General features: G+C 40.4%; 1 pseudogene; it reads right to left on the reverse strand.

Moving 5' to 3' along the window:
• Positions 1-135,975: 135,975 nt before the first annotated feature.
• Positions 135,976-137,263, reverse strand: LOC150012763 (serum response factor-binding protein 1 pseudogene; annotated as a pseudogene).
• Positions 137,264-144,179: the final 6,916 nt, after the last annotated feature.

Raw genomic sequence — 144,179 nt, forward strand, 5'->3', positions numbered from 1 at the left:
ATAAAGTATAACACCCATTTATGATAAAAACACTCAGCAAAGTGGGAGTAGAGGAAGCCTACCTGAACATAATAAAGGTCATATATGAAAAATCTATAGCCAACACAATATTCAATGGGCAAAAGCTAAAAGCTTTCCTCCTAAGATCAGGAACAAGACAAGGATGTCCACTCTCCTCACTTCTATACAACATAGTTTTTGAAATTCTAGTCAAAGTAATCAGGCAAGGAAAAGAAATAAAAGGCATTCAAATTGGAAAATAGGAAATAAAACTGTCATTATTTGCAGATGACATGACAGTGTACATAGAAAATCCTAAAGGATCTACCAAAAAACTACTCAACTAATAAGTGAATTTGACAAAATAGCGGAATACAAAGTCAATATTCATAAATTGAAGGCATTTCTGTACACCAACAATGAAATATCACAAACAGAAACTAGAAAAAAATCTCATTTACTATAGCAACAAGAAAAATTAAGTACCTAAGAATGAACTTAACCAAGGAGATAAAGGACCTGTACTTGGAAAACTATAAAACACTGAAGAAAGAAATTAAGAAAGATACAAATAAATGGAAGCACATATTGTGATCATGGATTGGAAGAAATAACACCATTAAAATATCTATACTACAAAGCAATTTATAGATTCAATGCAATCCCTATTAAAAATCAATTACATATTTCACAGATCTGGAACAAATATTACAAAAATTTATATATGGAACCAAAAAAGACCCCCAATAGCCTTTGCAATCTTGAGAAAGAAGAACAAATTAGGAATAATCACAATATCTGATATCAAACTATATTCCAAGGTCACTGTAATCAAAATAGTCTGATACCGGCATAAGAACAGGCCCATAGATCAATGGAACAGAATAGAAAGCCCATAAATAAAGTCTCTACAATTAATTAATATTTGACAAAGGGAGCAGGAGCATAAAATGTAGAAAAATTAGCATCTTCAATAAATGGTGTTGGTAGATCTGGACAGGAACATGCAAAAAAAGAAACTGGACCATCAGCTTACACCATACACCATAATAAAGTCAAGATGAATAAAAGACTTAAATATAAGTCACAACATTGTAAAAGTTCTAGAGGAAAATATAGGCAGTAAAATTTTAGATACCCAATGCAGCAATAGTTTTGCTGACATATCTCCTAGGGCAAGGGATACAAAGAAATTATAAACAGATGGGATTAGATCACATTAAAAAAGTTTCTGCATGGCTAAAAAAAATCAGCAAAATGAAAAGGAATCAGACATATGGGAAGACATATTGACTAATGATACTTCGGACAATGTGTCATTATTTTGATCTCCAAAATATTTAAAGAACTCATATGACTCAACCCCAAGAAGGCAAACAATTCTATTTAAAAAATGGGCAAAGGACATGAACAGACATTTCTCCAAGGAGAAAATACAGAGGACCCACAGACATGGAAGGATGCTCAAAGTCACTAGCCATCAGAGATATGCAAATGAAAACCACACTGAGGTACCATCATTACCAAATCAATAAACAGTAAGTGCTGGTGAATATACAGCAAAAACGGCATTTTTGCGCATTTTGGTGGAAATGCAGACAGGTACAGCCACTATGGAAAACAGTATGGAATTTCCTCAGAAAACTAAAAATGGAACTGCCTTTTGATTTAGCAATCCCACTGCTGGGATTATAGCCAAAGAATTCTGAAACATGAATTCAAAACAACCTATGCAACCCAATTTTCATAGCAGCATTATTTACAACAGCCAAGTGCTGGAAACAGTCTAAGTGCCCATCAGTGGGTGAGTGGATCAAAAAACTGTGGAACATTTACACAATGGAATATTATGCAGCAGAAAGATGAAAGGAATTCCTACCCTTCATGACAGCCTGAATGGAACTGGAGAGAATTAAGTTAAGTGAAATCAGCCAAGCAGTGAAAGACAAATACCATATGACCTCATCTATAAGTGGAGCCTAATGAACAAAACAAACAAACAAGCAAAATAGGACCAGAGACATGGAAATAAAGAAGAAACTGACAATGACCAGAGGGAAAGGGGGCGGGGGGGAATAACAGGGGAAAGAAGGGGAAGGGCCTAGACAAGAAAGAAGTATAGAAGACCCATGGACATGGACCACAAGGTGGGGATTAACTGTGAGAGGGGTGGGGTTCAGCCAGATAAGGGAGAACAGTGGGGGGAAAATTGGGACAACTGTAATTGAACAACAATAAAGTACAATAAAGAAAAGAATAATTAGGTTCCGAGATGAATAAAAAGAAAAATTCCTTTTAAAAATTCTAAGAGAAATGGCACATTATTGACAAGAAGCACCAATTCAAGAGACAGAAGATTCCTATTTTAAACCATGGATTTTAGAAAGAAGTTGTAAAATGAATTTCAAGCGAGGAAAGAAAAGAACTGTCAACCTCACATCCTATATTCAACGAAACAATTGTTTATGACTGAAGAGAAATAAATGTACTTTCAGACAATTGAGTACTAAAATAATTAGTTGCTAGCACACCTACTCTTAAACATATCTAAATAAAGTCCTCCAACATAAATAAAATGATAATAGAAAAAAGACTGACCTTCAAAAGGGCAAGAAGAACAGAATAGGTAAGAAGAAGAAGGAGGAGAAGGAGAAAGAATAGGTAAAAATAGAAGTAAAACAGAAGTAATCTTTATTTCAAGAGTTTCTTTAATCGTATTTTGTGGTTGAAGCAAAAGCACCACCTTGGATGTGGTGCTCAACATCTATTGAGAAAATAATTAGGAAATTTTTACTTTAAAAGTTGGGAAGGTAAAGGAAGTCTAGATGGAAGTAAGGTTCCTGCTGTGAATCCTGAGCATAAAAGACACCTACTAATAAAGGCTCTTGGTGGCTAACTGGGCTCAAATTAAAAAATAAAAAAAACCAGAGCCTAGCAGCCATTTCTGCATAGGGGTTTCTCATGCAAACTGCACTTCATGGAGAAGCCTGTGATGGACCATCTGTCTCTGTGCTGAGCTGCCTGCCTACATTATGTTTCTGCCATCTGAGCCAGCCCTTATAAAGGAGTTTTGGGAATCCTGTTTCAACCCATAGGACTGAGGCTATCCATATCTAATCAGAGCTGTGCAGCTCCAACCAATCAGAGTAGCTGTATTCAAAACAGTGCCTTTTGGACCAATCAAACTGCAAGGATTTAGAGCCTAATTTGAATAATGACTGACCACTCAGGCACCAAGGGCAAATACCCCTGTCCATATAAGTTAGCTTTCCCTCTGACTCAGGGAGCCCACATTCTCTTTCTACCAAAGACTGAAAACAACTATGTTTCCCTGGTTGAGCTGAAACACTGAAGATGTCTCACCAGACCAGCACAGGTAAAGCAGACCAGTGTGCAGCAGAGTAAACCATCAAGCAGAGTGGAACTGTCTAGCCAGAGAGGTGCCTGGCTTCAGGGCTGCCTCACAGCCCTGCTATTTTCACAGCTGTGCTATTTTCACAGCCATGTTGTATCACAATTGAGCTGTTTCACACTGAATAAAATATCCTTTTTCACCCCACCCCAAGCTGGGGATTGCTGTTGGCATCGAGTTGGTGCCAGCAACCATCAGTTGACAATTCCCACCACTCAAACTGGTAAAACCATTATACTCTTAACTGGAAAAAGTGATGTCTGTATGATGAGAGCAACCACTCAAAGTGATAGACTTTATTTATTTTTAAATTTATTTATAAAATTATTACAAATAAATGTAAATAGAATCTCAAAAATGTTTGAGTGACTTACAGGAAGTCAAGAAAAAAGAAACAGAAGAAGAAACACAAAAGGAACAAACAGAAAATAATAATGAAGTAGTAGATGTAAGGCCTAACATCTTAGTAATTGTTTTAAATATAAATGACAAAAGTACATCAATTAAAAGTCAGAGATTGGTGGAGTAGACTTACAAATATTTCAATTATAGGTTGTCATCAAGAAATTTACTGCAAACATAATGACATAATTAGATTGAAAGTGAAAGAATGGAAAAAGGTATATACATTGTAAGCATCAATTTTTTAAAGGAGAAGTGACTATGTTAATATCACATAAAGTAAGATTTAGAGCAAATAAATTTACTAGACACAAAGAGAAGGATTACATAATAATAGAAGCATCAATCCATCAAAAAGATATAGCACTCCTAAATGTTTATGTACTAAACGACAGCCTTTCCAAGTACATGAAGCAAAAACTGATTGAGCTGAATGGAGAAACAGACAAAGCCACAATTATGCTGGGGATCTCACTTTGAGTAACTAAGAAAACACAGAATGCTCCTCCAGATAACAGCGGAATAAATATTCTTTCAAATAGTCATGGACTAGTTACCAAGATAGACTTTATTCTGGGCCATAAAACAAACCTTAACAAATTTAAAAGAACTGAAATCATACATAGAATGAATCTAACCATAATTTATTTACCTTAGAAACCAATAATGTAAGGACAGAAGAAAAATCTTCAAATGCTCAAGAAGTAATTAACACATTTCTAAATAATCCATGAGACAGAAAAGAAGTATCAAAGAAAATACAATAATAAGTAAAACCAGGTAAATATCAAACATGGCGTATCAAAATTTGTGTAATACACTGAAAGCCATTCTGAGAAGGAAATTTATAGCACTAAGTACTTATAATAGGAATGAAAAAAGTTCTCAGAATAATAATTTACATCTGCATCTCAAGAAATTAAAAAAAAAGATCAAAATATAACCAAAATAGTGTGAAGAAAGAAAGTAATGAAGAGCAGAAAGCTATCACATTGAAAAAAGAAAATAATACAGAAAGTTAACAAAAATCAATAAAGTTGATAATCTTCTGTCAACACTGAGGTAAACAGAGAGAAAACCAAAATTACCGATATCAAGAATGAAAGAGGAGGTATCACAGGAGCTTCTTACAGCTATTTAAAATGTAATAAGGAAATACTGCAATACATTCAATGATAATAAATTTGACAACCATAGAGGAAATTGACCAATTTCTCAACACTACAAATGAGCAAGACTCAGCCAAGGTGAATGAGACAAACTGAATAGTCATATACCACTAAATAAAGTGAACTAGTAATTTTAATACTCTAAATATATATATATATATATATATATATATATATATATATTTAGGCCAAATAATTTCACTGGAAATTTCTACCAAAAATATTAAATAAGATTTAGTACAATTTCTGTACAATCTTTTTCAGAAAAATTCAAGAGTGAAAAACCCTTCCCAATTCATTTTATGCAGCCAATATTACCTTGATACCAAATAAGACCAAGAAAGTATAAAAAGGTCAACTAAAGACTAAATACCTCTCATGAACTTTGAAGCAAAAATCCTCAATAAAATGTGAGCAAATCAAATCCAGTAGAATAAAACAAAAATTATACACTCATAGTGGGATTTATTTCAGGTATGCAAGACTGGTTTGATATGTTTAAATCAAGCAATACAATCCACATTAACTGGTCAAGGAAAAACTGATGTAGAAAAACAAAAGATAAAATCCAACTATCATTCGTGATTAAAAAAGAAACACTTCAGCAAACAAGGAATAGAGAGAAAACTTCCTCAACTTGCTAAAGATCATCTACAAAAACCCTACAGCTAACATCATACATAATGGTAAAGAAACAAATGCTTTCCTTCAGAGTTTGGAAACAAGAAAAATATTGTTACTCTCATGACTGTTATTTAACATAGTACTGATGTTCTAGCCACTGTAATAAGGCAAGGGGGAAAATGGCACACAGATTGTAAAAGAAAAAATTAAACTGTTCCTATTTTCAGATGGCATGAAAAGCCAAAAAAAACTACTAGTCTTTTAAGAAGTAGTATTTGAGTTCACCAACGTTGAAAGATAAAATACCAAAATACAAAAGTTGACTGTGTTTCTATATGCTAACAAAGAACATTTGAAATTGAAGTGAAAAGTACAAAACATTTTACACTTCAAAGAAAATAAAATACTCAGGTACAAGTGTAATAAAACATGTACAGGATCTAAAATGTTGACAATTATAGAATGTTGGTGAAAGAAATCAAAGATGATCTTAAAAAATGGAAAGCATACCATGTTCATGAATTGGAAGACTCAACTGGTAAAGAAGTCTATAATAAAATTTGTATGAAAACCCCAAGAGAGTTTGAGTAGACATAGACAACTTCATCCTTACATTTATATGAAAAATTATAAGCCTAGAAGTAGAATTATAGGTTGAATTGTGTTCCCCAAGATGCATATGTTTACATCCTGAACCCCAGTACCTCAGTATGTAACCTCATTTGGAGACAGGATCTTTAAAGAGATAATCAGTTACAGTGAGGTCGTTACTGTGGGCCCTAATTCAATATAACTTCTGAACTTATGTAAAGGCGGAACTTAAAGACAGATACATTTATAGGGAAAATATCATGTGGAGATAAAGACAGTCATCACAAGTCAAGGACAAAAGGCTAGAACAGATTCTTTATCACAGCCTCAGAAGGAACCAATCTTGCAGAGACCTTTATCTTGGACTTCAATCTCCGGAACCATGAGAATAAATTACTGTTATTTAAGCCTTCAATTTGTGGTACCTAGTTATAGCAGCCTGAGCAAGTTAAACAATTTTGACAAAAATTTGGGAGTGGATGAAGAGGGAGGATTTACTCTCTTGATATTACAGATTCCCCTGTAGCCAAAGCAAAAGAGACAGTTTGGTGCCAGTGGGTAAGAGACCCAGAAATTAATGGACAGGACATAGAACATAGAGAGAGGCCCACTAAGTATAGCCAGATTGTTTTTGACAAAGGTACAAAAGAAAGTCAAGGGAAGGAGGACAGTCTTTCAACAGATGGTGGGAGAGTGATAGGGCATCCACAGACAAACTGATGAACCTTGATCTAAACCTCAGATCTTATATAAAAATGAACTCAAAATGCACCACAGATTTAAACAGAAAACTCAATGACTATAGGAAAAAATATTCAGGAGCTAAACTAGTCAAAGAATTCTTATACTTGATATCAAAAGAATGATCCATAAAAGGAAAACCAGTTCAAAATAAAATTTTAGCTCCTCTGTGAAAGACCCTACTAAGAGAATGAAAAGATAACTACAACTGGGGGAAAATGTTTACAAGCCACATGTATGACAGAAGTGTCTACAATATACAAATGCCTCTCAAATTTTAACAGTAGAAAACAATTCCATTAGAAAATGGGAAAAATGCACAAACAGGCATTTCTTCAAAATGATAATACACAGATGTCAAATAAATTCATGAAAAGATGCTCAAGCTTTAGCCAGCATGGAAGTATAGTATTATTACACGCCTATCAGAACAGCGGAAAGGAAAACTGTGACAACACCAAATGCTGTGAGGATGCAGAGAAATGAGATCCCTCACACATTCATGGTTGGAATGTACAATGATACAGCCACCTTGCAAAATACTTGGGCAGTTCATTTCAAACCTATTAATGGAATTATTAGAAGACCCAGTAATTGCTCTCTTGGGCATTTACCCCAGAAAATTAAAATTTATTTATTTATTTATTTTAAAATTATTTATTTATTTGTTTGTTTATTTATTTTATTTTTAGAGAGAGGGGAAAGGAGAAAGAGAGGGAGAGAAACATCACTGTGTGGTTGCCTCTCACTCACGCCCCCAACTGGGGACCTGACGTGCGACCTAGTAATGTGCCCTGACTGGGAATCGAACCAGTGACACTTGGATTGCAGGCCGATGCTCAGTCCACTGAGTCACAGCAACCAGGGCTTGAAAATTTATTTTCACACAGAGATTTGGACAAGAATGTTTATATAAACTTTATTTGTAATAGCTAAAATCTAAAAAAGAGCCCAGTGACCTTAAGTGAATAAGGGTGGAAAAACTGGTACATACACACAAAAGAAAGCTATTCACTGAGGAGAAGGAATACATATTGATGTACACAGAAATGTGGGTGAGACTCCAGGAAACTATGCCTAGTTTTTTAAAAATGCCAATTTCAAAAGAAAACATTATATGTGATTTTTAAATTTAGCATTTATTAAATAACATAGAACTGGAGAGCACAGTAGTGGTAGCCAGGAGTTAGGGATGGGGTAGAAGTGGATGTGAAGGAGTTTGGTGGAGATGAAATGTGTGAGTGTCCTGATCCTGGTGACAGTTAGGTTAAGATGCACATTAAAATTTCACAGAGCTGCATACACACACACACACACACACACACACACAGAGTGCATGTCTCACTGGATAAATCTGAATAAGCTTTATGGGTTGTAGCAATTTGAATGTGCTGGTTTTAATTCCACACTATTGTCATGCAATGTTAGCCTTGGGGGTGGCAGGTGAAGTATATATAAGACTTCCTCACATTTCTTTTTCCAAATTGCTTTGAATCTACAATTATTATTTTTTAAGGTGAGAAAGGAAGGCAAGCCAAAAGTCAGAGGGGGAAAAATCTATGTAGAACTTTTATATCCAAAACACATGAAAAATTCCTTCAATTCAATAATAAGACAATGCAAATTAAAGTTATAATGAGATACCACTCACTAAATATCCATCAGAATGCTAAAATTAAAATGAAGGACAATACCACCTGTTGAAGAAATGTGGGGCAAGTGGAATTCATACACACTGCCAGAAGCATAAAATGGACCCCATGAAATATTCACAATGATGAGAAGCAAGGATGTACAACCAAGACTATTCTACCCAGCAAAGATATTGCTTAAGATGAAGGAGAAATAAAGAGCTTCCTAGCCAAAAATAAAAAGTGAATGAACACTTCCAGCCAAGATGGAGGCCTAGACTGACACACTCCATCTCCTTCCACAACTAAGAAGGAATACAACTACTGAAAAACCAGAAATAACTAGAAGTTTCAGAAAATAAATGGAAGCCCAACATATGAAGTTATAAAGAAGTGATGCTCATCCGGACAGGGGGGAGAGGCGAAGCCAGGGCGGAGAGGTCAAGCTGTGCTGGCAGCAGCAGCTGCAGCGATGGTGGCAGGATGGCACCTGTATTTAAGGGGAGGCAGTAAAAGCCTGGGGAGCACCCCTGGCTGCAGACCAGACCCGTCAGCTTGCAATATCAATGTCAGGGAAGGCAGACCCCCATTGCCTCAGACTGTGAGGCCTGGAGAGGGTGGGGATGGAGGAAGAGGCTCCCGGTCCCTAAGCAGAGAGTTAACAGCAGGAATCCATCATGGACCCCCACCCCCACAGAAAATGCCGCAGTGTGGTGAGAAGGGTCGCCTGGGTGTGATAAGTGAATGGGGCTCTGCCTCCTATAGCATAGGAGGTGTGACAGCCGTGCCCAGGAAGCAAAGGTAAACACAAAACTGTCAGGATGGCACAGATCATGATAGAGATCCCGGTGGTGCAGCTGACCAGACAGCAAATACCTAATCTAATGAAGCAGCAGATAAGAAAACTTTCTGAGGCACAGTTCAGAGCTTTGCTTATAAAAATGTTTACAGACCTAACAGCAGATCTTAAACAAGATGGAGTAGTCCTGCTGAAATGAATGAAAATACATAAGAAACTAGTGGTGAGGGAAAGAAAACCAGGGATCAAATCAACAAATAGGAACATAGGTTAGAAACAAACAGTTAACCAGTGGGGAAAGAGGAAACAAAAAGTGAGGAAAATGAGGAGAGGCTCAGAAACCTATGGGACAGCTATAAGCAGGCCAACATTAGAACCATGGGATTGCCAGAAGGTGAAGAAGAAGAACTAGAAATTGAAAAAGTATGTGAAAAAATAATGAAGCAGAACTTCCAAAACTTGGGGAAGGAAATAAACTTACATGTCAAGGAAGCACAGAGAATTCCAAAAGAACTGGACCCAGGGAGAACCACACCAAGACACATTATAATAAAAATGTCAAAATTTAAGGATAAAGAGAGAATCTTAAAAGCAGCATGAGAGAAGAAGAGAATTACATACAAAGGGGTCCCAATAAGTTTATCAGCTGATTTCTCAAAAGAAACTCTGAAAACAAGAAGGGACTGGCAAGAAATATTCAAAGTAGTGAAAAGCAAAAACCTACAACCACAATTACTCTATCCAGCAAGGCTGTCTTTCAGAATAGAAGAACAGAGAAGGTGCTTCCAGGACAAAGTAAAACTGAAGGAGTTCATTAGATCCAAATCATTGTTATATGAGATGTTAAAGGGACTTCTTTAGGAGAAAGAGGATCAAAACTATGAACATTAAAATAAAAACTGTAAAAAAAAAGAAAAAAAAAAAAGAATGAACAAACAAAAAAAAACCATAAAGGAATTTATTACCACCAAACCAGTATTGCAAAAGTATTAAAGGTACTTCTTTAAGAAGAAGAAGGAAAGAAAAGGAGCATAAATATGCATAATAAAATAGCAATAAATACATACCTATCAATAATCACTTTAAATATAAGTGGATTAAACCTTCCAATCAAAAGACATGGTGTAGCTAAGTGAATAAGAAAACACAACATATGTACTCTCTACAAGAGACCCACCTCAGAACAAAAAACACACACAAGTTGAAAATAAAGGGTTGGAGAAAGATATTTCAAGAAAATAGAAATGAAAAAACAAGCTGCGGTAGCAATACTTATATCAGATAAAATACACTTTTAAATAAAACTATTATAAAAGACAAAATAATATTATATAATGATAAAGAGATCAATTCAACAAGAGGATATAACCCTTGTAAACATTTATGCATTCAATATTGGAACACCTAAATATATAAAGCAAATACTGATAAACATGGAGAGATTGACAGTAATACAGTCACAGTAGGAAACTGTAACACCCCATGACATCAATGGATAGATCTTTCGGAGAGAATATCAACAAGGAAACAACAGCCTTAAATGACACATTAGACGAGATAGATTTAGTTGATATTTTCAAGGCATTTTATCACAAAACAGGAGAGTATACATTCTTGTCAAGTGCTTTTTTAAAAGAACAGACAACATGTTAGGCCACAAAATAAGTCTCAATAAATTTTAAACATTGAAATTATATTAAACATCTTCTCTGACCACAATGGTATGAAACTAGAAATCAATTACAAGAAAAAGAATTGAAAACACAAACAACATGAAGGGTAAATAACATATTACTAAACAATGTATGGGTTCAAAATAAGATCAAGAAGGACATCAAAAGATACCTTGAGACAAAAGAAAATGAAAACACAACCTAAAAATCTATAAAACACAGCTAAATTAGTCCTAAGAGAAAAATCCATAGCAATGCAGGCCTACTTCAAGAAACAAGAAAATTTTCAAGTTAACAATCTTACTTTACATCTAAAGGAACTATAAAAAGAAGAACAAACAAAGCCCAAAGTGAGCAGAAGGAAGGAAGTAATAAAGCTCAGAGCAGAAATAAATAAAAGAGTCTAAAACAAAATACAAAAGATCAATGAAATTAAGCTGGTTTTTTGAAAAGATAAATAAAATTAATTAACCTTTAACCAGACTCATCAAGAAAACAGAGGATCCAAATATATGAAATCAGAAATAAAGAAAAATAACAAATGACACCACAGAAATACATGAATTATAAGAAAATATTATGAACAACTATATGTCAACAAATTGTACAATCTAGCAGAAATGGAAATGCCTAGAAATATACAATCTCCCAAGACATAATGAAAAAAGAAACAAGAAATTTGAACAGAGCAATTATAAGTAACAAAATCAAAGATAAAATAAAAAATAAAATAAAAAACCTCCCAGCAAACAAAAACCCTGGACCAGGTGGTTTTACAGGTGAATTTTACCCAGCAGTCAAAGAAGAACTAACATTTCTTCTTCTCAAATTATTCCAAAAAACTCAAGAGAAGGGAAGACTTGTTCAATTTACAAGGCCAGCACTACCCTAATTCCAAAACCAGATAAAGATACTATAAAGAAAGAAAATAATAGGACAATATCCCTGATGAATGCAGATGCAAAAAACCTTCAACAAAATACTAGCAAACCAAAATTCGGCAATACATTTAAAAAAATCATACACCATGATCAAGTGAGATTTATTTCTGGCATATAAAGTTCATACAATATCCACTAATCAATTAATGTAATATATGATGTAAAAAAGATAAAGAGTAAAAATTATGTGATCAAATCAACAGATGCAGTAAAAGCATTCAACAAAATCTAAACAGCATTTACAAAAAAAAATAAACTCTTAAGAAAGTGTAAATAGAGGGAACATATATCAACATAATAAAGGCCATATATGACAAACCCACAGCTCATACTCAATGGGGAAAAACTAAAAGTGCTTTGTTAAGATCAAGAACAAGACAGGGATATTCACTTTCAACACCCTTATTCAGCATAGTACTGGATGTCTTAGTCACAGAAATTAGACAAGAAGAAGAAACAGGCATTGAAATTGGAAAGGAAGAAGTAAGTGTTATTTGCAGATGACATGATATATATAGACAACCCTAAAGATTCCACAAAAAATTACTAGAATTGATAAATAAATTCAGTGAAGTAGTAGGATACAAAATAAGTGTTTATTAATCAGCTATATTTTATATACAAATAATAAACTATCAGAAAGAAAAGTTACAAAAACATTGTCATTTACAATTCCATCAGAAAAATAAAATACCTATAAATAAATAAACCAAGGAGATATAAGACTTGAACTCAAAAAATTATAGCTTCCAGTCAAGATGGAGGTGTAGGTAGATGCACTGCATCTCCCTCCACAACTAACAAGGAATACAACTACCTCAGACCTGAAGACAACCAGAAGTTCCAGAAATTTGAGCTGCGTGGAAGTCCAGCAAACAAAGATATAAAGAAGAATACCCATCCAGACAGGTAGGAGGGGCAGAGTTGGGGCACAAAGGACTTAATGTTGTGGCAGCAGCTATGGTCAGCCAGTGGAAAGTGCAGTAACACATTAAAGTAGGAAGGGACACCTGGAGAGTGCTTTCAGCACCAGATCAGACCACGCAGCTCATGGTTCCAGTGCCAGGGAAAATAAAGTCTCATTGCTTCTGACTGTGAAAACTAATGGGGGTTGGGGCAGAGGAAGAAACTGTCCGTCTCTCAGCAGGTCTGCTTGTTTAGAGGGCCCCCATGGTCATAGAACATCCACAGACCCACACACTCTGGGAACCACAGCCAGAGCAACAGCTAAAAAGGCGCCATTCACATATGAAAAGTGTGAGAAGTGCCTGGGAAAGGGGTGAGTGCTGAGCAAGCAGCATTGTTCACTCTCAGACCCCTCCCCCACATGCAGCACCACAACATGGTTAATGGGTCTCCCCTTACTGACAAATACCTAAGGCTTTGTCTCTTACAATGTAAGATGTGACAACTCTACCTAAGAAACAGAGGCAAACACAGGAGCCTGTCAAGATGAGGAAACAGAGAAGTACAGCCCAAAAGAAAAAATAGATAAAGGTTCCAGTGATAGAACTAAGCGATGAGGAGATAGCCAACCTAACAGAAGAGGAGATACAGCCAACCTAACAGATACAGAGTTCAAAACACTGGTGATAAAGATGCTCATGGACTTGACATGCTTCAGTATGGCAAATGCATAAGAGAAGAAGTCAAGTCTACGCTAAGTGAAACGAAGGAAAATCCATGCAAAACCAATGGTGAAGGGAAGGAAACCAGGGTTCAAATCAATGATTTGGAACATAAGGAAGAAATAAACAGTCAACTGGTACAGAATGAAGAAACAAGAATTGAAAAGAAATGAGGAGAGTCTTCGGAACCTCTGGGGCAACTTTAAATGTGCCAACATCGAAATCATAGGGGTGCCAGAAGGAGAAGAGGAAGAGTAAGGAATTGAAAACTTATGTGAAAAAATAATGAAGGAAAACTTCCCAAATCCGGTGAAAGAAACAGACATACAAGTCCAGGAAGCAGAGATTCTCAAGCAAGACCCAAAGAGGACCACACCAAGACATATCATAATTAAAATGCCAAAGGTTCAAGATAAAGAGAGAATCTTAAAAGCAGCAAGAGAGAAGCAGAGAATTATCTATAAAGGGGTGCCTATAAGATTGTCAGATGAGGGAGGAGGGGAAGATGGCTGCGGAGTAGGGACAGTGTTCTCAGCTCGCTCCTGTTAAGGAGAGACTCCAGGAACGAATGCGGAGAGGAGTGACTGAGTGAGTGTGGGTCTCCGATAGCGTGAAGAGGGAAGAGAGTGTGGGAGCAGCGTGGAGGGGGGTGGAGGGGTTTGACACACACTGCAGGCTGAGTCATTCCGAGACTCGATGCATCTGCAGTAACAAGCTGGAGAGCTCACTAGCCTAGAGCTCCTTGGAGGCTCCCCCTGCTAGGGGCACACCGATAAGTGAATTCTTTAGGGAGTTAGGGAGAGGATTTGGCAAAAAAAGTCAGAGGAGGGAGAGAACAGTGAACAACCAGGACTGGGAGAAACTATGATCTGAGTCTAGAGGGAAACCTCCTCAGCTGCAACCTCCGACCGAAAGCTCAGCACTCCAGGCGCGCACAGCACTAGCGCTAGGGCCCTACAGAACAAAGGGACAGTTTTGGGGCAAGGAGACCGGCCGCACTGATAAGCTGCTGTGGAACTCCGGACCAAGGAAGAACTGCTGAGCAATCGCGCTAGAACCTCACAGAACAAAAGGCGGGTTTGGGGCTAGGAGAGGAATAGGACGCGCAGGGTGTGTAAGTAGGGAAGAGAGCGGAGGCGGTGGTTCTGGAGTGGAGATGGTTTTAGGGCGGGGAGAAGGGCCCGCAGGGAGAGGCTGCTGCAGAGCTCCAGACTGGCAGAGAGCTCCTGGGTAGGAGAGCGCTGCGCTGACCGACCACACTGGAATCCTGCAGAACAAAGGGACGGTGCTGGGGCGGGGAGGGAGATAGAATTCGCAGGCCTATGGACAGGGAAGCCAGCGGAAGTGGTAGCTCGGAATAGAGACAGTTTGGGGGCAAGGAGAAGAGCCCACGTGGGAAAGCCGCTGCAGAGCTCCAGACTAGGGGAGAGGCCCGGGGCAGGAAAGGGCCACTGGGACCGGTGCTTTGACCGACTGTGCCAGAGTCCTGCAGAACAAAGGGATGACCTTGAGACAGGGAGAGAGGTAGGGTGCGCAGGCATATAGACAGGGAAGAGAGCAGAAGCTGTAGCCTGGGAATAGAGACAGGACTGGAGGCAGGGCGGGGATTGCTGGCAGGCACAGGCTGGACCAACAGGGGGAAGGAGTAGCTGGACAAGCCTGAGGAGGGCTGAGGGTGCCTCAGGAGGGGACTACTAAAGGCAGCTCACAGCAGAGCAGCGGTAGACCCACAAATAAAAGACTAGCAATCTCAGAATCAAGCAGAACCCTCCCACAGCCAGCCAACCAACCAGAAAAGATTTGAAACTCATGGAATTTTGAGTAAGAGCGGACTCAGGAAGGAAGGAAAAAAACAAAACAAAAAAAGAAACAAACCAAAAAAACCCGGAGACTGTGTCTAAAAGTTGAATTGAGTTAAAATCCTCTCATTCTTTTATCTCTCACTCTCTCTCTAACTACCCCTACCGTCAGTCCCTTCTTATTCTCTCTCCTTTTCTCCCCTCCTCTTCCCTCCCTTCTCTCCCTTGCATGCTATTCTCAGTTAATTCTTTAATTTCAAGTTCTCTCCCTTTCTCTCTCTCTCCTTTCTCTGCGCTAAGCACCTTCAATTTTATTAAATTTCTTTCTTTATTTTGTCCCCCTTCAGTCTACGTTCGTTTTTCTATCATCCCTTGCCCTTATTTTCCTTCTCTCCCTATAAATATTCTCTCTCTTTCTTTCTCTCTCCCTATTCCACTTTATATTCTAATCTTTTAATATTCAAAATATAATTCTAATCTATCCCCCTTTTCCTTCACCCTCCCATTCTTACCCCTTCTCTCTTTCTACCCCATCCCCTCACTTCTTTCTCTCCGTCTTGTATTTCTCTCCTTCATCATATATTTTGTCAACTCTTCAATTTCAATCTTTCCCTCCCTAATATCTCCTCTTCCTCCTGATTTCCTACCCTCCTCTGTGTTCTTTCCCTCCCCCATCCTCTTGCTTTCCCATCTCATATTCCTCTCTCTCTATATTCTCTCTTTCTCTCTATCTTGCAATTTTATATCATGTTTTAATCTCCTAATCTTTTTTTATAATATATAATTTAAAAAGAATTTTAATCCAGTCTCCCCTCTTCTACCTCCCTTTCTTCTTTCGATCTCTCTCCTACCTTTCTCTTCTCTACTTTCTCTCTCTCTTTTCTCTCTCCCTTCCCGTCTTGCTATTTTCTACTCTGTATTTTTATTCTTGAAAAATTCTTTCTCAATCTGTTTCCTACCTTCTAACCTGCTCTGTCCTCTCTTTCAATTTCTAGCTGTCTGTCTGCCTGGATGTCTGTTGTGTCTATCCTCCCTCCCACGCTAATCATATAGCATATACCGATTATATAATCCTAATACTATACACTTCCACTTTCTCACTCCACACTGTAACCCTCTCCTCCTTTTCAAAGTCTGTTAATTGCTGTCTTACATAACCTTGATCCCAATTGCTAATATTATTACTCTATCAACTTCCAGCTCAAAAATTACCCTTCCTTCATTTAAAACAACTCCTATTTGTTTCTCCTATGAAATAAGAGTCCCAATATCTCCACAAGTATATTAATACGGGCTCATTTGCAGCCTATAGTGAGATTGTAGTTGGGGGAGATATTGGAGGGTGTGGGTTTCTTGCCTGGGTTGTGTGATTACGTTTTAGCAGCACCTCCGCAAAAGATCTCAAGACAAGGTGGGCAGAGTGACTTTCAATCAACTAACCAGAGAAAAAGACCCACCAAAGAGTAGCTGAAATACAACCAGACAGATTAAAGAAATAACATCAAGGACAACACAGACGGAGATACAGGAGGGCGGAGGAGTAAGTGGAAGCTACACTAACCTCCTCCCAGGACCAGCCAGTGCTGACTCAGCCCCAGTACAGCAGACAGACCATTCCCCTCCAAGTGGCATCAGACTAAGTGGAAATAAAAGCCCTGCCTACAGGAATTAAGCTGCCACACCCACGGTCCTTAAGCCTGATGGCTAATCACAGATTGAGTAGATTAACAACTAAAGAAGACAGACAAAGGCAGTAGATCACTGGAAGTCTCCAATAGGCTGCCTAGGGCCAGTCTGGTACATGATCTGATGCTACCAGAGGCAGATCCAGGAAGAGCAGATCATTCTAAGAAGCGCCAACAAACAATAGGAATCACAAAAATGGGGAGAGAGAGAAACAACCCCCCATCAAAAGGAAAGGTAGAATCCCCAGAGAGAGTGCTAAATGAAATAGAGGGGAGCAAAATATCAGATACGGAATTCAAAACATGGCTTATGGAGAAGCTGAATGAGCTCAGCGGAAACTACAAAGAACTCCAGGGAAACTACAAGAAACTCCAGAAAAACTACAAGGAACTCAAAGAGAATTACACAAGCATGAAAAAGGACATAGAACCTATCAATAAGAGCCAGGAGGAAATGAAGAATACGATCTCTGAATTGAAGAACACAGTAGAAGGAATTAAAAGCAGGCTAGAGGAAGCAGAAGATCAGATGAGCGAGCTGGAGGATAACGTACACAAAAACTCCCAGACAATGCAACAAAATGAAAAAAGACTGAACAAGACTGAAGAGGTTCTAAGACAGCTGCAGGACAACATGAAACGTAATAATATCCGTATCATAGGAATTCCAGAAGGAGAAGAAGAAGAGCAAGGGATAGAAAACCTCTTTGAAAAACTAATGACAGAAAACTTCCCTAATTTGATGAAAGAGTCACGCAAGTCCAGGAAGCACAGAGGGTCCCAATGAAGATGAACCCCAACAGGCCCACTTCAAGACACATCATAATTAAAATGGCAACATTCAAAGACAAAGAGAGAATCCTAAAAGCAGCAAGAGAGAAACAACTAATAACATTCAAGGGAGCTCCATTAAGGCTATCATCAGATTTCTCAGCAGAAACACTACAAGCCAGAAGGGAGTGGCAAAAAATATTCCAAGCAATGAAAAACAAAGGCCTACAACCTAGAATACTCTACCCAGCAAAGCTCTCATTCAAAATGGAGGGTGAAATAAGGAGCTTCCAAGACAAAAGAAGGCTAAAAGAATACATCTCCACCAAACCAGAAATGCAAGAGATGCTAAAGGGTCTGCTCTAAGAAGATAAAGAAATAGAGAGAGACAGAGAAGAACACGAGTACAAAGGGAAAAAATGACAATGAATAAGTATGTATCAGTAATAACCTTAAATGTAAATGGATTAAATGCTCCAATTAAAAGACATAGGGTAGCTGAATGGATTAGAAAGAAGGACCCACATATATGCTGTCTACAAGAGACCCACCTTAGAACAAAACATCTACACAGACTGAAAGTAAAGGGATGGAAAAAATATTTCAAGCAAATGGACATGAAAAAAAAGCCGGGGTAGCAATACTTATATCAGACAAAACAGATTTCACAGCAAAGTCTATAAAAAGAGACAAAGAAGGGCATTTCATAATACTTAAGGGAAAAATCCATCAAGAAGATATAACCCTTATAAATATATATGCACCCAACTTAGGAGCACCCAAATATATAAGGAAAACTTTGAAAGACTCCAAGAAAGATACAGACAGCAACACACTCATAGTAGGGGACTTTAACACCCCGTTGTCAACAATGGACAGATCTTCAAAGCAAAGAAACACCAAAGATATTGAGGCACTGAACAACACTCTAGATCAAATGGACTTAGTCGATATATATAGAAGTTTTCACCCCAAAGAAGCAAAATATACATACTTCTCAAGTGCACATGGAACATTTTCAAAGATAGACCACATTGTAGGACACAAAACAAGCCTCAATAAATTCAAGAAAATTGAAATTATATCAAGCATCTTCTCAGATCACAATGGCTTAAAAGGGGAAATCAACCTCAAGGAAAAAACTCAAAAACATTCAAACTCACGGAGAATGAATAACATGCTATTAAATAATGAATGGGCTAACAATGACATCAAGGAAGAAATCAAAAAGTTTCTGGAAACTAATGATAATGAACACACAAGAACCCAAAACCTACGGGATACAGCGAAAGCAGTCCTAAGAGAAAAGTTCATAGCAATACAAGCCTACCAGAAAAAGCTAGAAGAATCTCTAATAAAAAATTTAACCCTACAGCTGCAAGTACTAGAGGAAGGACAACAAGCAAAGTCCAGATCAAGTAGAAGGAAGGAAATCATCAAGATCCGTCGGCAGCCGTCCGTCTCGAGAGATGATGGTGTAGCTTCTTAAGAGTCTATCTGCACCGCCGAGAATGGCTGTGCAGTCCGACTCAGGAGTGACACGGTATCTGTCTCCTCCCGTGTTGAATCGACATCTTGCGATGACGCTGGAGTGTCCTCTCCAGTGAAGCTGAAGCTACAGAGCCTGGGCAGGGTGATATGGAGGGTCTGCTGTTGCCCATGCAGCAGACCCCCCCTCTCTTCGCAGCTGAAGGATCCAAGGGAAAGACGGAGTCAATACAGCTTGGCTTCAGGTGCGCCGCAGGAGTTGCCGGTGTTGACTACAACGTCAAACCGCCTTAGGGACTCCAGCTCCGGATTTTCTGTCGGGGTTTACTCCCTTAGCCTTTACCCTGAAGAGGTATGCCGCAAGGCAGCGGAGGTTTTTTGGAGTCAGAGTTTTTCTTCTCTGATGTGCCCTGACTGGAAGATCGAACCAGCGACACTTAGCTTGCAGGCCGACGCTCAATCCACTGAGCCAAACCAGCCAGGGGTTAATCATCAAGATCACAGCACAATTAAATGACATAGAGTCTAAACTAACAATTCAAAAGATCGACAAAAGTAGGAGCTAGTTCTTTGAAAAGATAAACAAAATTGACAAGCCTTTAACCAGGCTCATCAAGAAAAAAACAGAGAGGACCCAAATAAATAAAATCAGAAACGAAAGAGGAGAAATCACAACTGATACAACAGAAACACAAAGGATTATAAGAAATTATTATGAACAACTGTATGGCAAGAAATTTGACAACCTAGAGGAAATGTACAAATTCCTGGAAACCTATAGTCTTCCCAAACTGAATCAAGAAGAAGTAGAAAGTCTGAATCGACCAATAACAGCTAGTGAAATTGAAGCAGCAATCAAAAAAATCCCAGCACACAAAAGCCCCGGACTGGATGGCTTCACAAGTGAATTCTACAAAACATTTAGGAAAGAACTAACTCCTATCCTCCTCAGACTATTCCAAAAGATACAAGAAGAGGGAAGAATCCCAAACTCGTTCTATGAAGCCAGTATAACCCTAATTCCAAAACCAGGCCAAAACACAACAAAGAAAGAAAACTACAGGCCAATATAGCTGATGAGCATAGATGCTAAAATCCTCAACAAAATATTGGCAAACCGGATCCAGCAACACATTAGAAAGATCATACACCACGATCAAGTAGGATTCATCCCAGGGATGCAAGGATGGTTTAATATTCGCAAATCAATAAACCTAATACACCACATAAACAAAATAAAAGACAAAAACCACATTATCATATCAATAGATGCAGAAAAAGCATTTGATAAAGTACAACACCAATTTATGATAAAAACTCTCAGCAGAATGGGAATAGAGGGAGCATGCCTCAACATAATAAAGGCCATATATGAGAAACCTGAAGCCAACATCATACTCAATGTGCAAGAACTGAGAGCATTCCCCCTGAGATCAGGAACAACACAAGGATGTCCGCTCTCTCCACTCCTATTCAACATAGTCTTGGAAGTTCTAGCCACAGCAATCAGACAAGAAAGAGAAATAAAAGGCATCCAAATTGGAAAAGAGGAAGTAAAACTGTCCTTATTTGCAGATGACATGATAGTGTGTATAGAAAACCCTATAGACTCCACAAAAAAACTACTCGACCTAATAAGTGAATTCGGCAAAATAGCAGGATACAAAGTCAATATTAAGAAATTGAAGGCATTTTTATACACCAACAATAAAAACTCAGAGATAGAAACTGAAAGAAAAATCCCATTTACCATAGCAACAAGAAAAATAAAATACCTAGGAATAAACTTAACCAAGGAAGTAAAAGACCTGTACTCAGAAAACTGCATAACACTGAAGAAAGAAATTAAAGAAGATACAAATAAATGGAAGCATATACCATGCTCATGGATGGGAAGAATCAACATCATTAAAATATCCATACTACCAAAAGCAATTTATAGATTCAATGCAATCCCTATTAAAATACCAGCAACATATTTCACAGCCCTAGAACAAATACTTGAAAAATTTATATGGAACGAAAAAAGAGCCCGAATAGCCACAGCAATATTGAGGAAGAACACAGTAGGAGGAATCACAATACCTGATATCAAACTATCCTACAAGGCCACAGCAATCAAAACAGTCTGGTACTGGCATAAAAACAGACATATAGATCAATGGAACAGAATAGAGAGCCCAGAAATAAACCCAGGTTCATATGGTCAACTAATATTTGACAAAGGGGGCAAGAACATAAAATGGAGTGAAAAGAGCCTCTTCAACAAATGTTGTTGGGAGAACTGAACAGGGACATGCAAAAAAAATGAAACTAGACCACCAACTTACACCATACACCAGAATAAACTCAAAATGTATCAAAGACTTAAATGTAAGTCGTGATACCATAAAAGTCCTAGAGGAAAAAATAGGCAGGAAAATTTCAGATATCCCACATAGCAACATTTTCACTGATATATCTCCTAAGCAAGTGAAATAAAGGAAAGAATAAAGAAGTGGGACACATCAAACTAAAAAGTTTCTTCTCAGCTAAAGAAAACATTAGCAAGATGAAAAGGAAACCAACCATATGGGAAAGTATATTCGCCAATGACATTTCAGACAAGGGATTGATCTCCAAAATATATGAAGAACTCATACGACTCAACACCAAGAAGAGAGACAACCCAATTAAAAAATGGGCAAAGGACTTGAACAAACACTTCTCCAAAGAAGACATACAGAAGACCCATAGACATATGAAAGTATGCTCAACATCACTAGCCATTAGAGAGATGCAAATAAAAACCACAATGAGATACCACCTCACAATAGTCAGAATGGCCATCATCAACAAATCAACAAGCAACTTGTGCTGGAGAGGATGCGGAAAAACGGGAACCCTGGTGCATTGCTGGTGGGAATGCAGACTGGTTCAGCCACTATGGAAAACAGTTTGGAATTTCCTCAAAAAACTAAAAATGGAACTGCCTTTTGAACCAGCAATTCCATTGCTAGGATTATATCCGAAAAGTCCTGAAACACCAATTCAAAAGAACCTATGCACTCCAATGTTCATAGCAGCACTATTTACAATAGCCAAGTGCTGGAAACAACCTAAATGCACATCTGTAGATGAGTGGATCAAAATCCTGTGGTACATTTACACAATGGAGTTCTATGTAGCAGAAAGAAAGAAGGATCTTCTACCATTTGCAACAACATGGATGGAACTAGAAAAAATTATGCTTAGCGAAATAAGCCAGGCAACGAAAGAAAAATACCTTATGCTGTCACCTATTACAGGAAACTAATGAACAACACAAACAAATGAACAAAACTGAACCAGAGCTATGTAAACAAGAAGTAGACTAACAGTAACAAGCGAGGAGGTGGGAAGGAGAGAACGGGGTAAGAAGGGGAAGGGTCAAGTCAAAAAACATGTATAAATGACCCACGGACATGGGCAACTGAGTGGGGACTGAATGTGGGGGAAGGGAGGGACAGGGTGCAGGGAAGCAAGAGGGGGAAAAAACTGAGACAACTGTAATGGAAAAACAAACAAAAAACAATTTTTTTAGTGGGGGAAAAATGAAAATATGAAGAATGGAAATGCCAGTTCAGTGAATATTAGGACAAAGATTTTCCTTCACGTTGTATATTTTTCTCCCTATTTGATCCCTTCAGAGTATGGCATTCTAAACAAGTAAGTAATGACCTAAGTTTCTTTGCACAGAACTAATAAGACCAGTTGTTAATAGAGGTTCCTTTTTTTTTTTTTTTGGGGGACCAAGTCTTTGACTGGAATGTCAAGCCTAAAGGAGACATTCTTGGGTTCAGGCTGTTACCAAAAAGCCCTGAGGAATGGAGAATGACTTTCAAAAGTAATAAAAGCCCGCGAGATAAAAGGCCTGGTACCATGGTTGGTTGTGCGGTCCACAGCAATCTTTCCAGGGAAGGAACGAAGGTCGTTTTCCTGAAAGATGGCTAGAAGGGACCTTAAAGCACAATGGAAAATCGGAAGGACATGGAAAAAACAGGTGTGTCCAGGCAAGGATGAATGCCAGATATGTGACTCAGCTTCTGTGCCCTGAAGAACAGACTGAGGGTCACCCCAAATATTCCTTGAGTAAGTTACAGCAAAGCAGAACTAAAGATCATAAGTGATCATTTGCTGCCCTTGTTGTGTTTATGCAAATGAACAGGATAAATTAAAAATGGACTTAATGTAGTCCCTTTAAAGACAAGAAGGGTAATCTTAGGGAGAAAAATCATTATTCAAGGAAAATCACAATGATCAGTAGTAGACTATAAAATAGGGCAACTAACCGTCTTAAAAGTTTCTTCTCATTTCAAATATGGTTTCACTTGAAAATTAAACCATGTCTGTGATATCATCACAGATATTCAAGTTGCAGGCAAGTAGAATGTCAAGTGCCTTACAACTGGATGTCTTCCCAATAAGACAGTCTTACAGATTTAGAGACTTGTTTGTGGGTTATGTTACATAAATTAACATGTGTTTTCTGTTTTCAAAGGACATAAGCCTATGATCGCATTACCTGAGTGATTGTCTGTATGCATAAGCCTCACTTAATCCTGTCTGCAGTGCTGCCTCCTGAGACTCAACGGTTTGGCTGAACTAAATGGCTGGCTTGGTGAAGAATGGGGTGGTCTGTGGGCTTCACTTTAAAACTGGTTTCTCTTTTCTATCCTAATGGCTTGGACAGAAAGGGCCCAGAGATCTGAGAGGGGGGAAACCTAAACTATTTCCCTCAGCCCAAACTAAGTATAATGGGCAAAAGGGTTTTGGACAGGTGAGATGTGCGTAGCACACCTTCCTCCAAAGAAGCCCTTTTTTTTCTTTTCTTTTTTTTCTTTCTCCTAATATGGAACATTGAAAAATTAATCCCTGCCTTTTGTCATCTAGTAGTTATGGACTGAATGATGTCTTTTAACCCTTTTCACCAAATCTGTTGCCCCCAGAACACAACAAGGATGCCAGCCTGTTAAACCAAGCACGCCGTTGACCGGAGACAGCCAACTGACCTGTAGTCTGCATGATCCTTCTCCATGTGGGAAGGCCACCCTCCCCTCCACACCACCACTATTATTAGGGATTTCTGGACCCAAGGGTAGGTAGGACGATGACCATGTCCAGCTTGAAGCAGCTAGAGGAGCTTGAGACCTTCGCCCATTGTCCTTTACAAGATTACAAAGGGTCTTAATATCTGAGAGGTAGGGATAGTTATTTTTTACGAACCAGTGGTATGGACTTGGGGGGGTATTGCTGAGGGAGGGAGATGCTGGGTGGAGGGGAGTAAAGGGAAGAAAATTGGAACTATTGTAACAATATAATCAATAAAATACATTTTAAAAATAAAAGACTATCAGCTGATTTATCAAAAGAAACTTTGCAGACAGGAAAGGACTGACAAGAAATATTGAAAGTGATGAAAAGCAAGGACCTACGACCAAGATTACTCTATCCAGCAAAGCTATCATTCAGAGTGGAAGAACAGAGAAAGTGCTTCCCAGACAAGGTAAGCTGAAAGAGTTCATCATCACCAAACCATTATTATATGAAATGTTAAAGGCACTTATTTAAGAAAAAGAAGATCAAAATTATGAACGTTAAAATGACAACAAACTCAGATCTATCAACAACAGAATCTAAAAAATACAAAAAATCCAACTAAGCAAAAGAGAATAGGAATAGAATCATAGGTATGAGGATCATTTGGAAGGTGGGAGAGGGATCAGCTGGGAGAGGGAAGGGGGAGAAATGGGGAAATGGTGCAGGGATTAAGAACCATAATTGGTAGTACAGAATAGGGGGAAGTTAAGAATAATATAGGAAAGGGTGAATCTAAAGACATTATCTGCATGACCCATGGACATGAACTAAGGGAGAAGGTGGGGTTGCTGGAGGGAAGTGTGGTACTGGGTGGAGGGGAGCAAAAGGAAAAGAAATTGGGACAACTGCAACAACATAAGCAATAAAATATCCAAAAACCTTATAAGACACTGAAGAAATTGAAGAAGATATAAACAAACAGAAGCATATACCATGCTCATGGATGGTAAAAATTAACATCATTAAAATGCCCATACCCGCCCTGACCTCTGTGGCTCAGTTGGTTGGAGTTTTGTCCTATAAACCAAAAGGTTGCAGGCACATGCCTCGCTTGCAGGTTCAGTACCCAGTCAGGGTGCATGTGAGAGGCAACAAATTGATGTTTTTCTCTCACATCAATGTTTCTCTCTTCCCTCACTCCCTCCCTTCCCTCTTCCTAAAAAAAAATTAATAAGCATGTCCTTGGGTAAGGATAAAAAAATGTTCCTACCAGCTATAGCGATCTGTAGATTCAATGCAATTTCTATCAAATTTGGGTGCTTTATGCTACCTGACATCAAATTATACTACAAGGTCAAGTAATCAAAACATCATGGTACTGGCATAAAAACAGACACAGATCAATGGAACAGAATAGAGAGCTCAGAAATAAACTCACACTATATGGTAAATTAATATATGACAACAAAGGCAAGAACACACAGTGCAGCCAAGACCATCTATTCAATAAATGGTGTTGGGAAAATTGGACAGATACATGAAAAAAAAAATAAAACTAGACTACCTTCTTAAACATTGCACAAGAATAAACTCAAAATGTATTAAAGACTTTAATATAAGCCCTGGCTGGTGTGGCTCAGCTGGTTGAATCATTGTCCCATAACCAAAAACTTACAGGTTCAATTCCCAGTCAAGGCACATACTTAGGTTGTAGTTTTGATCCCTGGCCTACTACATACTATCCCCGGATTGGGCATGTATGAGAGGCAACCAATCAATGTTTTTCACACCGATGTTTCTCTCTCTCCCTTATTTTCTCTCTAAAGCAATGAAAAAATGTCCTTGGGTAAGGATTAGAAAAAGAAAACAGACTTTAATGTAAGACTAGAAGCCATAAAAAATATTACAAGAAAATATAGGCAGTAAAATTTCTGACATTTTAAAAATTTAATCTTTTCTTCAATATTATTCTTTTTAAAATGATTAATTAATTAATTTTTCATAACAATAAAAAATAATCCCCTTCCTCATTCTTAAGACCCTTTATAATCTTATAAAAGACAATGGACAAAGGTCTCGTGCTCCTCTTGCTGCTTCAAGCTGGGCATAGTCATCGTCCTACCTACCCTTGGGTCCAGAAATCCCTAGTAAGAGTGGGGGCATGGAGGGGAGGGTGGCCTTCCCACATAGGGAAGGATCTTGTAGATTCCAGGTCAGTTGGCTGTCCCCGGACAATGGCGTGCTTGGTTTAACAGGATGGCATTCTTGTTGTATTCCAGCCACTTAGTTTAGCCACACTATTGAGTCTCAGGAGGCAGCAATGCAGACAGGATTAAGGGAGGCCTATATGTCCAGACAATCACTCGAAAGCAGAAAACACATGTTAATTTATGGAACATAACCCAAAAACCAGTACCTAAATCTGTAAGACTGTCTTATTGGAAAGACATCCAGTTGCAAGGCATTTGACATTCTTCTTGCCAATAAATTAAGCATCTTTGATGATGCCACAGACCTAGTTTAACTTTCCAATGAAAACAAACTTAAAATGAAAAGAAACTTTAAAGACAGTTAGCAGCACTATTTTATAGTCTACCACTGAGCAGTGTGACTTTCCTTGAATCACGATTTTTCTCCTTAAGATTACCCTCCTTGTCATTAAAGGGACTACATTAAGTCCATTTTTAAGTTATCCGGTTAATTTGCATAAACACTACAAGAACAGCAAATGATCACATATGACCTTTAAGTCTGCTTTGCTGGAATTTACATTAGGAACCCTTAGGGTTACTTTCAGTCTGCCATTCAGGGCACAGGAGCTGAGCCACATACCTGCCATTCAGCCTTGCCTGTAAACGCCTGTCTTTTCCAAGTTCTTCAGGTTTTCCATTGTGCCTTAAGGTCACATCTAGCCATCTTTCAGGAAAGCAACCTTTGTTCCTTCCGTGGAGAGATTGCCATGGACCACACAACCAACCAAGGTACAGGCCTTTTTTCTTGTGGGCTTTTATTACCTTCTAAAGTCAATCCTAGTTCCCCAGGGCTTTTGGTAACAACCAGAGCCCAAGCATGTCTCCTTTAGGTATGACATTCCAGTCAAAGTCTTGGTCAACAAAACCTCTATTAACAACTGGTCTTATTTGTTTTATGCAAAGAACCTTATGTCTTCTTACTTCTTTAGAATGCCATATTCTGGAGGGATGAGGTATGGAGAAAAATATACTGTGTGAAGGAAAATCCTTGTCCTCCTAATATTCACTAAAATTGCATTTCCATTCTTTATATTTTCTTTCCCTCCCCCCTAGAAATTTTTGTTTCTTTTTCTATTACAATTGTCCCACTTTTTCCCCTATTGTTTCCCCATACCCTGCCCACCCCTTCTCCCACAGTCAGTCCCCACCCAGTTGTCCATGTTTATGGGTCATTTATACATATTTTTTACTAGACCCTTCCCCTTTGTACCCCCTTCTCTCCCTTCCCCATCTCCCCTTGTCACTGTTACTCTACTCCTTGTTTACATATCTCTGGTTCAATTTTGCTCGTTTGTTTGTGTTGTTCTTTAGTCTCCTGTAATAGTGAAAGCATAAGGTATTTTTCTTTCATTGTGTAGTTTATTTCAATAAGCATAATTCTCTCTAGTTCCATCCATGTTGTTGCAAATAGTAGAAGTTCCTCCTTTCTTTCTGCTACATAGTACTCCATTGGGTAAATGTACCACAGTTTTTTGATCCACTCATTTATAGATGGGCATTTAGGTTGTTTCCAGCACTTGGCTATTGTAAATAGTGCTGCTATGAACATAGGGTTGCATAGATTCTTTTGAATTGGTATTTCAGGATTCCTTGGATATATTTCTAGCAATGGAATCACCAGTTCAAAAGTCAGTTCCATTTTTATTTCTTTGAGGAAATTCCATACTATTTTCCATATTAGTTGCACCAGTCTGTATTCCCACCAGCAGTGCACCAGGGTTCCCTTTTCTCCACATTCTCACCAGCACAGATTGTTGATTTGTTGATGACAGCCATTCTGACTGGAGTGAGGTGGTATCTCATTGTGGTTTTTATTTGCATCTCTCTGATGGCTAGTGATGTTGAGCATTCTTTCATATGTCTATGGACCCTCTTTATGTCCTCTTTGGAGAAGTGTTTGTTCAGGTCCTTCGCCCATTTTTTAATTGGATTGCCCGTCTTCTTGGTGTTGAGTTGTATCAGCTCTTTATATATTTTGGAGATCAATCCCTTATGTGAGGTATCATTGGCAAATATATTTTTCCGTATGGTTGGTTCCCTTTTCATTTTGCTAATGTTTTCTTTTGCTGAGCAGAAACTCTTTAGTTTGATGTAGTCCCATTTGTTTCTTCTTTCCTTTATTTCCCTTGCCTTAGGAGATATATCAATGAAAATGTTGGTACAGAGTATATCCCAAATTTTCTGGCCTATGTTTTCCTCCAGGACTTTTATGGTGCCACGACTTACATTTAATTCTTTGATCCATCTTTATTTATTCTGGTGTATGGTGTAAGTTTGTTGTCTAGTTTCATTTTTTTGCATGTTCCTCTCTAATTCTCCCAAACCCATTTGTTAAAGAGGCTCTCCTCACTCCATTTTATGTTCCTTCCCCCTTTGTCAAATATTAGTTGACATATATACCTGGGTTTATTTCTGGGCTCTCTCTTCTGTTCCATTAATCTATATGTCTGTTTTTATGTCAGTACAAGTCTGTTTGGATAGCATGGCCTTGTAGTATAGTTTGATATCAGGTACTGTGATTCCTCCTACTGTGCTCTTCTTCCTCAAGATTGCTGTGGCTATTTGGGATCTTTTTTGGTTCCATATAAAATTTTGAAGTATTTGTTCTAGGTCTGTGAAATATGTCATTGGTATTTTAATAGGGATTGCATTGAATCTATAAATTGCTTTGAATCGTATAGACTTTTAATGATGTTGATTTTTCCTATCCATGAACATGGTATATGCTTCCATTTGTTTGTATCCGCCTTAATTTCTTTCTTCAGTCTTATGTAGTTTCTGAGTACAGGTCTTTTACCTCCTTGTTTAAGTTTATTCCTAGGTACATTATTTTTCTTGTTGCTATGGTAAATGGGATTTTTTTTCTAGTTTCTATCTCTGATATTTTATTGTCGGTGTAAAGAAATGCATTCGATTTCTGAATATTGACTTTGTACTCTCCTATTTTGCCAAATTCACTTATTGGGTCGAGTAGTTTTTTCGTGGAGTCTAGACGGTTTTCCATGTACACTATCATGTCATCTGCAAATAAGGACAGTTTTACTTCCTCTTTTCCAACTTGGATGCCTTTTATTTCTCTTTCTTGTCTGATTGCTGTAGCTAGAACTTCCAAGACTACGTTGAATAGGAGTGGAGAGAGTGGACATCCTTGTCTTGTTCCTGACCTCAGGGGGAATGCTCTCAGTTTTTGCCCACGAGTATGATGTCGGCTTCAGGTTTCTCCTATAATGCCTTTAGTGTGTTGAGATATGCTCTCTCTATTCCCATTTTGCTGAGAGTTTTCATCATAAATGGTTGTTGTACTTTATCAAATGCTTTTTCAGCATCTATTGATATGAGCATGTGGTTTTTGTCTTTCATTTTGTTTATGTGGTGTTTTATGTTTATTGATTTGCAAATATTAAACCATCCTTGCATCCATTGGGATGAATCCCACTTGATTGTGGTGTATGGTCTTTCTAATGTGTTGCTGGATCCAGTTTGAGAATATCTTGTTGAGGATTTTAGCATCTATGTTCATCAGCTATATTGGCCTGTAGTTTTCTTTCTTTGTTGTGTTTTGGCCTGGTTATTTATTTATTTATTTATTTAAATATGTTTTATTGATTATACTGTTACAGTTATCCCAATTTCCCATTCCTATGCTCCCCTCCACCCGGTGGCTCCCCTCCCTCCAGTTGTACCCCCCATCTAGTCCATGTCCATTGGTTGTGCATATAGTTCTTTTCAACCTCTTCCTTTCTACTCCATTATTTCCTACTATGCTTCTTAATTCCTGTACCATCTCCCTCCCTTACCTTCTTCCCCCTCCCTGCTAACCACCCCCAATATGTTCCCCATACCTATAGTTCTTTTCCCACTCTCGTTGCCTACTTAGTTTGCCCTTGTTTCAATTCCCTAGCTTCTGTTGTTGGTTCTTGTGATGCAGTTTTTATTTTAATGTCCACAGTTTTGATCCTCCTTTTTCTAAACATGTCCCTTTAACATCTCATATAATAGTGGTTTGGATCTAATGAACTCCTTCAGTTTTGCTTTGTCCTAGAAGCACTTTCTCTGCCCTTCTATTCTGAATGACAATTTCGCTGGTAGAGTATTCATGATTGTAGGTTTTGGATTTTCACTACTTTGAATATTTCTTGCCAGTCCCTTCTTGCCTGCAGGGTCTCCCTTGAGAAGGCAGCTTGTAGTCTAATTGGGGACCCCTTTGTACATGATTCTTTTCTTCTCTCTTGCTGCTTTTAAGATTCTCTCTTTATCTTTAACTTTTGACATTTTGATTATAATGTGTCTTGGAGTGGTTCTCCCTGGGTCCCATCTTTCTGGAACTCTCTGTGGTTCCTGGACCTGTATGTCTATTTCCTTCCCCAAGTTTGGGAAGTTCTGCTTTATTATATTTTTACTTAATTTTTTCATTTCTAGTTCTTCTTCTTCGCCCTCTGGCAATTCTATAATTCGTATGTTCGATCTCTTATAGCTGTCCCAGAGGTTTCTGATCCTCTTCTCACTTTCCTTGCTTTCTGTTTTCTATTTCCGCACTGGTTGACTGTTTCTTCTTTATGTTCCGGTTTATTGATTTGAACTCTGGGTTTTATTTCCTCACCACTTGTCTCATATGTGTTTTTGCGATTTTCAGTAGGAGTGGTTTTCAATGCTTTCTTGTCTTTTTCCAAATCTTTTGTTAATTCTGTAAGCCACCTTATAACAATAGCTCTGAACTGAGCCTCTGACAGGTTTCTTATTTGTTCATCTGTTAGATTCTTCATCTGGTGCCTGGTGAGCTGCACCACTGGGATTTCTACGGTTGTCTGCCTCATTTTGACAGATTAGCATTTTGCTTTGCTTCTTGGGCTGGCTATAGGGGGCGGAGCCTGTGTACTCATCACAACCCAGCGACCGGCGGCGATCAGCAACCTATTTTGCAGCGCTTTGTGTTGGGGCGGGGCTCCAGAATGGATTCTTGCCATCATTCTCCGCTGGGAGACCGGGATCCGCCCTCCCACCCTCTGGGCCTCACCATCTGAGGCAATGCGGTGGCTGCTTTTCCCAGTGTTGTGCTCGTGAGCTGCTGCGGCTAGACTGCAGCCAGATTTGCTCTCCCTGCTGCTGTCCCTGGTGCTTCCGCAAATAGTGCTGCACAGTTTTTCGCCCCTCCTACCTGCCCAATGAGCGCCACTGGTTTATAACTTCATACATTGGGCTTCCGTGTACTTTTATTTTCTGGAATTTCTAGTTATCTTTTGTTTTGAGGTAGTTGTATTCCTTTCTAGTTGTAGAGGGAGACCGAGCATGTCAGTCTAAGCATCCATCTTGGCCGAAACCATCCTTGACCTGGTTTTGGAATTAGGGTAATACTGGCTTCATAGAATGAGTTTGGGAGTCTTCCCTCTTCTTAGATTTTTTGGAATCATCTGAGAAGGATAGGAATTATTTTTTTCCTAAATGTTTTGTAAAGTTCACCTGTGAGGCCATCCGGTCCAGTGCTTTTGTGTACTGGGAGTTTTTTGATTACTGCTTCAATTTCAATAGTTGTGATTGGTCTGTTCATGCTTTCTGCTTCTTCTTGATTCAATTTTGGAAGGTTATATGTTTCCAGAAATTTGTCCATTTCATCCTGGTTGTCAAATTTTTTGCAATACAGTTGTTTGTAATAATTTCTTACAATCCTTTGTATTTCTGTGGTATCAGTTGTGATTTCTCCTTTTTCATTTCTGATTTTATTTATTTGGGTCCTCTCTCTTTTTTTCTTGATGAGCCTGGTTGAAGACTTGTCGATTTTGTTTATCTTTTCAAAGAACCAGTTCCAAATTTTGTTAATCTTTTCAATTATTTGTTTAGTCTTTATGTCATTTAATTCTGCTCTGATCTTGATGACTTCTTTCCTTCTACTTGATCTGGGCTTTGTTTGTTGTTCTTCCTCTAGTTCTTGCAGCTGTAGGGTTAAATTATTTATTAGAGATTCTTCTATCTTTTTTACATAGGCCTGTATTGCTATGAACTTTCCTCTCAGGACTGCTGTTGTTGTATCCCAAAGGTTTTGGGTTTTTGTGTATTCATTATCATTTGTTTCCAGAAACTTTTTGATTTCTTCCTTGATGTCATTGTTAACCCATTCATTATTTAATAGCATGTTATTCATTCTCCATGAGTTTGAATGTTTTTGAGTTTTTTTCCTTGAGGTTGATTTCCACTTTTAAGCCATTGTGATCTGAGATGATGCTTGATATAATTTCAATTTCTTGAATTTGTTGAGGCTTGTTTTGTGTTCAACCATGTGATCTATATTTGAAAATGTTTCATGAACACTTGAAAAGAATGTATATTTTTCTTCTTTGAGGTGAAAAGTTCTATACATATTAACTAAATCCATTTGATCTAGAACATTGTTCAATGCCTTAATATCTTTGGTGTTTCTTTGCTTTGAAGATATGTCCATTGTTGACAATGGGGTGTTAACGTCCCCTACTATAAGTGTGTTGCTGACGATATTCTTTCTGAAGTCTTTCAAATTTTTCCTTACACATTTTGGTGCTCCTATGTTGGGTGCATATATGTTTACAAGGGTTATATCTTCTTGACTTATTGTTCCCTTAAGCATTATGAAATGTCCTTCTCTGTCTCTTTTTATGGCCTTTGCTGTAAAATCTGTTTTGTCTGATATAAGTATTGCTACCCCAGCTTTTTTTTCATGTCCGTTTGCTTCAAATACTCTTTTCCAATCCTTCACTTTCAGTCTGTGTAGATCTTTTGTTCTAAGGTGGGTCTCTAGTAGACAGCATATATGTGGGTCATGCTTTCTAATTCATTCAGCTACCCTATGTCTTTTGATTGGTGCATTTAATCCATTTACATTTAAGGTTATTATTGATAGATACTTATTCATTGTCATTTTCCCCATTTTGCACTTGTGTTCCTTCTGTCTCTCTCTTTTTCTTCATCTTTTTAAAGCAGACCCTTCAGCATCTTTTGCAATGCTGGTTTGGTGGCGATGATTCTTTTAGCCTTCTTTTATCTTGGAGACTCCTTATTTCACCTTCCATTTTGAATGAGAGCCTTGCTGGGTAGAGTATTCTAGGTTGTAGGCCTTTGTTTTTCATTGCTTGGAATATTTTCTTTTTGCCATTCCCTTCTGGCTTGTAGTGTTTCTGCTGAGAAATGTGATTATAGCCTTATTGGATCTCCCTTGTATGTTATTAGCTGTTTCTCTCTTGCTGCTTTTAGGATTCTCTTTGTCTTTGAATGTTGCCATTTTAATTATGATGTGTCTTGAAGTGGGTCCTTTGGGGTTCATCTTCATTGGGACCCTCTGTGCTTCCTGGACTTGCATGACTCTTTCATCAAATTAGGGAAGTTTTCTGTCATTAGTTTTTCAAACAGGTTTTCTATCCTTGCTCCTCTTCTTCTCCTTCTGGAATTTCTACGATATGGATATTATTATACTTCATGTTGTCCTGCAGCTGCCTTAGAACCTCTTCATTCTTTTTCAGTCTCTTTTCCTTTTGTTGCACTGTCTGGGAATTTTTTTCTACGTTGTCCTCCAGCTCGCTGATCCAATCTTCTGCTTTCTCTAGCCTGCTTTTAATTTATTCTGTGTTCTTCAAATCAGAAATTGTATTCTTCATTTCCTCCTGGCTCTTATTGATAGCTTCTATGTCCTTTTTCATGTGGGTGTAATTCTCAGTAAGTTCCTTGTAGTTTCCTTGGAGTTTCCTGTGGTTTCCCTGGAGTTCTTTGTACTTTTCTTTGAGCTTGCTGATCTCATTGAGCTTCCCTATAATCCATGTTTTGAATTCCATATCTCATAGTTTGCTTCCCTTTATTTCATTTAGCACTCTTTCTGGGGATTCTTCCTTTCCTTTTGATGGGGTGTTGTTTCTCTGTCTCCCCATTTTTGTGACTCTTTTTGTTTGTTGCTGTTTCTTAGGTTGATCTGCACTTCCTTGATCTTCCCTTGGTGGTGCCCGTTGGTGTACCAGCCTGGGCCTAGGCTCCCCATTGGAGACTACCAGGGATCTACTGCCTTTTTCTCCTTTAGTTGTTAATCTATTCAATCTGTGATCAGCCATCTGGCTTAAGGACCGAGGGTGGGGCAGCTTAATTCCAGTAGGTGGGACTTTTTCTTCCTCTCGGGCTGATGCCACTTGGAGGGGAATGGTCTGCCTGCAGTGTGGGGAATGTGTCAGCACTGGGACCCAGTCGGCTGCTCCCCCAGTTCTCCCCTCAAAGTCACTGCCCCAAATTCTCCCCAAGCATCTCTAGTCCTCTCTGCCTTCCCTCTGCTTGAGCCCAGGGTAAGTGGATGCCAAAATATTTTTGTACGTGATCCGCTTAAGAGCTCTTTTTCTCCAGCTGTTTCTCTTAGGCTAGCAAGAAACCCTGTGGTTTTTCTCTTTTCACAGCTGGATACTATTTTACTTTCCACTCTGTTGCTGTAGGCTGGGAAGCCCAACATGGGGTTTAGACCCTGCCCTTCTCAGGGGGAACTTCTGGCTGCTGAACTGTTTCTAAGTCCCTTCAGCTGCCACTTGAGGGAGCCCAGGCAGCCCTTTCGTGTCTCCGCACTCCCTACCAGTGATGCTGTGATGAAGCGGCCTTTTCTGTCCCTCCATGGTTATAGGACTTCTCTCCAGCTAGTGTTCAGTTGGTTCCAGTTTGCTTTCCTCTAAAAATTTAATCTTTATTGTATTTTTTCCCAATACAGTTTAGTCCCTTTATACCTCCTTCCCCCAATCTTACATTTCTCTTAGCAGTACTTTTCTTGACTTATCTCCTCAGGCAAGGGAAACAAAAGAAAAATAAGCAAATTGGACTACAACAAACTAAAAAGTTTTGGCACAGCAAAGGAAACCATCATCAAAATGGAATGACAACATACTCAATGGAAGAAGATATTTGCCAATGATACATTGAAATAGGATTAATATCCAATATTTATAAAGAGCTCATCCAACTCAACACCAAGAAAAAACAAACAATCCAATTATAAAATGGACAGAGGACCTGACTAGACACTTATCCAAAGAGGACATACAGATGGCTGATAGACCTATGAAAAGATGTTCAATCTTACTAATCACCAGAGTAATTCAAATGAAAAGCATAATGAGATATTATCTCACACTTGTCAGAAAGGCTATCATCAATAAGTCAAGAAACAAGTGTTGAAAGGATGTGCAGTAATGGAACCCTCATGTGTTCTTGATGGGAATGCAGATTGGCGCAACCACTATGGAAAACAGGATGGAGGTTCCTTAAAAAATTAAAAAGTAAAATTGTCTTATGACCCAGCAATTCCACTTCTGTGTATATTTCCAAAACACAAATTTGAAAGAGCATATGTACTCCCATATTCATTTCAGCATTATTTACAATTGTAAAAAAAAAGAAAAAAAAGAAGAAGAAAGCAACTCCTCAATAGAGGAGTGGATAAAAATGTTGTGGAACATATATATAATGAAATATTATTCAGCCATAAAAAAGAATGAATACTTACCATTTCTGAGAGCGTTGATGAACCTAGGGGGTATTATGCTAAGTGAAATAAATGAGTCAGAGAAAGGCAAAAACCATATGATTTTATTTGTATGTGGATTGTAAAGAGCAAAATAAACAAGCAAACAAAATAGGAGACTCACTGATACAGAGATTAGATTGATAGTTGCCAGACAGAAAGTGATTTGGGGGGCTGGGTGAAAAAGGTAAAAGGATTAAGAAGTACCAGTTGGTAGTCACAAAATAGTTACAGGGATATAAAGTAAAGCATAGGGAAGACAGGCAATATTATTATATTGTAATAAATATGTATGGTGCCAGGTGGGTACTTGAAATATCAGGGGAATGAAACACTGCTAATATATGATCGTGTAACCACCATGCTGTACACCTGAAACTGATACAAAATAGTTCTGAATGTAAAATGTAATTGAAAAATAAAATATAAAAGAAAATGGACTCTATTGGGTGACATGTTTTGGTACTTTCTTATTAAGCACAGTTACCATAAGGCCCAACCAAGATTCTCATTTCTTAGCACTTACCCAGGAGAAATGAAAACATATGACCACAGCAGCTTTAGGTATAATTTTTTAAAACTGGAAACAGCCCAACTATCTAGCAATAGGTGAATGAACACATGAACCTGAGTGTACCCATGCCATGGGATCCCCCTCAACAAGTGGATTGAAACATGGACACAGTAAACCTCTGGCACAGATCTCAAAGCCCTGTTGCTTAATCAAAACCCAACATATAGGGTACGCAGGGTGTGAAGTTCTCCAGCAGGCAATGCTAAGCTAAGAGTAACCAGAAGCTTGGCTGTCTGAGGACATTGTGGGGAGGAGTGGGGACCAAGGGGCAGGAGGGAACTTGACAGGGTGATGGAAATGCTCTGCTGAGATGTGGATCAAAATGTATCCAGCTCTACATGAAAAATGGTTGAGTTCCAAAGTGTGAAAATTAATAAGGTATTAATAACTAATACCTTCCACATGTCCCCCTCATCTAAGGACTTATCCTGCCCCTTTAATACCCCCCAACAGTCCTGCTTGGCTGAATGCCTCGCCATTTGCTTCTGGAATGGAATCTTCTTTGCAAAGAAAATTTTTCCTCTTGTCTCCTTTGGGCAATGATATAAAACCCGTAGACTGTCCTCGGACCAAGTGTGGCTTCTCTTAGGTCACTATCCTCCCACAAGAACTTCCTTTAATCTTTTCTTCCCACTGTTACCTTCTCTTTTCAGTCCTTAGTTCAGGCAACTTCTTCTCCAGGAAGCTTTCCTTGATTTCCAGACTGAATTGAGTCTGCTGTGGGTCCTTTGGTATTCCCATGGTGCCACAGAGCTGAACTGTTGTTTTGTGCTCTGCTCTTCCAGGATTTCCTCTGGGAGACCTCCATTTGAGGCTAGCACAGCATCATGATGCTGTGCACAGGGGACTTGTCACCTTTCAGGGTCTGTTCTGAATGACATTGGGGACTTCCTCTCAGTGCAGGACAGAAAATTGCATCCAATCTCCCCAGCAGCTATACCTGGGCACATCAGGAAATGACAGGTGGGGTGGGCCTGGTTCAGGGTTCAGGGCTGATTCGTTAAAGGTTTTATAAAAACATGCTAAATAGACCATGCAATTGCAAGAGTAAGTCCTTCTCTGGTGGAAATTACTCAGCCATTTGGTTTTTATTTTTGCAAACATGGTCCAGCCCTTTTGAACACTCACTTGATATGCCTTCGCTGCCAAAGCAACAGGAAGATATGCTTTGAATTCTCTGTAAAACCCCCATGTAAACACCAGGCTTAGGGGTAATTGCAACAGAACACCAGCCCTGTTTGGGAGCTTTCACGTGGCCTTCCCTCCCTGACTACTGCGGGTAAACACACATGGCCCTTGGGAGCCCCTTCTTGCCCCACAGAATCCATCCCCCAGTGCTTCAAGGGTCTAAGACATACTGGTTGGGCCCCCATTCCAGACACAGATGCAGGGCTTCTGGCAGGGTCTTCTCTGTGGGGAAAGGGAGCTCCCAGCTTCCTGAGGCTTCTGGCCTTTGGGTTCACTGTCTCTCCTGGTTAGCTCTGATCCCTGAAGTCTAGTCCTTGGGAGCCTTCCCTGACTCTGCTCAAGTCTGAGCAGCTACTGTCCCTCCTGACTCTTCGATGGTGTCAGCTTTCAGCCCCACTCATGCTGATCTGCTCAACTGGACCTCACCCTCCTGCCACATAGTCCAGCCTTTACTATGATACCCCCAGCCTGCTAGCACACCTGTCCCGTCTCCTGGGAGGCCTTTACCTGGGCCTTCCATTTGCATTCCTATTTGGTGCTCCTACCACAACTCATAGCAGCCTTCCCAAAGCTCCCAGCAGGATGACTTTCTCTGGCTTCACAACCTTCTGAATCTTCAGAGGGGGATGTATATACCCCTTGCCCTCACCAGAAGGAACTAGATCTGGGCTCTGGGTTGGAGTCTGTGCAAGCCTGGAAAGCACTGGCTTGAGGTAGGACAGTTAAATAAACATTTTAGCCCATGCCCCCAGACACAGTAGACGGGGCATTCCAAAGATGGATTCTGAACTCATACAACTCAGCCCAGCGAGGTCCAGAAAATGGGGCTGAAAATTCTGTAGGACCCTCAGAGACTAGTTCTGTTGCTGGGACCAGACAAGGATTCACCAGGGACCTCTGAACAGAGTCTCATCTCCACATCTAAGCTAGCAACTAGCACAGGCACTCCACTTGGTCTTTTAGAGCTTGTGCCGCCCTGCCACAGACCCCACACTTGGAGCTGAATGCAGCATCAATGTCCCAACTAAAAATAGGACTGACTATAGGATGGATGTGGAGGAGCATGGATGAGTCGGCGCCCATCACAGGCAGGCACAGGGACCACTGAGAACATGAAAACTGACCGAGGGGGCAAGCATGCACTGGTTGAATGGCCTCCCAGGAGCCATGTGTTTACATCCCATACACACTGTGAAGAGTTGGAGGCTAGGACTCAGAAGAGAGGTGTGCAGCTCATGGCACATACTCCTTCACTTGATTCATTCATTCACTTGTCACTTGTCACTCACCAGCAGCTATTGTGCCAGGCCCAATACTGAGCATCACTCTGACCAAATGGTGAGTCCTTAGGGAGGCTAACAGGAAGGCACACGTAACCACACGGGCTGCCAGAAGAGGAGGCCTTGGTCAAGCCTAGGAATGCTTGGGAAGGGGGGCTGGCCACATGGGGGATGGTGGGATGGTTGACAATGTGTTCCTGAGGGAGCCAACACAAAAGCCTGACTATGACAGTGGTGCAAATGGGGGGCTATAAGTGGTCCAGGCAGGGGCCTCTGAACCAGTTCCATTCTCCCTGGGCACACGGCCCATAGAACCCAGGGCTCAGAGGGCTTGAAGGCCCCGTAGTCCAGGCTCCACACAAGACTGGAAGCTTTTGCCTCCCCTTGCTCATGTGCCTGTGAAGGGCCCTTCCTCCTCCTGGGCATTTCTTTCCACTCCACTGAGCACCCACCTTGAGGATAGACCTCGCATTGTGTCACCAGGGTCTGGACTGGGCAGGTGGCAAGGGATGGTGGTCCAGAGACCAGTCCTGTGGGGTAGAAAAGGAGCTGCCAGTATCGAGCATCGTGCAACCATACTCAGCCAGGTGATGGCTCCAGACAGTTGCTTGACCTCTTTGTTCTTCAGTCTCCTCATGTGTACAAAGATGGGGCTGTTCTTAGAACTTGCAGACCTTGTGGTGAGTGTTAAGTACGGTAATGTCTGTGAAACTCTTAACTCCTCTGTTGGACATGAGTAGTGCCGCAACTGTGGTTCCAGAAATGCCCTTTGTACTCCTTCACCAGGGCCCTGCTCCTCACGTCATCCCTGGGCACAGCCTGAAAAGCCAGGGACACAGCTGGCTGTGAGCATTGTTCTGAGCAGCACCCATTCTGAGATGTGGGAGCTCACCCCCACTTTGCACTCAGAGACTGACCTGCCTGGAGTCCCTGGGTGATTCGAGCCCTGACACTAGTGTCCTGGGGGCTCTGCAGCCTGGGGTGCATACAGCTTGGGGAACAGCCTTGATTTCATCATGGGGAGTCTGTATCACCCCATTCTTATTATAAATGTTGCTGAGAGAAAATGCAAGCCAGCTAGACTTCTGTGCTGGAAACAAACAGCTGATCTTTCTGCTGCATGGAGTAGAGTGGCTGTGGCTGTCCCTGTCCTTCACCTTGGCCAATGAAGGTCCCAATGTCTGTCACCATCAACAATTGTCCCTTGTTCTAATGTGGAGCACAGAGAGGCTGGATGCTCCATAAACAGACACAAGACAGGAGCTCAAGTACAGCAGTGTGTTTGGGAGGAGCCCCAGGAAATGCTGGGGGTTAGGGGAGGGCAAAAGTGAGGCAAGGAAAGAAGGAGCCAAGCAAAGCGTCTATTACCCAGCCAGACAGTGTTGGAGGCACCTATGTAGAACTCAAACCTTGGTTTCCCCATGTGAGTGAGCTGAGGCATCTACCCACCAGTCTTGCCAGCAGCTGGTTAAGGACTGCTCCCAAGGGCACTTCACCCTGGCAAGTCCTACCTGCCTGGTATAGGCAGAGAGGCTTGAGAGAGGGTCCCAGGCTGGACTGAGTGGCAAATGCAGCAAGAATACAGGGAGAGTCAATCTCTCAAGGGCACACAGAATCTGGTTCCATCTCTGCACCTAGCATTTGGCTTGCCCCAGAGAGGGTGTCCATACATTCTAAATGGAGTCTGACTTGGAGGCTTGAATGGCTGGGGACTTCCAGAGCCACCCTAAAGCTTCTTTTGTTATAGGCCCAGCATATCCAAGTGGAGACGCCACTTCTTGATGGAACTCCAAAGGATTCACATCCATGCTAAACACAACCTTTTACTGTGCTAAACAGAGGCCAGGAAGCTTTATCTGTCCACCTCCCCCCAAGCCCCTGTCCCTACCTTCTCATGATGACACTGCTACCCCTGGCTCATGAGGAGGCAGGTGGGTGGTGCAGGCAGGGTTTGACCTGGTTTTCCTCCCTGGCTCCACAGCTCCCCTCCTCTTTTCTAAACCACTGAACTTCATGAAAAACTTTATTCGCTCAACAAATGCTTATTGGGTCATTGTGATCAAGCTGGATATAACCCTTTTTCCTGGAGTTCCAGGATGGGACTTGAGAGACAAAAAAATAGTAAAAACTTGTCAGGCTCAGGTAAGGCAATATGAAGGTGCAGTGAGGAAGGGTCCTGAGACAAGAACCGGGGAAGACCAATCTGAGAAATTGGCTTTTCATCTGAGATGGCCATGGTAAGAAGACCTGGGCAAGGGCTCTCCCGGCAGCAGGAATAGCTGTGCAAAGCCCCTGGGGTAGGACTGAGCTGAGAGTGTCAGGGGGCTGACAGGAGTGACTCAGGAGGAGAGGGAAAGGGTGTGAGAGGAGAGGTCACTTGGAGTCGTCATGAGGGCTTTTCGACTCACAAGTAGGAAATGAAACTGAGGAGTAAATTAAGGTTCCGTGAGGGCCCTTCAAACCCAACTGTTCCTTTGTACCCAAGCCCAGACCATACTGAAGATGTGCAAGGCCTGGCCCAATTAATGCCAAGGGCATCACTGGTGGTGGTGCTCTCTTCTGCTCCTGCTCCCACTCTTTACTCCAGGTCTCCCACCTTCTGCTCCAGTCCCGTCAGGGAGCAGTGCGCCAGCGGTGTGGATCAAAAGGCCCACAGAGCTCGGCCTTGCCATCAGGGAAACATCACATTGCTCTGGAATGAGGTGATTTCGAGCAGCCGATGCAAGGAAATAGGTATTTATGTAACGGTGGGCATGGTTTTTATTTTCTCTAATTTTCAGATTACTTTCGATTAGGCCTCTTTGGAGTAGAAAAGGCTTGAAGTGAAATAGATCCTGCCTAAATCATTATGGCCCGCCCAGCCCCAGGCTGCCTCTGCAGACAATTACTCCAGATCCTGGGGTTAGGGGGCAAACTGCAGACCGGGACACTTCCTCGGTGCTCAAACAGGAGAGCCCCGGGCTCAGCGAATGGCCTCTGTGCTTGGTGGACACACAGCGGCCATTGATTCCAACATCCCTCTGGCCAGAGGGGCTTGGGGGAAGGAGAGAGAGAGAGTAATTCCCACCAACATCTGGACTCTATCTCTTCCCCCTGCCTCCCACTCGGGACAAAGGGGAGGGGGAGAGGGGAAAAAGGAAAAAAATACCCAGACCAAATTCAAATGCTTTCATAAATTTTGCCCCAGAAATGTTTTGACGTGAGTATTTTTGTCAGTATCCAGCATTTGCCAAAAGAAACTCAACTCCACACGAAGCTCAAATACATTTTCTAGATGACTCTGGAGCTGGCCGAGCTGCTGGGCCCCCCAGCACCTGTGAGGCACTGGGGCCTGGGGCCTCAACTGAGCTGAGGTGGGGGCAATGAAGGGGGAGGGGAAAGCCAATGTGGGGCAGTAGGGATCTGGGTCCTGTGGGCATGTCAGTGGAGCTCTGGTCTCTGTCCAGGGGAGGTCTGGTTTGGCATGCTGCAGCCAGGGGGCACTCTTCCCAATGTCCACCCATGGGGCAGGTCCTTCACAGGGTCCAGCTGAGTCTGGGGTGCACAGATTGGGAATAGGACAGTGGATAGGAGAGGGAACTTGAGGAATGGAGTGAAAGCATGTTGTACATCTTGGAATGGAATATGTATTTTAATAGTTGGTTTCTTCTGCAGTGTTGAAAAGTCATTTTTGGATTTCTTTTCATCCTGATTGTTTTTTTCCAACTTTCCTATAATCAATATGTTATTACAATGTCATTTAAAACATATTTCTGTCTTTCTCAAAAAATTAAAAGTAGAATTACCATATGATCTGATAATTCCATTTCTAGGTATACACCCCAAAATTGGAAGCAGATATTTGAAGGGATATTTGTATACCCATGTTCATAGCAGCATTATTCACAATAGCTAAACCTAAATACAACCCAAGTGTCCATCATTGTATGGATGAATAAACAAAATATGCTATATTCATACAATGGAATATTATTTAGCCTTTACAATGGAAATTCTGACACATGCTACAACACATGGATGAAGCTGAGAACACTCTGCTAAATGAAATGTCAGTCACAAAAAGACAAATACTGTATGATTCCACTTACATGAGGTCCCTGGAGTAGTCAAATTGAGAGAGACAGAGAGCAGAATGGTCAGTACCAGGGGTTGGGGGAATAAAAATGGGGAGTTAAGTTTAATGCGTGCAATTTCAGTGTTGTGAGATGAAAAGAGCTCTGAAGATGGAGCTCTTTAAGTACATTTGCACAACTATGTGAATGTACTTAATGCCACTGAGCTATACACTTAAAAAAGGTTACAATGATCAATTTCATGTTTTGTATATTTTACCACAATTAAAAAAAATCTAACAGATACTTGCTCCCTCCTTGCCAAATCAATTGTCCTCTCTGGTACATTGGGCTATAACCCAGACAGATCTGGTTGAAATGTGGCTCCACATTTCCTGTTCCTGTAGCCTTGGTTTTCTCATCTACAGAAGGGGATGCTGCCTCTCCCCAGCATAAAGAAAATGTGTCCATCGCCAGGTATTCAGGCCATGGTGGTCATCAGGGAAATCAACAGGGACAGCAAGGGACTGACCTGGGTAGATGCCCTTTCTGAACCAGTTTGACTTCCGGAGGCCAGGTTCTTCCTATAGACAGCCAGATCAATGGGAGATTTCAAGAGGGTGTGAAGGAGTGTGAACTTCAGTTGGCAATTGGAGCATGAAGGTGGGAGGGACATGGGCCCCATTGGTGGACAAGTTAGCGAGGGCAAGCTCCAAATTCTTCCATGCCTCAGTTTCCTCATCTATAAACAGGGCAATGATATCTGAATGCCAGGATGATTGAATAGAGCAGTTTCTGCAACACAGGAAGCCCCCTGCACCTGGCCACTTTTCATTAGACCAGTACTTGTCACAGTACCTGATATAAGCATATGGGCAACAGTGATGGCTAAAATCATTTTTATCTGGAAAATGGGAATCCCATGTATTCATTTGTTTGTTTCTTTGAAAATGATCTATTGAGTACCTGTCTTGTGTGTGGGCCTGGAGCTGAGGTGGGACCAGACCTTCCTGTGGGCTGCAGGGTGGGTGGGGGAAAGTGGCAATGAGACATGCAGACAGAAAGGCCAAAGGGCAGGAATGAGGTGGCAGAGAGCACACATACCTGAGTAGGGATTGCTTGTTTCTGTCACATCTCACCTCCAGCATCTCTCATTATCTGGCTTACCATCCTAGGACACAACTCTGACACCTGGACCACATCCTACCTACAGAAAGGTTCTGCGTGGCCTGCACACTGGTTAAAATTGTTTAACATTAGTTGCCAACATTAATCAGGAGACGGGGTGGCTGACCGTGTGGAAGTCCTTCCTCCCAAGGCCATGGTTGGTTCACATTTACGGCTGCATATCCTGCGTGGGCCTTGTGGACAGCTCTGACCAATGAGAAGACCATAGGTGCCATGTCCTTTCTGGTACTGAGCATTTGACTGTGAGAGGGTAACACGGAGACATCTGGGATTGGGTTGATCTTCCTGCTGGCATTGAAACAGGCTATCCCCCATAAATCTTCACCATGAGTCACATAAAACATAAATCACAGTAAACAATGCTAGTGATGAGAGACCCCTGCAGACTATGTGGTACACAGAGTATCAATGAGCAAGAAGTAATCTTTGCTGTGTTCAGCTGTTGTGATCTGGGGCTGCTTTTACTGTAGCAGAACCCAGACAGTCCTGACTACTAGACATTGCACATAGGATTCTGGATCTCTGGAATTTCTAGAAAAAATTAGGAGCTATGGTCACATGAGGCCCAAGCTTCCACATAGCCATCAGTGGATGGGCTGAGTGGCAGCTTTATTTGGGGGCAGGGCCTCTCCACTTTGCCTCAGTTTGCCCTGGTGGATTCATTCCCTCATGTGACCACGCTGACTTTGGCATTTGCTATCCCAGGGGCCTCTTAGGGCTTCTGTTTCTAGTCTTCCCATTTCTGTGAACTCCTTCTCCAAGGAGAGGCTCTGAGACTCAGGCACTGGTATATGAGACACTGCTACCCGCTAGCTACCTTTGCATCCAATACTGGGTATCAAGCTTAGAAGTGGTAGACATTCATAATGTATTTGCTCACTAACAAACCCCTACACTCAAGGAATGACTTATCAGTGGGTAAGAGCTGTTCCCACATGCAAGTCTGACCACACTCAGGGCCATCTATTCCACTTCTGTCTGCCAGACTGGGAAGATTTTATTCTAATGACTCAGGAGAAGGTGGCAGGAACCTGGGGTAAGAAGCCAGTGAAGATCAGAGAGGGGCGGGAACCTGATCAAAGTCACACAGCTAGTGAGGGGAGGATGTGGCTGGCCCAAAGCCCATGCCCACATTTGCTCACAAGATATTCTCAAGTGGCTTCTCAGAGGGAAATAAAGCCTCTTGCTTCTCTACCTACATTATTCAAAGGTTATCATGGCTTCCTAAAGTTTTCAAAAAAGTAAGTCTTACTACTTTCAAGAAGAGAAATCACCTTTGTACACTGTCACTAAGTGGCTGCTTGTCCAGCCACAAATCTCACACCTTCATGAGTGTTCACTACACTTTGGGGATCCTTCTTCATTACACTTCCATCTTAACATTTCTGAAAAAATAAATTATACCAAGAGAACCCATCTTTTTCAGGGTATCCACCTCAACCACACAGAATAAATCAGGCCAGCCATAAAAAATCTCCACTAGATGAGTCATATAGGCTATACATCAAAGCAACTCTAGTACTCATGAGGAGCAGATCTCAACCCCTTGAGAGGCAGAGATTGTGATCCTCCTTTTTCTGATGAGGAAAGTAAGGAAGGCCCAAAGAGAGAGGATGACTGGACCAAGATATACAGTGATCCAGGGGCGAAGGCTGGAGCTAAAACTTCTGCTTCCAAAAATAGCATTTCTTCTGCCTCTGGCTTAATGAAGCCTCTCTTCTATTCCTAGAAATTGGGAAGAAATATTCAAGCAGCCCTGGATTCCATTATAGACTCTTCCATATAGCATAATAATAATATCTGGGGCAAATAAAATGCCTCTCTGAGGCAGGGGTTCTTTGTTCATAACACGGGGCAAGTATACCCAATACATGATGTGGAAGAATTAGTTAATGACTGGATGAGGCTAATGCAATGGTTAGTTATGACTACTAACTCACACCCTAGGTTACTTCTATAGTTGCTTGACTTAGAAAATAGATTCCAGTTGTGAAATGCTAGGATTCCCATCTGGAAATACAATGAGCATTCCCCCTTCACCTAAAGAATTAAGATTGCAAAAATTGGGGAAATTTTACCCCCCTTCAACTTCCTTCTTTGGGGATTAATATCCATTTGTTTATTTTGGAAGAGACCATACCCAGCCTAAGAGGAATATTTGTGTGGAGGCTGGATTGGGAAAGGCAAAAGTCAAATCAGGCCTTAGAGCAGCCAGGCCAGCCAGGATACTGAGCTTTCTTCCTTTTTCATCCCTTTCTCCCTTTCTCCTCCTCTCTCCCTCCCTTTCTCCCTTCTTTCATACCTTCTTCCCTTTGTGCTTCTCTTCCATTTCTCTCTTCTTTCCTTCCTTTTTCCCTCCCTCCCTTCTTTTCTATTTCTGATAATTTTTTTATTTTTGCAAAATATACATACCACAAATTTTACCATTTTAATTATTTTAAGTGTACAGTTAAGTGGTGCCATTAAGTATATTTATAATGTATGTATAACTGTCACCACTAACTATCTCAAGAATGGATTTTTTTTCATCATCCAGAAAAGAAACTCTAACCTTTAAGTAATAACTACCCATTGTCCCTTCACCAGCCCCTGGTAACAACCATTCTAGTCTCTGTCTAAATTTTCCTATTCTAGCAACTTAATATTAAGTAGAATCATACAAAATGTGCCCTTTTGTGTGTGACTTATTTAATTTACATGTCTTCAAGTTTTGTCCATGTTATAACATGTGTCAGAATTTCCTTATTTTCATGAATGAATAATATTCCATTGTTTGTAGCTATCATGTTTTTTTTATCCATTCATATGTTGATGCACACTTGGGTTGGTTCTACCTTTTGGTTATTGTAAATAATGCTATGAACACAAGTGTACAAGTACATGTTTGAGTCCCTGCTTTCAATTCTTTGGGGTATATACATAGGAGTGTGATTGTTGAGTCATTTGGTAATTCTTTGTTTAACATTTTTAGGAACAATTATGTTTTTTATAGCAATAGGACCATTTTACATTCCCATCAACAAAATGTGAAGTTCTAATTTCTCCACATCCTCAATAACACTTGTTCTCATAAAATAAAATAACATCCATTCTAATAGGTGTGAAGTGGTATCTAGTTATGGTTTTGACTTGGATTTATCTAATGACTAATGATATTGAGCATCTTTCCATATGCTTGTCAGCCATTTGAATATTTTCTTTTATAAAATGCCTATTCAGTCTTTTGTCCATATTTGAATTGAATTGTTTAATTTTCACTGTTGAGTGGTAGAAGTTCTTCATCTATTTTGACTATTAATCTGTAACGAAATATATGATTTGCAATTATTTTCTCCCATTCTGTGTGTTCTATTTTAATTTTCCTGTGTCCTCTGATGAACAAAAGTTTTTAATTTTGATGAATACAGTTTATTTTCTTTTATTGTTTGTGCTTTTGGTATCATATGCAAAAACTCATTGCTAAATCCAGTGTCAAGAAGTTTATCCCTTGTGTTTTCTCATAAGAGTATAAAACTCTTATACTTAATTTTTTTATCTATTTTAGTTAATTTTTGTATATGGGGTATAGTAAGAGTTTAACTTCATTCATTTGCATTTGGATATGCAGCTTCCCTGGTACTAGTTTTTGAAAAAACTGTTTTTACACCATTGAATGTTGAAAATCACTTGAACATATATCCAGGGGTTTATTTCTATGGTCTCTATTCTGTTCCATTCATCTACTTGCCTATCCTTATGCCAGACCACACTGTTTTGATTGATTACCATATTATTAGTAAGTTTTTAAATTAGGAACTGTGAATCCTCCAGCTTTTCTCTTCTTTTTCAAAATTGTTTTGGCTGTTCTACCTTACTTGAAACTCCATATAAATTTTAGGGTGGGTTTTTCTATTTCTGAAAAAAGCACTGTAGAGATTTTGATAGGGACTGCATTTAATTTGTAGATCTCTTTTGGTTATATTTTTATCTCAATAATATTAGGTCTTCCACTCTGCAAACATGAGACATCTTTATATTTGTTTTCTTTAATTTCTTTCAGCAGTGCTTTATAGTTTTTAGTGTACAAATCTTTAGTATACTTTGCTAAATTTATTCTTAAATATTTTATTATTTTTTATCCTATTGTAAATAAAACTGTTTTCTTAATTTTCCTTCATTGTTAGTGTGTAGAAATTCAACTGATATTGGCCTGTGGATTTGGTATCCTGCAGCTTTGCTGAATTCATTTATTAGTTTTGACAGCTTTTTTAGTGTGTGGATTCTTTAGAGCTTTCTACATATAAGATCATGTCATAATTTAACAGAAACAATTTTATTTCTTACTTTCCTATTTAGATATCTTTATTTATTTTTCTTGTCTAATTGCTTTGGTTAGAATTGACAGTACTGTGTTGAATAGAAATGGTGATGATGGGAGGCAGCGACTTCTGGCCAAGATGGAGGTGTAAATAGAAACGCTGTGTCTCCCTCACAACTAAGAAGAAATTCAAAACTAAAACAAACAAACAAACACCCCAGAAAATCCAGAAAATCAAAAGTACAGGTAAGTTCAGCAAAGAAATAAAGAAGAAATATTCAACCAGAAAGGTAGGGGCAGAGCGGGGAAGGAGGAAAAATTGTGGAGTAGTGGCTGTGGGGGAGGTGCTTGGTGGCCGCAGCTGTTGTGTGGCTAAAGGCAGCAGCGGCTGGTGGCGGGGCTGGTGGCAGCGATGGCTGGTGGCATGGTGAGCAGTACAGCAACTGTAGCCCCACCAAATGCATAGTCATACATGTTAAACCCCAGAAGCAATCCCAGCCCCAAAGGAGATGGGTCCTGGCCCTAGACCAGACCATGTAGCATGCAGTTCCAGTGCCAGGGGAAATAGAGCCACATTGCTTCTGACTGTGAAAGCCAGTCAGGGATTGAGGCAGTGGATCAAAGGAGGCAGCTTGCTTAGTAGGGGAAGGGGGAGAAGTGAATGGAAGAGGGGTGAGTGCTGAGCAAGAAGCATTGTTCCCTCTCAGACCCCTCCCCCACGTACAGTGCCACAACGTGGTGAAACAGGTCACCAGCACTAATGAATACCTGAGGTTCCGTCCATCATAATGTAACAGGTGTGACAGCTCTACCAAGACACAGAGGCAAACAGAGAAAGCTGTCGAGATGAGGAGACAGAGAAGTATGGCCCAAAAGGGGGTTCATATCAAGGTTCCAGATAGAGAACTAAGCTACAAGGAAATAGCAAACCTAACAGATGAGGAGATAGTGAACTTAACTGATGAAGAGATAGCCAGATTAACACATGCACAGTTTAAGGTACTGGTGATAAAGAGGCTCACAGACCTGACAGAAACGATTAAATATGACAGGGAAGAAATGAAAGCTATACTAAGAGAAATAAAGGAAAATCCACATGAAAGTAGTGGTGAAGGAAAGAAAACCAGAGCTCAAATAAATGAATTGGAACATCAGGAAGAAATAAACAATCAACCAGTACAGAAGGAGGAAACAAAAATTTTTTTAAATGAGGAGAGCCTTAGAAACCTTTGGGATAGTTTTAAACGTGCCAACATCTGAATTATAAGGGTGCTAGAAGGAGGAGAGGAAGAGCAAGAAATTGAAAAACTATGTGAAAAAATAATGAAGGAAGACTTCCCTAATTTTGGGAAGGAAGTGGACATACAGGTCCCGGAAGCCAGAGAGTCTGAAACAAACTAGACCCAGGGAGGACCACACCAAGATATATCATAATCAAAATGCCAAAGGTTAAGGATAAAGAGAGAATCTTAAAAGCAGCAAGAGAGAAGAGGAGAATTACCTACAAAAGGGTACCTTTAAGACTGTCAGCTGATTTCGCAAAAGAAACTTTGCAGGCAAAAAGGGACTGGCAGGAAATATTCATAGTGCCGGGAGGCAAAAACCTACAACCAAGATTACTCTATTTAGCAAAGCTATCATTTAGAATGGAAGGGCAGATGAAGTGCTTCCCAGACAAGGTAAAGCTGAAGGAGTTCATCATTATGAAGCCATTATTATATGAAATGTTAAAGAAAATTATTTAAGAAAAAGATCAAAACTATGAACATTAAAATGAAAACAGTATCACAACTATCAACAACAGAAGCTAGGGAATGGAAACAAAGGCAAACTAAGCAGACAACCAGAATAGGAACAGAATCATAGGTGTGGGGAACATGTTGAGGGGTGTCAGTTTAGAGGGGGAAGAGGGGAGAAGGAGGGAGATGGTACAGGAATTAAGAAGCATAGTAGGAGGGTGCAGAATAGACAAGGGGATGTAGAGAAGAGCTTATATGCATGACCCGTGGCCATGGACTAAGGCGGGTGGGTCTGCTGGAGGGAGGGGGACTGCTGGGTGGAGGTAAGCAAAGGGAAAAGAAATTGGGACAACTGTAACAGCATAATCAATATAGCATACAAAAAATTGAAAAAAGAAATGGTGATGATGAATATTTTTGTCTTGTTTCTTCTAATCTTATAAGAAAAGGTTTCAGTCTTTTACTTTTGAGTATAATGTTAGCTGTGGGTTTTCATATATGATATTTATCATGTTGAGGAAATTCTGTTTTTCCCTAACTTAGTAAATGTTTTTACCATGAAAGAGCATTGAATTTTGCTTTATTGAATGAGATGATCATGTGTTTTTTCCCTCCATTCTATTGATTTTCATATGTTGAACCATCCTTAACCTTACTGGAATAAAGCCACTTGATCATAGTAATAATTATTTTAATATGCTGATAAGTTTGATTTGCTAATATTTTGTTGCAGATTTTCTCATCTATACTTATAAGGGATATTAGCCATAGTTTTCTTTTCATGTAGTCTCTGTCTGGATTTTGCATCAGGAAAACGCTTGCCTCATAGGATAAGTTGGGAAGTGTTCTCTCCTATTAAAGTTTTGGAAGTGTTTGAATAGGAAGGTATTAATTTTCTTTAAATGTTTGTTAGAATTCACCAAGAAAGCTATCTGGTCCTGAGCATGTATTTGTTGGGAGGTTTTAAATTATTGGTTCAATTTATCACTATTTTAGGGTTATAATTCAGTTTTGGTATATTGTGTATTTCTAACAATGTGTCCTTTTTTTCTTGATTGTTCTTGGTGTATGACTGTTCATAGTATTCTTTTATAAGATTTTTAATTTCTGTAAAATCTGTAGCTATGTCCTCACTTTCATTGCCAAATTTATAATTTGCATCACCACTCTTATTTTCTTTGTCAGTCTAGCTAAAGTTTTGCCAATATTGCTAATCTTTTCAAAAGGCCAACTTTTGGCTTCATTAATTCTTCTCTGTTGTTTTTCTATAGCTATTATTAGCATTGGGTTTAATTTGTGCCTTTTTTCTAGTTTCTAAGATATACGAGGTCTGTCCAGAAGGTATCCAGCCATGTAATATGAAAAACAGACATTTATTGAAGAAGATACAAGATACAGAAAACATTGTACATAGGACAATGATGCCTCAGTCCCTTTCAAAGTATGCACCTTGGGACCTCATAGTTATTCCACATGTCATGAGCTGCCCCATCATCTTTTCCTGAATCCCATTGTCTGTCTGAAATCTCTTCCCTTTCAAAGGATGATTTTAATTTTGGGAAAAGCCTGAAGTCGCAAGGCACCAAATCTGCGCTATAGGGGGGCTGAGTCACCTGGGTGATTTGATGTTTTGCCAAAAAACTCTGCATAAGACATGATGTATGAGTGGGCACGTTGTTGTGATGAAGCTGCCAATCACCAGTTGCCTCTAGCTATGACCTTCAGAATCATCTGAATAGTTTCTGTGGAGAAATGTTCAAGCTTAATGCCAAATTTGATTCAAATTTGTTGCTCTACTCGCTCTGTCATTTTGAATACAATGAACACACAGTACATATGCTCACTCAATGATGTCTACTGCCCCTACAAACTAGCACAGTGAAGTCATCATTGTTCAGGCATGTGCATTACTGTCCTCTCTCCTTGGCTGCCAGGCTACGTTGATGTTGTGCAAACTGTTCTTGTTATATTAACAATGGCTGGACTTTTTCTGACAGACCTTGTACAGTTAGGTTATTAATTTAGTTTTTTAAATGTATGTGTTAACAGCTATAAGATTTCATCTTAAGACTGTTTTCTCTGTGCCCCGTAAGTTTTGGTATACTGTACTATTGTTTTAATTTATCTCAAGGTGTTTTCTGAATTCCCTAGTTATTTTTTACTTGTTGCGTTTGTTGATTAAGAGTGTTGTTTATTTTTCACATATTTGTGAATTTTCCATTTTTCTTTTGTTATTGATTTTTAGTTTCATTCCTTGTCACCCAAAAAGAAACTTTATATGGCATCAGTCTTTCTAAATATATTAAGACTGGTCTTGTGACCTAATTTTTGTAGTCTAAAATATGCTCTAACATGGAGAATATTCCATGTGAACTTGAAAAGAAATATATTCTACTGTTGTGGGGTGGAGTGTTCTGTATATTTCTTTTAGGTCAATTGATTTTTGATATTGTTTAAGTTCTTTATTTTCTTATTGATCTGTCTTATTGTTCTATTCATTATTGAAAGTTGGGTATTGACATCTCCAACTGTTATTGTTGAACCGTTTATTTTTCCCTTTAATTCTGTCAATATTTAATTTTTATTTTGGGGGGCTCTGTTATTTGGTGCATCTGTTTATAATTGTTATATATTCTTGATGACTTGGCCATTTTATCAATGTATAATGTCCTTTTCCCTGGTAACAGTTTTTGACTTGAAGTCATGTGTATGATATCAGTATAGCTACCCCAAATCTCTTTAGGTTAGCATTTGCATGGAATAGATTTTCATTCTAATTTTGATACATTTGTATCTTTGGATCTAAAGTGAGTCTCTTATAGACCATATATAGTTGGATCATGTTTTTAAAGTTTTATTGTCAATTTGGCCTTGATTGCAGAGTTTAATATATTTACATTTAAAATAATTATTTGGTGAGAAAGAACTAACTTTTGCCATTTTTCTATTTGTTTCTGTATGGCTCATAGCTTTTTATCTCTTATAATCTCATTACTGCCTTCTTTGGTTTTAGTTGTTTTTTTGAAATGAAGTATTTTAATTCCTTATTATTTCCTTCTTTGCATATTCTGTACATATTGTCTTTGTGGTTATAAAGTTATAAAAATATCATTTAAATTGATATCAAGTTAACTTGCATAGTATACAAATATTTGCTTCTGTACAACTTTGTTACTTTTTTTATGCTATTGATGCCACAAATTGCATCTTTATTTATACATTATGTGCCCAATAGCATAAATTTATAATTTATGCATTTTCTTTAAATTCTCTAGAAAATTAAGAGTAGAGTTACAAACTAAATTAGAATAATATCAACATTAATATATTTCCTTGTGTTTTCCTTTATTAAGGACCTTTGTTTATATGGCTTTGACTTATTGCTTTGCATTTTCAACCTGAATGATTCCTTTTAAGATTTCTTAAAGAGCTAGTCTAGTGGTAGCAAACTCCCTCAGTTTTTCTTTACTTGGGAATGTCTTAATTTCTTTCTCATTTGGAAGACCAATTTTGCTGAATATAGAGACCTCAGTTGACAATTTTTTAAATTCAGTATTTAATATATATATTATCCCAATGTCTTCTGGCCTCCAAGATTTCTTGTGAGAAATCAGTTGATAATTTTATTTTGAATCCCTTGTACAAGTTGTTTCTGTCTTGCTGCTTTCCAGCAAATTTCCATATTTTCTCTTTGTCTTTACCTTTTGATGATTTAAATAAAATGCTTTGGTGTGGATGTGTTTAAGTCTTCCTGCAAAACATTGCAATACCCACACTGCACATATTGATCTAGTTGATAATGTTCTACAGATCGTTTAGGCTCTGTTTATTTTTTGTAATTGAATTTTCTTTGTGCTATCAGACACAATAGATTCTTTTTAAATTCTTGATTATTCTATTACAGTTGTCCCAATTTACCCTTTTCTGCCCAGCCCACATTCCACTTCCACAGTGAATCCTTACATCATTGTCCAGGTCCATGGGTCATTCATACATGTTCTCTAATTCCTTCCCCTTCTGGCCACCATTCCCCCCTCCCTTCTAGCAGCTGTCAGTCTGTTCCTTGTTTCCATGTCTCTGGTTCTGTTTTGCTCATTAGATTATTTTGCTCATTAGATTCCTCTTATAAGTGAGATTATTTGGTATTTGTCTTTAACTGACTGGCTTATTTCTCTTACCATAATAGTCTCCAATTCCACTCAAACTGTCGCAAAAGGTAGGAATTCCCTCTTCTTTGTTTCTTCTGTGTAGTATTCCATTTTGTAAGTATACCACAGTTTTTTAATCCATTAATCTACCAATGGGAACTTAAGCTCTTTCCAGCCTTTGGCTATTGAAAATAGTACCACTGTGAACATAGGGGTGCATAAGTTCTTTTGAATTAGTGTTTTGGGATTCTTAGGGTATATTCCCAACAATGGAATCACTGGGTCAAAAGGCAGTTCCATTTTTAATTTATTGAGAAAATTCCATACAGTTCTCCACAGTGGCTGCACCAGTCTGCATTCCCACCAACAGTGTACCAAAGTTCCTTCTTCTCCACATCCTTGCCAGCACTTGTTATTGATTTATTAATGATAGCCATTCTGACAGGTGTGAGGTGATATCTCACTGTGTTTTTAATTTGCATCTCTCTGATGGCTAGTGATGTTGAGCACTTTTCATATGTCTATGGGCCATCTGTATGTCCTCCTTAGAGAGGTGTCTATTCAGATCCTTTGCCCATTTTTTAATTGGATTGTCTTCCTGGTGTTGAGTCACATGAGTTCTTTGTATATTTTGAAGATTATCCCCCTTTTCCAATGTATCATTGGCAAATATCTCCTCCCATACAGTCAGCTCCCTTTTCGTTTTGCTGATGGAGTCTTTAGCTATGCAGAAGCTTTTAAATTTGATGTAGTCCCATTTGTTTGTTTTTTCATTTATTTCCCCTGCCCTAGGAGATATATAGGCTACATGGGATATCTGAAATCTTAATGCTTATATTTTCTACTAGGACTTTTATGGTATCATGACTTATATTCAAGTATTTTATCCATTTTGAGTTATTCTGGTGTAAGTTGGTGGTCTAGTTTCTTTTTTTTTTTTTTTTAATGTACCAGTCCAGTTCTCCCAACACCATTGATTGAAGAGGCTATTTTTACTCCATTGTAACTTTGTGCCCCCTTTGGGAAATATTGACCATGGAGACATAGTTTATTTCTGGGCTCTCAGTTCTGTTCCACTGATCCATGTGTCTGTTCTATGCCAGCACCAGACTGTTTTGATTACAATGGCCTTGTAGTACAGTTTGATATCAGTATAGTATTGTGATCACTCCAACTTTGTTCTTCTCTTATCAAGATTGCTGAGGCTATTAAGGGTCTTTTTTGGTTTCATATAAATTCTTGAAATCTTTGTTCTAGATCTGTGAAATGTGTAACTGGTATTTTACTAGGAATTGTTTTGAATCTATAGATTGCTTTGGGCAGTATGGACATTTTAATGGTGTTAATTCTTCCAATCCATGACCACTGTATACGCTTCCATTTATTTGTATCTTCCTCAATTTCTTTCTTCAGTGTTCTATAGTTTTCCAGGTACAGGCCTTATACCTCCTTGGTTAAATCTATTCCTAGGTACCATCTTTTTGTTGTTGTTGTTAGAGTAAATGAGATTTTTTCACTTTCTCTTTCTGATAGTTTATTGTTGGTATACAAAAATGCCATACATTTATGAAATTGACTTTGTATGCCATTACTTTGCTGAATTCACTTATTAGGTCAAGTGATTTTTTTGGTAGAATCAGTAGGATTTTCTACGTACACTATCATGCCATCTGCAAATAATGACAGTTTTACTTCCTCATTTCCAATTTGGATGCTTATCTCTGGTTGTGATCTCCAGTACTAAGTTGAATAAGAGAGGTGAAAGTGGACACCCTTGTCTTATCCTGTTTTTGAGGAAAATGTTTTTAATTTTTTCCCATTGAATATGATGTTGGCAGTAGTTTTTTTGTATATGACCTTAATTATGTTGAGGTATGCTCCCTCTATTCCCACTTTGCTGAGTGTTTTCTGTCATAAATGGGTGCTGGATTTTATTAAGTGCCTTTTCTGCATTTATTGATTTGATCATGTGATTTTTGTCTTCCATTTTGTTAATGTGATGTATCATGTTTATTGATATGTGAAGATTGTACCATCTTTGCATCCCTGGAAAAATTCCACTTGATCATGATGTATGATCTTTCTTAATGTACTGCTGGATCTGGTTTGCTAGTATTTTGTTGAGGATTTTAGCATCTATGTTCATTTGAGATATCGGTCTGTAATTTTCTTTCTTTGTTGTATCTTTATCTGGTTTAGGATCAGGATAATACTGACCTTGTAAAAAGAGTTTGGGAGTCTTCCCACTTCCTGAAATTTTTGGAATAGTTTGAGAAAGATAGATGTTAGTTTTTCCTTGAATGTTCTGTAAAATTCTCCTGCTATTAAAGTTGTTCCAATTTATTTTCCCTTTGTTCCCCTCCTCCCAGTGACCCCCACTCCCTCCATTCCCCCCTTTAGTCCATGCCCATTGGTTGTGCATATGATTCTTCTCAACATTTTCCTGTCTACTCCACTCCCTCCTACTATGCTTCTTAATTTCTGTACCATCTCCCTCCCTTTCTCCCCTTCCCCTCCCACTGACCTCTCCCCATAATGTTCTTCATACCTGTAATTCTTTTCCCATGCACATTGTATACTTAGTTTGCCCTTGTTTTGGTTCCCTAGCTTCTGTTGTTGGTTGTTGTGATGCAGTTTTCATTTTAATGTTCATAGTTTTGATCCTCTTTCTCCTAAAAAAGTTCCTTTAACATGTCATATAATAGTGGTTTGAATCTGATGAACTCCTTCAGTTTTACTTTGTCCTGGAAGCACTTTCTCTGCCCTTCTATTCTGAACAACAGCTTCGCTGGATAGATTAATCGTGGCTGTAAGTTTTCACTTTTCATTACTTTGAATATTTCTTGCCAGCCCCTTCTTGCCTACAGAGTTTCTTTTGAGAAATCAGCTGATAGTCTTATTGGGACCCCTGTGTACATAATTCTCTTCTTCTCTCTTGCTGATTTTAAGGTTCTCTCTTTATCCTTAAATTTTGACATTTTTATTATAATGTGTCTTCGTGTAGATCTCCTTGGATCCAGTTTTTCTGGAACTCACTGTGCTTCCTGGATCTGTAAGTCTATTTCCTTCCCCAAGTTTTGGAAGTTCTGCTTCATTATTTTTTCATGTACTTTTTTAATCTCTAGTTTTTCTTCTCCACCTTCTGGCAACCCTATGATTGAGATGTTGGCCTGTTTATAGCTGTCCCATAGGTTTCTGAAACTCTCCTCATTTTCCTCACTTTTTGTTTCCTCTTTCCCCACTGGTTGACTGTTTGTTCCTTCCATATGTTCTGATTTGTTGATTTGATCCCTGGTTTTCTTTCCCTCATCACTAGTTTCATATGTGTTTTTGTTCATTTCAGCAGGACTAGCCCTCATTCCTTCTCTGTCTTGTTTAAGATCTGCTGTTAGGTCTGTAAACATTTGTATAACCAAAGCTCTGAACTGTGCCTCAGAAAGATTTCATATCTGCTGCCTCATTAGATTAGATATTTGTTGTCTGGTCAGCTGCATCACCAGGATCTCTATCATGATATGTGCTATCCTGACAGTTTTGTGTTTACCTTTGCTTTCTGGGCACGGCTGTCACACCTCCTATGTTATAGTAGGAAGAGCCCCGTACACTTTTCACAAATGGGCGACCCTTTTCACCACGCTGTGGCATTTCCTGTGGGGGTGGGGGTCCATGATGGATTCCTGCTGTTAACTCTCTGCTGAGGGACCGGGAGCCTCTTCCTTCATCCCCACCCGCTCTGGGCCTCACAGTCTGAGGCATTGGGGGTCTGCCTTCCCCGGCATTGGAATCGCAAGCTGATGGGTCTGGTCTGAAGCTGGGGGTGCTCCCCAGGTGCTTCTCACCTCCCCTTAAATATGGGTGTCTGTGCTTACTGCCATCCTGCCGCCATCACTACTGCTGTTGCTACCAGCACAGCTTGACTTATCCATGCCACCTTCACCCCTCCTACCTGTCTAGACGAGCACCACTTCTTTATACCTTCATACATTGGACTTCCATTTATTTTCTGGAACTTCTGGTTATTTCTGGTTTAGCGATAGAAGTATTCCTTCTTAGTTGTGGAGGGAGATGGAGCGTGTCAGTCTAGGCATCCATCTTGGCCAGAAATCTCCTCTGTTTCGTAGGTAGAGCTGTTGCTCCTGTTATGTTGTAAGGGGCAGAACCTTAGGGATTCATCAGTACAGGGCAACTTATTTAACCATGTTGTGGCGCTGTATGTGGTGGAGGGGTCTGAGAAGGAATAATGCCACTTGTCCTGCACTTGCCTCTTTTCCAGGCACTTCTCCCACTTCCGTATTGGACTGATGCCTCTTTAGCTGTTGCCTTGGCTGTTGTTCGCAGAGTGGATGGGTCTGTGGATGTTCTAGGACTGTGGGGGAACTTTAAACAAGTGGACTTGGCTGAGAGACCTGAAGTTTCTGCCTCCACCCCAACCCCCACTGGTTTGCACAGTCATAATCAATGAGGCTTAACTTTCCCTGGTGCTGGGACCATGAGCTGTGCGGTCTGGTGAGGAGCTGAGAATGCTCCCCAAGTGTCCCTCTTGACTTTTAAAAATGTGTAAATACGCTTGCTGCCACCGCTGCTACCACCACCACACCATGTCCTCTCTATCCCAGCTCCGACCCTCCTACCTGTCTGGATGAGTATTTCTTCTTTATATCTTTGTTTGTTGAACTTCCATGCAGTTTGATTTTATGGAACTTCTGGTTGTTTGTAGTTTGGAGGGAGTTGTATTCCTTCTTAGTTGTGGGAGGAGATGCAGCATGTCTGTCTACACCTCCATCTTCCCATCTTGCCTGCTTTTAATTCCTTCTGTTGTGTTCTTCATTTCAGATACTACATTCTTCATTTCAGATACTACATTCTTCATGTCAAACTAATTCTTATTCAAACCTTCTATGTCTTTTTCCATGCTGATGTAGTTCCGACTAAGTTTTGTGTAGTTCTCATTAAGTTCTTTGAACATCAATTACTTTCAACTCTAAGTCTGTTATATTGTTTGCCTGAATTCCATTTAGCTTTTTTCCTGGAGATTACCTCCTTTTCTTTCATTTGGGGGTTGTTCCTTTGTATCCCCATTTTAGTTGTCTCTTTGTGTTTGTATCTATGTATTAGATTGATTTCCTTTGGTTTTTCATCTTGTGGAGTGCCCTTGTATGTTAGGAGTCCTGTGGGACCCAGAGGTGCAGACTCCTTGGTCTCATGGTCTGCAAGCTCTAGGATTGTCCTTTGTGTGGGTTATGTGAACTCTCTTGTTGTATTTAGATCCTGATTGTTATTGGCTCATTTGTTACTAGGGAACCCCTTCTGGCTGGCTAAGAGGCTCATCCCCCATCATGTGTTGTATGCTGTTGTATAGGTGCTGGCAGAACAAAGCAAAACAACACAAAAATAATATCAAAACAAGTAATCCCCCAACCAGCACAGCAATGTCAATGACAAGGGAACAAATAGTAAAAATAAAAAAAAAATAAAAAAAAAAGCAAAAAGAGAAATAGAATAGTAGAGAAATTGAGAAAGAAAAAAGAATATGAAGATACCAAAGGAAAGAAAAATGATTATGAGAGGAGAAAGGAGAATACTCACAATGAATTGGAAGAGGAAAATGAGGAAAAGAAACAGAAAAAATAACAAAAATATTAAAAATAGAGAAGAAGAGAATAATGGAGTAATCAAAGATTAGAGTAGACTAGAAGATATGAAATAAAAGTAAGAGTACCAAGTTCCTACTAAGATGGAGGTGTAGGTAGACACACTGTGTCTTCCTTCACAACTAAGAAGGAATACATCTCAAAACTTATAAAAATCAATCACAAGTTCCAGAAATTGAACTGAAAGGAAGTCCAACTAAGAAAAAAAGAAGAAACACTCATCCTGACAGGTGCAACAGCTCTACCCAAGATGCAGAGGAAAACACAGGGGGCTGTCAAGTTGAGGAGACAGAGAAGTATGGGCCAAAGGAAAGAGCAGGTAAAGGTTCCAGTGGGAGAACTGAGCGATAAGGTGATAGCCAACCTAACAGGCAAGGAGAGAGCCAACCTAACAGATGCACAGTTCAAAATGCTGGTAATAAGGATGCCCACAGACTTGACAGACAAAATTAAGTATGACAGGGAAAAAATAAAGGCTATCTTAAGTGAAACAAAGGAAAATCCACACAAAACCAATGGTGAAAGAAAGGAAGCCAAGGTTCAAATCAATGATTTGGAACATAAGGAAGAAGTAAGCAATCAACCAGTACAGAAGGAGGAAACAAGAATTGAAAAAATAACAAGGAGAGGCCTAGGAACCTCTAGGACAACTTTAAATATGCCTACATCTGAATCATAGGGTGCCAGAAGTAGAAGAGGAAGAGCAAGAAATTAAAAAATTACATGAAAAAATAATGAAGAAAAATTTTCCAAATTTGGTGAAGGAAATAGACATACAAGTCCAGGAAGCACAGAGTCGCAAACATGCTAGACCCAAAGAGGACTACACCAAGACATATCATAATTAAAATGCTAAAGTTTCAAGATAAAGAGAGAATCTTAGAAACAGCAAGAGAAAAGAAGAGCATTATCTACAAAGGGGTGCTTATAAGATTACCAGCTGATTTCTAAAAATAAACTTTGCAGGCAAGAAAGGGCTAGCAGGAAGTATTCAAAGTGAGGAGAAACAAGGATCTACAACCAATATTACTATATCCAGCAAAGCTATTATTCAGAATGGAAGGGCAGATAAAGTGCTTCCCAGGCAAGGTAAAGCTAAAGGAGTTCATCATCACCAAACCTTTATTATAGAAAATATTAAAGGGACTTAATAAAGAAAAAGAAGATCAAAACTATGAATATTAAAATCACAACAAACTCACAACTAACAACAACAGAAGATAAAAAATAAAAATAAGAACAAACTAAGCAAACAACCAGAATAGGAACAGAAGCACAGATGTGGAAGTCATTTGGAGGGTTATTATCTGGGAGGGGGAGGGAGAAGAAATGGGGAAATGGTGCATGGATTAAGAAGAATAACTGGTAGGCTCAAAATAGATGGGGGGATGTGAATAATAGTACAAGAAAGGGTGAAGCCAAGAACCTTATCTGCATGACCCATGGACATGAAAACTAAGGGGGGTAGGATTGCTGGAGGGTAGAGGAGGTAAATGGTCAAATGGGAGCAAAGGTAAAAGAAATTGGGATAACTGTAATAGGATAATCAATAAAATATACTAAAAATATTAGAGCACCAAAAATAAAAGAAAAATGGATAAAAATAATAAAAAGATGATTTAAAAGAAAAAGTAGTGAAAATAATTAAAAAAGAAGCAAGTAGATTTGTCTCAGCACAGTTTAAATCTTGCCTTCTGGTTTCTCCTTTGTATACCACTCTGATGTTTGAGTCTGGTATAAGCCAATGTCAGGTGCTGTCCATGTCTGGCCCTCAGCCACCTTTTCAAAGCTACAAGCAATCCACACTTTGTCGCTTATTCCTATGGGTTTGGCTGCTCCCAGGGTGGGCCAAGCAGCTCTGCAAAGCTTGCTTTTGTCAGCATTGGGACCAGCACTGTGTCAGGAAACATTCCAAGTCACTACAGGATCCACTTCTGTCTGTCTCTGCCTGCTGGCCTGCTGTCAATCTTAGACTAGTTGCAGACTTAAATATTTCTGAGAGGGCTTCTGGCAAAAACAGGAGACTATGATTCCTGGATCTCCCGTGACAGGTGCTTTTCAGGCTTCAGAGAAGCTGTTGGATGTGTTCCCCCTCCCCCAAGCCACTAGTCTGAGTCTGTCCAGGATTATTTCCCTGTATTCAGTAGGGCAGGAGCCCTAGTAGGCTTCAAGAGCCCTGATTTGTGGTCTTCCAGATGCTAGGAGGATGTTTCTGTGGCTCTCCCATGAGAGAAAAGCACCACTTTGTTTCCCAGGATAGTGAACGGATGGCTGCATCCTACCACCAGTCTCTGATGACCTCTGAGTCTGTTTATGTTGCTATTTCCTCAGCAAGTGTTAATATGCAGGATGTGAGAAGAGAAAGAAAGAAAATGAACAAGCAAAACAGAACACTAAGAGCAAAGTTGAAAAAAGAACAAAAGAAGTTGCAGGGTAGAATGAACAGAATTTCAGAGGGTGTGGCATGAGGAATTCAAGATGGTGAGGAGAAGGGTATCCCACAGGGTAAGGTAATTGATTTTCCTTTGTTAGGGGCTTGCTCTCCTCAAGAAAGATGACTGCTTTGGATCCATTTATATCCAGGCCCTAAAAATCCCACCACTGCTCCCCTAAGTCTTTCTGCAGTGCCTCCTACTCCAGACTCTTCCATGTGACTCCAGTCCATACTGCCGTCCCATTGCTGGGGTGCAGGGTGGGTAGCTGCAAACACAAAACCTATGCTTTGCCCATTTAAGGGAAAAAAACATGATAGGTTTGTTTCAAGCAGTTTTTGTCTCTCCCCAGCAAAGAAAGCCCTCACAGTGCAGACTCTTTGATCTCCTGACCTGGATGCACTAGAAATATCCTTTGTGTGGGTTATGTGAACTCTCCTGTTGTATTTGGGTCCTGATTGTTATTGGCCCCTCTGTTGGTGGGAACTTTCCTCCATCTGGCTGACTAAGGGCTCATCTCCTACCACGTCCACCTCTGCCTTGAGAGGGCTTCTAGATGTGGGTTGGATTCTCAGTTGTCCATGTGCAGGGAGCAACCTATTGATGTTTCTCTCTCGCATTGATGCCTCTCTCTATCTCTTCTAAATCAATAGAATAGGATGTCTGTCCAGAAGGTATCCATCCATGTAATATGAAAAATAGAGACATTTATTAAAGAAGATACACAATACAAGAAACATTGTATATAGGGCAATGATGCCTCAGTCCTCTTCAAAGTAGGCACCTCAAGACCTCACACAGTTCTTCCAAATGCCATCAGCTGCCCTGTCATATTTTCTTGAATCTCTTCCCTTTCAAACGTGATTTTAATTTTGGAAAAATCCAGAAGTCACAGGGCACAAAATCTGGGACGTAGGAGGGACTGAGTCACCTGGCTTATTTGATACTTTGCAAAAAAACTGCATGAGACGTGATGCATGAGCAGGTGCATTGTTGCGATGAAGCTGCCAATCACCAGTTACCTATAGCTGCAGCCTTCGGAGTCATCTGAATAGTTTCAGTGGATGAATGTTCAAGCTTAATGCAAAATTTGATGCAGATTACTTTGCTCTACTTGCTCATTTTGAATGTGACAGTCACACAGTACACACACTCTCTTAACAGCATCTGACACCTCCATGATCAGTACAGTGAAGTTGTCATTGTCCACACATGTGCATTCCCATCTGCTCTCCTTGGCTGCCAGGTTACATTGATGTCATATAAACCATTCTTGTCATATTAAAAATGGTTAGACTTTTTCCAGAGAGACCTCGTATATTCTGTATGCATCGAATTTTTTCAAGTCTCATATCATACTGATGGGGTGGTGGAAGGAAAGGAAGAGTCCAGCAGCAAAACTATAATGTGGGACAGTGGTAGGATGCTCATCCCACTCCTTTCAGTGAGTCTCAGCCTCAGGCACCCTCCACTGTGTTCCTGCTGTGGCCTCTGCTGCCAGTGCTTCCCTGGCCTCCTTTCTCCAACCCCGGTGCTCTTGGCTCTTGGCCAAGCCGCAGCCTCCTCAGTCAAACTCTGTCCAATTCACAGTTCCAGTGGTGTTCAGGGTTGGAGAGGTTACGGTCCCCTCCTTGGCAAATACTACAGTCCACTGACCCTAGCTTCTGGCAGTGGTACATCGTGTGGCCCAGCCCAACACAGAGGGCACAAAGGCAATGCTGGGCACTGATGTGCAGTCGCTCTGGAAGATTCTTCCTAAGGATTCTGTAAATGCCACAAAAAGGTTCCTGCTCCAAACCTGCACAGCCAAAATTACCATACTGGATGACCTTGGTGGCAGTGGCTCCACCAGGAGTGCCTAGGTCACTCACTCTCAAGTGCTCTCATAGACAGAGAGGCACCTGTAAACTTGCATACATGCCCACACACTCACCCACATGCCCACACTCACCCATGCACGCGCTCACTCACACATACTCTCAGACACGCTCAACTGGATTTTCAAGTTGATTTCTCTGTAGTTTATCTGCAAGACCAGTCTAGGGCTGGGAGCAAGTGGACAGAGCTTCCAGCTTACTCTGCTGCTATCTTGAAACTCACCCAGACACAATAGTTTCAATCGCCCTATCTTCATATTCACTGATTCTCTGTTCTGACTACTCAGATCTGTTGTTTAACCCCTCTAATAGCTTCTTTAAGATTTCAGTTGGGTGGGGGAGAGAAAGTGGGGGATGGAGAAAGAGAGAGAGAGGGGGGAAGAAAGGGAGAGATAAATTGATTATGAAGAATGGGCTTATGTGATAATGGAGACTGAGAAGTCCCACAATCTGCCCTTTGTAAGCTGGAGACCCAAGAAAGCCATTGGTATAATTCAATTTGAGTGTGATGCCTGAGAACCAAGGGAGCCAATTGAATAATCCCAGTCTGAGAATTGGAGAACATGAGGTGTGATGCCCAGCTCAACAGTGAGGCAGAAAGGGACCCTCTCTGCACAGCACCGGTGTGCCAAGCTCAAGAAGTATAGTAAGTGCACTTGGTCACCATGGACAGTTTGGGAGTAAGTGTCATGGACACCCACTGAGGGCAAGTCCAAATGATTTCTGTGCTTTCCAAGAGGGCTTTCTTGAGGATACAGAGGATGAGTGTGGGGAGCAATGCTGTACTCAGTCAATTTCTAAAAGTTACCCATAAAGGACTGGGGAAGGGTCATGGGGTCTTATATTTATTATCTATTTTTTGTAATCAACTTAGATTCTTTGCTATCTAGGGGAATGAAACTAAGAGACTCACATATCCTATTTATGGCAGAGTTAAGCCTTGAACCCAGAGCCTAATGCCCAATGACCTTATATCCTGATTATCTATTGCGATATAGTAAAACACCCAAAACTTTGTGGTTTAAAACAATAATAATTTTATGATTCTTCTGGGCTCTGTGGGTCAGAAATTCAAACAGCACAGTGGAGATAGCTTGTCTCTATTTTGCGGTGTCTAGTGCTTCAGCTGGGAAGATGTGTGACTCAGATAGCTAGAAGCTGGAATAGCTGGGGCAGGGGTGTCCACTTAAAGAGGGCATTTTTGTTCTGTCAACACTGCTTGGATGCCTGGGGCCCATGGCCCATGGGGACTGTCAACTGGAGTGCTTATTCATGGCTATCAGCCTGGCTTGGGCTTTCCCCCAGCATGGTGGCCTCAGAGTAATGAGACCTCTTATATAGAAGGCCAGGGCTCCAAGGATGAGTGTTCTTACAATCAAGGTGAAGGGATACTGCCTTCTGTGACCCAGTGTCACTTGCTCTTCTCTTGTGTCAAAGTAGCCACGGATCACCCAGACCCAAAGAGAAGACCCACCTCTTGATGGGGGAATGCCAGAGAATATGCAGTCATATTTTAAAATAGAAGTTCCATTATTTGCACTGGGACCAGCTTCCTGATGGGGTTACCCAGCTACCAGAGAGGAGAGTATGCTGTGGCCCCATTCTGTGCTTTGGGAACACTGTTCTGCATTACACTAGCAACACCCTCCTAAGAGACAATCATAGAACTAGTGGCCCTGAGCCAGGAGTTGTGAAATTCTCCTGAGCAAACCATCACCATAAGGGAAAAGGGAGATGGAATTCTTAAATATTAAACACCTACTGTGTGCCAAACACCTTATGGCAACCCTGGAGGGCATCATGGGGCAGTATAACAGAAGCAGGACAGAATCTGGGATATAGGAAGGCTCATTTTTTCATGGTACTACCATTCTTTCTTCATGTTTCCTAAGAAAGGCTCTGTGAATTGCATTTCCCTGTAAATGCCTTCCAAAGAGCGACAACAAAGGCTGTGGTCCAAACATTTTGGAGGTGCCATGTTCCCACTACCCCACTTCCGAGTAAATTAAGGCCACTGCATCAATTCTCATAAGCCAGTTGTTGTGATGACCAGCTCTGGCTTTCTCTGGGGCCTCAGTTTCCCTGGTTGTTGGCCCTGCCAACTCTGGCTATCTATGACCAGGTTATGTCTGGATCCTGGGGGACTTCTGGGAGGAGAGGCAACCTTGCCCCTATTCTGCTACTGAATCTGTAAATTTGTGGTTTCTATTTGTCTTCCAGTCATAAACCAGATACTGCCCCCACCCCCCAACCACTGCCACCCCTGCCACCCCTGCCAACCACAGCACCACTGCCAGCTTCCAGGACAGTGCTGGGTAGTTATTTTGGGGTTTTTTCCTCTCTGTGTCCCTCCAAATGAGGCTTGCTGGGAAGTCTAAGGATAGAATTCAGCCAAGCTGTAGTTGCAGCAGGCCTGAAACTGGATACAATCACAGCCAGGAACCTCCTGACTACACCCAACAGACTGGAACGAGACAGAGACCAGAACACACAGTGTGTGGTTGTCAGTCTCACCCATGCCTAGGCCTGCCTTCAGCCACCACCTTGCATGCTCTTTCTGACTGAAAATCAGGGGGTCTCCAGGAAGATGGCTTCGGCTCCATCAAGGACAGGAACAGAAGTAGCTGTGTCTTCTGTTGCCTCTGGACCCTAGGGCTCAGGACAGGAAGCATGGAGGACACTATCTACAAAGGTGGAAACCCTGCTCTGTGACAGGGAGCTGGCCTGTAAGGGGCTTGCTTTGTGAATTTTGATGTCTCTATCCCTCACTGGTTTCACTGATTATGATCTCTCCTGGTCCCCCTCTGCACTCTATCTATCTGTGGACTCTGAGAAAGAAGGTACATACTAAAAAGGGTTCCCAGTGGCTAACTAGGCTCAAATATAAAACAAAGTAAAACAAACAAAATAGAAAGAAAACAGAACCTACCAGCTGTTTCTATACACAGGCCTCTCATGCAAACTGCACTCCAGGGAAAAGCCTGCACTGAACTAACTGCCAGCACTGTGCTCATGATGTCTGAGCCAGTCCTTAGAAAGGAGTTCTTGGAGTCCTATTTCAAGTAATAGAACTGAGGCTTTCCCCATCCAACTGATCTGCACAACTATATCCCCATCATTTTCTTCATTGACTGATCAAAGTGGCTCTATTCTGACCAATCAAGACAGTGCCTTTTGGGCGAATCAAACTGTAAAGATTTGAAGTTCTTATTTACAAGAGGACACAAAATATCAGGGACCAGGAGCATAGACTGGCTATATAAGTCAGCTTCCCCTGGGTTTGGGCGCCTCTTTCCATTTTCACTGGAGACTGAAGACTGCATTTTCCTGGCTGGAGCTGAAACACTGGAGCAGAGCAGAAATGTCTAGCCAGGGAGGCCTTGACCCAGGACCACCTTGCCCAGGGCTGCATTAGTCCAATGCCTCACAGTCATGCTGTATCACAATTGAAGTGTTTGGACTAAATAAAATTTCCTTCACAGTACAGTAGTCCCTCTCTATATTGCAGTTCACTTATTGCGGCCTCACTGTATCGTGGTATTTTTTAAAAATATGTATTATATTTAATTATTTATTGCAGATTTTTCGCTAATTGCGGGATTTTGCAGTACTATATATGTTTGTTAAAGTTACATAGGTTTAAGAGTGTAGAATATGTTTAAGAACATAAGCATTGTTTATAAAAGTGTGGAAAAGATTAATAAGGGAGTGGGAAGGGTTTATAAAGCCTTAAAATATATATAAATACTAAAATAAATATAAGGTTCCTACTTCGTGGATTTTCACCTATCATGGGGGGGGGGGTCTAGAATGTAATACTTGCAATAAGTGAGGGAATATTGTACCCCAAATTGGGAATTCCTGTTGGTGCTAAACTGACACCAATGACCATCATTGACCTATTTTATTTTTATCTATCTATTTATCTGTCATCCATCTAACTAACATCTCTCTAGCTATCATCCAGTTATCTAATTTGCCATCTATTTATCTGTTATCTATTTATCTATCTATCATCTATGATTTACCTATCATTTCTCTCATTATGATTGGGTCCCACCCCAATACTTTGATTCAACAGGTTTGGGTGGGGCCTTGTGTCTATTCTGCTTATTTGTTCATTCTCCTAAGATCCCCATGACTGTGTATGCAGGGTTGAGAAGAACAGTGAAGCTCTTACGGAGTCATAGCTAAGCCATGACTTCTTTCTTTTTAAGAAGAGGTGCATAGACCCAATCTCAATGGAGGACCTCCTGCTTCATGGGGTATGAGGTAGACATGGCCCTGTGGATTGGCCTGTATTCTCCTTGTGGTTTCCTTGTTTTCTGGCCATGTGGCCCTGGCTGCAGGATCAGGGTAGAGAACAGCTTAGACCTGGGCTTCCTGGCCTGGGGTTCCAAATCTTTAGGCAACATCATTCCTATTGCCCATTTTACTCCACGGAGAACTGTAGGTGTTGCCTGCACATCCCAGGCTGCAATACGTCTCACAGCTGTCTAGCACTTCCTTCCTGACTGGGTGCTTCCCCCAGTTGATTCCTTTGCCCATCACTGCCTCATCCATGAAATCACTCTTGGTCCCAGTGTGTGGGCCTGACACTGTGAGAGGCAGTGTATGTACATGTGTGTACTCACAAATGTGCACTGTTCTGTCACATGGACTCAGAGTTCTATCCTACTCTCATAGAAGTCTGTGACACCTGAATATTTAGCTCTCATTCCATCAGGGTTCAAGCTCAGAGCAGCCTGACCTCTGTCCCTCGAGCTCATACTGTAAGCAGTTTTGATTCCTGTGGCCATGACACTGTTTTGGGAGATGTTAAAGGCATAAAGGCAAGTGATCACTTTTGCCCATCATTATCTTCCAAGTGACAGAACCTCAACCCGACTGTTCAAGGAGACTCTGGAATCCAGTTGGGTCATATGATGAAATAAACAGGGATTTATCTGGATTCAGGAGTTGCTCAATACAGGTGCCTAAGTAATTTCAACTAGGATTCTGAGTTCCTCTCCATCTCTGGGCTCCCCTTCCTGTTTTTGACTTGAATCTCAGATAGGCATGTCCCTGGCTGTTCCAGAAGGCCACCAGCAGCTCTGACATTACACCTTTCCTGATTAAAGACCTTCAGACTGGTATGAGACCGTGCCATCCTTCCGATTGAAAAGGCAGGCATGCAACTTACTGATTGACAAAACTTGGTCACATATTCCAGATAGGGTGGAGCCCCTCCCTGTCCCATGGACCAAATAGGAGGAGGGCAAAGGGGTGGGATTGGGGAATATGGTACATGAGGCAGGAGTGGATGTGGAGAGGCCAAGACCAAAGGCTGACAACAACCAACAACCACAGTTGGTGAAGGAGGCGCTGAGCTGGGCATGGAGTCAGGTGCTCCCCATAAATCACTTCTAACCACCACTCAGCCATGCAGGAAGGCCTCATCATCCTCAGTCCACAGGTGGGAAAGTTGATATTCAGCAAAGAGAATTTTTACTTAAGTAGAAAGCTCTGAGGTAGTACAGGTAGGACTGGAACCCAGGTCTTTCTGATGCAACCCTAAGTAAGATTTCCATAGATACACACCTTCCAAGGTCAAACCATGTTTGTTGAATGAATAATACAGAAAATGTAAATGAGTGTTAACTGCTGTTGGAGCTAAGAGGAATTATGGGGATGATGTGTGAGCAAGGCTTAAGGTCAACTTTCTGGTAGATTCCAAGAGATCTCCCTCAGGACAACTTTCCTGGTAGAAACTTCCCAGCATTCTCGCTGTTCCGTTCTCAGTGGCACATTCCAGAGGGCCAGTGCCTCAGCAACAATATCCCCAGGGAAAAGGGCTTTGCAGAGTAATCTCACTGGTGTCCCAAGTGAGGGCATCAAGGTCAGGCAGGTGTATGCTCTGACCAGTGCCTAGTGCAGCCATTTTATCTCCTTTCCCCTAGAGACGTGTGTTCCTGACAACTTCCTTCTCAGACCAGATGAACCAGCAGATGGAGGTGGAGGCAATAATTCATGAACAAACTAAAGAATACTGACTTTGGTTAAAACCTCCTTTTCATCCCAGATCCTTTTGTCCACCTGCCCTGAGTCTGGGAGCGCTATGCTCTCAGCAGATTTTCTGGGGCCAACTTCCTAACAGGCATTTAAAAAATTGAAATACATTTGACAAATAACATTGTGAAAATGGTAATATCTCACAAAACTGTAGACAGTTTCACAGCTAGAATAATGACATGGATACCCTCCAAACACAGGCCATCCATCCATCACAATAGAAATGTTAAACACTTACAATCACGCCCATCTCCTTCCTTCCATTCAGTCCCTGAGCCTAACACCTAGATGCTTCTTCATATAGTGCTGGAAACAGAGTAAGTGTCCATTAGTAAATGAGTGGATCAAAAAATTGTGGTACATTTACACATGGGATACTATGCAGCAGAAAGAAAGAAGGAACTTCTACTGTTTGGGACAGCATAGATGAACTGGAGAATATTATGCTAAGTGAAATAAGCCAGTTGGTAAAAGAAAAATACCATATGATCTCACTTATAAGAAGAATCTAATGAACAAAACAAACTAACGAACAAAATAGAACTGCAGACATGGAAACATGGAACAGACTGAAGGTGACCAGTGGGGACGGGGAGGGGTGATAATGGTGGAAAGAAGGTGAAGGGACTAGACAAAGAACATGTATGAATGACCCACGGACATGGACAACAATGTGGGGATTGACTGTGGGAGACGGGGTTGGCATAGGCAGAGGGGGGCTAAAGGGGAAAAATTGGGACAACTGTAATAATAACAATAAAAATGATTAAAAAATTTAAAAAGAAAAAACAAAACCCACAAGGGCAAGAAAAAAAGAAAAAAATACTTCTCTCATTTCAAAAGTGTCATTTAAATAGAATTATACAGTATGAAACCTTTTGTGATCAGCTTTTCTCCCTATTCTGCATAATTCCCTGGAGATTCATCACAGTTTTGTGTTCATCAGTAGTTCATTTCTTTTTATAAGTAAATAATATTCAGTGGTAGAGATGTACCACAGTTTATCCACACATTTATCAAAGAATATCTGGGCCATTTCCAGTTTTTAGCTTTTACAAATAAAGCTGATATGAACATTCAGGTCCTAGTTTTTAAAAAAATATGTTTTATTGATTATGCTGTTACAGTTGTCCCAATTTCTTTTCCCTCTGCTCCCCTCCACCCAGTGGCCCCCTTCTTCAGTTGTCCCCCCCACTTAGTCCATGCCCATTGGTTGTACATATAGTTCTTCTCAACATCTTCCTGTCTGCTCCACTCCCTCCAACTATGCTTCTTAATCCCTGCATCATCTCCCTCCCTTTGCCCCCTTCCACCTCCCTGCTGACCTCCCCTCTATATGTTCCCCATACCTATAATTCTTTTTTCACTCTTTTTGCCTACTTAGTTTGCCTTTGTTTCGATTCCCTAGCTTCTGTTGTTGGTTGTTGTGATACAGTTTTCATTTTAATGTTCATAGTTTTGATCCTCCTTCTTCTAAACAAGTCCCTTTAACATCTCATATAACAGTAGTTTGGATCCGATGAACTTCAGTTTTACTTTGTCCTGGAAGCACTTTCTCTGTCCCTCTATTCTGAACAACAGCTTCACTGGATAGAGTAATTGTGGTTGTAGGTTTTTGCTTTTCATTACCTTGAATATTTCCTGCCAGTCCCTTCTTGCCTGCAGAGTCTCCTTTGAGAAATCAGCTGATAGTCTTATTGGGACCCCTTTGTATGTAATTCTCATCTTCTCTCTTGCCGCTTTTAAGGTTCTCTCTTTATCCTTAATTTTTGACATTTTAATTATAATGTGTCTTGGTGTGATTCTCCACGGAGCCAATTTATTTGGAACTCTCTGTGCTTCCTGGACCTGTAAGTCTATTTCCTTCCCCAAATTAGAGAAATTCTGCTTCATTATTTTTTCACATAATTTTTCAATTTCTAGTTCTTCTTCTTCACCTTCTGGCAACCTTATAATTCGGATGTTCACTCTTATAGTCCCATAAGCTTCTGAGCCTCTCCTCATTTTCCTCTCTTTTCATTTCCTCTTTCTGCATTGGTTGATTGTTCCTTTCCTATGTTCTGATTTGTTGATTTGATCCCCGGTTTTCTTTTCCTCACCACTTGTTTTGTATGCATTTTTGTTCATTTCAGCAGAACTAGCCTTCATTCCTTCCCCATCTGGATTAAGTCCCGCTGTTATTTCTGTAAGCTGCCTTATGACTATAGCTCTGAATTGAGCCTCAGAAAGATTATCTATCTGTTCGTCCATTAATTCATGTATTTTCTTTCTGGTCAGCTGTGTGATTGGGATTTCTATAATTATCCCTGCCAACTTGGCAGTTTTTTGCTTCCTGGGTGGGCTATCACACCTCCTTTGCTATAGTGCTGGAATTCCAAGCACTTGTCACTACCGGGAGACCCTTCTCACCACACTGTGGCACTTTGTGTGGGGGTGGGGATCCTAGATGGATTCCTGCTGTTCTCTCTCAACTGAGAGACCAGGAGCCTCCTCCTCCATCCCCACGCCCTCTGGGCCTCACAGTCCGAGGCAATGGGGGTCTGCCTTCCCCAGCGTTGGAATCGAAAGCTGACGGGTCTGGTCTACAGCTGGGTGTGCTCCCAGGCACTTCTCGCCTCCCCTTAAATACGGGCGTCTGTGCTTACCGCAGTCCCACCGCCTGTCACTGCTGCTGCCGCTGCCAGCACAGCTTGACCTCTCTGCTCCAGCTTCACCCCTCCTACACGTCCGGACGAGCACCACTTGTTTATAACTTCATACATTGGACTTCCATGTAGCTTTATTTTCTCGAACTTCTGGTTGTTTCTGGTTTTGCGGTAGTTGTATTCCTTCTTAGTTGTGGAGGGAGATGGAGAGTGTCAGTCGAGGCCTCCTTCTTGGCCGGAAGTCTCCTCCTGACATTTTAAAACGTGTGACTACACTTTCTGCCAGCCTGCTGCTGCCACCGCTGCTGCTGCCGCTGCTGCTGCCACCACCACACCGAGTTTTCTCTGCCCCGGCTCCATCCCTCCTACCTGTCTGGATGAGTATTTCTTCTTTATATCTTTGTTTGCTGGACTTCCATGCAGTCTGATTTTCTGAAACTTATGGTTGTTTCTAGTTTTAAGGTATTTGTATTCTTTCTCAGTTGTGGAGGGAGACACAGTGTGTCTGTCTGCGCCTCCATCTTGGCTGGAAGTCTCAGGTACCAGTTTTTATGAGAATGTTATTTCCATTTCTCTAAGATAAATGCACAAGAATGAAATTTCTGGATCTTCTGGTAATTTCATTTTTAGGTTTAAAAAGAACTTTCAAAGTATTTTTCAGAGTGGCTCTACCATTTCATATCCCCACCAACAATCTGTGAGGGATCTGGTTTCTCCACAACGTCTTGGTATTTGCTGTTGATAGGTGTGTAGGTATAGCAAATTGTTGTTTTATTTTGCATTTCCCTAATAGCTAGTGATGTCGAATTTCTTTTCATGCACTTATTTGCCACCTAGTATCTTCCATGAATTGTTTGTTCATATATTATTCCCATATTATAATGCTTTGTTGGGACTTTTCCATTGCATTTTGAGAGCTCTTTATACATTCTAGATAGTAGTCCTTTTTTGGATATGTAGTTTGTAAAAAGTCTTTGTCTTCTCATCTTCTTAATTGAGTCTTATACAGAGCCAAATATTTTAATCTGTTGGGTCAAATTTATCAATTTAGCTTTCATAGACTTTTTTTTTTTTTTTTTTGGTGTCAAGTCTAATAAAATTGCCTAGTCCTAGATCCTAAAGATTTTCTCCTATCTTTTAAAAAGTGTTTCTTGTTTCTTTTACATTTTATATTTAAGTCAGTGATCCACTGGAGTTAATTTTTGTGTAAGCTGTGAGATTTAGAGCAAGGTTCATTGTTTTATCTATGGGTATCCAATTGCCTCACCACCATCTCTTGAAAGGCTGGCTATCCTTCCTTCCTCGAATTGTTTATGCACCTTTGTCAAAAACCAATTGGCTGTATTTGGTGGGTCTTCTGGGTTCTCTGTTCTGTCCCATTGGTCTCTGGGTCGCTTTCTCACCAGCACCACACTGTCCTTTTTTGTTCCCATGGCTAGAGAAGAACTTTAATATAGGAGAGTCACTCCTCCCTCTTCATCCATTTTTTGTCAGACTTGCTTTAGCTGCCCTGGCCTGTGCTTTCTCATACAGATTTAAAAATGAACTTGTCTAAGTGTAACAAAAACTTTCTTGGATTAGGGTAGGACTTGCATTGAACTTATAGATAAGTTTTGGGAAAACTGACTTCTTTACTATGTTGTTGAGTTGTAATTTGTGAACATGACATGACTCCACTTATTTAGGTTTCACTGTTTTTTTTACATATAACAGTTTTGTAATTGTCAGCATTTCAGATCCTATACATGCTCTGTTATATCTATACCTAAATATTTTATTTTGGGGGGAGAGAGTGTAAATAGTATTATTTTGAATTTCAATTTTTTTTGGATCTTTCTTTTTTTTTCTTTTTTTTTTGGTTTCTCAATTACAGTTGTCCCCTTTTCTCCCAATTTATCTCCCCCACACAACCCACCCCCTCTCCCGCAATCATATCCCTCCCCGTTGTCCATGTCCATGAGTCATTTATATATGTTCTTTGACTAAACCCTTCCCTTACTTATCCCCCTTCCCTCCCTCCCCCATTCCCCCTATTGACTGCTATTCTGCTCTTTGTTCTATTTAGTTCTTTTGTTTGTGTTGTTCTTTAGTTTCCTGTATTAGGTGATATCATATGGTATTTTTCTTTCTTTGCCTGGCTTATTTCACTAAGCATAATTCTCTCTAGTTCCATCCATGTTGTTGCAAATGGCAGGAGTTCCTTCTTTCTTTCTGCTACATAGTATTCCATTGAGTAAATGTACCACAGTTTTTTGATCCACTCATCTACAGATGGGCACTTAGGTTGTTTCCAGCACTTAGCTATTGTAAACAGGGCTGTTATGAACATAGGGGTGCATAAGTTCTTTTGAATTGGTGTTTCAAGATTCTTCAGGTACAATCCTAGTAGTGGAGTCGCTGGTTCAAAAGGCAGTTCCATTTTTAGTTTTTGAGGAAACTCCATACTGTTTTCCATAGTGGCTGCACCAGTCTGCATTCCCACCAACAGTGCAGTAGGGTTCCCGTTTCTCCACATCCTCGCCAGCACTTTTTCTTTGTTGATTTGTTGATGATGGCTATTCTGACTGGTGTGAGGTAGTATCTCATTGTGGTTTTTATTTGCATCTCTCTGATGGCTAGTGATGTTGAGCATTTTTTCATGTGTCCATGGACCTTCTGTATGTCCTCTTCGGAGAAGCGTTTGTTCAGGTCCTTTGCCCATTTTTTAACTGGATTGTTTGTTTTCTTGATGTTGAGTCGTATCAGCTCTTTATATATTTTGGAAATCAGTCCCCTGTCTGTGATGTCCTTGGCAAATATGTTTTCCCATATGGTTGGTTTCCTTTTCATCTTGCTGATGTTTTCTTTTGTGGAGCAGAAACTCTTTAGTTTGATGTAATCCCATTTATTTATTTTTTTCCTTTATTTCTCTTGCCTTAGGAGATGTATCCGTGAAGATATTGTTATGTAAGATATCTGATATTTTCTTGCATATGTTTTCCTCTAGGACTTCTATGGTGTCATGGCATACATTTAAGTCTTTGATCCATCTTGAGTTTATTCTTGTGTGTGGTGTAAGTTGGTGGTCTAGTTTCATTTTTTTGCATGTCCCTGTCCAGTTCTCCCAGCACCATTTGTTAAAGAGGCTCTTCTCACTCCATTTTATGTTCCTACCTCCTTTATCAAATATTAGTTGACCATAGAGGCCTGGGTTTATTTCTGGACTCTCTATTCTGTTCCACTGATCTATATGTCTGTTCTTATGCCAGTACCAGACTGTTTTGATTACAGCGGCTTTGTAGTATTGTTTGATATCTGGTGTTGAGATTCCTCCTGCTGTGTTCTTCTGTCTCAAGATTGCTTTTGCTATTCGGGGTCTTTTTTGGTTCCATATGTATTTATGGAGTATTTGTTCTAGATCAGTGAAATATGTCATTGGTATTTTAATAGGGATTGCATTGAATCTGTAAATTGCTTTGGGTAGTATGGCCATTTTGATGATGTTGACTCTTCCCATCCAAGAACATGGTATTTGCTTCCATTTATTTGTATCTTCCTTAATTTCTTTATTCAATGTTATGTAATTTTCAGAGTACAGGTCTTTTATCTCTTTGGTTAAGTTTACTCCTAGGTACTTTATTTTTCTTGTTGCTATAGTAAATGGTATTTTCTTTTTTGTCTCTGTCTCTGATATTTTATTGTTGGTGTACAGAAATGCTTTAGATTTCTGTATATTTATTTTGTACCCTCCTATTTTGCCAAATTCACTTATTATATTGAGTAGTCTTTTAGTGGAGTTTATAGGATTTTCTAGGTATACTATCCTGTCATCTGCATATCATGAAAGTTTTACTTCCTCTTTGCCATTTTGGATGCCTTTTATTTCTTTTTTTTGTCTGATTGCTGTGGCTAGGACTTCCAACACAATGTTGAATAGGAGTGGACAGCCTGGTCTAGTTCCTGAATTCAGGGGGAATGCTTTTAGTTTTTGTCCATTGAGTATGATGTTGGCCTCAGGCTTCTCATATATAGACTTAATTATGTTAAGGTATGCTCCCTCTATTCCCATTTTGCTGAGTGTTTTCATCATAAATGGGTGTTGTACTTTAGCAAATGCTTTTTCTGCATCTATAGATATGATCATGTGATTTTTGTCTTTCATTTTGTTTAGCTGATGTATTATATTTAATGATTTGTGAATATTAAACCATCCTTGCATCCCTGGAATGAAGCCCACTTGATCGTGATGTATGATCTTTTTGATGTATTGCTGGATCTTGTTTGCCAATATTTTATTGAGGATTTTAGCATGTATGTTCATCAGTGATATTGGCCTGTAGTTTTCTTTCTTTGTTGTGCCTTGACCTGGTTTGGGGATTAGAATAATACTGGCTTCATAGAGAGAGTTTGGGATTTTCCCCTCTTCTTGGATTTTTCAGAACCGTTTGAGGAGGGTAGGAGTTCGTTCTTCCCTGAATGTTTTGTAGAATTCGCCTGTGAAGCCATCCGTTCCAGGGCTTTTGTGTGCAGGGAGATTTTGGATTACTGTTTCAATTTCCTTCTTTGTTATTGGTCTGTTGAAACTTTCCACTTCTTCTCGATTCAGTTTTGGAAAGTTGTATGTTTCTAGAAATTTGTCCATTTGTTCTAGATTGTCATATTTCTCGCCATACTGTTGTCTGTAGTAATTTCTAACTCTCATTTGTATTTCTGTGGTATCAGTCGTGATTTCTCCTCTTTCATTTCTGATTTTGTTTATTTGGGTCTTCTCTCTTTTTTTCTTGATTAGACTGGCTAGAGGCTTGTCGATTTTGTTTATTTTTATGAAGAACCAGCTCCTAGTTTTGTTGATCTTTTGGATTGTTTGTTTAGTCTCTATGTCATTTAGTTCTGCCCTGATCTTGATGATTTCATTCCTTATTCTTGCCCTAGGCTTTGTTTGTTGTTGTTGTTCTAGTTCTTGTAGCTTTATGGTTAGGTTTTTTATTTGAGATTCCCCTATCCTTTTCAGATAGGCCTGTATTGCTATGAACTTCCCTCTCAGGACTGCTGTTGTGTGCTCATTATCATTAGTTTCTAGAAATTTCTTGATTTCTTCTTTGATGTCATTGTTAACCCATTCATTATTTAATAGCATGTTATTCAATCTCCATGAGTTTGGGTGTCTTTGATTTTTTTCTCTGAGGTTGGTTTCTAGTTTCAAGGCATTGTGATCTGAAAAGATGCTTGATATGATTTCAATTTTCTTGAATTTGTTGAGGCTTGTTTTGTGACCTATCATGTGGTCTATCTTTGAAAATGTCCCATGTGCACTTGAAAAGGATGTATATTTTGCTTCTTTGGGGTGAAAAGTTCTATATATATCAGTTAGATCCATGTGGTTTAGTGTGTTGTTCAATGCCTGTATATCCTTGGTGTTTCTTTGCTTGGATGATCTGTCTATTGTTGATAATGGAGTGTTGAAGTCCCCTACCATGAGTGTGTTGTTGTTGATATCCTTTTTGTGGTCTTCTAGTATTTGCTTTATGTATTTGGGTGCTCTTATGTTGGGTGCATATATGTTTATCAATGTCATATCTTCTTGATGGATTGTTCCTTTAAAAAATGTCCTTCTTTGTCTCTTTTTATTGCCCTTGCTTTGAAATCCGTTTTGTCTGATATGAGGACTGCTACCCCGGCTTTTTTTCCCGGTCCGTTTGCTTGGAATATTTTTTTTATATCCCTTTACTTTCAGTCTGTGTAAATCTTTTGTTTTGAGGTGTGTTTCTTGTAGACAGCAAATATGTGGGTCCTGTTTTCTTATCCATTCCATTACCCTATGTCTTTTAATTTGAGCATTTAATCCATTTACATTTAAGGTTATTATTGACATGTATTTATTCATTTTCCTTTGGACCTCTGTTCCTCTCCTCTCTTGTTCTTTTCTTCTTTTTTCTTAGAACACACCCTTTAGCGTCTCTTGCAATGCTGGTTTGGTGGAGATGTATTCTTTCAGTCTTTGTTTGTCTGAGAAACTGCTTATTTCACCTTCCATTTTGAATGAGAGCCTTGCTGGGTAGAGTATTCTTGGTTGTGGGCCTTTGTTTTTCATTGCTTGAAATATTTTTGACCATTCCCTTCTGGCTGGTAATGTTTCTGTTGAGAAATCAGTTGATAGCCTTATCGGAGCTCCCTGGTATGTTATATGCTGTTTTTCTCTTGCTGCTTTTAGGATTCTCTCTTTGTCTTGAAATGTTGCCATTTTAATTATGATATGCCTTGGAGTGGGTTTTGGGGGGTTTCTCCTCATTGGAACTCTCTGTGGTTCCTGAACTTGTATAACTTTTTCTCTCATCAGGTTCGGAAAATTTTCTGTCACTATTTCTCCTATCAGTTTTTCAATTCCATGCTCCTTTTCTTCTCCCTCTCTAATTCCGATTATCGTGATATTATTTCTTTTCATGCTATCCTGTAATTCCCTTACATCTTGTTCATATTTTTTCAATCTTTTTTCATTTTGCTGTATTGCCTGGGAGTTTTTCTCTACATTATCTTCTAACTCACTAATCCGATTCTCTGATTAGTTTAGTCTGCTTTTTACTGATTCTACTGTGTTTTTCAGTTGAGAGATTGCATTCTTCATTTCTTCCTGGTTCTTGTTGATAGTTTCTATGTCTTTTTTTATGCTGGTGTAGTTCTCTGCAAGTTCCCTGTAATTTTCTTGGAGCTGCTGGTAACTTCCTTGGAGGTTGTCATAGTTGTTTTTAAGGATGTCGAATATATTGAGCTTCTTTACCACCATTGTTTTGAATTCCATGTCTGACATTTGGGCTATGTCTATTTCATCTACCTCTCTTTCTGAGGATTCCTCTTTTCTTTTCGTTGAGGGGTTATTTTTGCGTCTTACCATGTTGGATTCTTTTTGTTTGTTTTTATTTATTTATTTGTTTTCTTGGTGGGGATGGTCTGCTTTGACTTCCCTCCTTTGTGGTATGAGGTTCTTTATGGGAGATCTGGGGGTTTCAGTGGTGCAGTCTCTTTGACATCCTGAGCCTGATGTTCTTGAGTTACCCTTTATGTCGTTTGTTTATGCTGTCTGGTTATATTTCAGATGTTCTTTGGTAGGATCTTCCTTCTGGCTAGTTGGTTGAGAGTCACTCTATCCACTTTGTCTTGAGTTCTTTTGTGGAGATGCTGTTAAAAACATAAACGCACAGCCCAGGCAGGAGACCCACACCCTCAAAAAATAACCCCCACCTTTTATCCCGCTATCGTCAGCCAACGAGCCCATATTAATATAAATGTAAAGAGATTAGAGCTTTTATACTATAAGAAAAATAGATAAGAGTTGGTTTTAGGGAGGAAAAGTGTAATTTTTGATAGAGGGGGTGATAGATTAATAATAGTTGAGACTATGCAAGCCAGTAGGCAATATTTACATTGTATGTTAATAAAAATAGAAGAAAAGGATGGAATAATGCATAATATACTAAGAAAGTGGGATTGCATTGTATTGGGTTTATATAGTAATTATATTCTATTATTTAGAGTGATGGCGGGCTAAACTAGACACACAAAGAAATAAACAACGATTGAAGAGAAAGAATGAGGAGAGGTTATATGCAACATGTTTGAGATAAAGTTTGTTTTTCTTTTGGAAGAGGAAAAAAAACCGACAAAAAAAAGAAAGAGAAGAAGAAATAAAGAGAGAAAAGAAAGAAGAAAGAAAGAAGAAAGAAGAAAAAAATTAAATTTTTTTTTTAAAAACCCCAAGAATAAAGAAGAAATAATGAAAGAATAAAGAGAGAAAAAAAAGTGGAGAAAAAAAAAGGGATGTGTTTACTCCGTTTTAGCCTTGGTGTGTCGCCTTCTTTTTCTGCGTCCGCAGCTGGTCTAGTGTGGCGGTTCAGAGGTTCTTGTTTCTTGCAGCAATGGTGTGCACCCGCGGTTGCTGCAATGGTGTGCGCCCGCAGTAGCCGGCACGGCGCGCTCCCTTGCTGCCCTCTGGAGTCAGCTGAGGTGTCCTTGCGCTCGCGTCCCTGCACAGGCAGGGCGGCCGAGGGCTTGCCCCGCAATTGGTGCCTATTGTCCCCGGGCTGAGGTGTTTTCGCGCTTGCGCGCCCTTGCCCTTAGTCCCGCTGAGCCGAGCTCTGGGAGTTGGTCTCTCGCTTCTTAGGGCGGGGCCGCGGACACTTGTGCTCAGTGGAAGTGAGTGTCTGTGAGTCGCTGCCGCCCGCTGTTCCCGTGCTGCAGCCGCCCGCCTTCCCTCACCCGTCTGGGCGGACACGAACAGAGCCTGCGCTAGTGGTCTGCTTTCCGGCCTGGGGCCCGGCGCCCACGGGAGCTGGCTAGGGGTATCTGTGCACAGTCCTCTGCGTGTTCAGTGGGACCTCCCTGTGCCCGTTGGGGCACTGATCTTATGAATTTCAATTTTTACATGTTCATTATTAGTATATAGACATGCGATCAATTATGGTATGTTTGCAACCTTGCTGAACTCCAGAAGGGTTTTTTTTTTTTTTGGTAGCTCCTTTTGGATTTTCTACATAGACAATTATCATGTCTGTAAATAGGGGAAGTTTAATTTCTCCCTTTATAATTTGTGTTCTCCCCTATGCTCTGGCCTTATTGCAGTGGCTAGAATTTTCATTCCTATGTGGAATAAGAGTGGTGACAGTGGACATACAGAGGGAACGCAGTGAGTTCTTCCCCATCAAGTATGATGTTACCTGTAGGATTTTTGTAGACACTTTATAAAGTTGAGGGAGTTTCCCTCTGTTCCTAGTTTACTGAAGTTTTTATCTTGAATGGCTTTTGGATTTTGTGAAATGCTTTCTTGCATCAGTTGATATGACTCTAAGATTTTTCTCCTTTAAACTTGTTGGTATGGTAGATTACATTGATCAGTCTTAAAAAATTGAACAAGACTTGCATTTCTGGAACAAATCCTACTTGCTCTTGGTGCATAATTTTTATTTTATACTATTGGATTCATTTTACTCATATTTTGTTGGATAGTTTTGCATTTGAGTTTGTGGGAGATATTGAATTGTAGTTTCTTTTTTGTGTGTGGTGTCATTGCCTGGCTATGGTATCCAGGTAATGCTGGCCTCAGTATTCACCTCATCAGGTAATTTCAATATCTGATTTATCTCAGTGTTGATGTATGTTGACTGTCTTTTCTCATTCATGTGACAAGTTAACTTTTATCGTGTTGTGGAATTTTCTTTTACTATTCAATGTTTTTAAAAAATTATTGTTCTATTACAGTTGCCCCATTTCCCCCATTTCTTTCCTCTGCCCCACCCATCCCTGCTCCCACAGTCAATCTCTATACAGTTGTCCATGTCCATGGGTCATTTATACATGTTCCTTGACTAGACCCTTCCCCTTATTTCCCCCTTTTCCCCCCTTCCACCTCCCCTCTGGTCACTGTCAGCCTGTTATATACCTCTGGTTCTATTTTGCTCATTTGTCTGTTTGGTTCATTAGGTTCCTCTTATAGGTGAGATCATATGGTATTTTTCTTTTGCCACAGGTGGCAATTTTCACTTAGCATAATATTCTCCAGTTCCATCCATGCTTTCACAAAAGGTAGGCAGTCCTTCTTTATTTCTGCTTCATAGTATTCCAATGTGTAAATGTACCAGAGTTTTTTTTATCTACTTGTTTAATGATGGGCACTTAGGTGTTTCCAGCACTTGGCTATTGTAAATAACACTGCTATGAACATAAAGGTGCATAAGTTTTTTTGAATTGGTGTTTCAGTATTCTTAGGATATAATCCCAGCAGTAGAATTGCTGGGTCAAGAGGCAGTTACAAGAGTGCACTAAGGTTCATTCCCTTTTCTCCACATCCTTGCCAGCACTTGTTGTTTGTTGCTTTGTTAATGATGGCCATTCTGACTGGTGTGATGTGGTACCTCCTTGGAGAAGTGTCTGTGCAGGTCATTTGCCCCTTGTTTAATTGGATTGTCTTCCTGGTCTTGAGTCATATAAGTTCTTTATATATTTAGGAGACCAAACCGTTGTCTGAGGTATCATTGGCAAATATGTTCTCCCATCCATTTGGTTCCTTTTTCATTTGATATTTTCTTTAGCCACGCAGAAGCTTTTTAATGTGATGTGGTCCCATTTGTTTGTTCTTTCTTTTATTTCCCTTGTCCTGAAGGATATATTGGTGAAAATATTGCTGTGTGGGATATTGGAAATTTTACTGCCTGTTTTCTTCTAGAACTTTTATGGTGTGACAGCTTATATTTAAGTCTTTTATCCATTTTGAGTTTATTCTGGTGTATGGTGTTAGTTGGTGATCTAGTTTAATATTTTTGCATGTACCGTTCCAGTTCTTCCAACAGCATTTGTTGAAGAGGTTATTTTTACTCCATTGTATGCTCTTGTCCCCTTTGTCAAATATTAATTGACCATTAGAGATTTGGGTTTATTTCTGGGCTCTTTATTCTGTTCCATTGATCTATATGTCTGTTCTTAAACCATTATGAGACTGTTTTGATTACAGTGACCTTGTAACAGTTTGATATCAGGTATTATGATCCCTCCTACTTTGTTCTTCATTTTCAAGATTGCTGAGGCTATTTGGGGTGTTTTTTGGTTTCATATAAATTTTTGAAATATTTATTCTAGATCTGTGAAATATACCATTGGCAATTTACTAAGAATTTTTGATATTGTATTATAAAACTCTGTGTTTTATTTCTCCTTCTCCTTCCCTTTCCCTCTTCCTTCCCCTCACCCCCGCCCCCGCCTTCCTCATCTCCCTCTCCCTCCTCCTTCTTCTTCCTCCTCTTCCTCTTCTTTGTTCTTCTCTTCTTTCCCTTCTTCTTCTTCTTCTTCTTCTTCTTCTTCTTCTTCTTCTTCTTCTTCTTCTTCTTCTTCTTCTTCTTCTTCTTCTTCTTCTTCTTCTTCTTCTTCTTCTTCTTCTTCTTCTTCTTCTTCCTTCTTCTTGAGTTTCCCTATTCACATGTAGCACAAGTGCCAGGTGGAGGCTATATGTTTGGTTCCCTCTTTGGCCCTGCTGATATCTTCTTGGTTAAAGTGTGAAACCAACACTATCGCTATCGGCAGCCGTCCGTCTCGAGAGACGATGGCGTAGCTTCCTGAGAGTCTATCTGCACCGCCGAGAATGGCTGTGCAGTCCGACTCGGGAGTGACAATCCCTGCCGCACTTGTTACAGGTGAAGGCAGATGGCTATTGTTGCTGCTGCTGACGCTGCTTCCGCCTCGATCTTTTCTGGACCGCCTCCTCGTTGCGCGCAGCCTCTGCGCGTGACGTACCGTGCCTGACCGCGAGCCTCCAGGCTAGGCGGTCGTCTGCTTGAACTTCCCATGTGTTGAGATTGATGGAGCATTGTGTCATGTCCTTTTTGCAGATGTCTTTGAACCGCAGTTTTGGGCGCCCTGTCATCCTCTGGCCTTCTACTAGCTCGCCGTAGAGGAGGTCTTTGGGAATACGACCTGCATCCATTCTTTTGACATGGCCGAGCCACCTGAGGCGTCTCTCACTAAGAACTGCATGCAAACTGCTCATGTTGGCTCGCTTCAGCACCTCGGTGTTGGGAACCTTATCCTGCCAGGCAACATGCAGGACGCATCGCAGGCACCTCATGTGGAAGCTGTTGAGTTTCCTTTCGTGCCTTGCGTAGGTGGTCCACGTCTCGCTGCCATAGAGGAGAGTGCTGAGTACGCAGGCTTGGTAGATGCGCAGTCTGGTTTTCTCAGTGAGGCTGGAATTGTTCCACACTCGCCGGTTCAGTTTGGCCATAACTGTGGCTGCCCTGGCGATTCTCCGGTTGACCTCCAAGTCAACTGACAGAGAGCTCGAGATGGTGGACCCGAGGTAAGTGAAGTCGTTGACAACCTCCAGGGTGTATCCATCGATGGTGATGCATGGGGGAGTCCCCATGCCTTGAGCCATAACGTTCGTCTTCATCAGGCTGATGACTAGTCCGAACTCCTTGCATGCGTGGGAAAGGCAAGTGTCTAGCTGCTGGAGTCCCTCTTCGGAGTGTGATGTCAAGGCTGCGTCGTCGGCGAAGAGCATCTCACGGATGAGCACCTCTTTGACTTTGGTCTTGGCTCGTAGACGGGCCAGGTTGTAGAGCTTGCCATCAGATCTGGTGTGAATGAAGACACCCTCGCTGCAGTCCTTAAAGGCGTATTGGAGGAGCATGGAGAAGAAGATTCCGAACAGCGTAGGCACGAGGACGCAGCCCTGCTTTACTCCGCTGCTGACTGGGAAGGCCTCAGAGGTTGCGCCATTGTAGGACACCGTGCTGTGCATGTTGTCGTGAAAGGACATGACCACAGCAAGCAGATGTGGTGGACAGCCAATCTTCCATAGCAAGCTGAAGAGTCCGCTTCGACTGACCAGATCAAACGCCTTCGTGAGGTCGATAAAGGCGAGGTAGAGTGGTTTATGCTGCTCGTGACACTTCTCCTGCAGCTGGCATAGGGAGAAGATCATGTCCACTGTTGATCGGCCAGCTCTGAAGCCACACTGGGACTCTGGGTAGACGCGGGAAGCAAGGGTCTGCAGGCGGGCAAGAGCGACCCGGGCGAATACTTTGCCGACGACGCTCAGGAGAGAGATGCCCCGGTAGTTGTTGCAGTCGCTGCGGTCTCCTTTGTTCTTGTACATGGTGATAATGTTGGCGTCTCTCATATCCTGGGGGATGTAACCCTCCTTCCAGCAGAGACAGAGTAGATGGTGGAGCGGCTGTAGCAGGACTGGTTTCCCGCTCTTTAGGATTTCTGGAGGGATTCCGTCGCTTCCTGGTGCTTTCCCGCAAGCGAGGCGGTCGATGGCTTTGCCGAGCTCTGCCGCAGTAGGTGGGGTGTCTAGCTCCTCCATGACTGGTAGGGCTGGGATGGCGTTAAGAGCAGTGTCTGTTACGGTGTTCCTCGTCGCGTACAGCTCGAGGTAGTGCTCGGTCCACCGCCGCATTTGCTGTTCCTGGTCAGTGATGACCTCACCTGTCTTGGACTTAAGGGGGGCGATCTTGGAGGGGATTGGGCCTGTTGCCTTCTTGATACCCTCATACATTCCTCGTGCGTTGCCTATATCGGCGGCTTCCTGGATGGTTCTGCACAGGTTTAGCCAATAGGTGTTGGGACAGTGGCGGACGGTCTTCTGGACTTTGTTCCTGGCAGCCCGTAGAGCTTGAAGTGTACTGGGAGTGGGCGTGGCCTTGTAAGCCAGTAGGGCCTTCCTCTTAGCCTCGATCACGGGTTCCATTTCTTCCCAGTGAGCCTCGTACCAGTCAGCGTTCTTCCGCTCTTTCTTCCCGTAAGCAATAATGGCGGAGTTGTATATGGCGTTGCGGAGACGTGACCAATTGGATTCGATAATGTCATCTGCCACCATTCCCTCGCCGAGTGCATCTTCCATCCTGTTGATGAATTGCTGGGTCTTAACTGGGTTGCTGGCACAACTGGTGTTGATGCGTGGGCGACCCTTCATCTTGGAGTGGTGCAACGTCTTCGGCATTATGCGCACCTTGCTTACCACGAGGGCATGGTCTGTGTCACAGTCTGCACTGTGGTAGCTGCGGGTGAGGAGGGTGCTGCCAATATCCATTCTTCTGGTGATGACGAGGTCAAGCTGGTGCCAGTGGCGGGAGCGGGGGTGCCTCCATGACACCTGGTGGATCTCTTTGCACTTGAAGAATGTGTTTGTCACGCACAGGTCGTGGTGACACAAAAGCTCAAGCAGTCGCTGACCATTCTCATTGATCTTTCCTCTCCCAAAGTTTCCGAGGCAGGTGGGCCAGGCCATGTGGTCGGCTCCTACTCTTGCGTTGAAGTCTCCAAGGAGATAAAGAGCGTTACTTCTGGGGATCTTGGATAAAGCTTTGTCCAGTGCATGGTAGAACTGTTCTTTCTCTTCGGTGGTGGCGCAGAGGGTTGGGGCATACGCGCTAAGAATGCTGACTGGGCCGAAAGTTGTTGACAATCGGAGGGTAAGTAATCTCTCTGTGCCTCCTGTGGGTGGCTCTATGGAGTTAACAAGCGTGTTCTTCACAGCGAACCCAACACCGTGCTGTCTTGGTTGGTCCGGAGACTTCCCTTGCCAGTAGAAAGTTTGTTGGTTTCTCTGATAGTTCCGTTGTCGGCCAGCCGGGTCTCCTGTAGAGCCGCAATGTCGATGTTTAGTCGTGCCAGTTCCCTGTCAATGACGGCGGTTTTCCTGGCACCATTGATCCACGGAAGGTCTGCAGTAAGTCCGGGACACATGGTCCTGATGTTCCAGCTAGCGAGGCGAAGAGCTGGAGGCTTCTTTCTTGTTGTTTGCTTGGAATTGCCTGGTGCGAGTGTTTTGTGGCCCACTTTTCAAGAGACGCCTCTCTGATCCCCACACACCCAGTGGGGCAGGTGAGCCATGGCGAGACGGCACCTAATTGGCTGGGGGCTGCCCAGCTTGAGGCGGGCGGTAGCTGTCCAGTGAGATGCGATGACCTCTCCCACCATCAGAGGAGAACCCTGGCACTCGTTTCCTTCGCCAATCGGATGAGCTTATAACCGGTAACTGTCTCCTCCCGTGTTAAGTCGACATCTTGCGATGACGCTGGAGTGTCCTCTCCAGTGAAGCTACAAAGCCTGGGCAGGGTGATATGGAGGGCCAGCTGTTGCCCATGCAGCAGACCCCCCCTCTCTTCGCAGCTGAAGGATCCAAGGGGAAAGACAGAGTTAATACAGCTTGGCTTCAGGTGCGCCGCAGGAGTTGCCGGTGTTGACTACAATGTCAAACCGCCTTAGGGACTCCGGCTCCGGATTTTCTGTCGGGGTTTACTCCCTTAGCCTTTCCCCTGAGGAGGTATGCCGCAAGGCAGCGGAGGTTTTTTGGAATCAGAGTTTTCCTTCTCTGATGTGCCCTGACTGGAAGATTGAACCAGCGACACTTAGCTCGCAGGCCGACGCTCAATCCACTGAGCCAAACCAGCCAGGGGGGGAACACCTTTCCAACACTTGTATTTTCTGTTTCTTTCTTTAAATTCTAGCCACACTGGTAGATGTGCATGGGTATGCAGTAGTATCTCATTGCAGTTTTGATTTGCATTTCCCTTATAATAATGATGATGGTCATCTTTTCATTTGCTTGTTGGCCATTTGAATATCTTCCCCAGTGATACATCTAGTCAAGTCTTTTGCTTGTTTTTAAATTGGGTTGTTTGGGATTATTTTTGTTGTTGCTGTTGTTGAGTTTAAGAGTTCTTTGATTATTACAGATATTAGGCCCGTATTAGATATATGATTTATAGATATTTTATCTCATCTTGTTGCTTGTCTTTTTACTTTCTTGATAGTGCCTTTTGATGAAAAAGTGTTTTTAATTTTGATCCACAGTACTTAATTTTATTCTTTTGTTGCCTGTGTGGAACATATGCTTTTGTAGTCATTGATGACGATTTGAGGTTGGCATTAAAAGTATTCTTATTTTCACAGGAGACAACTGAAGTCCAGGGAGTCCAAATGATTAGTCCAAGCCATTCTTCTAGCATGTGGTGGAGCCAGAGTTTGAACCAAGAGAGCCCAGCTGTGGAGCTCTGCTGTGTTTTAGACACAAAAGTACTGAGAACTTAACTACTGATCTCCAGTGCATTAAAAATTAGGACATAGCACAATGGTATTTTCGTATATAAACCAACTATCTCACTTTTAATAAACTAATTGGAACTATTATAAAATCTCAGTTCATAGCCATGCAATAAACTGTCACCTCATATAAAAGCCTCAGCCTGGAAATTACACAGCAGATAACTTGTTCACTAATGTTTAAGACCCTGAGAGGTAAGTGATGCAGGAAGACTTTTTGGAACTACTTTTGCAATGTGGCTTAACCATCTCTTTTCTATGGTTCAAAATTCAGTAGATACAGAAGGTCACACAAGAATATCCCACACTCCCATGCTGGGCCAACCCCTCCATCCTGCCAACTTCCTGCATGTACCTCCAGAATGTCTTTGCACAGACAACATTTTATCTATGTATTTTTCATTTTTATCAAATATTGTCTTGTTGTACAAAACATCGTGCCTTTTGTTTTTTCCCTTACTAGTACCCCTTAGAGAGAGTCTTCATGAACATGAGGTATGCCCTTATTCTTCCTTAGAAGACTTGCCCCTCATTCTCTCTACTCCTCCCTCCCCATTCTTGGCTTTGGAGTCTGGAAGACAGGGCCAAGAGCAAAGCCCCAGCAGCCCTGTCACCCACCTGAGACCATGAGAGCTCTGGGGAATCCCAGAGTCCCCTAAGATTCTGGGTTCCTTTGCCTTCCAGGATGGAACCGGCCACAGCAGGAAAAGATAAGGGAAGGAAATGAGAAAGGAGCCCATCCAGACTCCAAGTAGGAATGACAGTTTCTACCCTGCCCATGGCAATCCCACTGTGAGGCTGAGAGTCCATCCAAGGGTGCCTAGGCATGATCTCCAGTGGTCTTTCAGAGACCCAGGAGGGAGGGGATGCTCCTGCACCTAGCAGGTAAAGAGACAGGTACAGGGAGTAACATGCTTAAGCTGGAAAGTGACCCGATCCCCTATAAGAATAGTGGAACATATTTCTCTGTTTTCATTGCTCTTGGGAGAACATACCCATCCAATTCCCCTGCCAAGTCCAGGCTTTGAGACTTGACAGCCCTCACTCACCACTATCCTGACCCCACTCCTCAGCAGAGGTACATCCCTGGGCACCTTCCTTGATCTCTCTGGGTTGCAGTGTGCCACCTGGGACTTGATTCTGCAGACTGGGGATTTGGAGGCTCCTGGGCAGTGCCTGGAAGGCCCTGCATTAAGAGGAGGTTTAAAGTTGAGGGTCTAATTATGCAACACCATGTCTGTATTTCATGTTGCCCCTGTTTGTGTGCTAGTCGCTTTGTTGTTTGCTTTGACTATGTCATTTCCATTGTGACTCCTCTGACTTTGGATCAAGATTTAGAGCTTTATAACCACTCCATATGTGTATTTCTGGACTTTCTCCTCTGTTTGAACCCTGACTGATACAGATGTATACACTGTGAATGTCTCCAGAGAAACAGGCTCTTAAGGATGAGTTCTCTGCATTGGATCTGGATCTCTGAAGTTGCTAGACTTAAAGAGACCAATGACCCTGCTTTGATTGGTAAAGAAAATAGTAGAAATCCATGTCAGGATGTGGCAGTATGTTACTTAGATGATTTGCTATTAGACATTTGTAATCAAATACTTACATATGGCAAGTGTATTAGTAGCCATGTATTTGCAACTGAGAACATTTTAGTCAAAATAAGGAATATAATGTCATTGAATGGTTGCTCCTAAATGAGCTGAATAAACTGAAGAAATAAGAGGATGAGCTCAGGGCTTCAACCCCCAGCTCAAATTCTGCACTAATGACCTGAAATCTTCTACATATGCCCTGAAACCCTTATCACCTGAAGCCACAGCACTAAGATTTCTGTAAATCAAAGACAGAACCTCATTCTGTGAGTGGCTGAATAACAAAGCAAATTGAAGTCCAAACATTGCATGGTGTTTGCTGTTAAGTGAGGGCATTGATTGGGAAGGATTGGGATCCTGAAAGTTGGAAGATGAACACATGGAAATATGTCAATGAAACTGGGAACATGGAAGCTCTACATTCTGCTGGGACATTTTTGCCAGGAGAAGAGCCCTCCTACCCTGGACTGAGAAGTTAGCCATCTTTTACCTGAAGAACCTATAATGACCCCACCTCTCTTTGCTTCTAGATTTATGTGTAGACTCAAGTTCCAACAGGTCCCAAGAGGTGAGGTACAAAGTGTGACCCATGTGGAGGTCCAATGCACCCTCCAAAATGACATACTTTTTTAAGTTTATACAAACAGAAATCCAAGGAACATATGTAGGAATGGATATTAAGGGTGTGAAGTAATGATGGAAAGAACATCAGGTTGGATCAGGAAGACATGGGCCCACCAAATAGAGATTCTGGATTTAATGTTGTTGCTTGTGGAATGAGTTGAGGGGATGGAGATGGCTCTGACAGTATATTTTGTGGCTTGACTGAGACATGGACTAAAATGTGGCCTGCAGAACTGCCTTGGTTTACTGTGAAGAAAAGAAACCACAGGCTTAGGGAGATTGGCATGTTAGAGTGGACATGAAATTTAAGATCTTCTCACCAGTCTGGAAGGATAGTCCTTCATCATGACTGTGAGAAACAAATTTGTGAGGAGAGTCACAGCATCCTTAAAGAGTTCTGTGGTTCTTCTCTGCAGGTTAGAAATTACAGTGGGAATTGCTGTTATGAAATTGAAAAACCTAAATGCAATGAGGATAATGAATCCTGGGGTGACAAAGGCCAAGTGGCAGCTCTTACTTGCCAAAGGCAATGTGAGTGTGGTTAGCATAAAGGACATCAGAGTCAAAACAGTGATCAAAATAGTCTGACTTTCAGAGACCTACCTGTTGATCCCAGTGTTCCTAGAAGTGAAAAAAATTGGTAGTTTACTAATACTTACTTGATCTGTATGAGCAGAAAAGTTCTAAGTCAAGTGAACTGAAGTCTGACATGGGTAAAAAAAGCAGATAGTCACACCCTTTAATACTCAGACTTAAGCCAGTTTGCAGACCCAGACCCCTTGAATAAAAGAGAGGCTGGGTCCTTGGACAAAACGGGGGTTCTTTGGAAAGTAACCTCAGAGGGTGATCTGATCATAAGTTCCTAACTTGGCAGGTCATGGTGGATTGTCATGCCCCAAGCATACAGGCATACAGCCTTTTACTAAAAGTTTATCTTTGCCTTAAGCGAGCTCTGTCCATTGTTTCTTTTCATTTTTTATTATTCTATTATTAAATTAAATTTATTGGGGTGACATTGATCAACAAGATTATATAGGTTTTGAGTGTACTATAATTCTGTGATACAACATCTATATACTGCATTGTGTGCCAACAACCCAAAGGCAAATCTGTCACCATATATATTTTTGGTGCATCTAGGTTAACACACCTATGAGATAAGTGTAACCACATTTAATACATAATGTTGTTAACTATCCTGTAATCCAATTCCTGCCTTGAGTTCTTACTCTCTCATGTAATCTTCCTTATAGCCTCTCCTTAATTTCAAATACATAAAAGAAACTTCAAAAACTATTATTCTTGTGAAACATTTAGGATCTTATTTCCTAGCAATTATTGTCAGTTTGGCTCAAATAAACTCCCATAAAAATTCTCTGTATGTTTAGACAGTCCCCTTCAGGAAGGACCCCAGTACAAAGTGGAAAGCTTATACTGTTAATCTTTTTACCATCCTTGAAAGGAACTTACCGCCATTCACCTGGTTGACCATGCATTGGGGAAAAAAGAATAATCAGACTTTTGAAGAAATTTTGGACACTAGTTTTGAACTGATACGAATTCCAGGATATCCCAAACATCACTGTGACTCACTAGTCAAGAGTGGGGGCTTATGGAAGTCAGGCACAATTAATGGAATTTGAGTTCAGATCACTGTTACAGTGAGGCCAGTGGTTCCCTGGACCCATCCTGTGGTTATTTCCTAAGATCCAGACTGCCTAATTGGAATAGAAACACTTAGCAGCTGAAAGAATCCTCACATTAGTTCCCTGACCTATAAAGAGGAGACTATTATGGTGAGAAAGGCCAAGTGGAAGCCACTAGTACTGTCCCTACACATAAAATAGTAAACCAAAAGCAATCTTTGAGAGATTGCCAAGAATAGACCACCATCAAAGTCTTGAAAAATGCAGGGATGGTGACTTCCACCACATTCCCATTCAAGTCTCCTATTTGGCCTATGAGAAAGTAGATGGGTCTTGGAGAATGACAGTAAATTTTCATAAGCTTAAGCAGGTATAACTCCAATTTCAGTTGGTGAACCAGATGTGGTTTCACTGTTTGAGCAAATTAACACTTCCCCTGGTACCTGGTATATATCCATAGATCTGGAAAATGCGTCTTTCTTCATCCCTTTTGATAACACCCACCAGGGCAGTTTGCTTTCAGCTGGGAAGGTCAGCGATACATCTGCATTGTCCTTTCTTAGGAGTATATCAACTGTCCAGCCCTAGACATAATAGTTCACAGGGATCTTGATCACCTTTGCTTTCCACAAGTAGTATATTGGTCCATTGCATTGATATTATGCAGATTGGATCTAGTGATCAGGAAGTAGCCAACCACTCTAGAATTATTGATGAGATATTTGAATATCAGGGGGTGGGAAACAAATCAACCAAAATTTAGGGATCTCCCACCTCAGTGAAATTTCTAGGGATCCAGTGGTATGGAGGCATGAGAAGATAGTCCTTTTAAGGCAAAGGATAAGTTGTTGCATCTGACCCTTGCTACAACTAAAAAAAAGGCACAAAGCTTAGCAAGCTTCTTGGAGGCAGTATATTCCTCATGTGGATGTTTTACTCTGATGCATTTATTGCATGATCTGAAAAGTTGCTAGTTTCTCCATAACAGGAAAAAGCTCAGCAATGGGCCCACACTGCTGTGCAAGCTACTCTGCTGCTTGGTCCACATGACCCACAGATCCAATGGTGCTTGAAATGTCAGTGACAGTTAAAGTTGCTAGAGCCTTTGGGAGCCCTTATAGGTGAACTCTGGTGTGGGTCCATAGGATTTTAAAACAAGGTCCTGCCATTATACCCTGATAACTACTCTCCTTTTCAGGAACAGCTGTTGGCCTGCTACTGAGCCTTAGTAGAGACTGAGTGATTAACTGTGCAGAAACTTGATTGAAGGCAAAGAGGACATAATCTCCAAAAACTGGGATTAAATTTGGCTATAGTTGACAGAAAAGCTCACGTTACAGTAGCTTAAGAGAGATGAAAGTTTAGTCCATTCTCATATAAAAAGCACAGAGATAAACATCAAGGACTCTGGCTCTTCTACCTTCCTCCACAGATATCCTTAACACACAGCTTCTATCTCATGGTCAAATACGGCTGCTTGAGTGCCAACCATCACATCTGCCATTCCAGGAAGTTGAAAGTACTACAAGGAGCAAAGAAGAGCTCATTACCCTCTATTTACATCATTTCCATAGGTCCCATTGGACACTTCTGCTATCATTGGCTGCAATTAGATGGACACATGGCCAGGGATAGCCACAGGGAGATCAGGAATTTCTGTGCATGCCTCCAGCTGCATGATTCTTGATGAGTAAGAATGAGAAGGAGAATGGGTCATGAGACACAGCCACCTGCTGCTCCTGCAGCCTGGGTGGGTTCTCAGTCCTTTTGGCCTCTGTGTCTGCACCCCTGTCTGTTTCCCAAGCCATTAATGAATCTGTTCTTGGTGTTCTGGCATAGTCTCTACGTATTCTGGGGAGGAAAAGAGTGGGTTGTGTGTCCCTGATGGGCAGCCTGTTATTGGGAATACCCCCTTGTGGTCAGCAGGTGCTGGCAGTGGTGATCAGTGAGTGATTCCCAGGGAAAGGCCTACAGCTGGTCACCCCTATGACAGGCGAGTGTCTCATCAGAGATGCCCTGATACAAGTGCCTTTCCTCAGGGCTCTGCTCAATTTTGAAGCTCCCACCCACCACTAATGGTGGTGTGAGATGGTGTCAGTATAGTGGGAAAAACCCAGAACTGGGACAGACCTAGTTTGAATCTGAGCTCAGCACTGATGCGCTGAGTAGTCTGGGCGAGTTCTATCATTTCTGAGCCTCAGGGGAGGGTCACTGATGATGTGGAAGTCATAGGAGTAGCAGGTAAACAGCACATCTAACAGTCACTCGTGTACCCATTGAACACCTACTCTGTGCTGGGTCCACCTTGGACCCTACAATCCAGTAGAACAAAAAGTTTGAAAACAATCCAAATGAGAGTGTGTTATCAAGGGGTTTGGATCCTCCAGGAACCTGCCCAGGGCACATGGGGTCGGGGCACACCTACTGGGAAAAGCCATAGTTGCTGAGGCCTGCAGAATAAAAGGAGTAACTCGGGCAATACATTAGTCAGCCCCAGTGTCCCCACCTCCTATTACTTACGGTCTCATGGTCCCTTCTATATGGACCAGGATTGTGTGTGACCAAAATGTATTAGTCTTCTAGGTCTACAGTAACAAAGTGCTGCAAACAGGGGGGCTTAAAACAACAGAAATTTATTCTGTCTCAGTTCTGGAGGCTGGAATTCTGGAATAAAGTTGTTGGCAGGGTTGGTTCCTTCTGGAGGGTGGGGGGAGAATCCACTCCACGGCTCATTCCTGGCTTCTGGTAGCTGCCAGAAATCCTTGGTGTGTAGACACATCGCTCTAATCTCTGCCTGAATCATCACATGGCCTTCCTCTCTGTGTCTCTCTGCCTGCACATTGCCTTTTATGGCCTTATAAGAACATTAATCATTGGATTTAGGGCCCACTATGCTCAGAATGACTTTATCTTAACTAATTACATCAGGAAAGACCCTGTTTCCAAATAAGTTCACATTCCTAGGTTCTAGGTACACATGAATTTTGAGGACATCATTCAACCAATTGTACAAGAGAATGTGGCAGAGGTGATATTATATTGCTTCCAAAATCAGGTCATGAAAAGACTGGGCATTCTGCACCAACTCTATCTTGAATCACCTGCTCTTGGAGAGCCAGTCACCACATTCTGAGGACACTCAAGCAGCCCTGGGACAGGTCCATATGGTGAGGAGCTGAGCTTCTGGCCACAGCCACATGAGTGAGCTTGGAAATGGATCCTCCAGCCCCAGTTCAGCCTTCATATGAGACTGAGTCAGCTTGTCTGCAACCTCACAAGAGACTCTAAATCAGAGCAACCCAGTTAAGCTACTCCTGGTTTTCTCACTCTCAGAAACTCCAATAAAAGTGTCTGTGGTTCGAAATTGTTAAGTTTGGGGGTAATTTGTTACACAGCCATAGCTAACTACAAATTAGGAGAGGGAGGGGAAGTCCTCCAAGCAAAGAGAAAAGCAATGGAGAGGGATAGGGATAGGGATAGGGCCTGAACAGTTGGTCATAACTTCCTGACCAGGCCTGGCACCCAGTAAATCCTCTGTAAACAAAGCTGCTGGGATAACATTACTCTGAGTAACTGCAGATGGTGCCTCTCCCCTAGCTCCCTCACATTGTGGGGAAACTGTCCACTCTGAGCACAGAATAGGGGCATCCTATTGGCCCTCCCCCAGCTGCCTTTTGTTTATGTTGTGTTTTGTTTTTTCTGGGTTCCTCATTTATAGTCACCAGATGTTTGCTGCTTTTAAACACACTGGCTGGTGTTCGTGGAGTGCTGGGGAGAGACACTGCCCAGTGTTGCAGAAAGTTACAAATGAGTCCATTAAGGAGGCGAATTTGCTAAAAGGCTGTCTTCCTTCCACCTGGTCCAAAGCAGTGCTCACATGATCGATGATTGCAGTGCCTTCAGACAGAGTGTCTTAAAACTCCGCACATTTTTAATGCCTCAAAAGTTTCCAGTTAAAGTCAAATGGCTCTTGGCAAAGTCCAAGGCATTTTTACTAACTAAAATAAATACCTGGGCAGGCTGCACAGTTTATGACTTCTTCATGCCCTTGAGAAGAAACAGCTAGAGGCTGGGTTTAGAGGCAGGTTACGGACGTGGGGCTGGCCAGCCCCCAGAAATCTCCTAAATGCCCCCACAGGGCCGTGGTGGGGACTAGGAGTCACATCTCCAAAGGCACCAGGCTAGGTGGGTTCTGTAGTCTGTCTGTCATGAAAGAACAAAGGCTGACAGGTGGTGACAGTAAAGGCCAGCCACAAAGGAGTACGGTGGTTGGTCTAAAGTAGAAGTCTGCAGCCAGCCTTTGCCAGGCTCCCTGCTAGCTGCCTCACATGTTCTCTGAGCCTGTCTGCACCAGCCTCACAGGGCCATGGTACTAAACAGGTAAGAGAAGTCTCTAAAAGTCTGTAGAGCCTGTGGGCATATTAACCATGAGTGTCATCACTCCCCTTGCTGCCTTCCAGTGCAGGCATCCCCTTTATGTGAAGGGAACCAACCCACCAGACTACTTCCTCTCCTTTGCATTCTTCTCACTCTCCTCCTTCATGCTACCTGGCTACCAGGTGCCCGTTGTCCCCTGGGGCACACAAAGTTTGATTTCAGCAGCAGCCGAAGTCTTGGAACACTGCTCTGAGGTTGGGTAAAATCCATCTTTCTGCTCTGAGGAGAAGCAGCTCCAGAGGACGCTGGGTTCCATTCTGGGAATAATAGTAACCCTGGCACCAGGACTTCTCTTCACGGGCCTCTCCTCAAACTTTCTGAACTTTCCTGGCCTGAGAAGGGTGCAGACTCTGTCCTCCACTGGGTTCCTACAAGGAGCCCTCTTTGACCCAGAGTGCTCTGAACATTTGGTTGACCCCTTGACAGACCTGTGAGATCCTCAGAGGCCTCCCCCATCGGCTCCTTTCCCTTCCCTTTCACAGGTATCGCCCTAGATGCCCCCTATCCCCTGCCTTCCAGCTGCCCTATGCTTCTCCTCTCTCCAGCCTCCAAATCCCACTGCAGCCCCTCCTGCTCCAGGTCCAAGGTTGTCTTCCTTTCCTGTGTCCACTCTTGGGCCTCTTCATTTGACTCACACATATAGGATTTCTTATTTTAGGGCTATTTGTAGAGTAGGCCTTTGTGCCTCAGAGAGGCCTGGGTCCTATTGGGGTCACTGAGCCCTTTCCAGTGGGTATGGATGCTGAGGCCAGCCAGGTTCAGCCAAGCTGTGGGGCCAAGCTTCATTCTTATTACCCTGTACCCATGCCTGGGGGCCTATGAGCCTTGCCTCCTGGTTCAGCATGACCCTTAGGCTCACAGAAGGGCATCTGAGGACACCAAGAACAAAGGGCTCCACACAGACAAACCCAGACAGTGACAACTGCAGCTCCTTGCTGCCAAGCAAGGACCATGGGAAATCTGCTGAACTGACTTAACCCCTATTCTGTACCAGTCACTGTTCTAGGTGCTCCCCCAAATCTGAGAGCAACACAGTCACTGTCTCTTCCAGGGAACAAAGAAGGAACCCCTAATCCAGCTGGCCAGCTTGAATCCCCAGCCCTGCATGAGGTGCCTGGGGCTAGGAGTCCCAAAGCCTCTAGAGTCGTTGCTTAAATTCCAGCCTGGTATTTCCTGATCCTCAGCTTCCTTGTCTGCAAGATGGGCTTGTAGGGATGACTGAGCTCCTCATAGCATCACTACTCGTCGTCGGCAGCCGTCCGTCTCCAGAGACGATGGTGTAGCTTCTTAAGAGTCTATCTGCACCGCCGAGAATGGCTGTGCAGTCCGACTCGGGAGTGACACGGTATCTGTCTCCTCCCGTGTTGAATCGACATCTTGCGATGAAGCTACAGAGCCTGGGCAGGGTGATATGGAGGGTCTGCTGTTGCCCATGCAGCAGACCCCCCCTCTCTTCGCAGCTGAAGGGTCCAAGGGAAAGACGGAGTCAATACAGCTTGGCTTCAGGTGCGCCGCAGGAGTTGCCGGTGTTGACTACAACGTCAAACCGCCTTAGGGACTCCGGCTCCGGATTTTCTGTTGGGGTTTACTCCCTTAGCCTTTCCCCTGAAGAGGTATGCCGCAAGGCAGCGGAGGTTTTTTGGAGTCAGAGTTTTCCTTCTCTGATGTGCCCTGACTGGAAGATAGAACCAGCGACATTTAGCTCGCAGGCCGACGCTCTATCCACTGAGCCAAACCAGCCAGGGGTAGCATCACTACTATAGACAATGGAAATCCCAGGCCCAGGGAGGTGGCTACAGCTTGGGAACCCACAGGAGTTGTGGTACCAGGGAAGGGCTGTGGCCATGGATTTTACAGAAAGAACAAACATCAAAAATATAATATTGTTTCCTCACCTTAGAGCCCTTGACTGGCTCAGTCAGCAGGGCCATTCCTGCGGTGTTCCGTCTACAACATCCACTACTTCAGGGGGCAGGGATCTCATCTTACTCATCTTGAAACAAATATTTCTCCTGTTTTTCACCCTTCTCCATTTTTAAAATTTTGATTTGTCTTGAATGATAAATTTTTCTGTTTATTTTGTAACTTTTACAAACAACACTCCAACAATTCTAAAATGCATGAGAAACAGAACCAACAGTATGATAGCGCCAGGATGGGTGAGGGTGTATTAACAGCATGGACCCCATCCTATCCCCAGGCATGTGGGCCTGCCTTGTACTTAGAAAACCAATTTGACATCAGCTGGCCAGGCTGACAGGTGCACACCCTGCACCCCTGCAAACCCATTCCTGGACAAGTGCCTGCTCACAGGCACCCAGAGACAGGCACAGGGGTGTCCCCAGAAAACTTTTTGTAGCAGCAAAGTTGTCCTCTGGCAAGACAGTGGCCAAATGGTGCATATCTGTACAATGAAAACAACAAAATCCTAGAGGAAGAATTAACTACAGCTTCATACTTAGCCATGCAAAGAGGCAAGTCACAAAAGAATACAGATCATGTGGTTGTATTTATATAAAGTCTGATGGTATTTGAGATGAGACACTATGTCTGGTGGGGATAGCACACACAGGCTGTGTGATTATGTCTGAACAAATGAGGGGAAGGTCATATAGAATTCAGGGGTTGGTCATGTCTGGGCAGGAGAACCGGAGGTAAGACTGGGAATGCCCAAGAGAAATAGAGTACTCATTTCTTGGTCTGCCTTATACCTCACACACGAGTTATAAATAATCTCTTCTATGAACTCAAGTTATTAAAGGGGAGTTTTTGAAGATACATCTGGAAAGTTCTCCATACTTCAGGAATTCCACTCTCTCCTGCTCCTACCCTGGGCCACATGCACCCTGCACACCTTTGTCTTTCCCACCCAATTTCCACTCTCTCCCCTTCTCATAGGCCCCTGGGCTCTGCTTTTGTTCCACCAGATGAGTCCTCTCCACCCACACCATGGGAACTGTCTATGATGTCATCCTCTAGATCCATCCTCAGAATAAACAAGAGCTTCGTGATAAAATATTCTGATTTCATATTTCCAGTGTGTCATCCCTGCCATACCATGTCATCATGGATGCCCCAACTCTCCCTGTACCTTTCACTCTAGCATGTACCCAGAACCCTACCAGTAGGTCTACTAAGAAAACTCCCAGAGGCTCAAGGTTAATGATGAGGACAAGCTACTCTAGCCTTCAGATCCCTCCCTGGTGTCCTTGGATGTCTTGACAGGGACCTATCCTTTACCCTAGGGCACAGACAACTTCTCTACCCAGGGTCCAGGCCCAGTCTTCCCTGTGGGGCAGCTTTGCCATTGGGACATTCTATCTAGGGATCTTCCCACAGCACTACAGGAAACTGTGACTCTCCTGAAATACAGAGGGTCCACCCCCAAGTGATGGGCTCCTTTGCTTCCTGAGTCAGGCCCTACCCACAATCTACTGATGGCCATTTCTCATCACTGTGTTCCCCCAAAATTATGTTTAAGTTAAGACCACAGGACCTTAGAATGTAACCTTATTGAGAGATAGAGTCATTAGAGATGCAGTTATTTAAGATGAGGTCATACTGGAGTAGGATGGCCCTAACCCAACATGATGGGTGTTTCTATAAGAAGAGGAGACACCGCTGCAGATGCAGAGGGGAGAGGCAAAGTGACAATAGAGGCAGCGATTGGAGTGCTGCAGCTGTTGGCCACAAAGCACTAGGATTGTTGGTGGCTATTGAGCTGGGAGTGGCAAGAACAGGTCCTTCTAAGGCCTTTAGAGGGGACACAACCTGCTTCAGAACTGAGAGATAAAAAGTGTCGTGTGTGGTACTTGGGTATCACAGCCATAGGAAATAAACACATGGGGTATCATCACAGAATAAAGATAAATCCACCTGAAACCCAGAAGAAATTACAACTAAGCTTCCAGCAGTTTCTGTGCATGCAGTTAGGCACTGACATATAACTTCTTAGACTGCTTAGAGACCTGCTTTAACACTCAAGGATAGATTGTGGACATTAAGACAGGGACCTGTAGCATCATTTTAAATAACTTCAGCATTCCAGGCATGGATAGAACATACTTTAACAAAGCCCCTGTTAGTGGATGCTAGGGTTTGTTTCTCTACTCGCAGCACTTCTTCCTCTCTTTCTCTCTCCCCCTTCGTCTTTCTGTGTGTCTCTGTCATGTCTCTGTCTCTTCCACTCTCTCTTTCTTTTCTCTCCTTTTCCTTCCTTTCTCTGTGTGTTTCTGTCTCTCTCTGTCTCTGCCCCTCCCTCTGTGTGTCTCTCTCTCTTACCTCCCCCTACTCTTGCTCTCAAGCTCCCTGACTCTGTAAAGAAATGAGAAAACACAGACCTTTCTGATCACAAATGTTTTTAAATGCTTATGTATTAATGACCAGGGAGTATGTATATTGGCGAACAGAGGGCAATCTTTCTTGTCTTAAATGAGAAAAAAATCATAGGAAAAATGGGCTTTGTGTTGTCAAACATTAGCCTGAGCAGACACCCTCTGAGAGCTGGACCCAAGGGGCTTCCTGAGACCAATTGCATTTTTCCTGAAGGAGTGTGTTTAACGTCAGCACCTTGAGGAGATTGGCTGAGAAGAGCCCTAAAAACCAAATATTTACAAAGCCAACTTTGAAGCCCATGGAAATGACCTCATAAACATTGTTTTTAATTCATAAGGTGCAGTGATGAATAGAAGCCACTGCTGTGTCTAACATTCATTTCTGAACAGTGTAAGCCAGAGATTGGGTTCCTGAGGTATAGTGACACAGGTAGAGGAAAGGCAGGTCCGTGTTAGTACTGGCTCCAGCCTTTTCACTGTGTGGTCTTACCTAAATCACTGTACCTCTCTGAGCCTCAGAAAAAAATTATGATATCAAGATAGGAATGTCACCAACTCCCAGCTGCATGGTAAGGATAAAATATCATGGTGAGGGCAGACTTCTCTGCATGCACGTCTCTCAGATAGCAGCAAGGCTGGGGGTTGAGAGCTTTGCCATCCTGGGTTGTTGTTGAAATTTCTGCAAAGAGCTGCTGTACCTACCAATGGTTAACTGAAATGGCAGAAAGCTTCCAGGCAAACAGCCAAGTCATCAGAAGGTATCATGAGTGGTCTCTTTCACTCCCAGTTTGGAAAACCCTGGCTCATGAGTAGCTGATAGGTGACTATGCTCTGGTTTACCACACAGCCCTTGCCCCTACCACCTTGGACCTCAACAGTTGATATTCACTGCCAGCATCTGAATGTCCTCCTGAGGACTTCATCCCCCAAGTTTTGCTCTGTCTATATGAGGCAGGCCAGAAGTATCTGAGGACTACTGTCCCTCAGGGCCAGCCCTCAACCAATGAATGACAAAATCTAGGGGATCAATACTTCATCTCCCCTTCCCTTTGGATTGGCTACCTTTGAGGAACATGTTCTACATTGACTCCCAGAATTTTCCAATGAGACTAAGTGTCAGTTTCCTATAACACTAACTTTCTTGACAACACACCCTCTCTTTGTCTTTCTTCCCTTCCCTGCCTCATGTCCCTCTTCCTTTTTGGTGCTGCCTAGGATCACCTCTCAAATAAGATACCTGGACCATGCCTTATCCATGGCTCTGCTCCTGAGACAGTCAAAGGGATATGTTTTCTTTATCTCTGAATCAACCAAACTGTGATTTCTCATGTCCTACACTAGCTATCTTCCCCTTCTCAACAAAATGCATTTCAACCCTCCAGTTCTTCAAACTCAAACTCTTGGCAAGACCTTTAATGCTTTTTCTTGATTCACCATATCTAATCCATCACCAATAACCTGTTAGCTCTAACTTCAAAACATATCTTCACATATCATAATCTTATTCCTGAAAAAAATGATTGTAAAAGGAAAATCCTAAAAGAAACACTGCATGCAGAACATAGCTAAGAAAAACAGCAGATTTCTTGCCAAAATCTATGCAAGCCAGAAAATAATGGAGAAACATCTTAAAGAACTGAAAGAGAAAATTCTTTACCTAGAATTCTAAACCTAGCAAAAATATTTTTGAAAATGAAGGAAGCAATATGATGAAGACAAAAACAACATCAAATGATGGCAAGGATGTGAAGCAACAGGAACTCTCATTGCTGGTGGGAATGCAAAATGCTATAGTCACTTTTGAAGTCGGTTTAGCAGTTTTATTACAAAATTAAACATACTTTTATCATATGACCTAGCAATTACTTCCTTAGGCACTTACTCAAATACAAAACTTATGTTTACACTAAATCCTGCACACCAATGTTTATAGCAGCTTTATTTATAACTGCCAAAGCCTGGAAGCAACCAAGATATCATTCAATAGGTAAATGGATTAAAAAAATGTGGTACTTTCATAAAATGAAAATTAATCAGTTCTGAAGAAGGAAAAAATGATCTATTGGGTTGGTTAAAAAGCTCATTTGTTTTATTCTGTAAGATAGCTCTAGTAGCACTTAGTTGTCTTTAACTTCATTCAAAATGATTTTATTAGATTTTATCGTGACAGCTGTCAAACAGTGTGCATTTAGAAAAACATCAAAATTGGTGAACTTTTTGTGTAGCTATTTTAATATTGAAGATGGAAGAAAATATGCAACATATTTGGCATGTTATGCTTTATTATTTCAAAAAGGCAAAAAAGCAACTGAAACATGAACAAAGATTTGCGTAGTGTATGGAGAAGGTGCTGTGACTGATTGAATGTGTCAAAAGTGGTTTCTGAGATTTCATGCTGGGTATTTCTTTCTGGATGATACACCATGGTTGGGTAGACAAGTTGAGTTGATAATGATCACATTCAGACATTAATTGAGAACAATCAACTTTATACCATGCATGGGATAGCTGACATACTCAAAATATACAAATCAATGAAGTTATTGGTAAAAATGAAAAATGTGTTTTTTATTTCACAGAAAAAAATGAAAGGAATTTTTTGGCAAACCTAATATTAAGCCCCACAAAGACATAAAGAAAACTTAAAATGCAAAATGCTAAGTAAGAGTAGCTATTCTGAAAATATAACTTATTGTATGATTTCAAGTATATGGCATTTGGAAAAGGGGAAACTATGAATGCAGTAAAAAGATCAGTGGTCACAGGGGAAATATTTGCCCTGAAAATGAGAGTGAAGCAGATACACAGAATCACAGCTTACCATGAGCTGGAGCTACTGCTGGAGTCAGGAACTGGTAGGAGCACTTGGGGTAAGTGACTAATTACAGAGAATGAGCATGTACTAGCTTGAGAGATACAAACTCCTGGAGACCCAGATGTAGGGGTGGCCCCACTTTCATGAATTCTATCTCTGAGAACCTCAGCGGTCCTCAGGATGAAGATCAGAGAAAAATACATTCATATTTCCAGCAGGAAAAGGATAAATGCAACCCAGGACATTTTTCCCTGACAAAAGATTTCCACCAAAGAGAACCATTTATCAGAACCTAGCCAACTTGAGTTTCTTTAGAACCTCATAAATTTGAAGCAATGAAAATACCTAGTTCCAGATACTTCTGGCCAGGATGGAGGCATAGGCGGATGCGCTGCATCTCCCTCTACAACTAGGAGGGAGTGCAGCTACCTCAAGGCTAGAGACAACCAGAGGTTCCAGGGGATGAGGTTGCATGGAAGTCCAGGAAACAAAGATGTGGGGAGGAGATTCTCATGCAAACAGGTGGGAGGGGCGGAGCCAAGGCAGAGAGGATGCAGTGTGGGGCAGCAGCAGCAGCAGCGGCAGCAGCAGCGACAGGCCCGCAGAAAACGTAGTCATACATTTTAAAGTCAGGAGGGACACCTGGGGAGTGTCCCCAGCTCCTCATCTGACCTAATAGCTCATGGTCCCAGCACTGGCAAAAATCAAGCCTCATTGCTTCTGACTGTGCAGACCAGTGGAGGTTGGGCTGGAGGAAGTAACTTCTGGTCTCTCAGCAGAGTCAGCTTGTTTAAAAGGCCCACATGGTCTTAGAACATCCGCAGACCCACCCACTCTGGGAGGGAGGACCAGGGCAGCAGCTAGGGGGGTGTGGGTTTGGTGTGGAGGTGGAAGAGGTGCCTGGAGAGGGGGCAGTGCTGGGCAGGAGGCATTTTTTCTTCTCTGGCCTCTCCCCCACATACAGCACCACAACGTGGTGAAACAGGTTGCCCTGTACTGACAATTCCCTAAGGCCCCACCCCTTACAACGTAACAGGAGCGACAGCTCTACCTAAGACACAGAGGCAAACAAACACAGGAGCCTGTCAGAATGAGGAGACAGAGAAGTATGGCCCAAAAGGGGGAACAAATCAAGGTTACAGTGGGAGAACTAAGCAACGAGGAGATAGCCAACCTAACAGATGAGGAGATAGACATCCTAACAGATGCAGAATTCAAAACACTGGTGATAAAGATGCTCACAGGCTTGACAGATATGCTTGAGTACAGCAAACACATAAAAGAAGAAGTGAAGGCTATGCTAAGTGAAATGAAGAATAATCCACACAAAACCAATGGTGAAGGGAAGGAAACCAGGGTTCAAATCAATGATTTGGAACATAAGAAATAAAAACGAACAAACAAACAAAAAAACAGTCAACCAGTGCAGAATGAGGAAGCAAGATTTGAAAAAAATGAGGAAAACTTCCCAAATTTTGTGAAGGAGATGGACATACAGGTCCGGGAAGCACAGAGGGTCCCGGGCAAGCTTGACCCAAGGGGACCACACTAGGACACATCATGATTGAGATGCCAAAGGTGAAAGATAATGAGAGAGTCCTGGGGGCAGCAAGAGAGAGGCAGAGAGTTGCCTACAGCGGGGTGCCTATAGTACTATCAGGTGATTTCTCAGAGGACACTTTGCATGCAGGAAGAGACTGGTAAGCAGTATTCAATGTGATGAAAGGCAATCTGCAACCAGGACTACTCTATCCAGCAAGGCTATCATTTGGAATGGCAGGTCAGATGAAGTGCTTTCCAGACAAGGTAAAGCTAAAGGAGTTCATCATCGCCAAGCCATTATTATATGAAATGTTAAAGGGACTTACTTAAGTTAAAGAAGATCAAAACTATGAACCCTAAAATGACAACAAATTCACAACTATCAACAACTGAATCTAAAAAATAAAACCAAAATCCAACTAAGCAAACCAGAATAGGAACAGAATCATAGGTATGGGGATCATTTGGAGGGTTATCAGCTGGGAAGTGGGAGGGGGAGAGGGAGAAATGGTGCATCGATTAAGAAGCATAATCGATTGGTACAAAATAGACAAGGGGAAGTTAAGAATAATATAGGAAAGGATGAAATCAAAAAACTTAAATGCACGACCCATGGACATGAACTAAGTGGGGTGGGATTGCTGGAGGAAAGGGGGATACTGGGCAGAGGGGAGCAAAGGGAAAAAGATTGAAACTACCGTAATAACATAATCAATAAAATATACTTAAAAAGAAAAAAAGGAAAAAAAGAAAATACCCAATTCCAGCTTATTTTAGGCTTCTTGTCTCACTTAACGACGTGAAGCTTAGAAGCTCTAGTGAAGTTCACAGCCTGGAGACATAGACTCATTAAACTAATGATATCTCTCAAAGGACTATATAATGCTTCCTCTAACCCACACATTATCACTAATCAATAGGGTTCTTACATAGTAACATGGGATTACAGATGAAAGAACTGCAAGACTGAGACCTATTAAGAAGTAAATCTCTAGGAAAATTAAAAAAAATGTTGGAGACAAAAGCAAGGACACTAATGGAAATTTGACCCTCTGACACCCATGGCTAGTACAAACAGTAAACACAGCCCAATTTTTAGACAGATAAACCTAAAACGTCACAGCAAAAATTTATCTCAGTTTCTTCCACATGAAATATAATGTTCAGCTTTCAATAAAACATTACAAAGCATATAAAAAAATAAAGTATGAAGATAAAGAAAGAAGCATAATAAATAGACTTAGATGTGGCATAGGTTTTGGAATTATAGATTAGGAATTTTAAATACCTGTAATTTTTAGGTTAAGGGATTTAATGGAAAAAGTGGATAACATGCAAGAACAGGTGTGTAACGGAAGGAGGGAGAGTAAAAAAAAAACTCTAAGAAAAAAATCTAAAGAAAATTCTAGAAATTAAAACCACTAACAAAAATAAAGAATACATTTGATGGGCTTATTAGATTGGACATGGCTCAGGAAAAATATTACTTAGTGTGAAGATATGTAAATAAAAGTATACCAAACTGAAAATTGATGAGAAAAAAGAATGAAAGAAATAGAACAGAATATCAAAAAACTGTAGAATAATTACAATAACTGTAACATATGCATAATGAGAATACTAGAAGTGGAAGAAAGTAAAAGAAACAAAAAATTTAAAGTAATAATTAGCTGAGAATATTCTAAAGTTAGTGGTAGACACCATACACAGATTCATGGAGCTAGAAAATATGAAGAAGTATAAATACTATAAAGTCTACAGCTAGGTATATCACATTCAAACTGCAGAAAACAGAAGATAATAAGAAAACACTGAAGGAAACTGTACGAAGGGGCAAGGTACACCTTATCTGTAGTGGAACAAGGATTTTATTTTATTTTATTTTATTTTTTAATATGCTTTATTGTTTATGCTATTTCAGTTGTCCCAAGTTCTTTTCCCTTGTTCCTCTCCACCCAGTGACCCCCCCTCCAGTTGTCCCCCCACTCAGTCCATGCCCATTGGTTGTGCATATAGTTCTTCTTAACATCTTCCTATCTACTCCATCCCTCCTACTATGCTTCTTAATTCCTGTACCATCTCCTTCCCTTTTCCCCCCTCCCCCTCCCTGATGACCTCCCCCCAAAATGTTCCCCATACCTATAATTCTTTTCCCACTCTCATTGTCTACTTAGTCTGCCTTTGTTTCAGTTCCCTAGCTTCTGTTGTTGGTTGTTGTGATACAGTTTTCATTTTAATGTTCATAGTTTTGATCCTCCTTCTTCTAAACAAGTCCCTTTAACATCGCATATAACAGTGGTTTGGATCTGAACTCATTCAGTTTTACTTTGTCCTGGAAGCACTTTCTCTGCCCTTCTATTCTGAACAACAGCTTCACTGGATAGAGTAATTGTGGTTGTAGGTTTTTGCTTTCACTACTTTAAATATTTCTTGTCAGTCCCTTCTTGTCTACAGAGTTTCTTTTGAGAAATCAACTGACAGTCTTATTGGAACCCCTTTGTATGTAATTCTCGTCTTCTCTCTTGCCGCTTTTAAGATTCTCTCTTCATCCTTAATTTTTGACATTTTAATTACAATGTGTCTTGGTGTGGTTCTCGCTGGGTCCAGTTTTTCTGGAACTCTCTGTGCTTCCTGGACCTGTAAGTCTATTTCATTCCCCAAGTTTTGGAAGTTCTGCTTCATTATTTTTTCACATGACTTTTAGTTCTTCTTCTTCACTTTCTGGCATCCCTATGATTCAGATGTTGGCCCGCTTATAGCTGTCTGATAAATTTCTGAGCCTCTCCTCATTTTCCTTACTTTTCATTTCCTCTTTCTGCACTGGTTGACTGTTTGTTCCTTCCCTATGCTCCGATTTGTTGATTTGATCCCTGGTTTTCTTGCCCTCACCACTAGTTTATATGTGTTTTTGTTCATTTCAGCAGGACTAGCCTTCATTCCTTCCCCATCTTGTTTAAGATCTGCTGTTAGGTCTGTAAGCATTTTTATAACCAAAGGTCTAAACTAAACCTCAGAAAGACTTCCTATCTGTTGTGCCCTCAGATTAGATATTTGCTGTCTGGTCAGCTGTGTCACTGAGATCTCTATCATGATCTATGCCATCATGAATGTTTTGTGTTTGACTTTGCTCCCTGGGCAGGGCTGTCACACCTCCTATGCTATAGGGGGCGGATCCCCATGCACTCGTCACAACTGGGTGTCCCATCTCACCATGCTGTGGCATTTTCTGCAGGGGTGGAGGTCCAAGATGGATTCCTGCCATTCACTCTCTGCTGAGAGACCAGGAGCTTCCTCCTCTTCCCCCACTTTCTCTGGGCCTCACAGTCCAAGGCAATGGAGGTCTACCTTCCCCGGCTTTGGAATCGCAAGCTGATGGGTGTGGTCTGCAGCCAGGGGTGCTACCCAGGCACTTCTCGCCTCTCCCTAAATACGGGTGTCTGTGCTTGCTGCTGTCCTGCCTCCATCGCTGCTACTGCCATGAATAGCACAGTTTGAACTCTCTGCCCTGGCTTTGCCCCTCCTACCTATCTGGATGAGCACCACTTCTTTATAACTTCATATGTTGGACTTCCATTTATTTTCTGGAACTTCTGATTATTGCTGGTTTTGCAGTAGTTGTATTCCTTCTTAGTTGTGGAGGGAGATGGAGCCTGTAAGTCTAGGCCTCCATCTTTGCCAGAAGTCTCCCATGTTTGTTTGTTTTCATGTCCCAGGAAGAGCTGTTGCTCCTACTACATTGTAAGGGGTAGAGCCTTAGGTATTCATCAGTAACAGGTGACCTGTTTCACCACGTTTTGGCACTGTATGTTGGGGAGGGGTCTGAGAAAGAACAATTCCACTTGCCTAGCACTCGCCCCTTTTCCAGGCACCTCTCCACTTACGCACTGGACTGGTGCCCCTCTAACTGCTGCCCTGGCTGTCATTCCCAGAGTGAGTGGGATTGCGGATGTTCTAGGACCATGGGGTCTGTTTAAACAAGCAGACTCTGCTGAGAGACCAGAAGTTTCTGCCTCCATCCCAACCACCACTGGTTTGCACAGTCAGAAGCAATGAGGCTTGATTTTCACCGGTGCTGGGAGAGTGAGCTTCGTGGTCTGGTGGGAGCTGGGAACACTCCCCAGGTGTCCCTCCTGACTTTTTAAAACATGTAATCGTGCTTTCAGGCAGCCTGCCACTGTTGCTGCTGCCACCACCACACCGTGTCCTCTCTTCCCTGGCTCCGCCCCTCCTACCTATCTGGATGAGTATTTCTTCTTTATATCTTTGTTTGCTGGACTTCCATGCACTGTGATTTTCTGAAACTTCTGGTTGTTTCTAGTTTTGAGGTAGTTGTATTCCTTCTTAGTTGTGGAGGGAGATGCAGCATTTCTTTCTACACCTCCATCTTGGCCAGAAGTCTCAGAACAAGGATTTCAAATAAGTCATACAAGCATGAAGAGAGTGAAGTGAAACATAGAAATATTTTTAAAACACCAAATTAATATTATCAAAAGTAGAAAATAGATAAAGTCTCTTTCAGACAAAAATTGAGGCCATTTGTTGTCAATAGAACCGCTTTACAAGAAATGTTTTAAAAGTTTTTCAGGAAGAAGAATACTAATATGGTTCAGAAATCTGGGTCTTCATCAAGAAAGGAGCAGTGTTAGAGAAGAAATAAATGAAGTTAAAATGAAATATTTTTTCCTTATTCTAAATTGATCTAACACATGACAGTTTGTTCAAAATATAATAGCAATGACTGAATGAAATTGAAATGAATGACAGCAAATTTATAAGGGAACTGCACTACTCTTGAAACATTATAGTGGGATTTGAAAGTGAACTTAATGTAATTGTATATTTCAAGCCCTAGGGAAACCACTAAATTTTATTTCAAAATAAGTATTATTATATGTTAACAGATAAAATGGAATCATATAAAACACTCAATTACAACCAGAGAAGGCAGAAAGAGAGTGGAAGACAAAAAACAAAAACAAAAAACAATGACAATTAATAAAAAACAGTTACCAAATAAGGTATATATTAATCCAACTATATAAACAATTATTTTAGCTATGAATGGTCTAGATACACCAATTAAAAAGTAGAAGCTATCAGAGTGAATTAAAAATAAAACCTAACTATATGTGTTCCACAGGAAACTCACTTCAAATGTAAAGATACATATCAAAAATAAAGGGAAAGATATACCATGATAACACTAATTTTAAAAAGCTGGAGTATCTATATTAATTTAAGACAAAGCAGAATTAAAAGCAAAGAGAATCATTATGGATAAAGAGGGAACTACATTTAATGAATGGGGTCAATTCTTAAAGAAGACATTATAATCCTAAATGTGTTTGCTTTTAAATATAGCATGAAAATATGTGAGGCAAAAACTGATAGAACTGAAAGGAGAAATAGAAAATTCCATTATTATATTTGGGTTATTTAAAACATTTACCCCTCTATCAGTAATTCACAGCTTCAGCAGGAAGAAAATCAGTATGAATGTAGCTGAAAAAAACAGTACCATCAATCAACTGGATATAAATGGCATCTCTTGACTACTTCATCAACAACAGCAGAATACACATTCTTCTCAAACTCATATAAAACATTAATGCAAAAAATAATAATAAAATCAAATAGCTATTCATGACAAAAACTCGTAGCAAACCAGGAATAGTGGGGAATGCTCTCAACTTGTTAAAGAACATCTGAATAAAACCTTTAGCACTGGCTGATGTAGCTCAGTGGACTGAGCATTGGCCTTTGGACTGAAAACTTGCTGGTTCAATTCCCAGTCAGGGCACATTCCTAAGTTGCAGGCCAAGTCCTCATTTAGGAGCATGTGAGGGGCAATCAATCAATGTTTCTCTCACATATCAATGTTTCTCTCACATATCAATGTTTCTCTCACTCTCTTTCTCCCTCCCCCACTATCTAAAAATACATAAAATATTTTTAAAAACCTCCTTAGCTGACATTGTACTTAAAAGTGAGGAACTAGATTCTTTCCTATAAGATCAGGAACAAGGAATAATTTCCCCTCTCACTATTCCATCATACTGGAGTCCTAACTAATGCGATAAAACAAGAAAAAAAAATACAGATTTTGAAAGAATAACTATAACTGTCTTTGTTCACAGGCAACTTGATTATCTATGTAGAAAATCCTAAAGAATGAACAAAAATACTCCTGGGTCTAATGAGCAATAATAGCAAGTTTTCAAGATACAAAGTTAATATGTAAGTTAAAGTGGCTCTAAGAGGCATAAAGCAACATTTTTTTGTTTTCTCCAACCTGGGATAAACAGCTGGCAGCGCTGCAAGATTCTTAGGGGATCTTGTGTACACTTGCCCCGGGCTCCAGTGGTGGCTGGGGGTGAGAGGTGGACTGGAGACTAAGTGGCTCTACGAGGCATAAAGCAACGTTTTGTTTGTTTGTTTGTTTTTGCCGACCTGGGAGGAACAGCCGGAGACACGATGAGATTCTTAGAGTGAGCTCGCGTACACACTTGCCCTGGGCTCCGGCGGGTGCAAGAGGTGGACTGGAGACCTTGAGTGCTGTGGGAGAAACCATTTGGGGAGATCACTCTCCTCCCGTTGGCAACAGCCAGAGGGGAAGCAGCAGCCCCTTCTGAAGAAAGTACTCAGCTGCACCCCACTGTGCTTAAGCCTGACTGCAGATTTCAGTGGGACTAGTGTAAACAGTGAAAGAGAGACCCTGGCAGAAGAGCACTGATAGCTGTGCTCAGGCTGCCTAGATCCAGACTTGGACACAAGACGAAGTCAACAGGGTGGTTCCGGAAAGAGAAGAAAGTGAAAAAAAATACAGAAACTACAACAACAAATTTCATTGTGACCTTCTCACACATATCCTTTAAATAGTCATCTTTTGTCCAACCAGTCTTTGCATTATAAGTTAATAGTCTTTATGTTATAGTTTATTTTAAATTCATATTTTGCTCCTCATTTTTCTCAATTTTCTCCTCTTATCTTTGTTTTAAATTCTATGTTTTCTCCTACTACCACTCATTTCCAGTCAGCACTCATTTTTGTTCTTACCTCTCCAGCCTCTTCTTTTTCCCGTCATAAAATACACTTACTCTATTCCCATCTTAAGCAATCTGTGACATTCCTGAAGCTTTATTCATAGATCTTGACTATTCTGGTATTTCAAATCTCAAATCTTATCGTTCCCCTCTCCTAGTCCACCTGTACCTTCCTCCAGCCCTTTCTTTCTTCACTTTAAATTTTAAAATCTTCCTTAGTCTGGTTTTCATTCCTGACTCTAAGTATTTCTGCTCTCTCTATCATCTCAAAATCACTTCTCTTTCCTCTAAACATCTCTTAAGCTTCTCTTTCTTTTTTACCTTTAACTTCCATCCCACCTACATTAATCTTAGCTCATAGGTTACTGTTAGTGTTGTGGTGAAATTTTTTTCTCTAATTTGGGGCTTATTTTTTTTTTTTACTTTTTTCTTATTCATCTTCCTTACTATTGTGCGTGTGTGTGTGTGTGTATGTGTTGATTCTCTCACACACACTATATATATATATATATATATATATATATATATATTTTACAACTTCTGTTTAAACCTAATACTACACGTTTCCCCTCTCTTAATTAATTCCAACTTCATCCATCCCTTTTTAATATATGATATAAATTTTACTTTCTTTCTCTCATTGTCTTGTCCTACTTGCTACTATTATTGCCCCCCTCTCAAAAATTATTTTTCTTTTGGTTAGTCAATTCCTATTTATTTTTCCTTTCTTATAATAGGCTCAATCTCGACTTATGGCCAAGATGGAGGCATAAATACACGTGCTGCTTCTCTTCACAACTAAGAAGAAATTTACAACCACTTCAGAAGTTAAAAAAAAAAAAAACACCCAGAAAATCCAAAAACATCAAAACTACAGGGAAGTTCAGTAAGAAATAAAGAAATAATCAGTCAGAAAGGTAGGAGGGACGGAGCTGGGATGGAGAGAAAGAGGAGCGGAGTGGCGGCTGTGTGTGGGGTGTTTCTCAGCATCACAGCTAGAGGCAGCACAGCTCGTGGGAGAGCAGCGGGCTGGCGCCGCTAGCAGCAGCCCTGACAAAAAACATAGTCATACTGATTAAACCTGAGAAATAAATCAAGCCCCAAACAAGATCTCACAGCTTTCAGCTTCAGAGCCTGGGAAAATAGAGCTGCATTACTTCTGACTGTGAAGGCAAGTCGGGACAGGGCTGCAAGAAGCTGCCAGTCTCAAAAAGGAGGCAGCTTGCTTAGTACAAAAAAGGGAAGAAGTGCCTGGAAAAGCAGCAGCAACTGACACTTTTTCCTCTCAGACCCCTTCCCCACATACAGTGCCAAAACATGGTGAACCAGTCACCAGCACTTACAAGTACCTAAGGCTCTGTCCCCTATAACATAAGAGATGAGACAGCTCTTGCCCAAATCCCAGAGGCAAACACAGAAAGATGAGGAGACAGAGAAGTATGACCCAGAAGTGGGGGCAGATCAAGGTCCCAGTGGCACAACTAAGCAATGAGCAGATAGCACGCCTAACGGATGAGGAGATAGACAACTTAACAGAAGCACAGTTTAAGGCATTGGTGATTAGGATGCTCACAACTCTGACAACAAAGATTAAACAGGACAGGGAAAGAATGAAGGCTATCCTGGCTGAAATGAAGGAAAATCCATATGAAACAAGTGGTGAAGGAAAGGAAACCAGGACCCAAATCAACAAATTGGAACATAATGAAGAAACAGTCAACTAGTACAGAAGGAGAAAATGAGAACTTTTAAAAATGAGGAGAGGTTTAGAAATCTCTGGGACCACTATAAACATGCCAACGTCCTAATCATAGGTTTGCCAGAAAGAGGGAGAGCAAGAAATTGAAAAATTATGTGAAAAAATAATGAAGGAAAACTTCCCTAATTTGGGGAAGGAAATGGATATACAGGTCCAGGAAGCACAGAGAGTCCCAAACAAACTAGACCCAGGGAGGACCACACCAAGACAAATCATAATCAAAATACCAAAGGTAAAGGATAAAGAGAGAATCTTAAAAGCAGCAACAGAGAAGAGGAGAATTACTTACAAAGGAGTATCTATAAGATTATCAGCTTATGGAACTACTGTAACAGCATAATCAATAAAATATATTAAAAAAAAAAAGATTATCAGCTTATTTCTCAAAAGAAACTTTGCAGGCAAGAAGGGACAGGCAGGAAATATTCAAAGTGATGAAAAACAAGGCGCTACAACCAGGATTACTCTATCCAATAAATCTACCATTCAGAATGGAAGGGCAGACAAAATGCTTTCTAGACAAAGTAAAGCTGAAGGAGTTCATCATCACGAAGCCATTATTATTTGAAATGTTAAAGGGACTTACTTAAGGAAAAGGATATCAAAAGTATGAACATTAAAATGAAAATAGTATCACAACTATTAACCAGAGAAGCTAGGGAATGGAAACAAAGGTAGACTAAGCAGACAACGAGAGTAGGAACAGAATCATAGGTATGGGGAGCATGTGGGGGGAGCGAAGCTGGGAGGAGGAAGGGGAAGAGGGAGGGAAATGGTGCAGGAATTAAGAAGCATGGTAGGAGGGTGGGGAATGGACTGAGAGATGTTGAGAAGAGCTTTATGCACAACCCATGGACATGGACTAAGGGTGGGCAACTATTGGAGGAAGGGGAGTTGCTGGGTGAAGGGGAGCAAAGGGAAAAGAAATTGGGACAACTGTAACAGCATAATCAATAAAACATACAAAAAAATTCTCTCAATCTCATTACATCCTTATTAACACTGGTTCATTAGCAATAGATATGGTGATTGAGGGTGGGGGGTATCTTTGTGGGTGTGGGATTCTTGCCTGGGAAGGTGGCTTTCTTTTAGCACCAGCTCAACATCTGTTTACAAAATGAGGTGGGCAGAGTGACCCTCAATCAGCTAGCTGGAGAGAAGGACCCACTAAAGTGTTAAAAAAGACATAGAGAGAGAGGAAGATGGCGGAGGAGTGAGGGGAGGCTGCGCTTTCAGGCTCCCGAGACCTGTCTGCAGTTTGGGCTAATTGCAGACAGAACATCTCAGTGAGCAGCTGGACACTGGCAGGAGTCGAGCCATGGCACCGCTGGATTAGAGAAAATCTGGGAACAACCTGTTTAGTGAGGATAGCAGAGGAAAAGGGGACAAAACGGGATTCCTGACTGGGGCAGCTACCCGAGCTGCGGCTGGAAGTACACAAAGGCTTTTTGGCAACCACAGGCTTCCCCAGAGAGGAGTCGGGAGGAGAGCAGATCTCTGCCCGCTGGCAGAGATGGGACTCGACCAAGTGGCATTGGTGCTGAAGGACAGGAGACAGCATGCTGCCGGGCAAGTGAGAACATAATTCTCCTTTATATTTTTCTCTAGTGGATGGTGGAGAGGGGAGGAAAGTTTGGGGGTGGTAGGCTGTTCTTGAGGAGCGCAGGCACAGAGGCGCTCTCATCCACTCCCCAACCCTACCCTTGGGTCGCAGGGGCATGCATAGGGAAGTGCTCCCATTCACTGGCCCAGGTGCGCGGGGCGTGCGTCCAGGCATCCCTCGGACACTCCCCAACGGACATAAGATCAGTGCCCCAACGGGCACAGGGAGGGTCCACTGAACACGCAGAGGACCGTGCGCAGATACCCCTAGACAGCTCCAGTGGGTGCCAGGCCCCAGGCCAGAAAGCAGACCACTAGCGCAGGCTCTGTTTGTGCCCGCCCAGACGGGTGAGGGAAGGCGGGCAGCTGCAGCATGGGAACAGCGGGCGGCAGCGATTCACAGACGCTCACTTCCACTGAGCACAAGTGTCTGCCACTCCGCCCTAAGAGGTGAGAGACCAACTCCCGGAGCTTGGCTCAGCGGGACAAAGGGCACAGGCATGCGAGTGGGAAAACACCTCAGCCCGGGGACAATAGACGCCAATCGCGGGGCAAGCTCTCAGGCCGCCTGCGCGTGCAGGGACATGCGTGCTGGGACACCTTGTAGCGAGCGCAAAAACACCTCGGCCTGGCGACAATAGGCGCCAGTCATGGGGAAAGCTCTCGGGGTGCCCTGCCCATTGCGCAAGGACACCTCAGCTGGCTCCAGCGGGCAGCAAGGGAGCGCGCCGTGCTGGCAACCGCGGGCACACACCATTGCTGCAAGAAACAAGAACTTCTGGACCACCACACTAGACCAGCTGTGGATGCCAAAAAAGAAGACGACACACCAAGGCTGAACTGAGTAAAAACATTCCTTTATTTTTCTCTCTCTTTTTTTCTCTCTTTCTTCTTTCCTCTTTCTTTTCTTTTTCTTTCTTTCTTTCTTCTTTTCTTTCTTCTTTTTTCTTGCTTATTTTTCGTTTTTTTCTTTTTTCTTTCTTTCTTCTTTCTTTTCTCTCTTTCTTTCTTTCCTCTTTTCTTTCTTCTTTCTTCTTGTTGTTGGTTTTTTTTCCCATTCCAAAAAAATAAAAAGGAGAGAGGAGGAGAGGAGAGGAGAGGAGGGGGAAAAAAAAGGAAAAGAAAAACAAGCTATATCACTAATGTGTTGCATATAACCTCTCCTTCTCATCCTTTCTCTTTAATCATTGTTTATTTGTTTGTGTGTCTAATTTAGCCCCCCTATCACTCTAAATAATAGAATAAAATTACTATATAAATCCAATACAATACAATCCTACTTTCTTACTATATAATGCATGTTCCCATCCTTTTCTTCTATTTTTATTAACATACAATGTAAAAATTACCTACTGGCTTGCATAGTCTCAACTATTATTAATCTATCACCCCCTCTATCAAAAAATATATTTTTCCTCCCTAAAAACAATTCTTATCTATTCTTCTTATAGTATAAAAGCTCTAATCTCTTTACATTTATATTAATATGGGCTCCTTGGCTGACGATAGCGGAATAGAGGGTGGGGGTTATTTTTTGAGGGTGTGGGTCTCCTGCCTGGGCTGTGTGTTTATGTTTTTAACAGCAACTCCACAAAAGAACTCAAGACAAAGTGGATAGAGTGACTCTCAATCAACTAGCCAGAAGGAAGATCCTACCAAAGAACATCTGAAATATAACCAGACAGCATAAACAAACAACATAAAGGGTAACCCAAGAACATCAGGCTCAGGAGATCAAAGAGACTGCACCACTGAAACCCCCAGATCTCCCATAAAGAATCTCATACCACAAAAGAGGGAAGTCAAAGCAGACCATACCCCTCAGAAAAACAAATAAATAAATAAATAAAAACAAGAAGAATCCAACATGGTAAGACACAAAAATAACACCTCAACGAAAAGAAAAGAGGAATCCTCAGAAAGAGAGGTAGATGAAATAGACATAGCCCAAATGTCAGACATGGAATTCAAAACAATGGTGGTAAAGAAGCTCAATATACTCAACATCCTTAAAATAAACTATGACAACCTCCAAGGAAGTTACCAGCAGCTCCAAGAAAATTACAGGGAACTTGCAGAGAACTACACCAGCATAAAAAAAGACATAGAAACTGTTAACAAGAACCAGGAAGAAATGAAGAATGCAATCTCTCAACTGAGAAACACAGTAGAATCAGTCAAAAGCATACTAAACGATCAGAGAATCGGATTAGTGAGTTAGAAGATAATGTAGAGAAAAACTCCCAGGCAATACAGCAAAATGAAAAAAGATTGAAAAAATATGAACAAGATGTAAGGGAATTACAGGATAGCATGAGAAGAAATAATATCATGATAATCGGAATTAGAGAGGGAGAAGAAAAGGAGCATGGAATTGAAAAACTGATAGGAGAAATAGTGACAGAAAATTTTCCGAACCTGATGAGAGAAAAAGTTATACAAGTTCAGGAAGCATAGAGAGTTCCAATGAAGAGAAACCCCCCAAAACCCACTCCAAGACAAATCAAAATTAAAATGGTAACATTTCAAGACAAAGAGAGAATCCTAAAAGCAGCAAGAGAAAAACAGCAAATAACATACAAGGGAGCTCCAATAAGGATATCAACTGATTTCTCAACAGAAACATTACCAGCCAGAAGGGAATGGTCAAAAATATTTCAAGCAATGAAAAACAAAGGCCCACAACCAAGAATACTCTACCCAGCAAGGCTCTCATTCAAAATGGAAGGTGAAATAAGGAGTTTCTCAGACAAAGGAAGACAAAAAGAATACATCTCCACCAAATCAGCATTGCAAGAGATGCTAAAGGGAATGTTCTAAGAAGAAAAAGAAGAAGAAGAAAAGAAAAAGAGAGGAGAGGAACAGAGGTCCAAAGGAAAATGAATAAATACACGTCAATAATAACCTTAAATGTAAATGGATTAAATGCTCCAATGAAAAGACATAGGGTAACGGAATGGATAAGAAAACAGGACCCACATATTTGCTGTATACAAGAAACACACCTCAAAACAAAAGATTTACACAGACTGAAAGTAAAGGGATATAAAAAAATATTCCAAAGAAATGGACCGGAAAAAAAAAACCAGGGTAGCAGTCCTCATATCAGACAAAACGGATTTCAAAGCAAGGGTAATAAAAAGAAACAAAGTAGGACATTTCATAATACTTAAAGAAACAATCCATCAAGAAATATGACATTGATAAAATTATATGCACCCAACATAGGAGCACCCAAATATGTAAAGCAAATACTAGAAGACCACAAAAAGGATATCAACAACAACACACTCATAGTAGGGGACTTCAACACTCCATTATCAACAATAGACAGATCATCCAAGCAAAGAAACACCAAGGATATACAGGCATTGAACAACACACTAAACCGCATGGACCTAACTGAAATATATAGAACTTTCCACCCCAAAGAAGCAAAGTATACATTCTTTTCAAATGCACATGGCACATTTTCAAAGATAGACCACATGATAGGACACAAAACAAGCCTCAACAAATTCAAGAAAATTGAAATCATATCAAGCATCTTTTCAGATCACAATGCCTTGAAACTAGAAATCAACCTCAGAGAAAAAAATCAAAGACACCCAAACTCATGGAGATTGAATAACATGTTATTAAATAATGAATGGATTAACAATGACATCAAAAAAGAAATCAAGAAATTTCTAGAAACTAATGATAATGAGCACACAACAGCCCCAAACCTATGGGACACAGCAAAAGCAGTCCTGAGAGGGAAGTTCATAGCAATACAGGTCTATCTGAAAAGGATAGGAGAATCTCAAATAAAAAACCTAACCATAAATCTACAAGAAATAGAACAACAACAACAAACAAAGACTAGGGCAAGAAGAAGGAACGAAATCATCAAGATCAGAGCAGAACTAAATGACATAGAGACTAAACAAACAATCCAAAAGATCAACAAAACTAGGAGCTGGTTCTTCGAAAAAAAATAAACAACATTGACAAGCCTCTAGCCAGTCTTATCAAGAAAAAAAGAGAGAAGACACAAATAAACAAAAACAGAAATGAAAGAGGAGAAATCACGACTGATACCTCAGAAATACAAATGATAGTTAGAAATTACTACAGACAACTGTATGGCAAGAAACTTGACAATTTAGAACAAATGGAAAATTTCTAGAAACATACAACCTTCCAAAACTGAATCAAGAAGAAGTGGAAAGTTTCAACAGACCAATAACAAAGAAGGAAATTTAAACAGTAATCCAAAATCTCCCTGCACACAAAGGTCCTGGACCAGATGGCTTCACAGGTGAATTCTACAAAACATTCAGGGAAGAACGAACTCCTATCCCCCTCAAACTGTTCCAAAAATCCAAGAAGAGGGGAAAATCCCAAACTCTTTCTATGAAGCCAGTATTATCCTACTCCCAAAACCAGGTCAAGACACAACAAAGAAAGAAAACTACAGGCCAATATCACTGATGAACATACATGCTAAAATCCTCAATAAAATATTGGCAAACAGGATCCAGCAATACATCAAAAAGATTATACATCATGATCAAGTGGACTTCATTCCAGGGATGCAAGGATGGTTTAATATTTGCAAATCAATAAATATAATACATCAGCTAAACATAATGAAAGACAAAAATCACATGATCATATCAATAGATGCAGAAAAAGCATTTGATAAAGTACAACACCCATTTATGATTAAAATACTCAGCAAAATGGGAATAGAGCGAGCATACCTTAACATAATTGGGGCTATATATGAGAAGCCTGAGGCCAACATCATACTCAATGGACAAAAACTAAAAGCATTCACCCTGAATTCAGGAATTAGACAAGGCTGTCCACTCTCTCCACTCCTATTCAACATAGTGTTGGAAGTCCGAGCCACAGCAATCAGACAAGAAAAAGAAATAAAAGGCATCCAAATTGGGAAAGAGGAAGTAAAACTTTCATGATATGCAGATGACATGATAGTATACCTAGAAAATCCTATAAACTCCACTAAAAGACTATTCAATATAATAAGTGAATTTGGCAAAATAGCAGGGTACAAAATAAATATACAGAAATCTAAGGCATTTCTGTACACCAACAATAAAATATCAGAGACAGAAACAAAAAAGAAAATACCATTTACTATAGCAACAAGAAAAATAAAGTACCGAGGAGTAAACTTAACCAAAGAGATAAAATACCTGTACTCTGAAAATTACATAACATTGAAGAAAAAAATTAAGGAAGATACAAATAAGTGGAAGCAAATATCATATTCTTGGATGGGAAGAATCAACATCATCAAAATGGCCATATTACCCAAAGCAATGTACAGATTCAATGCAATCCCTATTAAAATACCAATGACATATTTCACTGACCTAGAATAAATACTCCATAAATACATATGGAACCAAAAAAGACCCCGAATAGCAAAAGCAATCTTGAGACAGAAGAACACAGCAGGAGGAATCACAACACCAGATATCAAACAATACTACAAAGCCACTGTGATCAAAACAGTCTGGTACTGGCATAAGAACAGACATATAGATCAGTGGAACAGAATAGAGAGCCCAGAAATAAACCCAGGCCTCTATGGTCAACTAATATTTGATAAAGGAGGAAGGAATATAAAATGGAGTGAGAAGAGCCTCTTTTACAAATGGTGTTGGGAGAACTGGATAGGGACCCACAAAAAAAATGAAACTAGACCACCAACTTACACCACACACGAGAATAAACTCAAGATGGATCAAAGACTTAAATGTAAGCCATGACACCATAAAAGTCCTAGAGGAAAACATAGGCAAGAAAATATCAGATATCTCACGTAACAATTTCTTCATGGATACATCTCCTAAAGCAAGAGAAATAAAGGAAAAAATAAACAAATGGGATTACATCAAACTAAAGAGTTTCTGCTCAGCAAAAGAAAACATCAGCAAGATGAAAAGGAAACCAACCATATGGGAAAACATATTTGCCAATGACATCACAGACAGGGGACTGATCTCCAAAATATAGAAAGAGCTTATACGACTCAACATCAAGAAAACAAACAACCCAATTAAAAACTGGGCAAAGGACCTGAACAAACACTTATCCGAAGAGGACATACAGAAGGTCCATAGACACATGAAAAAATGCTCAACATCATTAGCCATCAGAGAGATGCAAATAAAAACCACAATGAAAAACTACCTCACACCAGTCAGAATGGCCATTGTCAACAAATCAACAAAGAAAAAGTGCTGGCGAGGATGTGGAGAAACGGGAACCCTACTGCACTGTTGGTGGGAATGCAGACTGGTGCAGTCACTATGGAAAACAGTATGGAATTATCTCAAAAGATTAAAAATGGAACTGCCTTTTGAACCAGCGACTCCACTACTAGGATTATACCTGAAGAATCTTAAAACACCAATTCAAAAGAACTTACACACCTATGTTCATTGCAGCACTGTTTACAATAGCTAAGTGCTGGAAACAGCCTAAGTGCCCATCTGTAGATGAGTGGATCAAAAAACTGTGGTACATTTACACGATGGAATACTATGCAGCAGAAAGAAAGAAGGAACTCCTGCCATTTGCAACAGCATGGATGGAACTAGAGAGAATTATGCTTAGTGAAATAAGCCAGGCAAAGAAAGAAAAATACCATATGATATCACCTAATACAGGAAACTAAAGAACAACACAAACAAAAGAACTAAATAGAACAAAGAGCAGAATAGCCGTCAATAGGGGTGATGGGAGAGGGAGAGAAGGGGGATAAGTAAAGGAAGGGTTTAGTCAAAGAACCTGTATAAATGACTCATGGACATGGACAACGGGGAGGGATATGATTGCAGGAGAGGGGGTGGGTTGGGTGGGGGAGAGAAATGGGGGAAAATGGGACAACTGTAATTGAGAAACCAAAAATAAAAACATAAATAAATTTTAAAAAAGACATAGAAACTATCAATAAGAGCCAGGAAGTAATGAAGAATACAATTTATGAATTGAAGAACAGAGTAGAAGGAATCAAAAGCAGGCTAAATGAAGCAGAGGATGGGATTAGTGAGTTAGAGGACAACATAGAAAAAAATTCCCTGACAGTGCAACAAAATGAAAAAAGACTTAAGAAGAATGAAGAGGGCTTAAGAGAGCTTCAGGACAACATGAAACACAATGATATCTGTATCATAAGGATACCATACGGAGAAGAAGAGGAGCAAGGGATAGAAAACCTGATTGAAAAAATAATGACAGAAAACTTCCCAAACATGAGGAGAGAAAAAGTCTCTCAAGTACAGGAAGCACAGAGGGTCCTAATGAAGATGAACCCAAAAAGACCCACTTCAAAGCACATCATAATTAAAGTGGCAACATTCAAAGACAAAGAGAGAATACTAAAGGCAGCAAAAGAAAAACAACAAATAACATACAAGGGAGCTCCAATCAGGCTATCAGCTGATTTCTCATCAGAAATGCTACAAGACAGAATAGAAAGTCAATATATAGTTCAAGCAATGAAAAACAAAGGCCTATAACAAAGAATACTCTACCCACCAAGACTCTCTTTCAAAATGGAAGATGTTTCCCAGACAAAGGAAGACTAAAAGAATACATCTCCACCAAACCAGATGCTAAAGGGAAATCTTTAGGAAAAAGTAAAAGAGAGGGGGAGAGAAACACAATGAATAACTACCTATCATTAATAACCTTAAATGTAAATGGATTAAATGCTCCAATTAAAAGACATAGGATAGCAGAATGCATATGAAAACATGACCTATATATATGTTGTCTACAAGAAACCCACCTCAAAACAGAAGATCTACACAGACTGAAAGTGAAGGGATGGAAAAAGTATTTCAAGCAAATGGACATGAAAAAAAAAGCTGGGGCAGCAATACATATATCAGACAAAATAGATTTCACAACAAAGGCTAGAAAAAAAGACAAAGGAGGACATTTCATAATATTCAAAGGAATAATCCATCAAGAAGATATAACCCTGCTAAACATATATGCACCCAATATAGGAGCACCCAAATATTGTTGGGGACAGACAAGCATGCGAGATGTGGGAAGCAGACAGGCTTGATTTAAAAGACTATGACCACTGTGTGGAGCTGCCCCCCTGATGGACCCTTAGCTGGCAGGTTGTCTTCCAGGCTTGCTCTGAATCCCACCCTCCAGGAGATTTTAAAAATAGAATAGAATACAAAGTGGTTTGTAAGGAAAAGGGAACCTGCTCTGTTTTTCTCTAAACAGCCCCAAATTCTTGTCAGTAGGATGTGCAAAAACAGAACGGCTGAGCAAGAGTAAATGTTTTGAACTTGTGTAAAATACCTGGGTGCCTCAACCTTGTATTGATCTGCATTATTCTTTGTTATTACCCCAACCATTTGGTGAGGGGCTGCATGTTTTTCCTTATACATTTCCCATGTAGAAAGTAGATAAAAACCCTGGATAATAAAGAAATGAGGGCAATTTTCCTCAGAGAAAACCCCCTCCCTTCGTTCCTCAGATGGTGAATGTCTGAATAGTTTCTTCATCCACTCTGAGGGACCCAGAGTCTCTCTCAGGTGGCTCCCAACGTGGGGCAGCTCTGCAAAGTGGTCAAAGTCTTTTAAACCAAGCCTGTCTGCTTCCCACATCTCCCCATGCCTGACTGTCCCCCACAGGAGCACCCAAATATATAAGGAAAATCTTGGAAGACTACAAGAAGGATATCAAAAGCAACACACTCATAGTAGGGGACTTTAACACCCCATTGTCAACAATGGACAAATCTTCAAAGCAAAGAAACATCAAGGATATTGAGGCATTAAACACTACTCTAGAACAAATGGACTTAATTGATATATGTAAAAATTTTCACCCCAAAGAAGCAAAATATGCATTCTTTTCAAGTGCACATGGAACATTTTCAAAGATAGCACACATGGTAGGACACAAAACAAGCCTCAACAAATCCAAAAAAATTGAAACTATATCAAGTATCTTCTCAGGTCACAATGGCTTCAAACTGGAAACCAACCTCAAGAAAAAACCGTAAAAACATTCAAACTCATGGAGAATAAATAATATGCAATTAAATAATGAATGGGTTAACAATGACATCAAGGAAGAAACAAAAAAGTTTATGAAAACAAATGATAATGAAGACAGAACAGCCCCAAACCTATAGGACACAGTGAAGGCAGTCTTGAGAAGGAAGTTCATAGCAATACAGGCCTACCTAAAAAAGGATAGAAATATCTCAAATAAAAAAATCTAATGTGACAGCTACAAAAATTAGAGGAATAACAACAAACAAAGCCCAGAGTGCATAGAAGACAGAGAATAAGCAGGATCAGAGCAGAACTAAATGGCATAGAGACTAAACAAACAATTCAAAAGATCAATAAAACCAGCAGCTATTTCTTTGAAGAGATAAACAAAGTTGACAAGCCTTTAACCATGCTCATCAAGAAAAAGAGAGAGAGAAACCAAATAAACAAAATCACAAACAAAAGAGGAGAAATCACAACAGATAACACAGAAATACAAAAGATTATAAGAAATTACTATGAAAAACTGTATGACAACAAATATAACAACCTGAATGAAATGGACAAATTTCTGGAAACATATGATCTTCCAAAACTGAATCAAGAAGAAGAAGAAAACCTGAATAGACCAATAACAATGAGTAAAATTGAAGCATTAATGAAAAAAATCCTGGCACAGAAAAACCCTGGACTGGACAGTTTCACAGGCAAATCTTACAAAACATTTAGGGAAGAACTAACGCCTATCCTTCTCAAATGATTCCAAAAAAATCCAAGAAAAGAAAAGACTGCAAAACTCTTTCTATGGGGCCAGTATTACCCTAATTCCAAAACCAGTCAAGATACAACAAAGAAAGAAAACTACAGACCAATAATGCTTATGAACATAGATGCTGAAATACTCAACAAGATATTGGCAAACAGAGTCCAGCAAAACATTAAAAAGATCATACTCTACGATCAAGTGGGATTTACCCCAGCATTGCAAGGATGGTTTAATATTCACAAAACAATAAATGTAACACACCACATAAACAAAATGAAAGACAAAAATCACACGATCATATCTATAGATGCCAAAAAAGCATTTGATAAAGTACAACACCCACTTATGATGAAAACAATCAGCAAAATGGGAATAGATGGAGCATACCTCAACATGATAAAGGCCATATACAGGAAACTTGAAGCCAAAATCATACTCAATAGGAAAAAATAGAAACCACTCTCCCTGACATCAGAAACAAGACAAGGATGTATACTTTCTCCACTCCTATTCAACATAGTCTTGGAAGCTCTAGCCACAGCAATCAGACAAGAAAAAAAAAAAAAGGCATCCTAGTTAGAATAGAGGAAGTAAAACTCATTATTTGCAGGTGACATGATAGTGTACATAGAAAACCCTATAGAACCCACCAACAAATTATTCAATCTAATAAGTGAATTTGGCAAAATAGCAGGGTACAAAGTCAATATTTAGAAATCGAGGGTATTTTTACACACCAACAATAAATTATCAGAGATAGAAACTAGAAAAAATATCTCATTTACTATAGAAACAAGAAAAATAAAGTAATTAGGAATACATTTAACCAAGGAGGTATAAGACCTGTACCTGGAAAACTATAGAACACTGAAGAAAGAAAATAAGGAAGATACAAATAAATGGATGTATATACCATGTTCATGGATGGGAAGGATCAACATCATTAAAATGTCCATACTACCCAAAGCAATTTATAGTTTCAATGCAATCCCTGTTAAAATACCAATGACATATTTCACAGACCTAGAACAAATATTTCAAAAATTTATATGGAACCAAAAAGGACCCTGAATAGCCACAACAATCTTGAGAAAGAAGGACACAGTAGGAGGATTCACAATACTTAATATCAAAGTATACTACAAGGCCACTGTAATCAAAAGAGTCTGGTACTGGCATAAGAACAGACATATAGGTCAATGGAACAGAATAGCAAGCCCAGAAATAAACCCAGGTCCATATGGTCAATTAATATTCAACAAAGGGAGAAGAAACATAAAATGAAGTAAGAAGGGCCTCTTCAACAATTGATGCTGGTAGAACTGGATAGGGACATGCAAAAAAATAAATCTAGACCACCAACTTACACCACACACCAGAGTAAACTCAAGATGGGTTAAAGATTTAAATGTAAGCCATGACACCATAAAAGTTCTGGAGGAAAAAATGGGAAGGGAAATTTCAGATAGCCCACATAGCAATATTTTCACTGATATATCTCCTAAAGCAAGGGAAATAAAGGAAAGAATAAAGAGATGGGACTACATCAAACTGAAGCATTTCTGCTCAGCAAAAGAAAACATTAGCAAGATGAAAAGGGAGCCAGCCATATGGGAAAACATATTTGCCAATGATACCTCAGATAAGGGATTGATCTCCTAAATGTATAAGAAACTTACAAATCTCAACACAAAGAACACAGACAGCCCAATTTAAAAATGGGCAAAGGACCTGAACAAACACTTCTCCAAGGAGGGTATACAGAGGATACATAGGCATATGAAAGAATGTTCAACATCAGTAGTCATCAGAGAGATCCAAATAAAAACCACAACAAGATTCTACTTTACCCCAGTCAGAATGGCCATTATCAACAAACAGCAAGTGCTGGTGAGGATGTGGAGAAATGGAAAACCTAGTTCTCTGTTGGTGGGAATGCAGACTGGTGCAGCCACTGTGAAAAACATTATTGAATTTTCTTAGAAAACTAAAAATTGAACTGTCTTTTGATCCAGCGATTCCGGTGCTAGGATTATACCCGAAGAAACCTGAAACACCAATTCAAAATAACTTATGCAGCCCTGTGTTCATAGCAGCACTATTTACAATGCCAAGTGCTGGAAACAGCCTAAGTTCCCACATGTAGATTAGTGGATTAAAAAACTGTGGTACATTTACACAATGGAATATTATGCAGCAGAAAGAAAGAATAAACTCCTACCATTTGCGACATCATGGATGTAACTGTGGATAATTCTGCTGAGTGAAATAAGCCAGACAACAAAAGACAAATACCATATGATATCCCTTAATACAGGAATCTAATGAACAACACAAACAAGCAAAATTGAACCAGAAGCATGTAAACAAGGAGCAGACTAACAGTGACCAGGGGGGAGGGAGAAGAGGGAGAAGAGTGGCAAGAAGGAGTAGAGTCTAGTTAAGGAACTAGTATAAATGACCCATGGACATGGACAAATGGGTGGGGATTGACTGTGGGAGAAGAATTGGGCAGGGTATGGGGGGGAGCAATGGGGAAAAAATGGGACAAAAATAATAGAAAAACAATAACTAAATAAAAATTAAAAATAAATACTAACTTGTATCATTTTCTCACCTACAGTGAAGTTAAGGCTAAAATGAGGTCATCCTGTGTGTTGTCTCAGTATAGTAGCTCTCTTCCTTTACTCACTCAACAAGTTAATTTCCAGCAATTTTCAATGACCCTGTTGACAGTGATGAGTACTGAGAAAGCCCACTACAAGTCAGATCAGATTGAAGAATTCATGGCAATGAAGAAATGTTGACAGATAGCCAGTCATTAATAAATACTGGATTTAAAATGAATCATGTTAATGTATTTGTTTTTTCAAGATTCACCATGTAGTTTTTCTGGCCAAGATGAGGCCTACACAGAGCCACTGCATGCCCCTCCACAACTAAAAAGGAATAAAATTACCTCAAAACTAGAGACAACCAGAAGTTCCAGAAAATCAAGCTGCATGAAAGTCCAACAAACAAAGACACAAAGAAGAAATACTCATCCAGATAGGCAGGAGGGTTGGAGATGTGGCAGAGGGGACATGCTGTGGTGGTGATAGCAGCGGTGGCAGTGGCAGGCTGGCAGAAAGAACAGTCACACATTCTAAAAAGTAAGGAGGGACACCTGGGGAGCACTCCCAGCACCAGACCAGACCACACAGCTCACAGTTCCAGCATCAGAGAAAATAAAGCCTCATTGCTTCCGACTGTGCAAACCAGTGGGGGGTTGGGACAGAGAAAGATACTGCCAGCATCTCAGTAGAGTCCACTTGTTTTAAGGATCCTCATGGTCCTGGAACATCTTCAGACCCACCCACACTGAGAATGATGGCCAGGGCAATGGCTAGAGAGGTGCCAGTTCCATACAGAAGTGGGAGAAGTGCCTGGAAAGGGGGTGAGTGCTGAGCAAGCAGCATTGTTCCCTCTCAGACCCTTCCCCAAATACAGAGCCACAACATGATGAAACAGGTCACCCTGTACTGATGAACACCTAAGGGTCCACTCCTTATAACATAACAGATGTGACAGCTCTAACTAAGACACAGAGGCAAACAAATAAAGGAGCTTGTCAAGATGAGGATACAGAGAAATATGGCCCAAAAGAGGGAACAGATCAAACTTCCAGTGGGAGAACTAAGTGGCAAGAATATAGCCAACCTAAGAGATGTAGAGTTGAAAACACTGGTTATAAAGATGCTGACAGGCTTGACAGATATGCTTAAGTACAGCAAACACATAAGTGTAGAAGTGAAGGCTATGCTAAATAAAATGAAGGCAACTCCACACAAAACCAATGGTGAAGGAAAGGAAACCAGGGTTCAAATCAACGATTTGGAACATAAGGAAGAAATAAACAGTCAAACAGTACAGAATGTGAAAGCAAGAATTGAAGAAAATGAGGAGAGGCTTAGGAACCACTGGGACAACTTTAAACATGTCAACATTCAAATCATAGGGGTGCCAGAAGGAAAAGAGGAAAAGCAAGAAGTGGAAACCTTATGTGAAAAAATAATGAAGGAAAACTTCCTGAATTTGGCAAAGGAATAAGACATACAAGTCCAAGAAGCACAGAGAGTCCCAAACAAGCTAGACTCAAAGAGGATCACACCAAGACACGTCTGTTACCATAATTCGTGGATCGGAGACGCAGAGGAAATTCCAGAAGACAGAATGATCACAATGGATGGAGGACTGTAGCTCGCTCTGGCCATCAGCCAAGACTAGCAGTCCAGCCGTCCCTTTTATTGGGTTACAAAAGTTGCTAAAAATAGAATCAATAGGGTGTACGTGTACATTCCTTATGTGATTATGGAGCAGCATAGCTTCTGCAGATAGGTTAGAGATTAAACTATTAGGCTTACAATACTAAACTACTTTTTATCTATAAACTACAAAGTAAGGTAATAAGTGACAAGGGTCTGTTCCATCTCAGATGTTATCACTATGGGAAAGGAGACACTGTCCTCTAGTACGCCTTTGTTCCCAGGGGCTTGTGATCAAGCCACCAGGAGCCACATGCAGCTGCTGGCGTCAGCAAGACCTGCTTGCAAGTTCTCGCAGGCTGAATCACAGACCACCTGGGGGGTAGGGCTTGCATGCAAGCCCCCCTGCTGATTCCATTTGGCTTTCCTCTTCAAAGATCATAATTAAAATGTCAAAGGTTCAAGATAAAGAAAGAATCTTAAAAGCAGCAAGAGAAAAGCAGAGATTTACCTACAAATGGGTGCCTATAAGACTATAAGCTTATTTCTCAAAAGAAACTTTGCAGGCAAGAAGGGACTGGCAACAAGTATTCAAAGTGATGAAAAGCAAGGACCTACAACCAAGATTACTATATCCAGCAAAGCTATCCTTACAATGGAAGGGCAGAGAAAGTGCTTCCCAGACAAGGTAAAGCTAAAAGAGTTCATCACCACCAAGCCATTATTATATGAAATGTTAAAGGGACTTATTAAAGGAAAAGAAGATCAAAACTATGAACATTAAAATGACAACAAACTCACAACTACCAACAACTGAATCTAAAAAATAAAAACAAAATCTAACTAAGCAAAGCAGAATAGGAACAGAATCATATGTATGGGGATCATTTGCAGGGTTATCAGCTGGGAGAGGGAAGGGGAGAGTTTGGGAAATGGTGCAGGATAGGAAGCATAATTGGTCAGTGCAAAACAGACAGGGGAAAGTTAAGAATAATATAGGAAAGGATGAAGCCAGAGAATTTATATGCACAACCCATGGACATGAACTAAGGGAGGGTGGGATTTCTGGGGGGAAGTGGGGCACTGGGCTGAGGGGAGCAAAGGGAAAAAAATGAGACTACTGTAAGAACATAATCAATAAAATATACTTTAAAAGATAATTACACCATGTAGAACTTGTAATGAAGTAATCAATAAACACTGTAAAAATGTTTTATTGATTATGCTGTTATAGTTGTCCCAATTTCTTTTCCCTCTGCTCCCCTCCACCCGGGGGTCACCCCCTCCATGTCTATTGGTTGTGCATATAGTTCTTCTCAACCTCTTCCTGTCTATCTACTCCATTCCCTCCCACTATGCTTCTTAATTCCTGTATCATCTCCTTCCCTTTCCCCCTTCCCCCTCCCTGCTGACCTCTCCCCAATATGGTCCCCATACCTATAGTTCTTTTCCCACTCTCATTGCCTACTTAGTTTGCCTTTGTTTCGATTCCCTAGCCTCTGTTGTTGGTTGTTGTGTTGCAGTTTTCATTTTAATGTTCATAGTTTTGATCCTCCTTCTTCTAAACAAGTCTCTTTAACATTTCATATAAGATTGGTTTGGATCTGATGAACTCCTTCAGTTTTACTTTGTCTTGGAAGCACTTTCCCTGCCTTTCTATTCTGAATGACAGTTTCACTGGATAGAGTATTCATGGCTGTAGGTTTTTAATTTTCATTACTTTGAATATTTCTTGCCAATCCCTTCTTGCCTGCAGGGTCTCCCTTGAGAAGTCAGCTGATAGTCTAATTAAGACCCCTTTGTACATGATTCTTTTCGTCTCTCTTGCTGCTTTTAAGATTCTCTCTTTATTTTTAATTTTTGACAATTTGATTATAATGTGTCTTGGAGTGGTTCTCCCTGGGTCCAGTTTTTCTGGAACTCTCTGTGCTGCCTGGACCTGTAAGTCTATTTCCTTCCCCAAATTGGGTAGTTCTGCTTCATTGTTTTTTCACATAATTTTTTTAATTTCTAGTTCTTCTTTCCCCTCTGGCAACCCTGTTATTCGAATGTTCATTCGCTTATAGCTGTCCCAGAGGTTTCTGAGGCTCTCCTTACTTTTCTTACTTTTTGTTTCTTCTTTCTGCACTGGTTGACTGTTTGTTCCTTCCCTATGTTCCAATTAGTTGATTTGATCTCTGGATTTTATTTCCTCACCACTTGTATGTGTTTTTGTTTGCTTCAGTATGAGTAGCTTTCATTCCTTCCCTGTATTGTTCCAAATCTTTTGTTAATTCTGTAAGCCACCATATGTATGACTATAGTTCTGAACTGAGCCTCAGAAAGGTTTCCTATTTGTTCATCTGTCAGGTCCCACATCTGCTGCCTGATGAGCTGCATCACTGGGATTTCAATCACTGTCTGCTTCATTCTGACAGTCTTGTGTTTAGCTTTGCTTCCTTGGCAGGCTATAGGGGGTGGAGCCCCATGCACTCATCAATACCTGGCGACCGGTGGCTATCGGTAACCTTTTTTGCTGCACTGTGGCACTTTGTGTGGGGGCGGGTGTCCAAGATGGATTCCCGCCATTACTTTTTACTGAGAGACCGAGATCCATCTCCCCACCCTCTGGGTCTCAGCATCCGAGGCAATGGGGGGGGGGTTGCCTTTCCCAGTGTAGGAGTCACGAGCTTCAGGGTCTCGACTGCAGCCGCGATTACTCCCCTGGAATTTCTCACAGTCCCGCTGCTGTCCCTGCTGCTACCACAAATAGCACCATGGTTTCTCGCCCCTTCTACCTTTCTGGATGAGTTCCGCTGGTTTATAACTTCATACCTTGGGCTTCCATGTAGTTTTATTTTCTGGAATTTCTGGTTACCTTTTGTTTTGAGATAGTTGTATTCCTACTCAATTGTAGAGGGAGACCAAGCATGTCAGTCTAAGCCTCCATCTTGGTCGGAAGTCCAGTAATCGATAAACACTTTTGATAAATATCTCAGAGAAGTGAGACAATTGTATTATTTTATGCCAGCAATTAATAATTCAAATTTGAAATTAAGAACACATCATTTACCTTAGTGCTATAAAATTAAGCATTTAGGTATAAATCTAACAAAAGTACATAAGGTATTTATATATGAAAAATACAACATATTCTTACATGAGGAAAACTACAAAACTCTAATGAAAGACTCAAAGGAGCTTTAAATAAATGGAAAGATATTTCATGTACAAGAATTGGAAAATTCAATATTGTTAAAATATAAGTTCTTTCCAATTTAATTTGCAGATCCAATGCAATGCCTGTCAAAATTCCAACAAGTTATTTTGTGGATATTGACAAGCCTTTTACGGAAAGGCAAGGGACCCCTGGTAGCCAGTACAATAATAAATAAAAAATTGGAGGGCTGACACTATCCAACCTAAAGACATACAGGGTGGGGCAAAGTAGGTTTACAGCTGTGAGTAAGTAAAACTCAGAGTTTATTTTTGTATTATTATTTATTAATTATTGAATTATTTTCCACATGAACAACTGTAAACCTACTTTTGCCCTACTGTGTACTATAAAGCTACAGTAATTGAGACAGTGTAGTATTGTAGAGAAAATAGAGAAAAAATTAATCAAAGGGAAAAAATAGAAAGTTCAGAAATGAACTTACACAAATATAGTTAGGCTGGTCTTTGATAAGTGAGCAAAGGCAATTCAGTGGAGAAAGAACAGCCTTCAACAAATGCTACAAATGGATATATGTCCACATAAAAAAATTAATCCAGATACACCTTTCATAAATATTAACTCAAAATAGAACAGAGACATATATAAAATGGAAAATAGTAAAACTTTTAGAAAATAATATAGGAGAATCTTTAAATGACTTTGGTTTGGTAAAGTTTTTTTGGAAACAACACTAAATGAGTGATCCATGAAAAAAATTTATAAGTTAGATTCCATTAAAGTTATAAACTTTTGATCAGTGAAAAACACTATTCATAGAATGAAAAGACATGCCACAGACTTAGAGAAAGTATTTGAAAAAAAATCTAATAGATGATTGCATCTAAAATACACAAAGATCCCTTATAACTCAACACTAAGAAAACAAACAACCCAATTAAGAAATGGGCAAAAGATCTGAACTGACAGTTCACCATAAAAGACATAAAAATGGCAAGTAAGTATATGAAAAGTCATATAATTAACGAATTTCACATTAAAAATGATATTCCACTACACACCTTTTAGAAGGGCTAAAATCCAAAATACTGACAATACCAAATGCTAATGAACATGTGGAGCAACAAGAATTCTCATTCAATGTTTGTGGGAATGCAAAAAATGGTACAACCTCTTTGGAAGATAGTTTGGTAGTTTCTTGGAAAGCTAAACATTTTCTTACCATACAATCTAGCAATTATATTTCTTGTGCTTTCCCTCAGCTTTATTGAGATATAATTGACAGATAACATATGTAAGTGTAAAATGTACAATGTAATGATTTGATACATGTACACATTGCAAATTTATCTCTAAAATAAGGTTAGTTAAAACCTCTATCCCCTCACATAATTACTTTTATGTGTGTATGGTGACAATAGTTAAGATCTATTCTCTTAACAATTTTAAAGTATAGCCACTGTGCTGTACATCAGATCACAAAAACTTAGTCATCTTATAACTGGAAGTTTATACCCTTTGAGCAATATCTTTCCATTTATTCCACCCTTCAGGTCCTGGCAACAACCATTCTGTCTGACTTATTTCACTTAGTATAATGCCCTCAAGGTCCATCCATGTTGTTTCAAAGGCAGAATTTCCTTCTTTGTTATGGCTGAATTATAGGTACGTCATATTTCTTTATTCATTTATCCATTGATGGACGTTTAAGTTGTTTCCAAGCATTGACTATTGTAAACAATGTTGCAATAAACACGGGGGTGTGCAGATATTACTTCAAAATAATGTTTTCATTTCCTTCAAATATATACTGAGAAGTTGACTTCCTAGATCATATGGTTGTTTTATTTTTTAATTTTTTGAGGTAACTCCATACTGTTTTCCATGGTATCTATACCAGTTTACATTCCCACCAACATTAATTTTCTCCATAGCCTCACCAACACTTTTCTCTTGCATTTTTGATAAGTGCATTCAAACAGGTATGAAGTGATTTATTTTCTTTTTAGTATTTATTTGTATAATTTATTATCTCTATACCCATAATAAACATTATTATCTTAACCTTAGTTCTGCTAACAAGAATAACTTTAAGCAAAGGTGATCAACATTTTAAATAACTACAAGTTCCTCATATTTTTCCATTATTATTTTAAATATATCTCAACATTTATTTTCAAGACAAAGAAACACAGACCTAATCCAGTGAGCACACTTTATCATAAGCACAAGTGAGGAAATCTGAGGGTTGTAAACTCAACATTCTTTTATAAAGGGAACTATCAAGGCAAATTTTTAAAAGCCAATTTATGCAGTTGATTTGTGGAAGGCTTATATAAACATAACTTGAACACACTTAAAAAAGAGAAGACAACAACAAACTTATTTCTATACACCCTCCAAAGAGACTTATTCAAATGTGAGTTTAAATAATGAACTGTAAAAAAACAAAAAGAAAAAAATGTTTAGGTTGAAAAGGTCACAAAAAGAGGTACTAGTTAATCATCAAATATATTTTTTCCCCCTGAAACACAGAAATTTTAGATTGCTGTTCCTTTCACCTCCTGCTTGTTTCCCATGAAGGATGAAGAGGCAGCTGTGCCTGACTTTTTGTATTTTTGGGTCCTCTTTGTGCATGCTTACTAAACTGAGTCTTGAGCTGAGGTTCATTTTGCTGAAAACATGAGGTGTTGCTTTTCAGAGCCTGTTCTCTATGATTTCTTCTAGAGCTTTTAGATCCAGATAAAGAATGGAAAAACACTGATTCAAATTTCCTTGCTTCTATACTTGACTTGTGTTTTTTCATTTTCTTATGAATTGATGGGTTTCAGGTATGTTTTCTTCAGGGAAAACCTTTTGGAAGGATTTTTGTTCAAAATCTGAAGAATGGCAACTACTTTCCTTCTTTCGTGTCTGTCTGACTTTTCCAATGAAGAAGTCATCACCACTATCACTATCCTCAGACATGGAAGACTGTTTGTAAAACCTTTCTTCCATGCTATCACCAAAATACTCCTCTTCTTCATGTAATTCTTCTCCATCATTGTTACCACCAAGTTAGCTATTGGTCTCTTTCTTTTCTTTGTTTTGATGTAACAGTTTCGCTTTTGGGTTAGCAGGTATCTTCTGGGGGCCAGAGGGAACTACAGAATCCCTTTCAGAAGGCTTTGAGGGAGAATTTGAAATACCCACTGTTTTGGGTCCATGTTCCATCTTGGTTATTTTTTCTTTTAAACTATTTATTGGTTTCTTTACCAACATTTGGCTTCTTTGTCTTTTTGCTCACTGATAGTAGTTCCCTCATGCTCTAACTTAACAGCATCATCATTTGAATGTGAAGTATCCTTGGAATAATTTTCTTCTGGAGCATTATTTGATGACTGAACTTCAGTATTATTTTGTCTTGCATCTTTAAAGGCTTTGACCGCAGCTTGTAGCACATATATTTTTTTTCTTCAGAAGAGGGTGCATTGCTAATTGGGCAGCTGCTCTTCAGTTGCAGTAGAATCAGGCTTTTTTCAGATTTTTTCAAAATTGATATCGTCACCAAGAGCAGATTTTATTACTATATCAGATTTCAATTCCTTCATGGCATGAATTTCTTCAACTAATTGTTGTGCCCGTCTTTGGTTTTTTAACAGTGCATCTTCAGTACCCTTTTTTGACTTCAGTCTTCCAACACTCCTGACAAGTTTTTGGATAAACAAAACTAGGATTCTTTTCACTTCTTTTCTCATATTCACAACCTCGTTATTGAGGTTCAGAGCCCCGGATTGAGCCATGGTAGATGTAGAAAGAGACTCTGCCGCTCTAGAAAGAGGATTCACCACTCTGATTTCTTATTGTTGTTTTCATTTGGATTTTCCTAATTATTAGTGATGTTGAACATCTTTTCATGTACCTGTTGGTCGTTTGTATGTCTTTTTTGAGAAAATGTCTATTCAAGTCCTTTTCTCATTTTTAAATCAGATTTTTTATATATTGAGTTGTATGAGTTTCTTACATATTTTGAATATTAACCCTTATCAGATAGATAGCTTTCAAATATTTTCTCCCATTCTGTAGGATGCCTTTTTATTTTGATGATTGTTTCTTTTGTGGTGCAGGAGATTTTCAGCTTGATGTAGTACTACTACTAGTTTATTTTTGCTTTGGTTGCTTTCACTTTTAGTGTTATACCAAAAAAACCCTTTCCAAGTACCAATGTCAAGGAGCTTTTTTTCCTATATATTTTACTAGTTGTTTTACATTGTTGAATGTTACATTTAAGTCTTTTATCCATTTCAAGTTAATTTTGTTGAGGTGTGCAAGATGAAGTTCCAAGTTCATTTTTGTACCTATGGTTATTCACTTTCCCCATCACCACTTACTGAAGAGACTCTCCTTTCCCAATTGAGTGTTCTTGGCTCTGCTGTCATACATTAGTTGACTATATATATGTGGGTTTATCTTGGGGCCTTTAATTCTCTTCCACTGATAAATGTGACTATTTATGCCAGTACTATACTGTTTTGATTACTATGGCTTTGCAATAAGTTTGAAATCAGAAATTGTGAAGCCTCAGACTTTGTTCTTTCTGTGAATTGCTTTGTCTATTCTGAGACTTTTGTTGTTCCATACAATTTTTTTTCTCTATTTTTGTGAAAAAATATTGGAATTTTGATGGGGATTTTATGGAATCTATAGATGGCTTTGAGAACTATGGACATTTTAACAATATTAATTCTGACCCATGAGCCCAGGATATCTTTCCATTTATTTGTGTCTTCTTCAATTTCTTTCATGTCTTGTAATTTTTAATGTACAGATCATTAATCTGTTGGTTAAATTTATTCCTAAGTGTTTTTGATGCTATTGTAAATGGAATTGTAAACACAACTAACTTTTGTATGTTGATTTTTATATCCTGCAGCTTTATTGAATTTATTTATTAGTTGTAATAGTTATTGGTGGGATCTTCAGGGTTTTTAATATGTGAAAACTTAACACCTGCAAACAAAGACAGTTTTTTTTCTTCCTTTCCAATTTGGATGCCATTTTTACCTAACTGCTCTGACTAGGACTACCAATACTATGTTAAATAGAAGTGGTATCTTGTTCCTGGTCATAGTAGCAAAGCTTTCAGTCTTTAACCATTAAGTATGATGTTTGCTATGGGTTTGTCGCATATGGCCTTTATTGTGTTAAGGTACATTCTTTCTACACCCAATTTGTTGAGAGTTTTTATCATAAAATGGTGTTAACTTTTGTCAAATGTTTTCTGTGTATCTTTTGAGATGATCATATGATTTTGATCTTTCATTCTATTAATGTGGTGTATATGACATTTATTGATTTGCATATATTGAACCATTCTTGCATCATGGGGATAAATCCTACTTGAACATAGTGTACAATTCTTTTACCATCCTGTTGTATTTGGCTTGCTAGTATTTTATTGAGGATTTTTGCATCTATGTTCATCAAGGATATTAGCTTGTAGTTTTCTTTGCTTGTGGTGTCCTTATGAGGCTTTGACATCAGGGTAATGTTTGCCTCATAAAACAAGTTTGGGAGCATTCTCTCTTTAATTTTTTTGGAAAAGCTTGAGAAGATTAGTGTTAATTCTTCTTTGAACATGTGGTAGAAGTCACCAGGAAACTATCTTATTCTGGGCTTTCCTATGCTGGGAGGTTTCTGATAACTTTCAATCATGTCACTTGTTATTGGTCGGTTCAAATATTCTAACCCTTCAGAATTCAGTTTTGTGCAATTGCGTCTTTCTATGAATTTATCCATTTCTTCCAGATTATCCAATCTATCGGTGTATAATTATTCATAGTAGTCTCTAATGGACCTTGTATTTCTCTTGTGTCAGTTCTGATATCTTCTCTTTCATTTATGATGTTATTTGAGTCTTATCTCTTTTTTTTTTCTTAGTCTAGCTAGGAGTTTGTCAATTTTATCTTTTAAAAAACAGCTAATAGTTTTGTTGCTATCTCCTATTGTTTTTCTAGTCTGTATTTTATTTATTTCTGCTTTGATAATTGTTATTGCCTCTCTTTGGCTAACTTTGGAGTTAGGTTTTTTTTTCCCTAGTTCCTTGAGATGTGAAGTTAGGATGTACATTGTGACCTTTATACTTTCCAAAAGGTGGTTTATGGCTATAAACTTTATTCTTAGAACTGCTTTGGCTGCATCCTATAAGTTTTAACATGTTATGTTTTAATTTTTTTATTTCAATATTTTTTAAAAGAGGTAGACATGCTTTATTTAAAAAAATATTTTATTTATTTATTTTTAGAGAAAGAGGGGAAGGGAGGGAGGAAAAAAGAGAGAAGCACATGTGTGAGAGAAGCATCAATTAATTGCCTTGTAAACACCCCGACTGGAACCAAACTCATAGCCTAGGCATGTGCCCCAACTAAGAATGGAACCCTAAACCTTTTAGTTTATGGGATGACACTCCAAACCAACTGAGACACACTGGCCAGGGCTCAAATATTTTTTATTTCCCTCTTGATATCTTCTGTGATCCCTGTGGTTGTTCAATTTTCACACATTTTTTAACTTTCTAGCTGTCCTCCTATTATTGACTTCTGGTTTTCTTCCATTTTGGTCAGAAAAGATACATGTTATGATTCCAGTCTTCTTACATTTCCTAAGATTTGTTTTGTAACGTAACATATGATGTATACTGGAGAATATTCAGTGGGTGCTTGAGAAAAATGTGTATTCTGCTGCTCTTGAGTGCAATATTCTGTATGTGTTTGGTCTATTTGGTCTAAGGTAGAGTTCAGGTCCAAAATTTTTTTGATAATTTTCTGTCTGAATGATCTACCCACTGCTGAAAGTGAGGTATTGAAGTTCATTACTATTAATATATTTTGTCTATTTCTTTTTTCAGATGTTAGTATTTGTTTAATATATTTAGATGCCCTCATGATGAGTACACATATATTTATAATTGTTATATCCTCATGATGAATTTACTCTTTGTCATTATATAATAACCTTATTTGTCTCTCATTACAGTGTTTGACTTAAAGTATATTTTATCTGATATAAGTATATCTACCTCTGTTTTCTGTTGTTTTATATTTACATAGAATATCTTTATTCATTCCTTCACTTTGAACCCATGAGTGTTTTTAAATCTGAAGTTAGTCTCTTTAGGCAGTATATAGTTGCTTTTTGTTTTCTAATCCATTCAGTCACTCTATCTTAACTGGGAAAGTTAGTAAAGTTACACTTTAATTATTGATAGGTGAGGACTTGCTATTCTGTAATATTGATTCTTGCTGTTTAGTAATGCCTTTGTTTCTTTCTTCCTCTCTTCCTGTCATATTTGTGGGTTGATACTTTTAATTATTGTTATGCTTTTTATTATTTATGTTTTTCTTTTGTATATCTACTGTAGATTTTTTCTTTATGGTTCCCATGAGACTTACCTGAAATATCTTACAGATATAACAGTCTATTTTATGCTGATAACAGCTTAACTTAAATTGTATATGAAAACTCAACCCTTTTACCCACCTTATAATTTATAGTTTTGATGTCATAATTTACTTCTTTCTATAGTGTGCATCCATTAATTAATTATTGCAGTTATTTTAATAGTGTGCCCTTTAAATCTTTACACTAGAATTAAGTGATTAATACAACACTACATTAAAGCATTAGAATATTCCTAATTTGACTACTTCCCTTTACCAAAATGTTTCATATTTTCAGATTTTATTTTTGGTTACTAATTAACATTCTTTTATTTGAGCTTAAATAATTCCTTTCAGCACTTATTGTAAAGCAGATCTAGTGGTGATGAACTGTCTCGACTTTTGTCTGTTTGGAAGAGTGTTCATCTCTCCTTCATTCTTGAAAGACAGCTTTTCTGGGTAAAGGATTTTTTTTTCAGCACTTTAAATATATCATACCACCCTTTCTTGGCCTGCAAATTTTCTCTTAAGAACTTTGGTAGTAACCTAAGGAGTATTTTCTTTTACTTTTTTTAAAATACTCACCAGAGGACATTTTTTATTGCCTTTTTAGAGAGAGGGGAAGGGAGAAAAGAAGAGAGAGAGAGAGAGAGAAACATCAGTGTGAGAGAGAAACATCCATTGGTTGCCTCCTGTACATGTCCAGACCAGGGATTGAACCCACAACCTAGGCAAGTGCTCTGATAGGCAACTGAACTCACAACCTTTTGGTTATGAAATGACATTCCAACCAACTGAGCCACACCAGCCAGGGCAAGAGTATTTTCTTATATGTGAAAAGTTTTTTTCTCTTGCTGCTTTTAAAATGATCTCTTTGTCTTTGATTTTAGACAGTTTTATTTTAATGTGTTTTGGGGGAAAATCTTTGTGCTGACATGTTGGGATTACCTATCAGCTTCATGAACTTGAACATCTAAATCTTTCCCTTATTTGGGAATTTCTCAGTCATTATTTTTTAAATAAGCTTTCTGTTTTTTTCTCCATTCTTCTCCTTCTGGAACTCCAATAATGCAATGATTTTTTTTAAATGAAATTTCATAATTCATGGAAATTTCCTTCACATTCTTTTTTTCTTTACTTATTTTTTTGCTCTGCTAACTAATTTCAAATGGCCTATCTTCTAGTTCACTAAATATTTCTTATTCTCAGGTGAGTCTCTTATTGAATCTCTCTGTTCAGTCATTTTAGTCTTCAACTCTAGGGGTTCTGCTTGCTTATTGTAATGGTGTTTATTTCCTTATTAATCTTCTCACTTTTTTCATGTAATTTTTTAATAATTTCACTTATTGTCTATCTCTCATAATTTACTACACTTACTTAAGAGAATTATTCTGAATTCTTTGTTAGACAGTATATAGATTTCCATTTTTTAGGTTCATTTATTAGTTTTATTTAGTGGCATTATTTTTCTTTATTATTTATAATTCTGTTGTGTTGCATTGATGTTTGAAAATCTGAGGGTGTAGGTATGTATCTCTTACAGTCTTTTCCAGGCAAAGTCCTTCAACAGGCAGCCTGTTCAGAGATTCTGGGTGGGCCATATGGTGATGTCCATGGGTAGCTTGCTTTTGGAGTATTTGGATCATCTAATGCTGGAGTGAACTGTAAGCCTGGGACATTCATATTCAGCCTTGCTTTGGGCCCTACTGAGACCCTGGATTCACTGGTGCTCTCTTAGAGCCTGGGTTTATGAGAATTGATTGGTTACCTGGAGCCACTAAAGCCCTCAGGAACAAGAAAGCCAGCCAGTGTTGAGATGTGTTGGAAGCCTGGGTTTATGGGAGACTGCTGGAAGGTTAGTGCTATGAGAACTGGCCAAGATTGGGGTGGGCCAGGAGCCTGAGCCCCATGACAGGCCATGGATTTATAGGAGAATTCTAGGAGCTTAGAGCCAAGGAAACGGCCTGGATCCCGTGTAAGTACTCCTTAGTATTTATCTTAATTAGCTGAAGAACTTGTGTCCACATACAATTTTGTACACAGATGTTTATTGCAGCTTTATTCATAATTACCTAAATTTTGAAGTAACCAAGATGTCCCTCAATAAACGAATGGATAAATAAACTGTGGTACATCATAATATGAGATATTATTCTGTGACAAAAAGAAATGAGCTGTCAAGACATAAAAGGGCTTGAAAGAATCTGAAATACATGTTAAGTGAAAGAAGACAAAATGAAAAGGCTACATAATTCATAATTTCAACTATGTGACACTCTAGAACCTGAAATACATGTTGTTAAGTGAAAGAAACCAATCTGAAAATGCATAATTCATAATCCCAACTATATGACATTGGTAAAACAAATCTAAAAATAAATAAAAATGTATTATACATCATGATCAAGGGATTTTGTCTCATGAAGACAAGGTTGATTTGAACATTTGAAAGTTATTCAATTTAACTCATCTTATTAACAGAATAAAGAGAAAAATATAATGACTATATCAATAGAATTTTTTTAAAGCAATTGTCAAACTCAACACATCCATGATGAAACTGTCAACAAACTAGGAATAGAAGGGAACTTCTCCAACTTGCTAAAAAGCCTATAGCTCGTCGTTGGCAGCTGTCCGTCTCGAGAGACGATGGTGTAGCTTCTTAAGAGTCTATCTGCACCGCCGAGAATGGTTGTGCAGTCCGACTCGGGAGTGACACGGTATCTGTCTCCTCCCGTGTTGAATCAACATCTTGCGATGACGCTGAAGCTACAGAGCCTGGGCAGGGTAATATGGAGGGTCTGCTGTTGCCCATGCAGTAGACCCCCCCTCTCTTCGCAGCTGAAGGGTCCAAGGGAAAGACGGAGTCAATACAGCTTGGGTTCAGGTGCGCCGCAGGAGTTGCCGGTGTTGACTACAACGTCAAACCGCCTTAGGGACTCCGGCTCCGGATTTTCTGTCGGGGTTTACTCCCTTAGCCTTTCCCCTGAAGAGGTATGCCGCAAGGCAGCGGAGGTTTTTTGGAGTCAGAGTTTTCCTTCTCTGATGTACCCTGACTGGAAGATCGAACCAGCGACACTTAGCTCGCAGGCCGACGCTCAATCCACTGAGCTAAACCAGCCAGGGCATAAAGCCTATAGCTAATATCCTACTTAATGGTGAAAGACTGAATGCTTCCCCCTTAAGGAACAAGGCAAGGATGTCCGTTCTTTTTAATTGTATTCAATGGTCTTAGTCACTACAATACTGGAAAGAAAAGAAAGAAAAGACATATATTTTC

This window comes from Furipterus horrens, unplaced genomic scaffold (genome assembly GCF_987537825.1).
Source record: "Furipterus horrens unplaced genomic scaffold, mFurHor1.1.pri manual_scaffold_4, whole genome shotgun sequence".
NCBI classification, from domain to species: domain Eukaryota; kingdom Metazoa; phylum Chordata; class Mammalia; order Chiroptera; family Furipteridae; genus Furipterus; species Furipterus horrens.